The 132,446-nt window shown below is 41.6% G+C and overlaps 15 protein-coding genes and 4 pseudogenes across 18 annotated transcripts; 3 read left to right on the forward strand and 16 right to left on the reverse strand.

The window, feature by feature from the left end:
• Positions 1 to 2,316: 2,316 nt before the first annotated feature.
• LOC133951273 (odorant receptor 131-2-like) lies at positions 2,317 to 3,249 on the reverse strand. The gene has a single exon (XM_062385116.1). It carries the CDS (start codon positions 3,247 to 3,249, stop codon positions 2,317 to 2,319), a length of 933 nt encoding a protein of 310 aa, XP_062241100.1.
• A 2,897-nt stretch (positions 3,250 to 6,146) lies between these two features.
• On the reverse strand, positions 6,147 to 7,079 carry LOC133952289 (odorant receptor 131-2-like). Its single transcript, XM_062386667.1, has one exon. It carries the CDS (start codon positions 7,077 to 7,079, stop codon positions 6,147 to 6,149), a length of 933 nt encoding a protein of 310 aa, XP_062242651.1.
• Positions 7,080 to 8,930: 1,851 nt separating this feature from the next.
• On the reverse strand, positions 8,931 to 9,863 carry LOC133952041 (odorant receptor 131-2-like). Its single transcript, XM_062386316.1, has one exon. It carries the CDS (start codon positions 9,861 to 9,863, stop codon positions 8,931 to 8,933), a length of 933 nt encoding a protein of 310 aa, XP_062242300.1.
• Positions 9,864 to 13,989: 4,126 nt separating this feature from the next.
• On the forward strand, positions 13,990 to 16,187 carry LOC133951855 (diablo IAP-binding mitochondrial protein-like). Of its 4 annotated transcripts, none has more exons than XM_062386066.1 (6): positions 13,991 to 14,326; positions 14,470 to 14,590; positions 14,720 to 14,845; positions 15,083 to 15,193; positions 15,302 to 15,398; positions 15,591 to 16,187. In XM_062386066.1, exons 1-6 carry the CDS (start codon positions 14,205 to 14,207, stop codon positions 15,791 to 15,793), a joined length of 780 nt encoding a protein of 259 aa, XP_062242050.1. In that variant the 5' UTR covers positions 13,991 to 14,204; the 3' UTR covers positions 15,794 to 16,187. The 4 variants fall into 4 exon arrangements, with proteins under 4 accessions (XP_062242052.1, XP_062242053.1, XP_062242050.1 ...); XM_062386067.1 differs by having other exon boundaries at positions 14,473 to 14,590; XM_062386068.1 differs by lacking the exon at positions 14,720 to 14,845 and having other exon boundaries at positions 13,990 to 14,326.
• A 1,108-nt stretch (positions 16,188 to 17,295) lies between these two features.
• LOC133952046 (odorant receptor 131-2-like) lies at positions 17,296 to 18,271 on the reverse strand (annotated as a pseudogene).
• Positions 18,272 to 32,458: 14,187 nt separating this feature from the next.
• On the reverse strand, positions 32,459 to 33,331 carry LOC133952042 (odorant receptor 131-2-like). Its single transcript, XM_062386317.1, has one exon. It carries the CDS (start codon positions 33,329 to 33,331, stop codon positions 32,459 to 32,461), a length of 873 nt encoding a protein of 290 aa, XP_062242301.1.
• A 2,898-nt stretch (positions 33,332 to 36,229) lies between these two features.
• On the reverse strand, positions 36,230 to 46,521 carry LOC133952116 (odorant receptor 131-2-like). Its single transcript, XM_062386408.1, has 3 exons — positions 46,392 to 46,521; positions 46,028 to 46,076; positions 36,230 to 36,866 (listed from the first exon to the last, which is right to left on the reverse strand). The coding sequence occupies exons 1-3, from the start codon at positions 46,519 to 46,521 to the stop codon at positions 36,230 to 36,232; spliced, it is 816 nt and encodes a 271-aa protein (XP_062242392.1).
• A 6,369-nt stretch (positions 46,522 to 52,890) lies between these two features.
• LOC133952043 (odorant receptor 131-2-like) lies at positions 52,891 to 53,763 on the reverse strand. The gene has a single exon (XM_062386318.1). It carries the CDS (start codon positions 53,761 to 53,763, stop codon positions 52,891 to 52,893), a length of 873 nt encoding a protein of 290 aa, XP_062242302.1.
• Positions 53,764 to 54,965: 1,202 nt separating this feature from the next.
• LOC133952044 (odorant receptor 131-2-like) lies at positions 54,966 to 55,868 on the reverse strand. Its single transcript, XM_062386319.1, has one exon. It carries the CDS (start codon positions 55,866 to 55,868, stop codon positions 54,966 to 54,968), a length of 903 nt encoding a protein of 300 aa, XP_062242303.1.
• Positions 55,869 to 62,808: 6,940 nt separating this feature from the next.
• On the reverse strand, positions 62,809 to 63,681 carry LOC133952045 (odorant receptor 131-2-like). Its single transcript, XM_062386320.1, has one exon. The coding sequence runs from the start codon at positions 63,679 to 63,681 to the stop codon at positions 62,809 to 62,811; it is 873 nt and encodes a 290-aa protein (XP_062242304.1).
• A 4,675-nt stretch (positions 63,682 to 68,356) lies between these two features.
• LOC133952048 (diablo IAP-binding mitochondrial protein-like) lies at positions 68,357 to 82,478 on the forward strand. Its single transcript, XM_062386321.1, is given in 7 exon segments — positions 68,357 to 68,394; positions 69,331 to 69,463; positions 69,934 to 69,962; positions 81,844 to 81,937; positions 82,185 to 82,227; positions 82,230 to 82,294; positions 82,386 to 82,478. Coding segments are annotated over 7 exon segments (495 nt in total).
• On the reverse strand, positions 70,650 to 71,513 carry LOC133951951 (odorant receptor 131-2-like; annotated as a pseudogene).
• A 159-nt stretch (positions 82,479 to 82,637) lies between the features above and the next one.
• LOC133952049 (odorant receptor 131-2-like) lies at positions 82,638 to 83,510 on the reverse strand. The gene has a single exon (XM_062386322.1). It carries the CDS (start codon positions 83,508 to 83,510, stop codon positions 82,638 to 82,640), a length of 873 nt encoding a protein of 290 aa, XP_062242306.1.
• A 2,852-nt stretch (positions 83,511 to 86,362) lies between these two features.
• On the reverse strand, positions 86,363 to 87,235 carry LOC133952050 (odorant receptor 131-2-like). The gene has a single exon (XM_062386323.1). The coding sequence runs from the start codon at positions 87,233 to 87,235 to the stop codon at positions 86,363 to 86,365; it is 873 nt and encodes a 290-aa protein (XP_062242307.1).
• A 7,473-nt stretch (positions 87,236 to 94,708) lies between these two features.
• LOC133952051 (odorant receptor 131-2-like) lies at positions 94,709 to 95,282 on the reverse strand (annotated as a pseudogene).
• A 6,605-nt stretch (positions 95,283 to 101,887) lies between these two features.
• Positions 101,888 to 102,760, reverse strand: LOC133952052 (odorant receptor 131-2-like). The gene has a single exon (XM_062386325.1). It carries the CDS (start codon positions 102,758 to 102,760, stop codon positions 101,888 to 101,890), a length of 873 nt encoding a protein of 290 aa, XP_062242309.1.
• A 1,213-nt stretch (positions 102,761 to 103,973) lies between these two features.
• On the reverse strand, positions 103,974 to 104,846 carry LOC133952053 (odorant receptor 131-2-like). The gene has a single exon (XM_062386326.1). It carries the CDS (start codon positions 104,844 to 104,846, stop codon positions 103,974 to 103,976), a length of 873 nt encoding a protein of 290 aa, XP_062242310.1.
• A 17,651-nt stretch (positions 104,847 to 122,497) lies between these two features.
• LOC133952054 (odorant receptor 131-2-like) lies at positions 122,498 to 123,371 on the forward strand (annotated as a pseudogene).
• Positions 123,372 to 125,218: 1,847 nt separating this feature from the next.
• LOC133952055 (odorant receptor 131-2-like) lies at positions 125,219 to 126,091 on the reverse strand. Its single transcript, XM_062386327.1, has one exon. The coding sequence runs from the start codon at positions 126,089 to 126,091 to the stop codon at positions 125,219 to 125,221; it is 873 nt and encodes a 290-aa protein (XP_062242311.1).
• Positions 126,092 to 132,446: the final 6,355 nt, after the last annotated feature.

Below are 132,446 nucleotides of genomic sequence, written 5' to 3' on the forward strand. Positions count from 1 at the left end.
TTGGATTTATTTGTTTTAAGGTGACGATAATTCACAGGATAGGTCCATACCGGTATTACGTTTGGAGTCACAGTGACATCTGTTGGCGACAGCGCTGTACAACAACACATCTGTTGTAATAAAGTTCCATAAACTAAAAGAGAGATAAATCTATTATTGGTGTAAACAGGCTATTGTTATTATTATTATTATTACGTATTAATAATGTTGATATGGACTAAATTACATGTGTCAATACATGTCACTGCATATGGTGCTTTACACCCTTAACTTAAGCAAGCAGTTCACAAGAAATATACTGTTAATCACTTTTTAACCCCCCCCCCCCCATTTAACAAATTTAGGGATTCACAAAATGTGCAATAAAAGCAAGAAAATGTGAGTAATATAAGTAGGGGAGAGCGGGTTAATGTGGGACATCGGGTAATGTGAGACGCCCACTGTATCTAGGCAATGGAACACATTTGTGGTCATTTAACCATTATGTTTTCAAGCCCCTCCCATTCCCCCCTTGCCATGAAGGAGAAGTTGGTGCTGGTGCTGTGGAAAGTATGTTTTTTCACAAAAAAGATTCTAGCTGAAGATTAGCCTGAATTGCTAAGAGATGGGACAAAGTGGGACAAATGCTGTCCCACCATGAAGCACGAGTTAAGTTTAGTCTTAAACATATTTTAGTGTTATATTACATTATATATGTTTTATGTTTAATGTCATAAACATTGTAGAAAGGCCATCATGCTAAAAAACTATACATCAGGAAGACAACCTGGGCCCAAACACCCCTTGCAGAGATGGAGAGTGCAGCCGCTGAGGTCAAGCAAGGAAAGAAGTCCTTAAGAAAAGCTGGACGGGATAGAAATATTAAGATTAAGATGCATTTATTAGTCCCAAACACATGCACAGACATGCAAAGGCACACTCATGCAGGTAGGGAAATTTAATCTCTGCTTTTGACCCCATGATTCTGTTACTAGTCCGATATTAGTGGTTGTCAATCTAGCTGTCAGGATTTTAACTGATCATTTCCATTGCTAGGAAACATCCTGAATTAATAGGAAATGTGTAAATTTTACTGATATATCATTTTAACTCGCCTAGAGGGGAGTAAATGTGAAAAATGTCCCACATTACCCCGCTCTTTCCCCAAATATCTAGCGTATGGGCATCTGTTCAATATACTTTCCCTTCGAATGGACTTTGCAAAAGACAAAAATATTCAAAGTTGTATTTTGTGTCTTTCAGAGATTGACTTGGAGGGTTACATTTTGTATTATTGTTTATTATTGACATTAGGCTTATCTATAACACAATTCTGACACATCTTTACCAACACAAACACTATTTTTTTATAATATTTATTATAAAGTCTGAAGCTCAGTCACAGACTTGCTCATAAATCCTACAGGATCAGCAGTTTATGCTCAATTGGAGAGAGAGAGGCTGAAGCAGCTGCCAGATTGTGTCATTCCAACGAAAATTCAATCCCACAACTGTCAACAACCTGGATTGACTCCGGTGGCAGATCCATAATTGTGTTGATATTGAGGACGTAATCTCTGAATTACGTCAGTACAACTTGAAATGTTCACTCCCTTTATATATATGCAAGAACGGGGTTGCTGCAGCTTTCAAAAACTAGGTTTAAGACATTTAACAGACACACAGAAAACAATTTAATACTTTTAAATATGTTTGAAAGTATGATGGAAAACCAGTTGGGACATTAGGACTTATTATCTTTTAATTCATATCACATGGACTCATATCACATTTCCACTGATAATAATCATTCAGTGGATCCAGATATGTTTTATGAAATGGGCAATGAATCAAGCAATGAAATTTATTTTTAGCTTCTTCTCACAATTTCCATCATGAGACAATGAGCGTCATAAAGGAGCAGCAGTGACAGTGTTTGCTGCAGATCTGCTGACTGACAAAAACAAAAAAAAGCGATTGAAAAGTCTTCTGCTGCAAATTCAACTGTTTCATTAAGATACAATGATGTTTCATAACAAAATTACTGTCTGAGACATTCTTAATACCCTCTAAGGCCTTTTTGAAGGAAAGAAATTTCAATTTTGATTTGTGAGGACTTGTCATAACTAAGCTCACTTATATTTAATGAATATCATACTAAAATGGCAGATACACATGGCACATACATTTACCCAACGACTTTGTGTCTTGTCACCATTACTTTCAAGGGAAGTTCATTAGGAAGAGTATCTTATTGGCCAGAGTGAAAAGTAAGAATATAAACCTGTTCCAATGTTCACATAGGCTCCTGACTTCTGTCTTTAATCTCATTTTATTCTACGACCAGGGTTTGACTTTCTTTGAGCAGCAGAGGAACTTTTTCCCGATAGAGCCCCTGAGACTCTGGTCTCTGAAGCCGTAGATGAGCGGACTCAGAAAACGTGGGATTAGGACAAAACAGAAGTAATTAAAAAAGGCGATATCTTCTGGAGGCCAGTTGGCATGCAGCACTATGACAGACTCAGTTATGGGATGGGTGAAGGCCAGCATGCACAGCAGCAACTGGAAGCCGTGCAGCAGCACCGTGTGCATGGCTTTACTCACGGACACTCTGTCCTGTCTCAGCTTCTTGGTCTCCAGCAGGATTCTCACATATGTAAAGAGGATGATGACGGCGACCACTGCAAAGAAGAGCAAACTGACAGCAGCTTTGACTTGAGTCTGGATCGGAGACTGGATGACAACAGTCGTTTTGCAAATCACAGGGGTGGAGAGGACATTCACAGAAGGATCACGTTTCCCGATAGAGAAGTCAATAACAGGTAAGATGCAGCTGATGAACCAGAGAGACAGAATAATGATCCAGATACGGTCTGAGCGCCAGGAGGCCGGGCGTCGCAGGGGGTAGACGATGGCAATGTAACGCTCCAGTGACATGGTGGCCAGGATTAAGGGGGTGTTCTGGAAGGTGGCGGAGGATATGAAGAACAGGGGAACACAGTATACTAGGGCAAAGTTCACCTGACTCATGACGAAGAGGAAGAGCAGCACAGAGGTCATGAGCTGGACAGTGTCGTTGACCAGCATGGTGGCGAACAAGATGTAGCGGGACGTGTCCAGGAACTGCCTGTGGGACGCAAAGATGTGCAGCATGACAGCGATGCAGACCAGGAAGACGCAGAAGAACGGGATGACCACACACACCTTGAGGATCACAGACAGGCTCCTGTGGGAGGTTGCGTTGGTTGGAAGTTCAGTCAGATTCTGCATTTTGCAGCTGTGGAGGCCGGGGAGCACAAATGTTAAAGCACTTAAAGATCTATGTACATACTGAGAAATAAAATGAATACACACATAAAACCAACAACATAATCTACTTGATAACTGACAGAAAACTTCCAGCATTGTAAATAGTCCTTTGACTTTAAAGCAGTTTGAACTTTGTCTTAATAAACATCCAATTTTCATAATAACAAAGCACTTTATCACCTACAAATGTCTTCGTCTGTTGGAAGAGTTGAGATTCTTTATTCTTCTCATCATCGATGAACGTTCCTGAGACGTTCTCCCTCTAACCTCTGGCCTCGTCCCTGTATGTTGTGTCTGATATAGTCTTCATTCCTCCAGAGATAAAGTCATTTCATGCTTTCATCATTAAGCATTATGTTTTTCATGATCAACAGATTTCATTAGGGAGTTTGACTCACGGGCTGAGATGAGATATGTGAAAGGAAGTTCTGAACATGGACAGAGTTGTGACATGAAACTTTTTTTAAATCATATCGTCTTAAACCAGAACAAACACGTTACAAGTGATATTGCACTGAACTTGGTCAGGACCCTCAGAACCCCTTCAAAGCAAAGTCATAAACTGGGATTGTTTTGAAGAGTATTATTTATTATTTACAAATCGTCATATCTCCAAACCAAAGTTTTGGAGTGTAGTTACTTTTACAGTGAATCAATTTCCAACATTATTATTTTATAATAATAATGTTGATAATATAATTATTTTACTTTATATTCAAATGGAAGTTTCAGCCAACAGATTTTAGCGTTGTTTGAAAATTTATATTATTTAAATTGTTATAATATTCATTATAAAGTCTGAACTCAGTCACAGACTTGCTCATGAATCCTGCAGGATCAGCAATGCATGCTCAATTGGATAGAGAGAGAGGCTGAAGCATCTGCCAGATTGTGTCATAACAACAAACATTTAATCCCACAACTATCATAAGCCTGGATTGAGTCTGGTGGCGGATCCATAAATGTGTTGATATTGAGGACAAACAAGGTTTAATCAGTGTCTGGTTATTTCTTGTTCAGAGATTGTACATTCTGTTCTCTCCGCATCACATTATATCTTTGAATTACATCAGTACAACTTGAAATGTTAAATCCCTTTATCTGTATGTAAGAACGGGTTAAAACTAGTTTTAAAACATTAAAGAGTCGTATTGAAAACAGTTTAATACATTTAAATATGTTTCATGATTCATCGGCGCATGTTTGAAAGTATGATGGAAAACCAGTAGGGACATTAGGACTTTTAATCTTTTAATTTATATCACATGGACTCATATAACACACATTTCCAGTGATAATAATCAGTCAGTGGATCCAGATATGTTTTATGAAATGGGCAATGAATCAAGCAATGGAATTTATTTTCATCTTCTTCTTACATTTTCCATTATGAGACAATGATGGAAAGGATTCTGATGAGCGTCATAAAGCAGCAGTGGTGACAGTGTTTGCTGCAGATCTGATGCTGCTGACTGACAAAAAAAAACAAAAAGCAATTGATAAGTCTTCTGCAGCAAATTCAACTGTTTCATTAAGATACAATGATGTTTCATAAAAAAAAATTCTGTCTGAGACATTCTCAATACCCTCTAAGGCAGGGGTTTTCAACCAGGGATTCGTGGCCCCCTGGTGGTCTGCGACGGCATTTTAAGGGGGCCGCGAAATTAACTTGGATATTTCAACACATTTCCAGATTACTCTTGAATATCGTGAAAAATATCTAAAATAAGAAAAGTATTTCTAAAATAATATAAAGGTGACGAGGGGAAGCTTGAAACCGGCTTGGGGCTAGAAACTGCCAGTAGTTTTCTCCTGTGCATGCGTGTTAATGGGAGCTGTAGAAGAGCGGTTGCCCTAGGTAAAAAAACTCTCAGGAGGTGTTGGAGATGTAGTTTATGTGATGGGAATTTTTTATTTTCCCAAAAAGAAGGCCCAAAAGGGCAGAATTAATAATGAAAATATTAAATAAAATAAAAGAGCGAAAAACAAATACTTTGTAATGAGAAAAATAAATTGGCATAATAGCCAAAACAATTAATTGCAATAACAGTCAACTTAACCACGTTCGCTGGTTGAGATAGAATTTCTTAGGAGAGTTATAACACTTATGTCTATCCAGTAGCACAAGACAAGCTTAAATCAGGCCTAAGCACGCCCCTACAATTGGCGCAAACCATGATTGTTATTAATCACCGTTACTTTAATGTTCTCTCAACATGTCAGCTACATGTCTGTACATTTAAGTCATGAACATTAAATATTGATGTACATATTGTTCTGAGATGCAGTACAACTACAAACTGCATTTTAATTTTGTTTTCAATTCTTAAGCACTGAAAATCAATTATTTTTTTAATTTTTTTTACACAGATTTTTCTAGATTTGTTAAGTAGATATATCTAGATTTGTTTGAGGGTTTTAAATAAAACCAACATGGGAAACCAAATGTTAAAACTTCCTTCTATCCATATGCACGCAAACACACACACGTAGGCACGTGCACGTAGGCACATCAGTGGGCAGCGGATTACATTCTAGTCAGAATGGTGGTCCCCCGGACAAAACCAGTTGAAAACCCCTGCTCTAAGGCCTTTTTGGACGAAAGAAATTAAAATTTTGTTTTTGAATGGACTTGGCATAACTTATCCCTTATTTTTAATGAATATCATACTAAAATGGCAGATACACATGGCACATACATTTACCCAGAAGAACAAGGACTTTGTGTCTTGTCACCATTACTTACAAGGGAAGTGCATTAGGAAGAGTATCTTATAGGCCAGAGTGAAAAGTAAGAATATAAACCTGTTCCAATGTTTACACAGGCTCCTGACTCCTGTCTTTAATCTCATTTTATTCTACGACCAGGGTTTGACTTTCTTTGAGCAGCAGATGAACGTTTTCCCGATGTAGCCCCTGAGACTCTGGTCTCTGAAGCCGTAGATGAGCGGACTCAGAAAACGTGGGATCAAGATGAAACAGAAGTAATTAAAAAAGGCGATGTCTTCTGGAGGCCAGTTGGCGTGCAGCACTATGAGAGACTCAGTGATGGGATTGCTGAAGGCCAGCATGCACAGCAGCAACTGGAAGCCGTGCAGCAGCACCGTGTGCATGGCTTTACTCACAGACAATCTGTCCTGTCTCAGCTTCTTGGTCTCCAGCAGGATTCTCACATATGTAAAGAGGATGATGACGGCGACCACTGCAAAGAAGAGCAAACTGACAGCAGCTTTGACCAGAGTCTGGATCGGAGACGGGTTGATAACAGTAGTTTTGCAAATCACAGGGGTGGAGAGGACATTCACAGAAGGATCACGTTTCCCGATAGAGAAGTCAATGACAGGTAAGATGCAGCTGATGAACCAGAGAGACAGAATAATGATCCAGATACGGTCTGAGCGCCAGGAGGCCGGGCGTCGCAGGGGGTAGACGATGGCAATGTAACGCTCCAGTGACATGGTGGCCAGGATTAAGGGGGTGTTCTGGAAGGTGGCAGTGGATATGAAGAGCAGGGGAACACAGTATACTAGGGCAAAGTTCACCCGACCCATGATAAAGAGGAAGAGCAGCACAGAGGTCATGAGCTGGAGGGTGTCGTTGACCAGCATGGTGGCGAACAGGATGTAGCGGGACGTGTCCAGGAACTGCCTGTGGGACGCAAAGATGTGCAGCATGACAGCGATGCAGACCAGGAAGACGCAGAAGAACGGGATGACCACACACACCTTGATGATCACAGACAGGCTCCTGTGGGAGGTTGCGTTGGTTGGAAGTTCAGTCAGATTCTGCATTTTGCAGCTGTGGAGGCCGGGGAGCACATATGTTAAAGCAATTAAAGCTCCATGTACATACTGAGAAATAAAACAAATACACACATAAAACCAACAACATAATATACTTGATAACTGACAGAACATTGTAAATACTGTATTGACTTTAAAGCAGTTTGAACATCCATCTTTCATAATAACAAAGCACTTCATTCACCTACAAATGTCTTCCTCTATGAACAAATTTCAGATTTCTATTCTTCTCATCACAAGATGTGTCTTCGATGAACGTTCCTAAGACGTTCTCCCTCTAACCTCTGGCCTCGTTCCTATATGTTGTGTCTGATATAGGCCTCATTCCTCAAGAGATTAGGTCATTTCATGCTTTCATCATTAAGCATTATGTTTTTCATCATCAATAGATTTCAGGGGGGAGTTGGAGTCACAGGCTGAGATGAGATATATGGAAAGAAGCTCTGCACATGGACAGTGTTGTGTCATGAAACTTTTCTTAAATCATATCATCTTAAAAACTGAGCAAACAGGTTACAAGTGATGTTCCATTAAACTTGGTCAGGACACTCAGAACCCCGTCAAAGCAAAGTCCTAAAACTGGGATTGTTTAAAAAGTGTTATTCATTATTTACACTCGTTATATCATCACTTATATCTCCAAACCAATGTTTTAACAGAGTGTAATAACTTTTACAGTTAATAAATTTCCAACATTATTATTTTATAAAAATAATGTTGATATTATAATTATTTTATTTTATATTCAAATGGAAGTTTCAGCCCACGGATTTCAATGCTGTTTAAACGTTTATGTTATTTCATTTTTATAATGCTCATTATAAATTCTGAAGCTCAGTCACAGACTTGCTCATAAATCCTGCAGGATCAGCAATGCATGCTCAATTGTAGAGAGAGAGAGGCTGAAGCATCTGCCAGATTGTGTTATAACAACAAACATTTAATCACACAACTGTCAACAACCTGGATTGACTCTGGTGGCAGATCCATAAATGTGTTGATATTGAGGACAAACAGGGTTTATCAGTGTCTGGTTATTTCTTGTTCAAAGATTGTAAATTCTGTTCTCTCTGCATCACATTTAATCTTTGAATTACATCAGTAGAACTTAAAATGTTCACTCCCTCTATGTATATCCAAGAATGGGCTTGCTGCAGATTTCATAAAACTAGGTTAAGACATTGAACAGTCCTATAGAAAACAGTTGAATACTTTTAAATATGTTTCATGATTCATCGGCGCATGTTTGAATGTATGATTGAAAACCAGTTGGGACATTAGGACTTTTAATCTTTTAATTCATATCACATGGACTCATATAACACACATTTCCACTGATAATAATCAGTCAGTGGATCCAGATATGTTTTATGAAATGGGCAATGAATCAAGCAATGCAATTTATTTTCATCTTCTACTTACATTTTCCATCATGAGACAATGAGCGTCATGTAGGAGCAGCAGTGACAGTGTTTGCTGCAGATCTGATGCTGCTGACTGACAAAAAACAAAAAGGGATTGATAAGTCTTCTGCAGCAAATTCAACTGTTTCATTAAGATGCAATGATGTTTCATAAAAACAATTTTCAATCCCCTTTAAGGCCTTTTTGGAGGAAAGCAATTGAAATTTAGTTTTTGAATTTCATAATAAAACACCAGATACACATGGCATTTACATTTACCCAGAAGAGCAAGGACTTTGTGTCTTGTCACCATTACTTTCAATGGAAGTGCATTAGGAAGCGTCTCTTAAAGGCCAATGGTTGTGAAAAGTAAGAATATAAACCTGTTCCAATGTACACACAGGCTCCTGACTTCTGTCTTTAATCTCATGTTATTCTACGACCAGGGTTTGACTTTCTTTGAGCAGCAGAGGAACGTTTTCCCGATGTAGCCCCTGAGACTCTGGTCTCTGAAGCCGTAGATGAGCGGACTCAGAAAACGTGGGATTAGGACGAAACAGAAGTAATTAAAAAAGGAGATATCTTCTGGAGGCCAGTTGGCATGCAGCACTATGACAGACTCAGTGATGGGATGGGTGAAGGCCAGCATGCACAGCAGCAACTGGAAGCCGTGCAGCAGCACCGTGTGCATGGCTTTACTCACGGACACTCTGTCCTGTCTCAGCTTCTTGGTCTCCAGCAGGATTCTCACATATGTAAAGAGGATGATGACGGCGACCACTGCAAAGAAGAGCAAACTGACTGCAGCTTTGAACAGAGTCTGGATCGGAGACGGGTTGACAAAAATAGTTTTGCAAATCACAGGGGTGGAGAGGACATTCACAGAAGGATCACGTCTTCCGATGAAATAGTCAATGACAGGTAAGATGCAGCTGATGAACCAGAGAGACAGAATAATGATCCAGATACGGTCTGAGCGCCAGGAGGCCGGGCGTCGCAGGGGGTAGACGATGGCAATGTAACGCTCCAGTGACATGGTGGCCAGGATTAAGGGGGTGTTCTGGAAGGTGGCAGTGGATATGAAGAGCAGGGGAACACAGTATACTAGGGCAAAGTTCACCTGACCCATGACAAAAACGAAGAGCAGCACAGAGGTTGTGAGCTGGACAGTGTCGTTGACCAGCATGGTAGCGAACAGGATGTAGCGGGACGTGTCCAGGAACTGCCTGTATGACGCAAAGATGTGCAGCATGACAGCGATGCATACCAGGAAGACGCAGAAGAATGGGATGACCACACACACCTTGATGATCACTGACAGGCTCCTGTGGGAGGTTGCGTTGGTTGGAAGTTCAGTCAGATTCTGCATTTTGCAGCTGTGGAGGCCGGGGAGCATACATGTCAAAGCAATTAAAGTTCCATGTACATACTGAGAAATAAAATGAATACACACATAAAACCAACAATATAATCTTCTTGATAACTGACCGGAAATTCCAGCATTGCAAATACTCCTTTGACTTTAAAGCAGTTTGAACTTTGTCTCAATAAACATCCAATTTTCATAATAAGAAAGCACTTCTTTCACCTACAATTGTCCTCGTCTTTTGGAAGAGTTCAGATTTCTATTCTTCTCATCATCGATGAACGTTCCTGAGACGTTCTCCCTCTAACCTCTTGCCTCGTTCCTGTATGTTGTGTCTTATATAGGCCTCATTCCTCCAGAGATAAAGTAATTTTATGCGTTCATCATTAAGCATTATGTTTTTCATCATCAACAGATTTCATTGGGGAGTTGGACTCACAGGTTGAGACGAGATCAGTGGAAGGAAGGTCTGAGCATGGACAGTGTTGTGACATGAAACTTTTCTTAAATCATAGTGACTCCAATCATAACAAACCTGCCAAAAGTAATGTTGCACTGATCTTGGTCAGGACCCTCAGAACCCCTTCAAAGCAAAGTCATAAAACCGGGATTCTTTTTGACGTATCATTTATTATTTACAATTCGTTATACAATCAGTTATATCTCCAAACCAAAGTCTTGGCAGAGTGTAATAACTTTTACATTAATGCAATTTCCAACATCATTTACATTGTTTGCCACTCAAATAATTGATGATCCCAACTGTCTACAATAAGACGATGATTTACATTATTCTGTGTGATGTTTACATGAGTTGCTACTAGAAAATTCCATTCATACCCTTGTTTGCATGTTACAGAGCAAAGTTTTATTAAGACGTCAAGCAGTTGGTAATTGTCGTGTACTTGATGTTTCAAGATGCTGTGAAAACTCGAATAAGACGTTATAATGTGATTAAGAAGTATACATGTCCATCATGTGACTACTCCTCATGTCTTGATTTGATTATTGATTATTCTGGTTATGACCTTGTTCAAGTGAGAATCAGTAGAGCATGCTGTTTACATGGCAGTGTCTTATTCAGAATTATTTCTTAATTGGGTTGATTTTTGAATATTTCTGTCAATGTTAACTTAAAGTTTCAGAGTGAAGAATCAAGTGACCTCCAGTGGTGAAGTTGTAATTTGCAGCTGAACCACTCACCTCACCCTCCACTTCCAAAGGTAAACCTGTGTTTTTGCTTCAGTTGTCATAAAAACTCAAAAGGTGTGAAGTTTGTCGATTCTGGGCTACTGTAAAAAACATGGTGGCCTCCGTAGAGAAGACTCGCTCCTGATGTAAATATAAAGTATTAAAAAATAAACGGCTCATTCTAAAGTAAAGAAAACAACAATTTGTACAATTAAGATGAAACAGACTATTGAAAAAGTTACTAGGATTATTTTATATTTAATTCTGTCAATAGATCCCTTTCACATAAATCGTACAAACTGGATCTTTAATATGACCGAGTCCTATCTGTCACTGCAGCAGTGCAGTTCTGTTGACCAGCTGTAGCACATTTTAATGTAAACCAGTTTGTAGAGGATCAGAATTAAACCAGGATATTAAGAGGACCTGTTTGACCAGCTGTATTATTCCTCCATGCTGTTTTCCCTGTGGGGTGAAAGTCCTGAACACGACAGGTGCATGAAGACATTGTGCAACAGGCCATATTTCAATATGAAAATAAATAGATGGCTTCAGCACAGAGTTGAAACATTTTTAAATGTTGTTTATGTTAAAGTATTTTTAATTAATTGATCTAACTATTTATTTCCAGCTGATGTAATGCTGTCACTCAATTGAGCCATTTCCAGCTGTCATGGGGGCGGCTCTCGTATTGATCGCTGGCACTGAGAGGATTCTGCTGAACGGACACTTCTATGTGAGCTGGGCCAAACTGGTTCAGTGCAGTTTGTGAACTGTTGAGCAAAGTGTTTTTGGCAGCAGTGCTTCTTACTTCAGCTCAGAGTGCTGACGTCAATGCAGGCGACACTCTGTGAGCTGTAGATGTCACGAAAGTCAGTGAAGCTGAGTCCCTCTCGCACGATGAGTCCAGTACTGCAGGATCAAGAGCTGCTGGGCCTCATGATAGAACTTTGAGAGATGTCAAGATTCCTACGTTTTTAATTGTAACGTGTATCACTGATGCCTGTAAAAGCTTTAAGTGCAGTGTTTTTACTATCACTGCACTTAATGCATTCACAAAATATTGACCCCATATTCTACTATTATAAATATTCCCACTCCAAAATTACTTACATAATTACTGTCAAGATTTCCATGACTGTTAACTTACTCCTCCAATGTTCCTGTTTGCATGCAGCCGTTACCTGATTCATTTAAAAATGTGTTTTTAATTTCGTGTTCAGTGCAAAGAGGCCAGGCCGTGTGGTGCAAACTGCCCTAAAACCTGAGACCTGCTTGAGACACATGTTCCGAATGCTCTGTAAACATGAAGGTTGCTCCTGAAACACTGACAGCATCATCATCATCTCACGTGTTTTAATAAAACAACATTTGAGAAGATGTTGTTTGCATGACCCATATTACATTGTCATAATTTATTAGGAATAAAACATCAGAATTAAGTACTGAATGGTAAACATGTGTGGCTGTGTGGCACAAAGCCGAAAGATGGCTTAACTCAGGGTTTGAGGACTTTTGACTCTGGTTGAGAATATTTGAGAGAAGGTAAATATTATTGACAGTCGTGGTAAAGATCAGTACTTTGCATTTCAGCACTGTGTATTTGTACTTTTTTAAATGGGTTTTCTTACTATCCTGGAATTATACTTATTGTAATTATAACTACAAGTAAACACTAGTAAAAAATTAATGAGGTTTATTTAACTTTTTGGACTAATAAATATGATACTGATCTGAGACAAACCTGGTGCCACTTTTTCAACAGTGTTCCAGTGTCAGGCTCTTGAACCACATAACTCATTTCAGTCATCACAACACAATTGTAGCCCACAGGTATATTAACAGTATTGTTATTCAGAAAGATGATGAAGCACATGAAGAGTGTTTTCTGACACGTTCTCCACTGGAGTGAGCTGCTGCAGCCTCTCCAGAGAACAATTAGAGGACAAGTCTCATATCCCCTGTTTAGTAATTAACAGAATGGCTGATTATTAACGTAAAGCTCCTGAGTCTAATTGCGTAACCTGAAGTTTTCAGTTGTTTGGCAAACAAGTTGACTCTATAGAGAACAGCTCAGAGGGGGCTTGTCTGCTCTTTACTGCGTCAGTGGACACGTCTGCAGGGGATTGGACCAAACTGTGCAAAACAAACTTTCTGCCTCTGATCCCCAGAGGATGTCAACTCAGCAGAAAAGTTATTTGCAGGCAATTAGACAGAATCAATATTCTTAATAATCTATTGGCATCAAGAGCTTTAGTGAAATATTAAATGGCCTATTTAAGTGTGTAATACAATTGAACTTTTTTCAGTGAAATAAACTAAAAAGTTATAGAGGATGGGTTTAATAAAGGGTGCAACTGAAACATACAAAGAAAACCCCCCAAAAATGTGGTCTCATTATGTTAGTTCGTCAGTCCGGAAGATATAAAAATAAGACCCTCATGAAACATTTGTGATTATATAGAATTCTTTAGTGATATCCAGCAGTTGTTGTTGACTTTTTTGTGTGTTTGTGTGTTCGTCATGTTAAGGACATGATTGAGAATTGTGTACCCCTTCTGAACTTTGAGAGTTAAAGTTCATGTAATGTGGAGGTTTCAGCTTTTCACAGATGGTTTCACATTCCAAGCACTGATCCCTATCCTTCTGGATTTTTATAGTGTTCCAATAGGCTAACTTGCTTTATCAGTTGTATGCAATTTGTCAAATGTGCTATACACTCACAATTTTATGCATGAGAGTCAAACCAAAGAGAGTTTCTGATTGTGACCCTGACGGCGAGTGTTGGCCAAACAACCAACCCATCGGGTTCTGCAGCCTGCACGTAGTTCCTATCCCTGTGGGCTTTTGCAGATAACGCCAAATGCGCACATTCGCAGGCAGCGTCAACAGATCAATGCCTTTTACGCAATCAAATTTTTCTTGGCTCTTACAAATACCCAGCGGCAGTGACAGTCAGCAGTCCACCAGCAGACAGAAAGCTTCTCAGCAACAAGAAAAAATCTATTTGTCTGATTTTACTAAAGACAGAGCAACTCTGAGTTAGCACCAGATTGGTTTGAAATAGAAGACCTGTGGCAAGCAACTCATTTTATAGGGCACCTAGCAAATACATTCCTCAAGTGTAGCAGTTAAACAGGAATTATCAGCAAAATGCAAGTTGTTCGTCAGTGCTCAGCGAGTGCAAGTCGTGCTGCTGGAGGATTTCTGAGAAATCCGACAGACATGTCGCTGCTGCCGAGCAGGAGAGGAGCCGTCTGCAGCCGTGACCTCAGGTGAGTTATTTTGATAAACAATGTTATTTTTCAGGCTTAACTTCTCAAATATCACCTGAAAATCCGCCAGCCTCAAAATTATAACTCAAAGCACATAAAAACATTATCATATAAAATAATATGATTTCCTGATGTCTGAACAGCAGCTTGGAGAGCAGCCCTTTGAGCAGCAGGAAGTTTGGAGTCCAGAAGTCAGGGGAATGGACCAGCGCTGCACACATGAGCATTGCATCATTAAGTGTTGCCCGTGGGCTTTTTACACAGGTGAGTGACTCTCCTATTAGAGATAATACAACACGGTACATGCACCAGCCGAAGACTCCAAGTTTGCAAAACTTGGAAATGTTTTGTTGAAATAGTGAATTTCTCCCCTGTTTCACCTCCTGTTTGTAGCAAGTGGAAACACTCACTCACGACTCCCTGATCAGAAGAGCAGTCTCAGTCGTCACAGACAGTTCCAGTACTTTCCTCTCTCAGACCACTTTGGCTCTCATAGACGCCCTGACACACTATTCTAAGGTGGGTTTTAAGCTTATGGGAAAGACTTTATCCATAATTTCAATAAAGAAAATATTCTCACAGTACATGAGACATAATCCAAAATCTCTTCATCCGCACATAACTGTATTATTGAGGGGATAACATGTGTGAAGAATGAGTTCAGGACCATAACAGTTATAACTTTCTTTCTTTCTTAAAAAACGCAGTGAGGTTGTTGTTTTAAAAGTGGCTCTTTGTGCTTCTGTTTGCTTTCAGGCTGTTCACACACGCATTGCTGTTCAAAGACGGTACCTGGCCTCAGTGGGAAAACTGACCTCATTCGAGGAGGATTCGCACAAGCAGGCGATCAATGCCATGCGTGCTGAGGTTAGTTTGTGTTTTTGTACTTTAATTACATACTTATAGCATTCAAGTAACATAAACATATGAATACATTTATAATACTGAGGTTCTCTTATCTTTGTGACCTGACAGGTTACCTACAGACTAGATGACTGCAAACGTTTTGAATCATCCTGGATCAATGCTGTCAACTTGTGCAAAATGGCAGCCGAGGCAGCCAACACCTCAGGTGAGTTCATCTATAATCATGATAAGAATATTATATTATCACTGATTAAAATCAGTTCTGCTGGAAACTCAGCTGAGCTTTATTTAAAAACAAATTGAAACACAATCTTTGAGCTCTAGCTTGTATAACAACGACCTTTGAACTTTCACAGCAGTTTCACAAAAACCCATGTTTGCGTCTGTGTGTTTCCAGGAGCCGAGCAGGCGTCCATCAGCGTGAAGACAAACATTCAGGTGGCCCAGTCGCAGGTGGAGGAGGCGCGCAGAGTGTCGGCGGATGCAGAGAAGAAGTTGGCCGAGACTAAAGTGGAGGAGATCCAAAGGATGGCTGAATACGCTGCCTCCTTTGATGACGAGGAGCATGAGGTGCACGAAGCTTATCTAAGAGAGGACTGATGGAGACATCGTAGAACAGGAAAAACAATGAGAGCCTGTCAAACAGATTCAGCTTCCAAAGCTTTAAACTAAGTGTTATTTCCAGTGTAAGGGTTCCATAACGATGATTACATGTTAAACAAAGAACATCTGATTTTGCAGAATGAATATCACAATAATTCTTTATCATTACATTAATCATTATTTAAGACTATTTATTTTGATAGTGAATATGAGATTTTGTCTGCTTGATTATCAAATCTTCAGAATGTCATTGAAGCTTGTCCCACATTGTTTATTCTATTGTTTTAGTTTAGTCTTTTTTATATAAATATATATGTAAGATATTGTTTGTATCATTGTCTCCTCACTGTTCACATGATATTAAACAATAAAATAAATCTATTTAATTTGATATATATGTTGTTGGGTCCTTGTTTAAACCAGATTATGACATGTGTGAAAGCAGATTGATTTAATCTACGGACACAGAAACATGTTGCACGAAACACAACCTATGACACGCTGTGCAGTTATTGGAAAAGAACAGACGTCACTTGAGGTAATCATTATGAACAATTCACACACAAATACAAAAGTGTCAATACAATGCATGTTTTTTTCTATTTCTACAGATTCATTATTCGTGATATATCTCATAAAACTTTACAACTATTATATTTAAGGCATAGATAAACAAATATGAGACACAGGAATGACATTTATTATAATATAATCCTCCATTTATCTCATATCATAATATGTAATATTTTCTTGTATGTTTTAAATGTCAAAGGGTATTTAACCAATGTAATATTATTTAAAATAAGAGCAGAAACCTACAAAATGAGAGGACTCAAGCATTTCGGTGCAAGATCAAACATTATGTCATCAAAAAAGCTGAAACAGTCCTGTGGAGAGATGTGGGTGAGGTGGATTGCATGCATGTTCTGTGCAGATGTTGTTTTTGTGGAAGTCAGCACTGTTGCGACACAAGGACGATCTACAGCCGAGTGCAAATATTGGGCTGAGGGTCATTTCAGGTCGGTGGTGGAGAGTGGCGCAGCCTGACAGCAGCTTCGTGACGGTGTTTTCTACATTTCAACAAGTTTCACAATGATAACGCTGACATGCTTAAATATCTATCTCTACTCCCACACCTAATAGTCCGGCTTTGTATGATATGCAAAGTGGATTATATTCACTATCCAAAGGTTAAAGTTTCCTTGTGTGCTCTTGTATGCCCCCATGTTGTGTCAACGTAGTGGTACCTGACAGACTTTGCACTGTTAATGACGCAGACACAAACAAAATATAGATTTAACAGCGTTTTATTTTCAAACCATATTTCACTGTAACAAATAAAGAATATTTGCTATGTAAAAACACCATTCGTTCACTTATTTAGATAAGCATGCTGAAGTTTAGCAATTGAAATGTGGGGTGAGTTTTTTGTGGTTGAGTTTAATACAATATTATATGATTAAATAATATAATAAATCCAACTGAATATTTAATTTGCATATTTTTGTATTAAAATAACAATATAAATCAAGCCAGAGAAGAAAAAAAAAAAACATGTCATAATATAACATCATGACAGTTTGTTTAATCAATACAAATCTGATCAGTGTTTCTTACGCAAACCACAGAGAGCAATTTTTTTCAGGGCATGAAAAAACATTTCATCCCTGAGGCCATAAATGAGGAGACAGACATCTTGGAGCAGGAAAAAAAGTAATGTAATTAAAGTATGTGACATTGATAAATAACATCAGATTGATTTTAAGCAATGCAACTTCTATGAAAGGACACCACAGCTGGATGAGACACAGGAGCAGCTGCAAAGCATGAAGCCCCACAGTTCTGATTCCTCTCCATGTGGACTGTTTGTCCTCTCCTGATGCAGCTTTGGCCACTCTAGCAATCTTCACATAGGAAAACACGATTGTGATGCACATGATCATGAAGTAAAACTGACTAATCGCTGATCTGAGGTGACCCTGCCACCTGTGGATGAGGAAGATTTCAGCAGAGCACCTTGGGCCCTGGGTGTAGGAGGCAGAGGAGGCAGATGCAAAGAAGATGGAGAGAACAATGACGCAGGGCAGAGAGCTGAGGCTGTGGATGATGAGGATGCCGTGCAGAGTGCTGCGTGGGGAGCACAGCTCTGCGTGACGCAGCGGCAGGCAAATGGCCACGTAGCGTTCCAGGGTCATCGCCGTCAGAGTGACCGGTGTCACAAAAGAGTACAGAGACACAACGATATAAATAATAAGGCACAACCACCTTTGTATCGTAAATCGATATAGATTGAAAATGAGAAGCAAGTCAGACATGAATAAAAACAGACAGTCGGACATTAGTGTGAAAGCAAATAAGACGTAGCGCATGGTGGTGTAGAAGACCTCCTTGGTGAAAAAGGTTGTAATTAGCAGAAGGTTAATGCAGAGAAAAAGAATGACAAAAGACCTGAATCAACATGATCTCATCATTCATCTTGAAATGGCGACTTGAGTTAAGTTGAAAATTAAGGGTCAAACTAAATGACTGATTTAAAATGTATTTGTAACGTCACAACAAACAACCCCTTTGTCACATTGTAACTTTTTTCATGTTCTCATTTTATACACTTGTGTTAAAGTGCAGTGGACTTCTGGGGTTTCATATTACTGGACTACTTGGATTCAGGAAAAGTTAATTCTTTAATAATCTTCTCTGCTAGATTACTATTGTATTACTATTAACTGTCTTAGGTTAACTAGATTGATAATTTTATTCTTACCTTGTGTTACGACCCTGTCTAGGGGAAAATATAATCGCAACATGGTACAATAGTTCCCCCGCCTCCTTGCCACGCTCCCAAGAACCAGCCACAACAATTAACAGCCCGTTCGTATTTATTGACAAATTTGCTTCAGGGTGGGCTTACAGCAAAATAACAAACAGAAAACAACCCTAAGGCGAAACAACCTAATCTTCCCTAGTCAAAATTAAAGAAAACAAAAGACATCATGCTGACCTAACTCCTCACCAACAAAACAGGAGAAAACATGGTTCGAACGGAAATGCTACCCACCCCTACCAAGAACGGGCTGTTACCAAAAGAACAATTCACAGAAGGCTGCATAAGTTGAGTCCGGCTGGAGGTCCTGCTGGCAGTGGCAAGAGGAGAGAGAACCGCAGGAGCTTTGGGAACCGTCCTCTTATCCTGGAAATACGATACACCTCCATCCTTGGGCTGGAACCAATCCGCTCCCTGTAAACACATCCACCCACTCATCCACTCAAAGAGACACACCTGAAACGCATCCACTCGAACAGACACACCTGAAACACATCACACAATCATCACAGCAGAGAGAGAGAGAGAGAGAGAGAGAGATCCACACAACCTCAAGGTTGTAACACTTGAATATGAGCTAGGATTTTGTTTATCGTTTCACTAAAGTTGTCATGTTCTGTCAATTTAGTTTGTTTATTTCAGCCTCTGTGTTTTCTTTTTCCTGTTTTATTTAGTAGTCTCTGTTCCTTCTGGGTTGTGTCTGTCTTCACTTCCTGTCTTGGTGATTGTCTTTCTAACTCCTCACGTGTTGCATCTGTGGCCAATTACCCCTGCCTTCCCTGTATGTATTTAAGCCTCTGTCCTTCCCCTTGTCCCTTGTCGGATTATCTGTTTTGCTTCCTATTTTTCTCCAGTGTTTTTTTGTGCTTGTTCTTGTTCCTCTAGTCGTTCTGGTGGAATATGCTCCATGTGGCTGTTCTGCGTTCCTGACCTGCCCTGTCCTGATCTCCTGAGCCTTGTGTAAGCTTCCTTGTGCTTTCATTTATATTAAATACCCTTTTGTTAAATTTCTCTGCTCCTGGGTCCATCTACTTCACACAATCCTCACACAAGTGATTGAGAGTTAAAAGGGAACAAGTGTCATGTCTTTCCAGTAGTAGAGTCAACTGGAAAGACACGACAAAGTCTGTGTTGAAGAAATTCTCAGCGGACCCAGTACTTACAAGTATAATGTTTATTACACAAGAGTATTACAGGTCAGGGTGAGTTTCTAGAAAACTCAGAGATAACACACAAGCGAGTAAGTGAAAATTTGGCTTGCCTCTGCAAGTAAAGTTCTTTTATAGGAGAGTAGTTTCCCACAAACCTAGAGATAAAATGACGTCACACAACAGGGCCTTCTGCCTAAATTTGGGAATGTTCCTTAAGATTTAGGGACCAGCTGAAAACCATCTCTCCTCTTATTAGTCCATAGGCAGTTCAAGGATAGTTCAGACCAGGAGAAACAAACAGAACACATCTGGAAATAATACTTAGAGGTCTGAACATAAGATTCAAGGCGCCTTAAGATATTAATGTCATTGTGATTCAACCTATGCTAGAGAAATCCATTAGCTGAATAAAAGTCTGAGCATAAGGCATCATAGATGTAATTGTCTTTATGCTTCATAGCCATGTTCAAAAGATTTTCTTAGCTGAATATACTATAACAGCTAAGGTTAAAGTGTTTGATTTTTATTCCAATTCCGTTAAGGACCTAGTTCTATTTTACTTTCTACCTTTTGTGGTAAAAAGACTTTGTCCATAATCAGTTTTTGGCAAATAAGGAGATTTTGTGAAACTAACCTTATTACAGATTGAAGTGACACGTTTCTCTTGTGTTGAACTCTGCTAAGTTTCTATTGCTGGGCCACTACCACCTGGTGCCTGATTGACTCATGAGCAGGGGGTGTGGTCAAAACAGCTGTAGCCAAGCATCATCAACTCTGGTTAAAAAATAGGAATTGTTTGAAGCTTCAGCATCTGTGAAGACTCAGAGGATAAAGACAAAGGAGTCTTTTGTTGGAGGGTTCGGGCGACGCTGACTTTAAAGCTGCTATTTCATTTTTTTTATATGTTTATACTTTCCATGGGCATTTCTACTCATAGATACTATAGGCCTTGCACTCGTTCACACCAATGATGTAACCTTTCCTCTCTTATCTATCCCACCCGTTCCACACTCACCCAACATCTTGTCACAAGGGCCCTATGGAACTGCCAGCCAGCTACCCGCAAGACAGACCTCTTCTCTGGCTTTGCTACCCAGCAATTACTTGACTTCCTTGCTCTCACTGAGACCTGGATCACATCGGACAACACATCCACCCCAGCTGCTATCTCCTCTGCCTTCTCTTTCAACCCACACACCCAGACCAACTGGTAGGGGTGGTGGTACAGGTTTACTCATCTCCCGCAAATGGAGTTGTCTCTCTACTCGCTTCCGCTTTTTACCCCAACGTCTTTTGAATATCATTCTTTGACAGTTACTCCTCCGGTACAATTAACTATTGTTGTTCTCTACCGTCCACCACGTTCTTTGAGAGTTTTCTTGGAGGAATTAGACTCTTGTCAAGTTTCCCAGAAAATGGCCCTCCACTTAATCTTCTGGTTGACTTTAACATCCAGACAGAGAAGTCATCTTTCTTTATCTCTTACTCTCTCCCATTATCTCAAACTGACAACCCTACCACATTAACAGACTCTGTACCTGTCCGTCGCAACATTCGTTCCCTCTTGTCTAGTGCCCCTGAGCAAGGCACCTTACTCCCTCAACATCTGCTCCCCAGGCGCTGTACATGGCTGCTCACTGCTCTGTGTGTCCTGCACAAGATGGGTTAAAAGCAGAAGCTTAATTTCCTAAAACGGCATGAGTGTGTCTGTGCATGTGTTTGGGATAAATAAATGGATCATAATCTCTCTCCCGCCTCTCTAGCCTCCTGTTTTATCAGCACCTCCTTCCACTGACTCTTTCTCACTCATGCATCCTAACTCTGCCAAAGACGTTCTCCATTCTACTTTGTCCTCCTCTCTTGACTGTCTCTGTCCTCAAACGTCGCGACAGGTCCGCAAGTCCTCCCCAGCTCATAGGTTGTCTGACTCGGTGCATGCCGACACAGCCACTATGCAAGCCTCAGAAAGGAAATGGTAAAAATCTAAACACCCAGACGACCTGCTCACTTATGAGTCTCTTGTCTCCTCTTTCTCTGCCTCTATTTCCACAGCCAAAAGCTTTTTTACCAAACTACAATTCAATCCACTTTCATACCACAAAAAACTATTCTCCATCTTTCCCAACCTCCTTAACCCCCCCAGTCCCCCTCCTCCGTCCTCCCTTCTACCAAGCCACTTTGTTTACTACTAAAGATAGATGACATAGGCTCCTCATTTTCGAATACTCCTTCTATAACTACATCTCCATCAACTTCATCCTCATCCCCTTCGCTCTCCTCTTTCACCCCCTGTCTCCCAATCAAGTTCTGACCTTGATAACCTCCGCCCGCCCGACCACCTGCCCCATTGACCCCATCCCTTCTCACATTCTCCAGTCTATTGCTCATGACCTTCTCCCTTTTCATACCCATCTAATCAACACTTCCCTGTTAACTGGCTGTTTCCCTAATTCTCTGAAGGAGGCAAGAGTAAATCCTCTCCTGAAAAAGACTCTGCCCTTGAGCAGCCAGGGGGCCGCCCTCCTGAGCCTCTGGACTCTGCCCATGAGCGGCCATGGGGCCGCCCTCCCGAGCCACTGGACTCTGCCCTTGAGCGGCCACGGTGCCGCCCTCCCGTGCCTGTGAACTCTGTCCCTGAGCGGCCACGGTGCCGCCCTCCCGAGCCCCTGAACTCTGCTGGGTAGCAAAGCCAGAGAAGAGGTCTGTCTTGCGGGTAGCTGGCTGGCAGTTCCATAGGGCCCTTATGACAAGATGTTGGGTGAGTGTGGAATGGGTGGGATAGATAAGAGAGGAAAGGTTACATCATTGGTGTGAACGAGTGCAAGGCCTATAGTATCTATGAGTAGAAATGCCCATGGAAAGTATAAACATATAAAAAAATGAAATAGCAGCTTTAAAGTCAGCGTCGCCCGAACCCTCCAACGAAAGACTCCTTTGTCTTTATCCTCTGAGTCTTCACAGATGCTGAAGCTTCAAACAATTCCGTTTTTTTAACCAGAGTTGATGATGCTTGGCTACAGCTGTTTTGACCACACCCCCTGCTCATGAGTCAATCAGGCACCAGGTGGTAGTGGTCCAGCAATAGAAACTTAGCAGAGTTCAACACAAGAGAAACGTGTCACTTCAATCAGTGATCAGGTTAGTTTCACAAAAACCCTCTTATTTGCCAAAAACTGATTATGGACAAAGTCTTTTTACCACAAAAGGTAGAAAGTAAAATAGAACTAGGTCCTTAACGGAAATTGGAATACAAATCAAACACTATAACACCTTAGCTGTTATAGTATATTCAGCTAAGAAAATATTTTGAACATGGCTATGAAGCATAATGACAATTACATCTATGATGCCTTATGCTCAGACTTTTATTCAGCTAATGGATTTCTCTAGCATAGGTTGAATCACAATGACATTAATATCTTAAGGCGCCTTGAATCTTATGTTCAGACCTCTAAGTATTATTTCCAGATGTGTTCTGTTTGTTTCTCCTGGTCTGAACTATCCTTGAACTGCCTATGGAATAATAAGAGGAGAGATGGTTTTCAGCTGGTCCCTAAATCTTAAGGAACATTCCCAAATTTAGGCAGAAGGCCCTGTTGTGTGACGTCATTTTATCTCTAGGTTTGTGGGAAACAACTCTCCTATAAAAGAACTTGACTTGCAGAGGCAAGCCAAATTTTCACTTACTCGCTTGTGTGTTATCTCTGAGTTTTCTAGAAACTCACCCTGACCTGTAATACTCTTGTGTAATAAACATTATACTTGTAAGTACTGGGTCCGCTGAGAATTTCTTCAACACAGACTTTGACGTGTCTTTCCAGTTGACTCTACTACTGGAAAGACATGACACTTGTTCCCTTTTAACTCTCAATCACTTGTGTGAGAATTGTGTGAAGTAGATGGACCCAGGAGCAGAGAAATTCAACAAAAGGGTATTTAATATAAATGAAAGCACAAGGAAGCTTACACAAGGCTCAGGAGATCAGGACAGGGCAGGACAGGAACGCAGAGCAGAACAGCCACATGGAGCATATTCCACCAGAACTTTAGGTTACTTTCGTAACCCCGGTTCTCTGAGTAGCATGAGTGAGATGTCTCACTATGGGATACGCCCCTCGCGCATATTCACAGAAGCACTTATTCCAATTCGCCAGCCCTGATAGGCTGGCAGTCGTGACGTCCGCGTCAAGGTGCCGCACCTTAAATAAGGTGGACACTGCGTCACACGTCATTCAAAACAAGCACACCTCTTCTCGCTTCACCCCAATAGCAAGAAGGGCGGTCTGGTGAGACATCTCACTCATGCTACTCAGAGAACCGGGGTTACGAAAGTAACCTAAAGTTCTCTTTCTTATCATTCGTTTCTTGGGATATGGAGACTCCCGTATTGCCAGACAAGCTTATCTCAGTGACTGACCACCAGCCCCCCTCCCCTCACTTAAAAGTGAGATCCACATTGGAGCCCACGCTCAAGACAGCGTGGGTCAGGCCAGGGGATGTGACATCCAACCTGTAGTACCTCGCAAATGTGAGGGGAGAAGACCAGCTAGCTGCAGCGCAGATGTCTTGGATAGAGACTCCCTTGGACAGGGCCCAAGAGGTCGCGAGACCTCTAGTAGAATGTGCCCGTAAACCAGTCGGAACCTGAAGGCCTGAGCTGGAGTAGGCCAATGCAATGGCATCCACTATCCAGTGAGAAAGTCTTTGTTTGGTGACAGGTTTGCCCCAGTGGGCCTAGCCCAGGACACAAACAACTGATCCCCTTTTCTAAAGCTCCTCGTCCTTTCCACATATGTGTGTAAGGCACGGACAGGGCACAGCATGTGTAACCGCTGCTGTTCTGCAGAACCATAGGGAGGTGGCTGAAAAGCTGACAGTTCCACTGGGGAGCATGGTTTAACAACCTTTGGAACAAATGCAGGATTCGGTCTCAGCGTCACCCCAAGGTTCCCCGGGGTGAACTGCATACATGCTGGATGTACAGACAAAGCGTGAATATCACTTACACGTTTAGCTGTAGCCAAAGCCAATAACAGAGCCACCTTCAAGGATAACGTTTTCATGTCCACGTTATCCAATGGTTCAAAAGGATGACAAGAGAGGGCTCCAAGCACCACTGCTAGATCCCATGATGGTGACATAGTCTTAGAGATGGGCAGAAACCTCCGTGCACCCTTCATAAAACGACAAACCAGAGGGTGTTGACCCACTGGTTTTACATCAAATCCAACATGGCAAGCAGAAATAGCTGCCAAGTAAACTTTGACAGTAGAAAATGCCCTCTTTTGATCAATCAAGTCCTGCAGGAAGGACAGGACTGTACCAACTGGACATTGAAAAGGGATTTCCTGTGCCTTAGCACACCAATCCTCAAACAACCTCAATTTACAGTCATAAAGAGACCTAGTGGATGATGCTCTGGCATTCTGAATTGTGTTAACAACATTATTTGATAATCCAGTCAGGCTCAGATTAAACCACTCACGGGCCAAGCCCACAGGGCGAGGCGCTCCGGGTGAGGGTGAAATATCTGTCCGCGCGCCTGGGAGAGCAGGTCCCTGCGCAGCGGGAGAGGCCATGGGTGACCGTGGAGGAGCTGTCTCACTCCCGCCAGCCAGTGCATGGACGGCCAGTGAGGAGCGATCAAAATTACTGACAGACGATTCTCCCGCACCCTGAGCAGTGTCGGGGGAATCAGAGCCAGAGGTGGAAAAGCGTAAAGCGGGACGCGCGGCCACTCGTGAGCGAACGCATCCAGCCCCTGGGTGCGCTCTGGTCGTGCAGGGAGAAGAACAGTGGGCACTGTGTGTTCCCCCTCGACGCAAACAGATCCACTGTTGCGCGGCCGAAATGTGACCAAATCTGAGCTACTACAGCCGGGTGAAGTTTTCACTCCGCGTAGAGAGGATTTCCCCTGGACAAAAGGTCCGCACCCACATTCTGAATTCCGGGAACGTGAGTCGCTCTCACTGAGAGGAGATGCTCCTCGCTCCTCAATATCAGTCTGCGTGCAAGAGTGTGTAACTGTAGAGAACGTAGACCCCCCCTGACGATTGATATACGCCACCGTGGTCGTATTGTCCGTCCTCACTAACACATGATGTCCCTGGAGGAACGGCAGAAAATGTTTCAGCGTCAGAAACACTGCCATCAACTCCAGATAATTTATATGGGCATGTTTGAGATCTGTGCTCCACATCCCATTCGCGGATCTGCCCTCGAACACACCGCCCCAGCCTGACAGACTGGCGTCCGTTGTGATCACTTTTCTGGCAGATATTGTGCCCATGCTCACCCCCGCTGTCAACATAGACGGGCGTTGCCATGGTAGCAGCGCGAGGACGCAGGACGCGCAAGCCGTTACACTGCAGCGTCTGTGGCGCACAGGATCCAGTCTGAGAGAAGCCACCCAGCGCTGAAAATCTCTCATGTACAGCCTGCCCAGCCTCACCACCAATATTGTTGAGGCCATCAGTCCCAATAACCTGAGGCACAGTCCGTATGTGACCCAACGTGTTATGGCAAAATGAGAGAGAGTGGACCTGAAAGTGCGCACTCTCTCGGCTGACAGGCGAGCCGTCTAGGTCAGTGAATTCAACGTGAGACCCAGAAAGGCAATTTCCTGTCTCTGCGTTAACACACTCTTTTCCCTGTTCACCACAAAACCGAGATCGGCCATGTGAGTCAGTACAATGCTCGTGTGCGCCGCAGCCTCTTGCTCTGAGCGCGCCAGCAGCAGCCAGTCGTCCAGATAAGTGGCCACGCGTATACCCCGCTCCCTGAGGGGAGCTATAGCGGTGTCGACACATTTCTCAAACACCCTCGGGCTCAGTGACAGGCCAAATGGCAGTACCAGATACTCGTACACTGAGCCCTGAAAAGCGAACCTCAGATATTTCCTGTGCGGAGGATAAATGGGAATGTGAAAATACGTGTCTTTCAGATCGATTGATGTGAACCAGTCCCCCGGTCGGATCAAACGTATCAGCGTTGAGTGTGTCAGCATGCGAAACTTGTATCTCCTGAGATACGAGTTCAAAATGCGAAGGTCCAGGATGGGACGTAATGAGGTCCCCCCTTTCTTTGGGACCAGGAAATACCTCGAATAGAAACCCTCCAGTCCCTGCCTGTGTGGCACTATTGGTATGGCTCTTTTGTTTAATAGAGCTGATATTTCATCCCGTAACACCCGGGCCGACTCTCCCTGCGCACGGGAAGCGATGAGGCCGGGAAAACGGGGGGGCATTGTGGTGAATTGAAGCCTGTAGCCTTTGGCCAGTGATCTCAATACCCATTCTGACGCTGTGCATGCTTTCCAACTCTCTAGCCTCAAAGTTAGGGGGGAGTGAAGCTCTGTCTGACACAGACGATCTTTGGGGCCCGTACCAGCTGCGCACTTCCGAGTATCACTGCGCATGCGCGGTCTGATAGGCTCGTAGCAAGCGGAACGGGATGTTTCACCACAGGTGGGACGCTGCTTCCCCCTTGTGGTGTTATGGGGAACAACAGTGTGGTCTGCACCTCTGTGTTTCGTTGGTTTTGTTTTTGTGTTTTTATGATTTTGCAACCCTGCGCCCTCGGCTGTGAGCCTGGATACGTCAGTGGAAAACTTTTTATTAACACAAACCCTGTGTGCGTGCTTGTGAGACATTGATGTGGCGTTGAACAATCCCGCATCTGAAACATGTCTCTTCACCTCTTTACTGGGACGCACGAACTGTGCTCTGGGCCCACGCGTCGCCGAGAGGGATGGGTGGCACTGGGTAATTTCTCCCCTAACACACGTAATAGCTGGGCTGCCAGTGAACAGGAAACGGGTGGCAGCTCCGCTCACGGTGGGGTTGACGGCTAAGTCGCCTTTTTCTTCCGCCTGGCCTGCTGACTGGTCGACGGACCCGGTTGAGCAGCCTGGGTTGACGGGGAATAGAAGGGCTTTCTCGGCCAAGCGGGCTTCGTTTCCGGGGGGCCGTTGGTGTTCGCACCCGGTTGAGCCCTGGGGCGCTTCGGGATGCGGAAAGCATGAGCGGCGCTCCTAGAGGCAACCTGAGCGAAAGTCTGCGGGGGGGCGGAGGCACCGCGGCAGGTGCTTTCCTCGGAAGGCAGAGCTGTAGCGCGTCATCCTCCTTTTTCTTCGCCTCACAGCGCTTTTGCTTTGAGGCGAGAGCGGAGCCGAAGACACCCTCGGGGACAATAGGCATGTCCAGGATGTCCTCCTTTTCTCTATCAGACAGATTGGTCAGATTCAGCCATCTCGTCCTCTCTTGTAACACCAAAATCGACATGCACTTCCCTGCCCCCTGTACAGCGCATCGCTGTACGCGTAGGCAGATAGCCGCAGTTGTGGTGATCTCGTCCCACGCGGAACTTTCGGGCATGTCGGCTATGTCGTCAAAAAGCTCCACTTGGTAAGCTGACAACATGGAGGTGACGTTGAGAGCCCTCACCGTCAAAGCCGCTGCTTTATAAGCTCGCTCAGTCATGGCAGATTGGAAGCGATCGGCTTTCGTGGGAAGTGTGGGGCCCCTGGATGAGGCAGCTGACAGCCGTGGATGAAGGTGTGCTGCCACCAGGGGCTCCATGGGAGGCATGCGGGCCATGGCATGCTTATCCATTCCCTCAATATCCAAGGAAGACGCACCTTGAATGGTGGTTTTGCTGGAGTAAGGGTTATGTTTCCATGAGGCGGTAACTTCCTCCAGGAGTTCCGGGAACACCGGGAGAAGTTGTCTCGCAGCCCTCTTTGCTTGGGGTAATTTCTTCCCCTCGTAGCGGGACCTTGGGGCCTCCGCCACGACCGCGGGCCATGGAATCTTCAGTCTCTCTGCGGCGCGTTTACACACATCGTGCATATCGCCACTGGGCTGGGGCGTAATCGTCCCAACCGAGCCCTTTGCAGGGCTTGGAGAGCTGAGTGCCTGTGAAGGTGGGACAAAGCAGGATTCATAATCCTCGTCGTCACCGTCCGACACCAGACAATCCCCGCCGTCGGACTCATCCTCCTCCTCATAATCCAACATGAGGGGTGGCTCCGTTAGCGGGTCAAGCAAATCCAGCGTGGAGCCCCAGTGCCGAATCGCTGATTCGGGAGCGTCCTCCTCGTCCACACCGGGTTGGGGTTCCTCGGTAGTGGCACTGGAAAGGATAGGGTCCCCCTCAGAGACGCTAGCTTGGCGTGCTAGTCGTCGGCGGAGACTCTTCGCTGTGAAGCGGGCGCATTCGGCGCACGAGCTTGCGTTGCTGACAGCAGCGCGGGCATGTTCTAGCCCGAGACACGCGGAGCAGACCTGGTGAGTGTCCATGCTCGATATTTTATTTCCACAGTTGCACAGGCGATGGGCATCGCCTGGTTGCGAGGTGGAAGGAAGCTTTGCAGCTTGATCCATTTAGCTTGGTGTGCTAAAGGGGAGCGAATTATCTGGAGTGATAGTCACTTTTAGCTAGCTCCGGTGGCAGGCAGTGTGGTGACCGCAGGCTCCCGGTGCCGTTTAGCTAATCAAATAGAAGCAACTACCTATGGTGAAGGCAGTCGCATCGACGTTAATTCCACTAGCGTCCGGCGATGGAGGTGTTAGCTCCGGTCTGTGGACAGCAGCTAGTTAGTATCAACGCCGATTAGAAAATTGCTTGTTCGTGAAGCGAGAAGAGGTGTTTGAATGACGTGTGACGCCGCGTCCACCTTATTTAAGGTGCGGCACCTTGACGCGGACGTCACGACTGCCAGCCTATCAGGGCTGGCGAATTGGAATAAGTGCTTCTGTGAATACGCGCGAGGGGCGTATCCCATAGTGAGACATCGAAACGAATGCTAAGAAAGAGAACGACTAGAGGAACAAGAACAAGCACAAGCACAAGAAACACTGGAGAAGAACGGGAAGCAAAACAGACAATCCGACAAGGGACAAGGGGAAGGACAGAGGCTTAAATACATACAGGGAAGGCAGGGGTAATTGGCCACAGATGCAACACATGAGGAGTTAGAAAGACAATCACCAAGACAGGAAGTGAAGACAGAAACAACCCAGAAGGAACAGAGACTACTAAATAAAACAGGAAACAGAAAACACAGAGGCTGAAATAAACAAACTAAATTGACAGAATATGACAACTTTAGTGAAACGATAAACAAAATCCTAGCTCATATTTAGAATTCAACTTACAGGACACATTTAACCTCTGTATTTTGTGCAATAATTAATCAGATCCATAAGTTAAGATGCAAATGGAGCTTTTTTTTTACCTCATATGCTGAGAAGACAGTTACTTTGTAATTTAACCTAAATTTGGACTTTAAACTTTATCTATTTGAGTGTTTATTTTCCTCTGTATTGAACTGATACTTGTATTGAAGTTAAGGAACGGAGGGAACCACTAGTTTGTCTGGAAATTTTTTTATGTTTCCCTCCGTGTCTGTGCTGCAGGTTGAACAGCTCTCTCATGACTCTTTGATCAGACGAGCAGCGACAGTTCAACCCCTTTTCTCTCACAGGCCACCTTAGCTCTCATAGAAGCCATCACCTAGTATTCAAAAGTAAGTGTTCAGCCTTTGGTTAACAGTTTTTTCCTTTTAAATTCCTATGTATGTTCACATGTTTTGTTTTATGTGTATATATAAACTAATATCTGTCAGTTTCTAAACTTAAATTAGTTAAGGGGGTTGAAAGCAGAGCAGGTGAGGGTCGAGTCTATACATCACCCCAAAACACAAATATTTATAACTATATATAATTCCACACTTATTCAATTGATATATACGCAGTTTTGAGAGTTGTAGTTTGATTTCAGAATGAAGATCTCTGTGACTTTGGCTTTACTCCTATACATGAAAGGGGAAATTAAAAGTCAAATCTTAATTTATCAACTACAGTTAAAGAAATGTCCATTTTCCTGAAAACGTTTGATGTGCTCCTCTGTCCCCATAGTTGGTGTTTGATTTACATGTAAACTGTGCACGTTCTCTCTATGTTTGTGAACAGGCTGTGCACATACTCAATGCTCTGCAAAGAAAATACCTGACTTCACTGGGAAAACATTTCTTTATTATAAAATAACAATATCAATCAAGCCAGAGACACAATTGAAAAACAAAAACATTTTATAACATAACATCATGACAATTTATTAATCCATACAAATCGGATCAGTGTTTCTTCCGCAAACCACAGAGAGCTAATCTCTTCAGGGCATGAAAAAACATTTCAAACTAGAAAAATCAAGTAACGCTGACCAATGTCAGACCTGAGGTGACCCTGCTGCATGTAGATGAACAGCCCCTCAGAGGAAACCCTGTGTTGTTTGTAGAAGCTCAGAGATACTGATGTTGACGGTGAGAGAATAAAGCAGAGCACATAGCAGAGGCCTTGAATGAGGAGGAGGAAGTGCATTGTGATGGAGAGTAATATGTGTGAACAGAGTTTACACAGATGACCACATGTAAAAAATTATATACAACCAGATTTGTTAATAGCAAAATGTTGATGGAGGAAAAGTGCGATGAAAACCTGAAATAAAATGAGTCTGTAATTAAACCAGACGAGCAGCATCTCTGGTTACAGACAGTTCAATCACTTTTCTTTCACAGGCCACCTTAGCTCTCATAGATGCCATCACTAAGTATTCAAAAGTAAGTCTTCATCCTATGCTCAACAGTTTTTTCCTGCTTGAAGTCCTATATATGTTTACATGTTTTGTTTTATGTGTATATATATAAACTAATATCTGTCAGTTTCTAAACTTACAATATTTCAGGGGTTGAAAGCAGAGCAGGTGAGGGTCGAGTCTATACGTCACCCCAAAAACACCAATATTTATAACTATATATAATTCCACACTTATTTAATTGATAGATAAGCAGTTTTGAGAGTTGTTGTTTGATTTCAGAATGAAGATCTCTGTGACTTTGGCTTTCACTTCCAATACATGACAGTGGAAATTCAAAGAAAAGTCTGAATTTATCAACGACAGTTAAAAAATAATTGGTGCTTGATTCAAATGTAAACTGTGCACATTCTCTCTATTTGTGAACAGACTGTGCACAAACGCAATGCTCTGCAAAGAAAATACGTGACATCACTGGTAAACTGACTAAAGACGAGGAGGATTCAATCTGGCAGGTGGCCATTGGCCAGCGGGCAGAGGCTAGTTACATTACATTACATTACATGTCATTTAGCTGACGCTTTTATCCAAAGCGACTTACATTTTTAGAACACTCATCATTTTTTATGAGGGGCCATCTAGGGGTTCAGTATCTTGCCAAGGACACTTAGGCATGCAGATGGGATAGAGTGGAATTCGAACCGGCAACCTTCTTGTTGCAGAGCACCCGCTCTATCCCCTAGGCCACGCTCTCCCTGTTCATTTATGAGGTTTATAGACAGTCACTCTGTAAATATCACACCAGGCCTGTTTGATGTTTTTATAATTCTCTCTATAATGTCAGGTTAATGACAGACAGGATTGATTGCGGTCTGAGTTTAATACAATGTTTGCAAATATTGTCTGCAAAAATACAAGTAGTGGGATTGGATGTTAATCAATCAACATTTTCATTGTCTTATCCGACTGAATTTTTCATTTACTCTTTTTTTTAATTAAAAAATAACCATATAAATCAAGCCAGAGGCTCAACTAAAAAACAAAAACATTTCACACTATAACATCATGGCAATTTGTTCATCGATACAAATCTGATCAGTGTTTCTTACGCAAACCACAGAGAGCTAATTTTTTCAGGGCATGAAAAAACATTTCATCCCTGAGGCCATATATGAGAGGAGACAGACACCTTGGAGCAAGAATAAAAGTAATGTAATTAAAGAACCTGACCTTGATAGATAACTCGAGATTGATTGTAAACACAGCAGTTTCTACGAAAGGACACCACAGCTGGATGAGACACAGGAGCAGCTGAAAAGCGTGAAGCCCCACAGTTCTGAGTCCTCTCCATGTGGACTTTTTGTCCTCTCCTGATGCAGCTTTGGCCACTCTCATTATCTTCACATAGGAAAACACGATTGTGCTGCACATGATCAGGAAGTAAAACTGATTAATGGCAAACATGAAGTGACCCAGCCACGTGTGGATGATGAAGATATCCAAAGTGCATATTCTGACCTGGGTGTAGGAGGCAGAGGAGGCTAATGCTAAGAAGATGGAGAGAAAAACCATGAAGGGCAGAGAGCTGAGGCTGTGGATGATGAGGATGCCGTGCAGAGTGCTGCGTGGGGAGCACAGCTCTGCGTGACGCAGCGGCAGGCAAATAGCCACGTAGCGTTCTAGGGTCATTGCCGTCAGAGTGACCGGTGTCACAACCATGCACAGAGACGAAATGATATACAAAATAAGGCAACACCACATTTGTATTGTATACCGAGAGTAATTTAAAATGAGTAAGATGTCAGTCACGAATAAAAACATACAGTCAGACATTAGTGTGACAGCAAATAAGACGTAGCGCATGGTGGTGTAGAAGACCTCCTTGGAGAAAAAGGTTGTAATTAGCAGAAGGTTAATGCAGAGAAAGAGGACGACGATTACCTGAATCAACATTCTCTCATCATTCATCCTGTACTCTGTGGTGATGTTAGCAGCCATTTTTCTGTCTTTCACAACCAAATGTAAAAAGCCTTCAGACACTGCCACACTTCATTCAGCTCTAAAACCAGATGCACAACTCAACAGGGGATGATCTCTATTTGAATCAACAGGTATCAAACACAATACACATTATTTTAGTACATTGTACATGGAGAAATAATTAGAAGTAGACATAAGAGCATAAGACCCAGTTTACCAAACCATCCCTGGAGTGAAGGTGTTAAGCTGAGCACTGTGCTTCTGAGCAGAAGCTGTGTGTGAGGGCTTTATATCGGCAACTATAACACAACGTCATATGAACAGTAACTAACCACAGAGTCACGAGCGATGACATTAACCAACAACACACCTGATAGGCAACAGTAGCTATAGTTACTCACTTTGTCCGTTGGAGGGATTCACACTCAAAACATAATTCAGTAATGGCGACTTCATGTGTTTCAACTATTTAGATGTGTCTTTATTAACTAAGTTAAAGGTAAAGGTTCACATTTAAGATAATACTTGTTTGATTTTACACAAGGAGCGCTGCAACATGAGCATGTCTTCCACCACACATTGAATTGTTGTTGGTACTGGTCTTTGGTTGGAACCTGGGATTGAACCAGGAACCTTCAGTTCTTGAGTCGGCAACTATTTCAGGACAACTTTCATTAAAAGTCTAGGTGATTGATGTAATAATGCTTTTTAGCATCACAACAAACGACTCCTTTGTCACATTGTTACTTTTGTCATGTTCTCATTTGATACATTATTATACATATTGGTTATATCCTGTAATATAGGGGTCTTCAAGGTTTTTCAGGCCAAGGACCCTCAAACTGGTGGAGAGATGGAGCAGGGACCCCATACTATATATATTCTATAAAATTGTGTTTTATATTAAACTGGGCCTAGTGCCATGTATAAACATAGCTACCCTGTTATTGTGCAGTCAATACTAAACTATTCAAATATTACACAGGTTCATATGTTCATGTTTTTAATTTAAACATGTGCAATGTACAGGATGACCATGCCACTGCCATTCATAAACATACATATTGCATACAACACTGAGCTATTAAAATAATTCACAGATTCATGTTTTTTTATGAAACATACATGTAGAAGAGACAGTGAATCCTCAAGTCATCTGTGGATGTCACACATACTCCCACATTAGTGAGATGTCAAACCCGAATGGGTAGCACACAACTTATCTAACCTTGGACGGATGGAGGTTGTCAGGCAGATGGTCAGCCTCACAATATGTTGGATGCCTGTTAATGTCTATTTAACTACATTTCAATTTGTGGGGAAAAATTGGTTGGAAAATAAAGAAAAAATTATAAAAAATATAAAAAATTGTCTCAACCAAAAATGTTGCGAACCCCCTTCAGTACTTCCACGGACCCCCAGGGGTCCGGACCCCCTATTGAAGACCTCTGCAGTAATTTTATAGCCACGCTGAGCGTTGGCAAATGCACAGATCTGATGTCCTCTTGTTTTCACAGATTTAACACTGCACGGACACTTTCATTATCTTAGCGTAGGAAAACACAATGGGGATTCCCATGATCAGGAAGTAACGCTGACCAATGGCAGACCTGAGGTGACCCTGCTGCATGTAGATGAACAGCCCCTCAGAAGAAACCCTGTGTTGTTTGTAGAAGCTCAGATATACTGATGTTGACTGTGAGAGAATAAACCAGAGCACATAGCTGAGGCCTTGAATGAGGAGGAGGAAGTGCATGGTGATGAAGAGTAATACGTGTGAACAGAGTGTACACAGATGACCACATGTAAGAAATTATACACAACCAGATTTGTTAATAGCAAAATGTTGATGGAGGAAAAGTGGGATGAAAACCTGAACTGAAATTAATCTGTAATTATACCAGACGAGCGGCATCTCTGGTTACAGACAGTTCAACCACTTTTCTTTCACAGGCCACCTTAGCTCTCATAGATGCCATCACTGAGTATTCAAAAGTAAGTCTTCATCCTATGCTCAACAGTTTTTTCCTTCTTGAATTCTTATGTATGTTTCCATGTTTTGTTTAATGTGTATATATAAACTAATATCTGTCAGTTTTTAAACTTAAAGTATTTCAGGGGTTGAAAGCAAAACAGGTTAGGGTCGAGTCTATACGTCACCCCAAAAACACCAATATTTATAACTATATATAATTCCACACTTATTTAACTGATAGATAAGCAGTTTTGAGAGTTGTGGTTTGATTTCAGAATGAAGATCTCTCCGACTTTGGCTTTCACTTCCAATACATGACAGTAGAAATTCAAAGAAAAGTCTGAATTTATCAACGATAGTTAAAAAATAATTGGTGCTTGATTTAAATGTAAACTGTGCACATTCTCTCTATTTGTGAACAGACTGTGCACAAACGCAATGCTCTGAAAAGAAAATACGTGACATCACTGGTAAACTGACTAAAGACGAGGAGGATTCAATCTGGCAGGTGGCCATTGGCCAGCGGGCAGAGTCTTGTTCATTTATGATGTTTATAGACAGTCACTCTGTAAATATCACACCAGGCCTGTTTGATGTTTTTATAATTCTCTCTATAATGTCAGGTTAATGCCAGACAGGATGAATGCAGTCTGAGTTTAATACAATGTTTGCAAATATTGTCTGCAAAAATACAAGTAGTGGGATTGGATGTTAATTAATCAACATTTTCATTGTCATATCCAACTGAATTTTTCATTTACCTTTTTTTTTAATTAAAAAATAACAATATAAATCAAGCCAGAGGCTCAACTAAAAAACAAAAACATTTCACACTATAACATCATGGCAATTTGTTCATCGATACAAATCTGATCAGTGTTTCTTACGCAAACCACAGAGAGCAATTTTTTTCAGGGCATGAAAAACATTTCATCCCTGAGGCCATAAATGAGAGGAGACAGACACCTTGGAGCAAGAATGAAAGTAATGTAATTAAAGAACCTGACCTTGATAGATAACAAGACATTGATTTTAAACACAGCAGCTTCTATGAAAGGACCCCACAGCTGGATGAGACACAGGAGCTGCTGGAAAGCGTGTAGCCCCACAGTTCTGAGTCCTCTCCATGTGGACTTTTTGTCCTCTCCTGATGCAGCTTTGGCCAGTCTCATTATCTTCACATAGGAAAACACGACTGTGATGCACATGATCAGGAAGTAAAACTGATTAATGGCTGACATTAGGGGACCCTGCCACGTGTAGATGATGAAGGTTTCCCCAGCGCACGTTCCGCTCTGGGTGTAGGAGGCAGAGGAGGATGATGCTAAGAATATGGAGAGAAAAGAGATGCAGGGCAGAGAACTGAGGCTGTAGATGATGAGAATGCCGTGCAGAGTGCTGCGTGGGGAGCACAGCTCTGCGTGACGCAGCGGCAGGCAAATGGCCACGTAGCGCTCCAGGGTCATCGCCGTCAGAGTGACCGGTGTCACAACCATGCACAGAGACGAAATGATATACAAAATAAGGCAGAACCACATTTGTATCGTACAACACACAAACACACACACACACACACACACACCCACGCCCGCTCCTGGTATTTCATGAGGGCCTGATACGATGATGATTTAAAAAATGAACGTGACGTTCAATCACGTTCATCGTTACGTTCACGTTAATAATATGAAAACTGATTTGTTTAGTTCAGCGATCTCGAAACATATGCACAACTATCTGTCTGACATAAACCTCTCACTTGAGGAAGTAGGCGGCTCCCCTCCTGACCGCGGCCATGTTGGTCCGTCACAATAAAGTGCTCGCTGAGTGAGCAAAGGTTCCGCCTGATGGTGAACATTGAAAACTGGTGCCCCCTCCTGGTCAAATATATTATAATATAATATACACGTGGACAAAATTGTTGGTACCCTTCCGTTAAAGAAAGACAAACCCAAAATGGTCACTGAAATAACTTGAAACTGACAAAATTAATAATAAATAAAAATTTCCTGAAAATTAACTAATCAAAATCAGACATTTCTTTTGAATTTTGGCTCAATAGAATAATTTAAAAAAACAAATTAATGAAAATAGCCTGGACAAAAATGATGGTACCCCTAGAAATGATTGAAAATAATTTGACAGTAGGGACATGTTAAACTAAAGCGTGTCCTCGAATTAGCATCGCAGGTCTCTTCAAAATTGTAATCAGTCTGTCTGCCTATTTAAAGGGTGAAAAGTAGTCACTGTGCTGTTTGGTATCATGGCGTGTACCACAAGGAACATGGACCACAGAAAGCTAAGGGCAGAGTTGTGTCAGGAGATTAGAAAGGACATTTTCGACCAGCATGTTAAAGGTTAATGCAATAAGACCATCTCTAAGGAGCGTGATGTTCATCTGACTACAGTGGCACATATTATTCAAAAGTTTAAGGTCCACGGGACTGTAGCCAACCTCCCTGGACTGGGCCGCCTGAGGAAAATTGATGACAAAATGAAGAGACGGATAATACGAATGGTAACCAAAGAGCCCAGAACAACTTCCAAAGAGATTAGAGGTGAACTCCAAGGTCAAGGTCCATCATTATCAGATCGCAACATCCGTCGCTGTTTGAGCCAAAGTGGACTTCATGGAAGATGGCCGAGGAGGACACCGCTGTTGAAAGCAAATTATAAAAAACGAGACTGGAATTTGCCAAAATGCATATTGACAAGCCACAAGCTTCTGGGAAAATGTCCTTTGGACAGATGAGACAAAACTGGAGCTTTCTAGCAATTCACATCAGCTCTATGTTCACAGACGCAAAAATGAAGCATACAAAGAAAAGAACACTGTACCTACTGTAATACATGGAGGAGGCTCGGTCATGTTCTGGGGTTGCTTTGCTGCATCTGGTACCGGGTGTCTTGAATCTGTGCAGGGTACAATGAAATCACAAGACTATCAAGGCATTCTGGAGCTAAATGTGCTGCCCAGTGTCAGAAAGCTTGGTCTCAGTCGCAGGACATGGGTCCTCCAACAGGATAATGACCCAAACACACAGCTAAAAACACCCAAGAATGATTAGGAGCAAATCATTGGACTATTCTGAAGTGGCCTTCTATGAGCCCTGATCTAAATCTGATTGAACATCTGTTGAAGGAGCTGAAACATGCAGTCTGGAGAAGACAACCTTCCAACCTGAGACAGCTGGAACAGTTTGCTCATGAGGTGTTGGCGAAAATACCTGTTGACAGGTGGAGAAGTCTCATTAAGAGTTGCACAAGTTGCTTGATTGCAGTGATTGCCTCAAGAGGTTGTGCACCAATAATTTTGATTCTGTTGAACCACAATTCAAAAGCAATTTCTGATTTTTATTAGATAATTTCAAGTAAATTCTTATTTATTATTCCTTTGTCAGTTTCAAGTTATCTCAGTGACCATTGTGGGTTTCTCTTTCTTTAATGGAAGGGAACCAAAAATTTTGTCCGCGTGTGTAATATGTGTTATAATATAATATAATGATATATAACATAATATACCACAATAACACAATATATTTGATTTGATACAATACAATACATTTTAATATATTTGTATACAAAAACCCATGAAGGGTCAATGGATTTTGATGCTTTATTAAAGTTTAAACTTCCAGCAAGTAGAAATAAAATTTTTAGCTGCACATGTATTGATAAACGCTTAGTTCATTTTTGTGGAAAAATTAAAAAGCTCCATCTTCTTAATACGAAAATTTGCTCCTTTTCACCCGCGATCATTACAGTAAGTCTCATTAATTTTAAATAGTTTTAAGGTTTGCACCGTATAGTATATAAAATAAGCAATGAGGACGTGTTATCTTGTTAATACTGATTACATTTATCTTTATTTCCTACCAGACAAACAATCAATTGATCAAGCAAGAAAATAAGCACTGAGCTGCAACTGAAAAGCTAGGATTGATTTGTTGCACATTAACCAACTGTTTTACTTTTAAAATGCTGCTCATACATTCATGATGATGACATAAATATGATGTACACTGTATATAATAAATTCTTTATATAATATGTCAAAGAGGATTATATGCTCTCATTTGTGGTTTGTGGGAATTAAAAATAACTTTTAGACATTCCAAATGAAAATATGATATCATATATATATATATATATATATATAGCACAAGTATGGATCCATCCACCAAGGCCATTTATCTGCATCCAATAATTTCATCATATTCTCACAGACAATGAGACAAATTTGTAGTTTTGCAATTAAAAAAATAAACTTATCTCAAACTTGTGTCCTTCATCCTCGCCCAGAGCCCAAATCAACACCAACACCTTAAATAATTAATGAACCAATTAAGTTGATGAGTTTCACAGGGGTTGGTGGCTCATAAGAGAATAACAAGGATCAGCTCATTAGCATCACTGTTGAGTCTAAATCCACATGGGAAAAAAAATGACTTCAGAGTTTCACCATCAAAACAATATTCCCTCTTGAAACATCTGTGTCTTCTGGGTGAACAGACGAGAGCCACTTTAAAGTATATTCTCTGGACTGCTAGTGGGAAATTTGGATAGAAAGTATATGGAATTTAACTTAGTAGTGATGTTAGCAGCCATTTTTCTCTCTGTCCCAACCAAATGTAAAAAGCCTTCAGACACTGCCACACTTCATTCAGCTCTAAAACCAGATGCAGAACTGAAGAACAAATGCTCAAATTATCTCTCTATGAATCAACAGGTATCAAACACAACACACATTATTTTAGTACATCGTGCATGGACAAATAAGAGCACAAGACATGAGAGCACAAGACCCAGTTTACCAAACCATTCCTGGAGTGAAGGTGTTCAGCTGAGCTCTGTGCAGCCTTCTGAGCAGGAACTGTGTGTGAGGGCTTTATATCGGCAACTATAACACAACGTCATGTGAACATTAAATCACAACAGAGTCACAAGCGACAACATTCGCCAACAACGCACCTCATAGGCGACAGTAGCTTTAGTTACTCCCTTTGTCTGGTGGAGGGATTCACACTCAAAACATAATTTAGTAATGGCGACTTTATTTGTTTCAACGTTTTACATGTAACTTTATTTAATAAGTTGAATGCAAAGGTTCACATTTAAGATAATACTTATTTGATCTACAACAGGAGTGCTGCAACATGAGCATCTCTTCCATCCAACATTGAATTCTTGTTGGTGCTGGTCTTTGGTTGGAACCCGGTTACATCTTAAAACATTGTATTTCTTTAACCAGAAAAAATGAAAAAATATTAGACTTCAAAAAAGAGCAAAGATTACTATGTCCTGAAACTTCAACTTCTAAGACTAGCAAATCCTCGCTACAATATAAATGTTCAAAGTTAAACACTGTTAACAACATCAAAATATCCACAAGATTCAAGATTCAAGATTGTTATTGTCAAATGCACAACAATAACATTAAGCAGTCGCTGGCAGTGAAATGCTTGAGTCTATATAACCTATATTTTATTGTATAGGTTGTAATTACTTGAGTATTGTACAATCAAATAAGATAGAAATAGTACAAAATAGAATAAAGTAGAATATCAAAATAGGAAATAAAGTATTTATATCTAAATATATATAAACAGCTGAGGAGAAAATAAAACAACAAAAGTGCAAATATGCAGATATGTCATGGAGAGGAGTTTAAAAGTCTTATGGCCTGGGGGATGAAACTATCTCTTAGCCTGGTGGTGTGGGCCCAGATGCTGCGGTCCCGTCGGCCAGATGGCAGCAGGCAAAAATGTTTATGGCTGGGGTGAAAGGGGTCTTTAATAATCCGGCTGCTCTTCTTCCTGTACCGCTGGGTGTAGAGGTCCTCTATGGATGGTAGCGCCGTCCTGGTGTTGTGCTGGGCAGACTTCACCACCCTCTGTAGAGCCTTACGGTTCAGGGCGGTGCAGCTGCCATACCAGGTGGTGATACAGCCAGTCAGGATGCTACGGTGGCCCTGAGAGCTCAAAGAACAACAACTTAAGAAAACACATGCAAGTTGACAAAACACAAGCAAAGTAAGAAAACAGCTTCATCAATTTCACAACACAACACAACACATGACAGAAACGCGCTGCAAATAGAGGCGACAACACAACGGAAGTGTTTCCAGAGGACAGCAAAAAGGGAGGGACACCGCTGTCACTAAAACGTCCAATACATCATAAAATTCGCTTCCGCACAGGGGTCGGCAACCCGCGGCTCCTCAGCCCCTCTGCAGTGGCTGTACTGTACAGTGTTGTGCATATGTTTCGCGAACGCTGAACTTAACGAATCAGTTTGAATATTATTAACGTGTACATAACGATGAACGTGAGTGAACGTCACGTTCATTTTTTAAATCATCATCGTATCAGGCCCTCATGAAGTACCAGGAGCTGGCGTGGGTGTGTGTGTTGGGGGGGGAGTGTGTGGTTGTGTTTGTGTGGCCAGCGCACCGGGGCTCCGACCCCGCCCACTCGCTCAGACAGAGCCACAGTGAGCTCTGAGCTCTGAAGATGGTCCGATCTGGAGACATGCCGTCTTCTCCTGAATACGCGCAGCGTGTTGTGCGCGTATTCTACCCACAGTAGGTGCTTGGACCAGGAAGAAGGATTATGAGAGACCACGCACCTCAACACCGTCTTCATCTCCTAATTCATTCTCTTCGACTGGCCATTGGATTGTGGATGGAACCTAGAGGATGGGCTGACCTTAGCCCCCAACATGCTGCAGAATTCTCTCCAGAACCGGGAGGTGAACTGTGGACCCCTGTCAGATACAATGTCACAAGGAAGACCATGCAGACGGAACACATGTTGCAGCATAAGTTCAGCCGTCTCCTTGGCAGATGGCAACTTGGGTAACAGGATTAAATGGGCTGATTTGGAGAACCTATCAACGACAGTAAGGATAGTGGTGTTACCGTCCAATAGCGTAAGTCCGGTGACGAAGTCTAGGGAGACGTGGGACCATGGGCGATGGCCAATCAGCAGCGGCTGGAGCAGGCCAAAAATAGCGTGACGAGCACTCTTGTGCTGAGAGCAAACCTGGCAGGCCGCGACAAACTCCTTGGTGTCCTCCTCCATGGTACCCCACCAGAAGCGTTGCCCTAACAGGGCCAGGGTGCATCTGACCCCTGGGTGGCAGGCAAGATGAGAAGTGTAACCCCACTGGAGAACCTGAGAGCGGAGGTTAGCAGGGACAAACAGGCGATCTACAGGACAGGCACTGGGTGCTGGGTGATTAGCTTGACCCTGCCTCACCTTGTCTTCAATGTCCCAGGTTAAGGCCCCGTTAACCACCTGAGCGGAAATTAAGCTTTTGGGTACATAGGAACCACCCTCGGACTCGAACTGCCTGAACAGGGCATCAGGCTTGACATTTTTAGATAAAGAAAAATCAAAACGATTAAAGAATAGAGCCCAGTTGGCTTGACAGGAACCCAATGGCTTGGCCGACCAGTTTACATGTGTAATTATTAGCTAATGTTAACTCTGTGTTGCATGTCTGTTGTCCGGGGCCGTTTACCGTGTTTGTGTTTGTTAACCCGTCCATTTTTCATCCAAACCTCTGTGCATAGTGCAAAAGCTTACTTCAAGCACGTCCTTCTCATTCTAAGGAGGTTACTGATCTTTGAGGAGTTCCATCGGAGTACCTGGCTCTACAGGGCATGTTCAACAAGGCATGGGCCACTTCGCATCTCCTTCCTGGATAAACCCACCAACACCTCCCTCCAAAACAGTGATGCCTCCTTCCCTGACAAGCTCAACAGCTTTTATGCTCACTTTGACAGGGATAACCAGGAGGCGGCTATCAAGGCTGTGCTCACTTCAGACCACCAGCCCCTCACACTCTCCTCCATCGACGAGTGTGCTGCACTGAGCAGGATCAACGCACGTAAAGCTGCTGGCCCTGATGGCATCCCCGGACGTGTGCTCAGGGCCTGTGCTGGGCAGCTAGCTGAGGTCTTGACTGACATATTCAATCTTTCAGTGACCCAAGCAGCTGTCCCCACATGCTTTAAAACCACCTCCATCGTGCCGGTGCCCAAACACTTGACTTCTGCCCTGTTGCACTCACCCCCACCATTATGAAGTGCTTCGAGAGGATGGTCCTGGCTCACCTCATAACCTGTTTACCAATGTGACGGTGCGCAAGGCGACCCTCAAGGCAGTAATATACTGCCCCGTTTACATGTGTAATTATTAGCTAATGTTAACTCTGTGTTGCATGTCTGTTGTCCGGGGCCGTTTACCGTGTTTGTGTTTGTTAACCCGTCCATTTTTCATCCAAACCTCTGTGCATAGTGCAAAAGCTTACTTCAACCATTACACTGCTACAGTTTAAATACCTTTGTACCCGTCCGTTTTCTGTTAAAATCACCACGTCATACAATGTCTTGTGTAATAAATGTTCCGTTTATTTAGTTCAAAATCTCACATTATTCAATATTGCACAGCATTGGTTTTACCGTGGTTCCGCGTCGCGTCTCTGTTTGTGGGGAAAGCGAGCAGGTCCCTAATCCGGAAGTAAATAGGCGTTCGACTTCCGGATTAGCCGGAAGTGAACCCGTGGAGTATTTAATTTTGTTTAGGGTGTTATTTTATTAGTTGACTATGCCTTCTTCGAGCAATTGTACAGTAAATATGTTGCCAAGTATTTTTCTAGCCATAAGAAATTTGTTGGGATAAGCTGTTAAAGCTTCGGGGATTGCCTTACCTGTGCCACCCCTGTGTATGATAGTATGTTGGTTTGTTCCAATTGTGGGGGCGGGGTTAGGTCCCATTTAAGCATGTGTGTTCATTCCCACGTGCCAGTTTATTTTCTTATTTTCAAGTGTTGTTTTTACCTTGTTAAATTCTGCCTTGTCGGCCTTATATGGGACAATAAAAATCCCATCTTACACCTTCATCTCCAAGTCCTCCTGAGAGTTTTTTCCACCGTGCTCAGCCGCTCATACACATCCTACCTTTAACAACCAGCCACACTGGACCCCTTCCAATTCGCCTACCACCAGAACAGGAGTACAGAGGATGCCATCTCCACGGCACTTCACTCTGCACTTTCTCACCTGGACAATAACAACTCCTATGTAAGAATGCTGTGTAAGAATAGACTTCAGTTCAGCTGTCAACACAATCATCCCTTCCAAACTGATCACGAAACTCTGCGATTTAGGACTCAACCCTTCCCTTCTGCAACTGGATACTGGACTTCCTATCCAACAGACCCCAGTCTGTTAGGTTAGAGAACAATACCTCCTCAACCCTGATCCTGAACACCGGCGTTCCTCAAGGCTGTGTGCTAAGTCCTCTCCTCTACTCACTATTCACGTATGACTGCATTCCTGTACATGTAACTAATACTTTTGTCAAGTTTGCAGACGATACTCCGGTGATTGGACTAGCAGGTTCAGGAACACCTTCATCCCTGCAGCTGTCACCCTGCTGAACTCTGCACCGCAGTGATAGCAGCAGCCCCCCCCCCCCCCCCCCGGCCACACACCCTCCTCCAACCACTGAACATTTGAAGACTTGCAATACACTGTTACTTTTTTTTACTACTGTATTATCCTGCCTATAGTATATTCATATTTATATATTTATCTTGCTTAAAGTTATTATATCATACAATACCTTGCGTTAATACTGTACTACTCCAGATATATCACTTACTGTTCATAGTTCTTATATCATACAAAAGCTGTTAACACTGTACTATTTCCTTTATTACTGCTCATAGTTCTTATATCATACAATACTCTGCACTTTAACTCCTTTTTTTGCACTTCTGGTTAGACGCTAAACTGCATTTCGTTGTATAAGTACTTGTACTGTGCAATGACAATAAAGTTGAATCTAATCTAATCTAAAAAACCAGGCAGTCAGTCCGATGCAAACAAATCCAATAAGGAGCAGGCCAGAGCTTTTACTTTCGCGGGGTCCATCTGGATCTGACCAGGCCTGATAATAAACCCCAGAAAAGTGACCTCAGAGGCATGACACTCACACTTCTCTGCTTTCACAAACAGCTGATTTTCTGGGAGCCTCTGGACGTGCTGAACATGTTCAGATTTTGATCTGGAAAATCCAGAATATCGTTCAGGTAAACGAACACGAAGATATTCAAAAAGTCGCGGAGAACATCATTGACCATGGCCTGGAAAACAGCCGGAGCATTAGTCAAACCAAATGGCATAACAAGGTACTCATAGTGTCCATTGTGTTTAGTGCCCTTGTTAAAAGGGAAAGCCAGAGCTGCTTTCGTAGCAATGAACATTGAGGACAGTCATGACTTGGTCAAGGTGAAGCAAGCCTTTCTCAGGAAATTTGAGATCAATGCAGAGACCTATCGCCAGGGTTTCAGCTCAAAGACTATCCTGGAGGGAGAGACGTGAAGGAGCTCCATGATCGCCTCAAAGACCTCCTGGGGAAGTGGCTGGATCCCGAGAAGAATGGAATGGATGCTTAACCAGGAGCTACAGGTGTGGGTGATTCATTTACATTTTTTTAATAATAAAATAATATCATCAAGCCAGAGACGCAATTAAATACCAAAAATATTTTATAATATAACCATGACAATTTCTAAATCGATACAAATGTGATCAGTGTTTCTTACGGAAACCACAGAGAGCTAAAAAATATATTTCATCCCTGAGGCCATAAATGAGAGGAGACAGACACCTTGGAGCAAGAATAAAAGTAATGTAATTAAAGTACCTGACATTGAGAAATAACATGAGATTGATTTGAAGCACAGCAGCTTCTATGAAAGGACACCACATCTGGATGAGACACAGGAGCAGCTGGAAAGCATGAAGCCCCACAGTTCTGAGTCCTCTCCATGTGGACTGTTTGTCCTCTGCTGATGCAGCTTTGGCCGCTCTAATTATCTTCACACAGGAAAACACGATTGTGATGCATATGATCAGGAAGTAAAACTGACTTATCGCTGATCTCAGGTGACCCTGCCACCTGTGGATTATGACGTTCTTTTCCAATAAGGCACAACCACATTTGTATCGTAAAGCGATAGTAAATCAAAATGAGTAGGATGTCAGTCACGAATAAAACAGACAGTCGGACATTAGCGTGACAGCAAATAAGATGTAGCGCATTGTGGTGTAGAAAACATCTTTGGAGAAAAAGGTTGTAATTAGCAGAAGGTTAATGCAGAGAAAAAGGACGACAAAGACCTGAATCAACATGGTCTTATCATTCAGCTTGTACTCTGTGGTGATGTAAGCAGCCATTTTTCTGTCTGTCACAACCAAATGTAAAAAGCCTTCAGACACCGCCACACTTCATTCAGCTCTAAAACCAGATGCAGGACTTCCGGTCGGAACACTGTCAAGATGGTCGCATAGCGAGAGAGCCAGAGCTATTAGAGAAATACCCCCATACAAAACAAATAAATAATTTTGCAAAAAGTGTAGAGAAAGGGGAAAAAAAGTAATATCACCACTTTGAGCAGTAAACGTCGTCTGAAGACGGGGTTGAGAAAGACGGGCACAGCAACAATTAGCAGCTAACAGGGGTGAGTTACAAGCAACGTGGTGCAGTGTGGAGAAATGGCCGACTCTGAACTGATTCTGCGAAGTAAGAGAGTTTCGCCAAGAAAACAAAGAACAATTAGGGACAAGAAGAAATAGTTAAGGCGAATGCCAAATTGGACGAGGCGGAAGGGCGAATTGGGATAGCCGAAGACAGGATCCAAAACACCGAAGAAGTCATCACGGCCATGCTCCAGCTACACACCAAGCTGGAGGACAAGTTGCTGGGTCTGGAAAGCCGCTCCAGGCGTAAGAACATAAGGATCTATGGGGTGCCGGAGGGATCTGAGAAGGAATCAACCACAATGATCTAATTTGTGGAAAATCTTCTCGCGAAGGTCTCGAGCTGACTAACGACATGCCCGACCTGCAGATTGATGGAGCTCATCGGTCTCTGGGACCGCAGCCGCCGGCGGACGCGCCGCCACTCTCCATTGTAATCAAGTGTCTAAGCTTTTAAACAAAAGACACATTACTCCGCAAAACATGGCAGAAGAAGGGGTTTGCCTGGCAAGCAAACCACATAAACCTGGACCACGACTACCCACCTCAAATACTCAAGATACGCTCACAATGTTTACTCACGCATCGATTACTTTTTTTATGCTGAAAGGTTAAGAAAACAACAAGCAGACAAAACTATATATAAGATAAGACACTCAGTTACGAATGTGATAGAAACTATGGGGGCGGTGTGGCCTAGTGGTTAGAGTGGTGGTTCTCCAACAAGAAGGTTGCCGGTTCAAACCCCACTCTCTCCCATCTGCATGCCGAAGTGTCCTTGGCAAGACACTGAACCCCTAAATGGCCCCTCATGAATGTTGAGTGTAGTAATTGTATGTCGCTTTGGACAAAAGCGTCAGCTAAATGACATGTAATGTAATGTAGTCAAGAGAAAATGCAACAATGCTTCCGAGAATAAAATTATAATCTCAACCATAGACAAATAACGACAACCAAATCGATGCCTTCCTGTCCCAGGTAAGCCTTCCAATGATCACTGATGAACAAAATGAAAAATTAAAAATCTAAAATAATAAATAATAATAATAAAATAATAAATTCAATTGGCAATCAGGAAGATGAAAAGGGGGAAGTCTCCAGGGACAGATGATTTTCCCACATAATGGTACAAAACAATGCAAGATCAACTAATTCCAAAACTATTAAAAAGATTCAAGTGGGTTTTGGAAAACAAAAGCACCCCCCCCTCATGGAGGGAGGCGGTGATTTCGACCATACCTAAAGATGGGAAAGACAAATTGGAATGTGGGAATTACCGTCCTGTAAGTCTTTTAAACAACGACTATAAACTATTCACCTCCATATTATCTAAACGAATAGAATTGATACTACCAGTATTAATACATGAGGAACAGACTGGCTTTGTCAGAAAAAGACAGACCCAAGATAACATCAGGAAAACACTGCACGTTATGAGACAAGTCACACAACAAAGACTGGAGACGTTGATACTAAGTTTGGATGCAGAGAAAGCATTTGATTCAGTGAGGTGGTCTTTTTTATATAAAGTACTTTCAAAATGTGGCTTTCATACAACTATAATTGACACGTTTGCAGCACTATATAGCAGACCAACTGCTAGAGTCAAAATCAATGGGGATTTGTCCGACTCGTTCATTCTGGAAAGGGGAACGAGACAGGGGTGTTGTGCATCGCCGCTCCTCTTCGCCTTGTTTGTAGAACCCATAAGTCAGCTAATTAGGCAGAGGACTGATATAAAGGGGGTAACGATGGCATCCGGGGAGCAAAAACTGGCCCCTTATTGCTAGAGGAATTTGGAATTCTGTGGCAAGGGAAAAAGGCCAGAATTAAATTCAAAACGCTGCAATTAAGAAATGAAAAGGGTGGGATGGGCCTTCCCTGCTTACAGGAATACTACTATGCAGCCCAATTAAGGCCGCTAGTCTGCCTGTGTTCACCATCAAACACTGCAGCATGGAAGGAAATTGAAGGAACAATGGTAAAGGGTATTCCAATAACAGCTCTACTAAATGATAACTAACTACAAAGAGAACAGGAGATCCCAGAAGACTCTATAACGGGCAGCTTCTTGAAGTCCCGGCAGGAAATAGCCAAAATTTGCAGATTCAAAAACACATCCATTAATAAAATACCCAACCAGGGGGGATAACACCCTGGATCACTGTTACAGCACCATCAGCAAGGCTTATCATGCAGTTTCCCGCGCTGCCCTGGGTCTATCCGACCACGCTCTCATTCACCTGATCCTGGTTTACAGACAGAAACTTAAACTTTCTAAACCTGCTGTGCTGAGATCCAAGAACTGGAGCAACAGAGAAGCTGTGGAGGAGCTGCATGACTGCCTTGATAACACTGACTGGGACATTTTTAGAACTGCTTCTAACAGCCTGGACGAATATACAGATGCTGTGACGTCCTACATCAGCTTCTGTGAAGACAGATATATTCCGACACGCACCAGGGTGTGTTATAACAACGACAAGCCCTGGTTCACAGCAAAGCTCAAACAGCTTCGTTTGGAGAAGGAGGTGGCCTTCAAGAGTGGGGACATGGATAGGTTCCGACTGATTAAATACTCGTTTGGCAAGGAGATTAAGGAGGCCAAACGACAGTATTCAAAGAAACTGGAAGAACAGTTTGCAGCCAACGACTCCTCGTCTGTCTGGAAAGGCCTTCGTGTGATCACCGGTTGCAAAATCAAATCCCCCCACTCTGTGGAAGACCTGAGACTTGCAAACGAACTGAACAGACACTCTCACCCCCCCCCCCCCCCCCCCCCCCGCATTTATCAAACCTCTTCTCCGCAGCCTGGACAAAGACAATAGCCCCTCCCACAAAATGGCCCCAGACTGCCCCATCCCCTCCATCCCCCCCATCACACATCCATCCCCCCCATCACACCCCATCACACCTCTCAATTCAGGAGAGAGATGTAAATAAGCTCCTGAAGAGACTGAACCCCCGTAAGGCAGCTGGACCAGACGCTGTCTCCCCCTCAACACTAAGGCACTCTGCGGATAAGCTGTCTCCAGTATTCACAGACATCTTGAACACCTCCCTGGCTGAATGTGTTGTACCCGCCTGACTTAAAACATCCACCATCATCCCCGTTCCCAAGAAGCAGAGGATCACAGGCCTTAATGACTACAGACCAGTCGCCCTGACCTCCGTAGTGATGAAGACCTTTGAGCGCCTGTAGCTCACCTGTTGGCTCTGTAGTTTGCCTACAGAGCAAACAGGTCCGTAGACTACGCAGTCAACATGGGACTCCACTTCATCCTCCAGCACCTCGACTCACCTGGCACCTACGCCAGGATCCTGTTTGTGGACTTCAGCTCCGCATTCAACACCATCTCCCCAGCTCTTCTCCAGGACAAGCTGACACAGCTGAGCGTGCCTGAGCCCACCTGCAGGTGGATCACTAACTTCCTGACCGACAGGAAGCAGCTGGGGAAGCTTGTCTCTGACACCTGGACCATCAGCACTGGAGCCCCACAGGGTTGTGTGCTCTCTCCTCTTCTCTTCTCCCTCTACACCAACAACTGCACCTCCAGCCATCCCTCTGTAAAATTTCTGAAGTTTGCTGACGACACCACCCTTATTGGATTCATTTCCAATGGGGAAGAGGCCGCCTACAGAGAGGAAGTAAACAGCCTGGCTTCCTGGTGCAGCCAGAACCACCTGGAGCTGAATGCTTTAAAAACTGTAGAGATGGTAGCAGATTTCAGGAGGAGCCCAGCTCAAACCGTCCCTCTCACCATGTGCAACTCCCCTGTTAAAACAGTTGTGTCTTTCAGATTCCTGGGGACGATCATTGCACAGGACCTGAGATGGGCGGAGAACATCACCTCCATCATCAAGAAGGCCCAGCAGAGGATGTTCTTCCTGCGGCAACTGAGGAAATTCAGCATGCCGCAGAAAGTGATGGTTGACTTCTACACAGAGCATCATTGAGTCCATCCTCACCTCATCCATCACCCTCTGGTTCGATTATCTCCAAATTATATAACGCCATACAATTATCCAAACAAGAGAATACAGAATACATAAAGAGGAAATGGGAAACGGAAATAGGGGTAAAGATCTCACAGGAGAGCTGGGAGAAAATATGTCAACTACAATGGTTCTCAACCGGGTCAAATACATGGCGGGAGTTCTGCTGGAAAAATATAACGAGATTTTTTATCACACCCATATAAAAACGTCACCAGGGCAGCGGAGACGCCTGTTGGAGGCTTTGTGGATCTATTGGAGCCAACCACTTCCATATTTTCTGGGACTGCCAAACAATGAGGTCTTACTGGGAAGAGATCCATAAACATATTAACAATGTATTTAATGTAAACATCCCATTAAAATGTGAAACTTTGTTTTTGGGCAATATATTGTTTGAAACGTGGAACATAAAAGACAAAAAACTGCTCGCTATACTGTTGGCAGCTAGTAAGAAATGTGTCACGAGGAAATGGTTAAAAGTGGACCCTCCCACCATTGATGAATGGATTGAAAATCTGTATGAGATTTATGTTATGGAAAAGATCTCTTTTTCCCTCAAGGTCTAGAAAGACATTTTTTATAAGACCTGGACCAAATGGACTGAGTATGTAAAACCTGTTAGATCTTTTTATTTGAATATACTTGTGTTTTGTGTGATCCTCCTACTTTTGATGTGATGTACACTCCCCGGTTATGTTCTTTTTACCTCTGTTATTGTTCCTAGATGTAGTAATTTAGGTCCATAAAACAAAACCCCAGAAAGGCTCTATGAACAAAATCACCAAAACTTACTACATACATTATTTCTTATGACCTTGACAGACTAAAGCTGTATGTAATGTATGTGATGGAAATGTGCCTTTCTAAATAAAAAGAGAATTAAAAAAAAAAAAAACAGATGCAGAACTCACCAAGGGATGATCTCTATTTGAATCAACAGGTATCAAACACAATACACATTGTTTTAGTACATCGTAAAAAGAGAAATAATTAGAAGGAGCAATAAGAGCACAAGACCCTGTTTACCCAGCCATCCCTGGAGTGAAGGTGTTTAGCCGAACTCTGTGCAGCCTTCTGAGCAGGAGCTGTGTGTGAGGGCTATATACCGGCAACTATAACACAACGTCATATGGACGTTAAATCTTCACGTGAAGAGGCCTCATTCAAGGCTGAGGCCTTGAATGAGGAAGAGTTGGAAGTGATGAAGAGTTATAGGTGTGACCAGAGTATACACAGATGACAAAATTATACACAACCAGATTTGTGAATTGCAAAATGTTGTTGGAGGAAAAGTGCGATAAAAACCTGAACTAAAATGAGTCTGTATTAAACCAGACGAGCAGCATCTCTGGTTACAGATAGTTCAACCACTTGTCTCTCACAGGCCACCTTAGTTCTCATAGATTTATTCAAAACTAAGTCTACAACCTTTTGGTCAACAGTTTTTTCCTTATTGAATTCCTCTGTATGTTAACATGTTTTGTTATACGTATATATACATAAACTAATATCTGTCAGTTTCTAAACTTAAAATAGTTCAGTGGTTGAAAGCAGAGCAGGTGAGGGTCGAGTCTACCCCAAAAACACCAATATTTATTAACTAATTAAATTCCACACTTATTTAATTGATAGATAAGCAGTTTTGAGAGTTGTGGTTTGATTTCAGAAAGAAGATCTCTGTGACTTTGGCTTTCACTCCCAATAAATGACAGTGGAAATTAAAAGTCAAATCTGAATTTATTAACTAAAGTTAAAGAAATGTTAATTTTCCTGAAAACTTGTTACGTTCTCGTCTGTCACCATAGTTGGTGTTTGATTTACATGTAAACTGTGCATGTTCTCTCTATGTTTGTGAACAAGCTGTGCACATACTCAATGCTCTGCAAAGAAAATACTTGACATCACTGGGAAAACATTTCTTTATTATAAAATAACAACATAAATCAAATCAGAGATGCAATTAAAAAAAAAAACGTTTCATAATATAACATCATGACAATTTGTTAATCGATACGAATCTGATCAGTGTTTCTTACGCAAACCACAGAGAGCTAATCTCTTCAGGGCATGATAAAACATTTCATCCCTGAGGCCATAAATGAGAGGAGACAGACATCTTGGAGCAAGAATAAAAGTTATGTAATTAAAGAACCTGACCTTGATGAATAAAATGAGATTGATTTGAAACACAGCAGCTTCTATGAAAGGACACCACAGCTGGATGAGACACAGGAGCAGCTGCAAAGCGTGAAGCCCCACAGTTCTGAGTCCTCTCCATGTGGAATTTTTGTCCTCTCCTGATGCAGCTTTGGCCGCTCTCATTATCTTCACATAGGAAAACACGATTGTGATGCACATGATCAGGAAGTAAAACTGATTAATGGCTGATGTGAGGTGACCCTGCCATGTGTGGATGATAAAGATTTCCAGAGTGCATATTCTGACTTGGGTGTAGGAGGCAGAGGAGGCCGATGCAAAGAAGATGGAAAGAAAAACGATGCAGGGCAGAGAGCTTAGGCTGTAGATGATGAGGATGCCGTGCAGAGTGCTGCGTGGGGAGCACAGGTCTGCGTGACGCAGAGGCAGGCAAATGGCCACGTAGCGCTCCAGGGTCATCGCCGTCAGAGTGACCGGTGTCACAAACATGTACAGCAACAAAATTATATACATAATAAGGCACAACCACATTTGTATCGTATACCGAGAGTAATTTAAAATGAGTAGGACGTCAGCAAGGAATAAAAACAGACAGTCGGACATTAGTGTGACAGCAAATAAGACGTAACGCATGGTGGTGTAGAAGACCTCCTTGGAGAAAAAGGTTGTAATTAGCAGAAGGTTAATGCAGAGAAACAGGACGATGAAGACCTGAATCAACATTCTCTCATCATTCATCCTGTACTCTGTGGTGATGTTAGCAGCCATTTTTATCTCTGTCACAACCAAATGTAAAAAGCCTTCAGACACTGCCACACTTCATTCAGCTCTAAAACCAGATGCAGAACTCAAGAAGGGATGATCTCTCTTTGAATCAATAGGTATCAAACCCTATACATGTTATTTTAGTACGTGGACAAATAATTAGAAGGAGACATAAGAGCACAAGACCCAGTTTACCAAACCATCCCTGGAGTGAAGGTGTTCAGCTGAGCTTTGTACAGCCTTCTGAGCAGGAGCTGTGTGTGAGGGCTTTTTATCGGCAACTATAACACAACGTCATATGAACGTTAAATTACCACAGAGTCGAGAGCGACAACATCCGCCAACAACAAACCTCATAGGCGACAGTAGGTATCTCACTTTGTCCGTTGGAGGGATTCACTCAAAAATAAGTATGCCTAAAATGGCGACTTCATGCATTTCAACTATTTCCATGTAACTTTATTACATAAGTTGAATATAAAGGTTCATATTAAAGATACAAATGTATTGATCCCACACCAAAGGGCAAATTTACAAAAAAATTAAGGTGATTGAGTATTCAAAAGTAAGTCTTCATCTATAAGTCAACAGTTGTTTCCATACTGAATTCCTATGTATGTTAACATGTTTTGTTTTATGTGTATTTATAAACTAATATCTGTCAGTTTCTAAACTTAAAATAGTTCAGGGTATGAAAGCAGAGCAGGTGAGGGTCGAGTCTATACGTCACCCCAAAACACCAATATTTATGACTATAAATAATTTCACACTTATTTAATTGATAGATAAGCAGTTTTGACAGTTGTGGTTTGATATCAGAATGAAAATCTCTGTGACTTTGGCTTTCAGTCCAAATTCATGACAGGGGAAGTTAAAAGTCAAATCTGAATTTGTCAACTACAGTTAAAGGAATGTCAATTTTCCTGAAAACGTTGATGTGCTCCTCTGTCACCATAGTTGGTGTTTGATTTAAATGTAAACTGTGCACGTTCTCTCTATGTTTGTGAACAGGCTGTGCACAAACTCAATGCTCTGCAAAAAAAATACCTGACATCACTGGGAAAACATTTCTTTATTTTAAAATAACAATATAAATCAAGACAGAGACGCAATTAAAATTCTAAAACATGTCATAATATAACATCATGACAATTTGTTAATCAATACAAATCTGATCAGTGTTTCTTACGCAAACCACAGAGAGCTAATCTTTTCAGCGTATGAAAAAACATTTCATCCCTGAGGCCATAAATGAGAGGAGACAGACATCTTGGAGCAAGAATAAAAGTGATGTAATTAAAGTACCTGACATTGATAAATAACATGAGATTAATTTTAAGCAAAGCAGCTTCTATGAAAGGACACCACAGCTGGATGAGACACAGGAGCAGCTGAAAAGCGTGAAGACCCACAGTTCTGAGCCCTCTCCATGTGGACTTTTTGTCCTCTCCAGATGCAGCTTTGGCCGCTTTCATTATCTTCACATATGAAAACACGATTGTGATGCACATGATCAGGAAGTAAAACTGACTTATCGCTGATCTCAGGTGAGCTTGCCATGTGTGGATGATGATGATTTCCACAGAACACACTCTGCCCTGGGTGTAGGAGGCAGTGGAGGCAGATGCAAAGAAGATGGAGAGAAAAACTATGCAGGGCAGAGAACTGAGGCTGTGGATGATGAGGATGCCGTGCAGAGTGCTGCGTAAGGAGCACAGCTCTGCATGACGCAGCGGCAGGCAAATGGCCACGTAGCGCTCCAGGGTCATCGCTGTCAGAGTGACCGGTGTCACAAATATGTACAGAGACGAAATTATATATATAATAAGGCACAACCACATTTGTATCGTAAAGCGATAGAAACTCAAAATGAGTAGGATGTCAGACAGGAATAAAAAAAGACAGTCAGACAATAGCGTGACAGCAAATAAGACGTAGCGCATAGTGGTGTAGAAGACCTCCTTGGAGAAAAAGGTCATAATTAACAGAAGGTTAATGCAGAGAAAAAGAACGACAAAGATCTGAATCAACATGATCTTTTCATTCAGCTTGTACTCTGTGGTGATGTTAGCAGCCATTTTTCTCTCTGTCAAAACCAAATGTAAAAAGCCTTCAGACACTGCCACACATCATTCTGCTCTTAAACTTAAGAACAGATGCTCAAATTATCTCTATTTGAATCAACAGATATCAAACCCAATACACATTATTTGAGTACAATGTGCATGGACAAATAATTAGAAGGAGACATAAGAGCACAAGACCCAGTTTACCAAACCATTCCTAGAGTGAAGGTGTTCAGCTGAGCTCTGTGCAGCCTTCTGAGCAGGAGCTGTGTGTGAGGGCTTTATATCAGCAACTATAACACAACGTCATATGAACGTTAACTCACCACAGAGTCACGAGCGATGACATTCGCCAACAACACACCTGATAGGCGATAGTAGCTATAGTTACTCATTTTGTCCGTTGGAGGGATTCACACTCAAAACATAATTCAGTAATGGCGAATTCATGTGTTTCAACTATTTACATGTGTCTTTATTAACTAAGTTAAAGGTAAAGGTTCACATTTAAGATAATACTTGTTTGATTTTACACCAGGAGCGCTGCAACATGAGCATCTCTTCCATCAAACATTGAATTGTTGTTGGTCAACCCAGTCTCATCAGAAAACGTTCAGTGGCAACGTTGGTCCACTTGGAACGACGTTACCATCTCACAATCTGGCCTCTCAGAGTGTGAGATGGTAACATTTTGTCAGCCCATTGTTTTGCATTGGCGTGTTCTCACGTCACGTGACTCACAAGCTCCCGTCTGCGGAGAGGAAAACATGGCGGATATTCCTTGTTTTTTCAGATTAGTTTGGTCATAAAAATATACTCTGACACCATTTCTAGCGAGAAATGTGCTCTTTGCTTCCACAGTCTTCAGCCAGTTTGTGCTTATCATAAATATTTTAATAGTTATCACAAATGTTTTTATCGTTGCTATGAGGGTTGCTATGACGCTGCCATCCGGAAGACCAGGCCACAGCGTGCTGTTAAAATCACCGTCCCTGCGTGGTGTCCTTCAGTGATCGTGAATGTTATTCATGTTATATAATATTAATATTTGAGGATAGATTACACCTCTAATGCGAGGGATTCGACGAGTCTGTTCGTAGTGAGGCGGACCCGAGTGATCCACGGAGCGAGCGAGCGAGCGGAACTGACGTGTGGCTTTTAGTAAACATCCGGTCCTTTAACTCTGGGTTGCGTACTCATCTATGTGCGTAATAACCACTGAGCGCTTGAAAAACAAACGATGTCATCTTCCTTCTGTCAGGTGAGTAGTATTGTTTTTAAAGATCGTTACGATTTAGGTTTACAGTCCGAGTGCTGAGACAGCGGATGCGGAGTCCGTTGATACACACAATGGATGCTAATCTTCAGCTAATACGCCATTGTTAGCCACATGGTTCAGCCCACATTAGCCTGTGCTACCTGGGAGGTGAATACATGGTTGTTGAAACCAGTTCAAGACGCTCAGCTCATCATTGAGGGACAATATAAATATAAACATGAATTTGATTTATGAATGCTTTAGATTAATAAGGAGTGTATTTCTCTACCATTACTCCACAATGTCAGGTCAATTTGGTTTAATATATAGTATGCAATATGACAATAATGTTTCCATGTTATGGAGTTGCGATTCATTTTATAAAACAATTGCTATGTTCTGTTTTTTAATCAAGGAGGATCCAAGTGAAGCTACAGGAGTTTCATTAACGTCAATAACTTGGACCGAACACTTTGTTTTGCTTGATGAAGAGCAGGAAGGGCAGCCTGGAGAGAAAGAGAAGCCGGGTTGAGCCCACTACCATCATCCACGTACCACGAGGAAGATGAGGAAGAGAAATGATCCTACCATTAAAGAGGTACTTTTAAGTTACATACCAGAAACACCATTTTATATAATGTGCCAAATATACATTTTTATAAAATCCCCAAAGTATGCTTGCTGACATACAAGTTAATATCACAGTGAAAGAATTTTGATCAATCATCCTTCCCTGCTGTGATTGTTTAACTTGGAAAACAACTTTTCCACAGGAAGGCAAGTAAATTTAAGGAATACATTTGCAAAGTTTTCCTCTGTTATGTATAATGATGACCCCCATCAAACATAATGTTAGCAATCTTTACACCTTTTAATTTATACTGATTATTTCTGTCTACATGTGTGAATTTGCCTCCATTAGTTTCAGAAAAGAGCGATGATGTATCGGTCAGTGGGCGGCAGCACGAGACTCCGCAAACTAGTCTGTAAGCAAAGTAGACGAAGGCATCGAGGTTGCGGCCTGCCATCATTGTTATTTTGCTTAAGGGACTGAATATGTTTCATGTAGAAATATTAGCATTTCCCTTATATCTACCAAAACTGCTTGTTTCACAGACTGCAGTTTTGTTTTGGTCCGATATGGTGTGCAAATACAACCGTATCGGCAATGGGTTGTGGGGCATTAACATTTGTAACTCTAATTTTGTTTTGACAGACTGTGAAAAGAAGGTTGAGAACATCACCACTATACAGGAAGACACAGTCCAGTAATGGGTGTCAGAAGTTCAGTAGTGAACGACAGGTACTGTGGAAAAATGTGTGTCATTGTTGTACAATGTCCTTTGGCTCAGAGACACGGGCAGTGACTGAGACTTGAGCTCTTCACCGTGAAACAGGTGCTCAGTGATTTTGTAGAACAGTGGAAACAGTGAAAACACAGAGTTTCTCTGGTCACATCTGCTCAGAGATCAGCTGCTTCATGATCAAAGCAGAGGCTGCAAGTGGTTTGTACCGAGCTGGAGTTTCTGTTTCCTCCTCCTCCTCTCGGCTCGCTCATTGTGCTCAGTAGAACACGAGACGTGACGCTCACAGTCAGGACTACTGACACCTAAATCATCCCAATAAAAAATAACCTTAACTAACCCTCTGAACTTGAATTAGTTCATTTTAAGTGTGAACTGGCTCAACGCTGCAAACAGCTACTGGACACCAGTCAGCATTGAGAGGCAGACGTAGGGCTGGATCATTACACTCCTGTGACCATCCTGCATGAGACTGCGGTTAGGCCCGCCTTTCTCATTAGCATAAAGACACTGCAAATGAAAAGGAAATGTATCAGGGAATAAATAAATGTGCAAATATATTTAAGACATTTATTTTGACATTTCTCTTGGTATTAACATATTTATTTATTTATTTATTTCCTTTTTTATTTATTCATTTATTTATTTATTTCCGTATTTATTTATACATTTATTTATTTTTACTTAAGTCATGTATGGTCCTCCATACGAACTGGCTGAACATCCGCCATGTTTTCCTCTCCGCAGACAGGAGCTTGTGAGTCACGTGACGTGAGAACACGCCAATGCAAAACAGTGGGCGGACAAAATGTTACCATCTCACACTCTGAGAGGCCAGACTGTGAGATGGCAACGTCGTTCAACAAACAGCTCCTTTGTCACATTGTTACTTTTTTCATGTTCTCATTTGATACATTTATATACATATTGGTTATCGCCTGATATATATTGCCACGCTGAGCTTTGGCAAAAGCACAGATCTGATGTCCTCTTGTTTTCACAGATTTAACACTGCACAGACACTTCATTATCTTAGCGTAGGACAATGGAGATCCCGGTGATCTAAAACACTGTTTTTAGTAAATCCAGAGCCTCTTCGTTACCCCCCCATCGCCCCTATGATTGTTGCATTGACATCTTACCTGGCACTTAACCCCCAGAGGTCGCCTCTTTTCGCTGTCACGACCTGAGACAGAGGCTATGAATGTGTATATCAGAGACTCCCTCGCAGTGGGAATAATACGCCCATCCTTCTCCCCCGCAGGACCTGGGTTCTTCTTTGTTGGCAAGAATGACGGCTCTTTGCACCCGTGCATCGACTATCGGGGGCCTCAATGACATTACAGTCAAAAAATGTTACCCTCTACTTCTAATTTTTTAGCTACTTCAGAATGTATAGTGTTCACTAAGCTTGTTCTTCGGAACGCCTACCATCTGGTTTGTGTCCGTGAGGAGATGAGTGTAAGACAGCCTTCAATACCACGTCCTTCCATTTGGTCTTACGAACGCCCAAGCGGTGTTTCAAAGTTTAGGGAACAACGTCCTTAGGGAAATTCCAATATTACATCGTCCACAGGCCGGTCCCCCTTCGAGTGCTCCCTGGGTTATTAACCACCTCTGTTCCCAGACCAGGAGAGGGAGGTGGGCGTTCCTTCTGCTGAGTCATTCATCCGTCGCTGCCGCCAGACTTAGAAACGCACACGCTTGGCAGTCCTTCTCTCCGCTGCCAGGATGAAGGTCCAGGCAGACAAACACCGCTCCCAACCCCCCCTTATCGCCAGGGGCAACAGGTGTGGCTCTCCACCAAAGACCTCCCCCTCAAGACTGAGTCCCGTAAGCTCTCTCCCCGCTTCATCTGAACCGTTTCCATCACCGGAGTCATCAGTCCCTACGCAGTTCGTCTCAACCTTCCTTGTCCCCTTCGTCGCATCCAACCCACCTTCCACGTTTCCAGAATCAAGCCATTTATTTGTAGCCCCTTGCACCCTGTGCTCCTATGTCACCATAGTTGGTGTTTTATTTAAATGTAAACTGTGCACATTCTCTCTGTTTGTGAACAGGCTATGCACAAACTCAATGCTCTGCGAAGAAAATACCTGACATCACTGGGAAAACTGACGAAAGACAAGGATAATTCAATCTGGCAGGTGATCATTGGCCAGCGGGCAGGGCTAGTTCATTAGGGCCCGAGCACCGAATGGTGAGAGGCCCTATTATGAACAACGCAACAGGAAGCCCGCCATTTTGGATTTAGTGGCCACTTTGGTAATATTCCATATTTTTACTTTGATGTACTTGTTGTAGAGCTTTGATCAGATCAACTTAAAATTTAGACGAGTGTCATCACAACAAAATGGAGATCCAAAGTTATTGAAAGATCGTTTTTTTGTCATACCGTGTGACCGTGGCGTGGCGTCAAAGTTTGATGAAATGCCATCAAAACACGACCTTCTGTATCTTGGACATATTTGGTCCAATCGAGTCCAGACTAGACATGTAAGACAAGAGTCGCGACTTGAAGACATCTACACAGGAATCGTGACTTAAAATCACAGCGCCCCCTGGTGGCAGCAGGAATGTCTTGTTTTTGGTACGTCTTACACTTGGATGTATTTCTCCTCATCCACTTTGCGAAACCATGTCAAACTGTTCAAATGGGTCTCAAGACATTGATAATGAAGGCATAAGATTACTGTGACTTTTCATCATACGGATATTAATCTTGGCATCGAAGTTCATCAACTCGCCGTGAAACACGAAACTTCAGTGTTCATGGTTCTATCTCACTCAAACTACATGTGTGTAACAACATCCCCCTCCTAAAGATATTCATATTGTTTTAAGGAATAGGCGTGGCAAATAACTGACCAGTGCCCCCTAACAGGCAGCCCCGGCACTACGACTGGCCGACATGTACAAAAATCAATTTGGGCATGTGTCTTTTCATAACAAACAAATAAGTCTCTTGGATAGATATGCTAGACTTAACAGGAAGCCCGCCATTTTGAATTTAGTGGCCATTTTGGCCATATTCCACATTTTTACTTTGACGTGCTTGTCCTAGGGCTTTCATCTGATCAACTTCAAATGCAGATGAGTGTCATCACAACAAGATTGAGAACAAAAATCATTAAGGGAATTTTTTTTCATCACACCGTGTGACCGTGGCGTGGTCTCAAAGTTTGGTTACACGCCATCAAAACACGAGCATCTGTATCTCGGACATACATGGTCCAATCGAGTCAAACTAGACATGTAAGACAAGAGTCCCAGCCTGATGACATCCACACAGAAATTATTACTTGATATCACAGCGCCCCCTGTTGGCTACAGGAAGTGACATGTTTTATACTTTGATGAACTGCTCCTGGCTGCTTAACGATATACAGCTCAAAAGAGCTCAGTCAAGTCATTGGATCATAGTCAGAATTGTGACTTTTCCACAAACCGTGTAAACATTGATGTGAGGCGAAGGATATTCCTTCGCCAAACGACACGATGTTGTCATAACTCCACTGTTCATTGTCCTATCACTACCAAACTTCTGTCACACGATTAAAGTACACGCCTGAACAGCTTTATGTGTCAATATTTCCTCAGTATCATAGCACCACCTACTGATTGTCCATGAAACAGGAAGTACTTTGTTAATCCACTCTCCCTTATCCAACCGGCTCCAAACTTCTGACCAATGATCACAATCCTGATCTGAACAGCTCCATATATAAACATTAGTTCAGGGGTCATAGCGCCACCTACTGATCAGTGTGAAAATTATGTTGTGGTAAAATTGTCCAATTGACACAAAATTGCTCACGCTACATCAGAGCGGCTACTTGAACAGATCTATATGTCTGTGTGTAATAAGAGTGATGGCGCCACCTACTGGCAAACCTACTGCTGCAGAGCGCAAAATGGATGCAACATGCGCTTGGTCATCGATCGCTCTCTCCACCGACCGCAACAGGCTTCAACGTGCGGATGCTCGGGCCCGCCAGTGCTACAACGTAGCCCTAGTTTATGATGTTCTCTCTGTTTAAAAGTATTTCTAAACATGTCAATTTTTCAGGTAATTTATAAATAGCCAATTTGTAAATATCACAGCAGGCCTGTTTGAAGTTTTTATAATTCTATCTATAATGTCAGGTTAATGACAGAGGTTGAATTGCAAGCTGAGTTTAATAAAATCTGCAAATGATGTCAGCAAAAATACAAGTAGTGGGATTGGATATTAATCAATCAACATTTTCATTGTTATATCGAAACTGATTGTTTTAAAATTTACATTTTTTTAATAGTAAAATAATATCAATCAAGCCAGAGACGCAATTAAATAACAAAAACATTTTATAATATAACCAAGACAATTTGTTAATCGATACAAATCTGATCAGTGTTTCTTACGCAAACCACAGAGAGCTAATCTCTTCAGGGTATGAAAAAACATTTCATCCCTGAGGCCATAAATGAGAGGAGAGAGACATCTTGGAGCAATAAGAAAAGTAATGTAATTAAAGTACCTGACATTGAGAAATAACATGAGATTGATTTGAAGCACAGCAGCTTCTATGAAAGGACACCACAGCTGGATGAGACACAGGAGCAGCTGGAAAGCATGAAGCCCCACAGTTCTGAGTCCTCTCCATGTGGACTGTTTGTCCTCTGCTGATGCAGCTTTGGCCGCTCTCATTATCTTCACATAGGAAAACACGATTGTGATGCACATGATCAGGAAGTAAAACTGACTTATCGCTGATCTGAGGTGACCCTGCCACCTGTGGATGATGACGTCTTCCACAGCGCACGTTCCGCTCTGGGTGTAGGAGCTGTAGGAGGCCGATGCAAAGAAGGTGGAGAGAAAAACGATGCAGGGCAGAGAGCTGAGGCTGTGGATGATGAGGATGCCGTGCAGAGTGCTGCGTGGGGAGCACAGCTCTGCGTGACGCAGCGGCAGGCAAATGGCCACGTAGCGCTCCAGGGTCATCGCCGTCAGAGTGACCGGTGTCACAAAAGTGTACAGCGACAAAACCATATATATAATAAGGCACAACCACATTTGTATCGTGAAGCGATAGTAACTCAAAATGAGTAGGATGTCAGACAGGAATAAAAAAAGACAGTCAGACACTAGCGTGACAGCAAATAAGACGTAGCGCATGGTGGTGTAGAAGACCTCCTTGGAGAAAAAGGTTGTAATTTGCAGAAGGTTAATGCAGAGAAAAAGAACGACAAAGACCTGAATCAACATGATCTTATCATTCATCTGGTACTCTGTGGTGATGTTAGCAGCCATTTTTCTCTCTGTCAAAACCAAATGTAAAAAGCCTTCAGACACTGCCACACATTATTCTGCTCTTAAACTCAAGAACAGATGCTCAAATTATCTCTATTTGAATCAACAGGTATCAAACCTAATACACATTATTTTAGTACAACGTGCATGGCCAAATAATTAGAAGGAGACATAAGAGCACAAGACCCAGTTTACCAAACCATTCCTGGAGGCAAGGTGTTCAGCTGAGCTCTGTGCAGCCTTCTGAGCAGGAGCTGTGTGTGAGGGCTTTTTATCGGCAACTATAACACAACGTCATATGAACGTTAACTCACCACAGAGTCACGAGCGACAACAATCGCCAACAACACACCTGATGGCGACAGTAGCTATAGTTACTCACTTTGTCCGTTGGAGGGATTCACACTCAAAACATAATTCAGTAATGGCGACTTCATGTGTTTCAACTATTTACATGTGTCTTAATTAAATAAGTTAAATGTAAAGGTTCACATTTAAGATAATACTTGTTTGGTCCTACACCAGGAGCGCTGCAACATGAGCATCTCTTCCATCAAACATTGAATTCTTGTTGGTGCTGGTCTTCAGTTGGAACCCGGTGTAACAGGCAATAGTATACCCCCAGCCCGGACTATACCTGGGGTTGAAGGGGCCTAGGCTAGATCATACCCTGGGTATATTATGGCCTAGACCAGTTCATACTCCGGGGTATAAATTGGCCTTGGCCAATTCAACCCTCAGGTCAGATTATACCCCCATAATATCAGTAGTGTTCAGTGATATACACAAGAATGACTTAATTTTTCAAAACTTTATTGGGGACTCAGCATTGTCAGGGAAGTTAAGTGGGAAAGCTAACTGACTTAAATCTTAAAACTCTAAAACATAGACTTGTATTACTTCAGCCAGAAAAACAGAAAAAAATATTAGACCTCTTCTAGTAGTTACTTGCTAATTTACCGCTTGGAAAAAAACTAAACAAAAAAATTAATAAAAGTGAATCCGTCCATTCAACCCACACTCGACCCAAAACACATCATTGCGCTAGCATGTTCTGACCTCTTTCGATTTTGGGCAAATTTTCCCTTTATGGTAAATATATTTTTTGATGTCAAAATATTAGTTCGAGAAATAGAAGGGGGGCAAAAAAGTCGCAATTTTTTTTTTCTTTTTTTCCTAGGGGCAGTTTTTTGCGCCCCCTCTCTAGGTGGCGCTGAAGGCAACCACCTTTGTCGCCTATAGGAAAGACCGGCCCTGCCTGGAGGGGTATAGTCTGACCTAGGCTATTTTACACCCCCGGGTATAGTTTGGCCTGTGACAGTTTATCCCCGGGGTATACTGTGACCTGGGACAAAGTATAATCTGGGCGGGGGTTAATTTGGCCTGTTACACCGGGTGTGAAAGTTGAGGTGATGATGTAATAATTCTACGTAGCATCAAAACAAACAACCCCTTTGTCACATTGTTACTTATTTCATGTTCTCATTTGATATATTTATATACATATTGGTTATCGCCTGTAATTTATTTCCACGCTGAGCTTTGGCAAATGCACAGATCTGATGTCCTCTTCTTTTCACAGATTCAACACTGCACGAACGCTTTCATTATCTTACCGTAGGACAACACAATGGTGATGCTCTTGATCAGGAAGTAAAGCTGACCAATGGCCGACCTGAGATGACCCCACCGCATGTGAAAGATGAACAGCTCCTCAGAGGAAACCCTGTTTTGTTTGTAGAAGCTCAGAGATGCTGATGTTGACAGTGAGAGAATAAAGCAGTGCACAGAGTCGAGGCCTTGAATGAGGAGGAGGATGTGATGGTGATGAAGAGTAACAGGTTTGACCAGAGTGTACACAGATGAGAACATGTAGAAAATTATACACAACCAGATTTGTGAATAGCAAAATGTTGATGGAGGAAAAGTGCAATGAAACCTGAACTAAAATGAATCTGTAATTAATGCCTCGTTTTTAGGCATTAATGTCTTATTCGTAACCACATAAAAAAAAGTTTTGGGACACCTGCCTTATAAATTCAATAAAAAGGATCCCAAAGCTGCTAGTAGAACTAACAAGGATCAATACAAAAAACTATATACACATCAGAAGTATATGACAAATAATGTAAGATAAATAAATGTGACAAAAATATATCGATATAAGAGGTTTCATTTTACCAAACCATCCCTGGAGTAACGTGGCATTCAAAGTTGCCACGACCACAAGGGGAAGATAAAATAAAAGTTTAACCACCAAAGAGTTGTCATCACCAGTTACTGCCACCATTGATTTTCCATAGTTACAATGTGATGTGCTTGAATGAGACTTTGTGTCCAAAGTAGTTTGGCTTCAATATTACAAAGCTCTTGGAAGATTAGAAGCCTTATTGATAATATATTCTTTGTATCTTGAGTCGTCTCTGCTTTGCATTTAAAATGGATTTTGTATGTGTCATGTACAATAAAAAGTTAAATTCCATATACTTTTTATCCAAATTTCCCACTAGCAGTCCAGAGAATATACTTTAAAGTGGCTCTCGTCTGTTCACCCAGAAGACACAGATGTTTCAAGAGGGAATATTGTTTTGATGGTGAAACTCTGAAGTAATTTTTTTTTCCATGTGGATTTAGACTCTAAACACAACAGTGATGCTAATGAGCTGATCCTTGTTATTCTCTTATGAGCCACCAACCCCTGTGAAACTCATCAACTTAATTGGTTCATTAATTATTTAGGTGTTGATTTGGGCTCTGGGCGAGGATGAAGGACACAAGTTTGAGAATAAGTTTATTTTTTAATTGCAAAACTACAAATTTGTCTCATTGTCTGTGACAATATGATGAAATTATTGGATGCAGATAAATGGCCTTGGTGGATGGATCCATATGAATGTCTAAAAGTAATTTTTAATTCCCACAAACCACAAATGAGAGCATATAATCCTCTTTGACATAATTGTTGGTTCCCTTCCATTAAAGAAAGAGAAACCCACAATAGTCACTGAAATAACTTGAAACTGACAAAGGAATAATAAATAAGAATTTACTGGAAATTATCTAATGAAAATCAGACATTGCTTTTGAATTGGGGTTCAACAGAATCAAAATTATTGTACCCTTAACTTAATATTTTGTTGCACAAACTTTTGAGGCAATCACTGCAATCAAGCCACTTGTGCAACTCTTAATGAGACTTCTCCACTTGTCAACAGATATTTTGGCCCACACCTCATGAGCAAACTGTTCCAGCTGTCTCAGGTTGGAAGGTTGTCTTCTCCAGACTGCATGTTTCAGCTCCTTCCACAGATGTTCAATCAGATTTAGATCAGGGCTCATAGAAGGCCACTTCAGAATAGTCCAATGATTTGCTCCTAATCATTCTTGGGTGTTTTTAGCTGTGTGTTCGGGTCATTATCCTGTTGGAGGACCCATGTCCTGCGACTGAGACCAAGCTTTCTGACACTGGGCAGCACATTTAGCTCCAGAATGCCTTGATAGTCTTGTGATTTCATTGTACCCTGCACAGATTCAAGACACCCGGTACCAGATGCAGCAAAGCAACCCCAGAACATAAACAAGCCTCCTCCATGTATTACAGTAGGTACAGTGTTCTTTTCTTTGTATGCTTCATTTTTGCGTCTGTGAACATAGAGCTGATGTAAATTGCCAGAAAGCTCCAGTTTTGTCTCATCTGTCCAAAGGACATTCTCCCAAAAGCTTTGTGGCTTGTCAATATGCATTTTGGCAAATTCCAGTCTCGTTTTTTATAATTTGCTTTCAAAAGCGGTGTCCTCCTCGGTCGTCTTCCATGAAGTCCACTTTGGCTCAAACAGCGACGGATTGTGCGATCTGACACTGATGGACCTTGACCTTGGAGTTCACCTCTAATCTCTTTGGAAGTTGTTCTGGGCTCTTTGGTTACCATTCGTATTATCCGTCTCTTCATTTTGTCATAAATTTTCCTCAGGCGGCCCAGTCCAGGGAGGTTGGCTACAGTCCCGTGGACCTTAAACTTTTTAATAATATGTGCCACTGTAGTCAGATGAACATCACACTCCTTGGAGATGGTCTTATTGCATTTACCTTTAACATGCTGGTCGAAAATTTCCTTTCTAATCTCCTGACACAACTCTGCCCTTAGCTTTCTGTGGTCCATGTTCCTTGTGGTACACACCATGATACCAAACAGCACAGTGACTACTTTTCACCCTTTAAATAGGCAGACAGACTGATAACAAGTTTGAAGAGACCTGCGATGCTAATTAGAGGACACACTTTAGTTTAACATGTCCCTACTGTCAAATTATTTTCAATCTTTTCTAGGGGTACCATCATTTTTGTCCAGGCTATTTTCATTAAGTTGTTTTTTTAATGATTCTATTGAGCCAAAATTCAAAAGAAATGTCTGATTTTGATTAGTTAATTTTCAGGAAATTTTTATTTATTATTAATTTTGTCAGTTTCAAGTTATTTCAGTGACCATTGTGGATTTGTCTTTCTTTAACGGAAGGGTACCAAAAATGTTGTCCATGTGTATATTATATTATAATATATTTGACCAGGAGGGGGCACCAGTTTTCAATGTTCACCATCAGGCGGAACCTTTGCTCACTCAGCGAGGACTTTATTGTGACGGACCAACATGGCCGCGGTCAGGAGGGGAGCCGCCTACTTCCTCAGGTGAGATGTTTATGTCAGACAGATCCAGTTAAACAAACTGAATCAACAATGAACTGTTAATATCACAGTGAAATATCTGCATCTCAAATGTCACGAGCTATTGTTGACTCTAATGCGGGAGAACGAGAAGGTTTAGTTTGATAACAGCGCGCGGACGACGGAGCTGACTCCTCACATCTGTCTTCATTCGCTTTACATCGTCATTACTGTGTTTATTGTTGTTAGAGAATCGTACACAAGAGGATCAATAATAAATATATTACACGTCTTTGTCCCTATATGACGATTTAGTGTTACCTTCGTGTTCTATTCTAACTCACTCCGAGTCACATGGCAACTTCCTGATTGAAGTCAGACACAAATACAATCCTGTAAATGAAGAGACAGCTGATGTAAACAAACACAAATAGGGAAGTGAGTCACCACTGGATATTCTTTGAGGGAAGGAGGAATTATTTTACCATTTTTGTAAATACTGGGTATGTAGAGGGAACAGAACTGGAATGTTTGGGGGAGATACATAGAAGTCCGTTAAATTCACCATTTTTTAGACACTATAGCAGGCATCTTTCAATATTTTCTGACAGGTTACAGACTAATTCATGAATTGATCTATAGCAAATATTATTCAGCAGACAAATTCAAATGGATGTAACAGCTTTATAACTTGTTTAACTATCAACAAATGGAAATCAGCCACAAATTACATTACAGCCCTAATACCATGTTCTTACTGTATAATTAAAATGATGACTGTGTTCCTCATTAAACATTTAAGATAAGCTGTGTTTGATGCGTCTAAATGTTCATATTATATCAATACTTTATTTGGTCATAGTTCATTCTCCTTTGATGACAAATGGAAACCTTTCAATTTCTCTCATCATACAATGAAATATGATGATGAATCCCTAATCCAATAAAATGTCTCTTCAGGAGTTCTGCTCGGGTCCTGTTCAACTATAAAAATACCACAGTGCATAAACCGAGGAAATAGACAAATGTTCTTTACACAAGTTTGGCGTCTTTGGCCGTGGGCGGTGGGCTGTGTGCTGTACCTTTCAAACAGGTGAGTCTGTCACCGGCCAGAAACAGATGCATGTAAGAAAGACTACAGTCATATACAGAATTCAACTGACAGGACACATTTATCTTCTGTATTTTTTGCAGTGGTAGAGGTAAATACAAGCAAAACTTTAGTACATCGTGAGGTATCATAGCCTATATTTTAGACTTCATTTATTTGACGGTTACTTGTAACTTTGCCGTGTAATATTTTCACATGAATGCGTCAGCAATAAAAATCCCTTAATGTAATATACATATACATATAATACATAAAATACAACACTGACAAATGTGCACTTTTTAAAATGTTAAGTACATTTTCCTAAAAGTGTCTTTGTAATTTTACCTAAATTAGGTGAAAGTGTATCTATTTTCCTCTGTATTGAACTGATACTTTAAGGACCAGAGTGATTCTTAAACCACTAGTTTGTCCTGACTTTTTTTGTGTTTCCCTCCGTGTCTGTGCTGCAGGTTGAACAGCTCTCTCATGACTCTCTGATCAGACGAGCAGCAACAGTTCAACCACTTTTCTCTCACAGGCCACCTTAGCTCTCATAGACGCCATCGATGAGTATTCAAAAGTAAGTCTTTTGGTCAACAGTTTTTTCCTTATTAAATTCCTATGTATGTTAACATCTTTTGTTATATGTGTATATATAAACCAATATCTGTCAGTTTCTAAACTTAAAATAGTTCAGGGGTTGAAAGCAGAGCAGGTGAGGGTCGAGTCTAAACGTCACCCCAAAAAAACAATATTTATAACTATATATATAATTCAACACTTATTTAATTGATAGATAAGCAGTTTTGAGAGTTGTGTTTTTATTTCAGAAAGAAGATCTGTTTGACTTTGGCTTTCACTCGTAATACATGACAGGGGAAATTAAAAGTCAAATCGGAATTTATCAACTACAGTTAAAGATTTTCCATTTTCCTGAAAACTTTTGATGTGCTCTTCTGTCACACTAGTTGGCGTTTGATTAACCTGTAAACTGTGCAAGTTCTCTCTATGTTTGTGAACAGGCTGTGAACGAACTCAATGCTCTGAGAAAAAGAAAATACCTGACATCACTGGGAAAACATTTCTTTATTTTAAAATAACAATAATCAAGCCACAGACGCAATAAAAAAACTAAAAAAATTCACAATGTGACATCATGACAATTTGTTAATCCATACAAATCTGATCAGTTTTTCTTACGCAAACAACAGAGAGCTAATCTTTTCAGGGCATGACAAAACATTTCATCCCTGAGGCCATAAATGAGAGGAGACAGACATCTTGGAGCCAAAATAAAAGTTATGTAATTAAAGAACCTGACCTTGATAAATAAAATGAGATTGATTTTAAACACAGCAGCTTCCATGAAACGACACCACAGCTGGAAGAGACACAGGAGGGGAGAGCGTGGCCTAGGGGATAGAGCGGGTGCTCTGCAACAATAAGGTTGCCGGTTCGAATCCCACTCTATCCCATCTGCATGCCTAAGTGTCCTTGGCAAGATACTGAACCCCTAGATGGCCCCTCATAAAATGATGAGTGTTCTAAAAATGTAAGTCGCTTTGGATAAAAGCGTCAGGTAAATGTAATGTAAAGGAGAAGCTGGAAAGCGTGAAGCACAACAGTTCTGAGTCCTCTCCATGTGGACTTTTTGTCCTCTCCCGATGCAGCTTTTGCCGCTCTCATTATCTTCACATAGGAAAACACGATTGTGATGCACATGATCAGGAAGTAAAACTGACTTATCGCTGATCTCAGGTGACCCTGTCACCTGTGGATAATGACGTTCTTTTCCAATAAGGCACAACCACATTTGTTTCGTAAAGCGATAGTAAATCAAAATGAGTAGGATGTCAGTCACGAATAAAAACAGACAGTCGGACATTAGCGTGACAGCAAATAAGATGTAGTGCATTGTGGTGTAGAAAACATCCTTGGAGAAAAAGGTTGTAATTAGCAGAAGGTTAATGCAGAGAAAAAGGACGACAAAGACCTGAATCAACATGATCTTATCATTCAGCTTGTACTCTGTGGTGATGTTAGCAGCCATTTTTCTGTCTGTCACAACCAAATGTAAAAAGCCTTCAGACACCGCCACACTTCATTCAGCTCTAAAACCAGATGCAGGACTTCCGGTCGGAACACTGTCAAGATGGTCGCATAGCGAGAGAGCTCCCGATTGAGCCAGAGCTATTAGAGAAATACCCCCATACAAAACAAATAAATAATTTTGCAAAAAGTGTAGAGAAAGGGGAGAAAAAGTAATACCACCACTTTGAGCAGTAAACGTCGTCTGAAGACGGGGTTGAGAAAGACGGGCACAGCAACAATTAGCAGCTAACAGGGGTGAGTTACAAGCAACGTGGTGCAGTGTGGAGAAATGGCCGACTCTGAACTGATTCTGCGAAGTAAGAGAGTTTCGCCAAGAAAACAAAGAACAATTAGGGACAAGAAGAAATAGTTAAGGCGAATGCCAAATTGGACGAGGCGGAAGGGCGAATTGGGATAGCCGAAGACAGGATCCAAAACACCGAAGAAGTCATCACGGCCATGCTCCAGCTACACACCAAGCTGGAGGACAAGTTGCTGGGTCTGGAAAGCCGCTCCAGGCGTAAGAACATAAGGATCTATGGGGTGCCGGAGGGATCTGAGAAGGAATCAATCACAATGATCTAATTTGTTGAAAATCTACTCGCGAAGGTCTCGAGCTGACTAACGACATGCCCGACCTGCAGATTGATAGAGCTCATCGGTCTCTGGGACCGCAGCCGCCGGCGGACGCGCCGCCACTCTCCATTGTAATCAAGTGTCTAAGCTTTTAAACAAAAGACACATTACTCCGCAAAACATGGCAGAAGAAGGGGTTTGCCTGGCAAGCAAACCACATAAACCTGGACTACGACTACCCACCTCTAATACTCAAGAAACGTAAACATTTTCTTGAATATTTGGATAAGTGAAGTGGGGATTGTTGACGTGTGGAGAGAGATAAACCCCGACGAGCCAAGACTACTCACATTACTCGCACGCTTACAATGTTTACTCGCTCATCGATTACTTTTTTATGCTTAAAGGAGATTTTTTTAGGGTGGATAACTGTGAAATAGGACCCAGTACTATTTCAGATCACGGTCCCATCAATATGTCAATCTATCTGATTAATAATAAGAAATGTACTCTCTGGAGACTGAACTCAAGTATTCTGAGCAACCCAATTATTAAAGATAAACTGAAAAGAGAAAATTGAATTATTAATTGAATAATTGAATTCAATTAATTTAATTATATTTGGAAAATAATGATAATGAGGAAGTGACCCCACCCATTCTCTGGGATGCATTAAAAGCAGTGTTGAGGGTCAAAATAATAGCCATCTCCTCATATGAGAAGAAAATTAGGCAGCAAAAACTAAAACTAACTAAAAGTATACAGAAAGAACATGCAAAGTCTGTCAAAGATGACAACAAATGTAAGATTATAAAATTAAAAAAATAAATAGATAAAATAAATACTCAGGAAATAAAAGAAAAGCTCCTTTTTACAAAGCAACAATACTATGAGACAGGTGGGAAATCACTGAAACTTTTATCATATAGGTTAAGAAAACAACAAGCAGACAAAACTATATATAAAATAAGAAACTCAGTAACGAATGTAATAGAAACTCCCCACTCTCTCCCATCTGCATGCCGAAGTGTCCTTGGCAAGACACTGAACCCCTAAATGGCCCCTCATGAATGTTGAGTGTAGTAATTGTATGTCGCTTTGGACAAAAGCGTCAGCTAAATGACATCTAATGTAATGTAATGTAGTCAAGAGAAAATACAACAATGCTTCCGAGAATACTATCAAAAATTATAATCTCAACCATAGACAAATAACGACAAACAAATCGATGCCTTCTTGTCCCAGGTAAGCCTTCCAAAGATCACTGATGAACAAAATGAAAAATTAACATCTAAAATAACAAAAGAAGAAATTCAATTGGCAATCAGGAAGATGAAAAGGGGGAAGTCTCCAGGGACAGATGGTTTTCCCACATAATGGTACAAAACAATGCAAGATCAACTAATTCCAAAACTATTAAAAAGATCCAAATGGGTTTTGGAAAACAAAAGCACCCCCCCCTCATGGAGGGAGGCGGTGATTTCGACCATACCTAAAGAGGGGAAAGACAAATTGGAATGTGGGAATTACCGTCCTGTAAGTCTTTTAAACAACGACTATAAACTATTCACCTCCATATTATCTAAACGAATAGAATTGATACTACCAGTATTAATACATGAGGAACAGACTGGCTTTGTCAGAAAAAGACAGACCCAAGATAACATCAGGAAAACACTGCACGTTATGAGACAAGTCACACAACAAAGACTGGAGACGTTGATAGTAAGTTTGGATGAAATTGATGAAATTGCTAGAGGAATTTGGAATTCTGTGGCAAGGGAAAAAGGCCAGAATTAAATTCAAAACGCTGCAATTAAGAAAATAAAAGGGTGGGATGGGCCTTCCCTGCTTACAGGAATACTACTATGCAGCCCAATTAAGGCCGCTAGTTTGCCTGTGTTCACCATCATACATTGCAGCATGGAGGGAAATTGAAGGAACGATGGTAAAAGGTATTTCAATAACAGCTCTACTAAATGATAACAAACTACAAAGAGAACAGGAGATCCCAGAAGACTCTATAACGGGCAGTTTCTTGAAGTCCCAGCAGGAAATAGCCAAAATTTGCAACAGAGAAGCTGTGGAGGAGCTGCGTGACTGCCTTGATAACACTGACTGGGACATTTTTAGAACTGCTTCTAACAGCCTGGACGAATATACAGATGCTGTGACGTCCTACATCAGCTTCTGTGAAGACAGATATATTCCGACACGCACCAGTGTGTGTTATAACAACGACAAGCCCTGGTTCACAGCAAAGCTCAAAAAGCTTCGTTTGGAGAAGGAGGTGGCCTTCAAGAGTGGGGACATGGATAGGTTCCGACTGATTAAATACTCGTTTGGCAAGGAGATTAAGTTAAAAAGTTAAAGTTAAAGTAGCTTTATTGTCAATTTCTTAACATGTTCAGAACATACAAGGAATCGATACAACGTTTCCCACTCTCCCACAGTGAGACATATAAAGTGCACAGGCACAACAGATAACACAAGACATTTCCTAATACTAAGTAAACATACAGAATTTTTTAAGTACAGCAGCATAAGGTTCTCTAAACGTAGTGATTAAAGTGTTAAAGTGCAAACAGTACAAGAGACAGTTTGTTGCAGAAGTAAACATACAGAATTTTTTAAGTACAGCAGCATAAGGTTCTCTAAAAGTGTAAACGTATTGATTTAAGTGATAAAGTGCAAACAGTACAAGAAGTACAAGAGACAGTCTTAGGAATTTAAATTCTAGATGGTATTTGGGTCTGACTGAAACTATTTGCAACTAAAGGGGGGGGGGAGCATGATCAGTTGATCAGTTTGAACCATATATAAGGCCTTTATTCAAATGATTTATAAATAACCCTTGCTGCATATTGTTAATAATGAATCTTATAATTGTTAAACCATTATTCCCTTAGAGTCATTCACAAATATATTTCAAGCAGCTGTCTGATAAGTTCTGGAGGTCGGACAGAGTGACTTTATTGACATCGTTTTGTCTCGTTGTTTTGGTTTCGAAGATCCTAATGTTTACATCAACAGGACATTGTTTGAATATAGCAGGAACATCATATTCCTTTCTCCAATGGCCCACATGGCTTCAGCTGTGTCAAGGCCTTTCATGAGGCTTAGGAATAAGAAAGGAATAAGAAAGATCTATATGAGTGAGATGTTTCAATTCAGTAATATCTTGCTCTGAGATGAATAATAGAATGTAAAACTTGGGGGGTAAAGAAAGTAGGGGAAGAGATGTGGGAATAGAAAGATTTTGTACGTGCACAACAGGAGGAATGGAAGGGAGATAAGAATGTTTGGGAGTCTGAAAGCCATCTTGGGAAGGCCAAACACTTTATAGCTTGCAACTGGCATTGACCACATAAGGAGGCTTGGTTGTTTGTTTCTATGTCGGGTTGTTTGTTTTTTACTATTGCTTCATTCAGAAGTAATAAATTCTAATTAAATTGTTAAAATTATACTTTTTAGGCACAAATTTGTGGTTTCAGATTTTTCAAATATATCCAATCCATTAGAGGAAAGGAGAAAAGGTTTAGGCCTCCAAATTTCTACATAAAATCAGATCATTTAATATCTTATTTTTTACCCGACAGCAGGGATAATAGTAGACACCAGTTTAATACTTCACAATTTATTAATTTGATTCGTAATATAACTTCAAGGATGAGTGATTAACCAACCTTGCAAAATCACATTAGTGTGTCCTTTAAAAGTCCATCTCTGAGTACAGTCAAAATTTTATGTTTTTTGATTTTTCTTTCTTTGTTTTTTTATATTTATTAGCCATTTACACCCTTGAAATGTGTCATCCTCAACTGTGGTTTTGTGACAATGAAACGACAATTGTTTTTGTTTTTTAGTATGGATAACTTGATTCTCTGATACAATGAGCCCTGTAAAGCTAGACAGAGCTGGTCTGCTTTGTTCTGCTCGAGTTTGATGAGAAGGGAAAATCTATCTGTCCTTTTCGGAATATAAATCAAAACTCCACCCTTTTTTATTTTGTATCTTTATTCTGCAACAATTTATGTTGAAACAATCATCGATTATGTCTGTAAGCATAATCGAACAACTGTTTCATATCAACTGAAAGCAAAGGATAATTGTTTCAAAAGAGGGATTCATGTTTGAGTCTTGTTGAAATGCTCTAATACTGACTTTTAGTTTTTAGAGCTGAAGTCATTCATGTGCTTGCGATGAACCAAATCAGTCATATGAGGATGAGAAATTCAACCTAAACTTTAATATTAATTCTGTGCTGCCTGAAATTATCAAAATACTACAATTTAGACCTTTTGAATGAATACTTTTGCCATTTTGGCCTCCATACAACAACTGGTTGCTGATAAAGGGTATTACACCTGGGGAAAACTAAAGATATTAAAGCTCAGGTTACAACTGGTTTGACATCATTGGATTTGCTTGTTTAATTGTATAATAAATTAGGTTTTATTTAATATTTTATTAAGTTTGTTTTGTTTTATTTTTGTCTTTGTTTTTAATTTTAATTTTAATTTTAATTTTAATTTTAATTTTAATTTTAATTTTAATTTTAATTTTAATTTTAATTTTAATTTTAATTTTAGTTTTAATTTGGATTTATGTTTATATTTTGAATTAGAAGTTTGAGTCTGATTCTGATTTTAACTTTTTACAGACGGAAATACACACCCCTAACCATTACACCACGACCAACACCGACCAACCAAAATACACACACATTCATCGACATGTCACAGCGCTACAAAAACATGAAGTGGCTGAAGTAGAGGATCTGGGTTATTCTGAGTCTGTCCCTTCTTCTTGGAATACTGATAAGTGTGCTGTTCTGGAGGTAGCATCATTGACAGGCTGAAGAAAAATAAATAATAACCTGTCAAAAAACAGTGTGTTTTATCCCGAAAGATGGCCGCTGTCCAGACCCCCACCACCCTGCTGCAGCTTCTCTCAGCTGGAAGACGCAGCCTGCGAGGACGAACGTCAAATCCAGAGTCTACGAGAGATAAGTATCGATCTTCAGTCACGTGCTGATATTGCTCTCGAACAGTTGCACCAGTGCAGAGCTTCTATCGCAGAGAACGAGGAGAGTAGAGACCAACTGAGACGGGATGTGATGAACGGCAAACGCCAGCCCAACCAAACTCAGGACGCAGCAGAAAACCACAGGAAAGAGAGTATAGAGCTGCAACGCAACCTCAGTGAGGTCAGCAAAGAGCGGGACACTCTCAGACAATCAAACATCCAACTGAGAGAAAGTCTGCGAAGTGCAGACACCGAAAGAATCAGTATGAAGCGACAGTGTGAGGAGGAGGTGGCTGAGCTAAGCAACAACCTCAGAGAAGTGGAAAAAATCACTACTGGAAGTTCGGACAGAACTCCAAGAGCTGCAGGCTCGTCGGTCAGGGGAGGAGCCCCTTAATCAGATGGCTGCCATATTAGGATTACATTTGGAAATAGCAGGCGCAGTAGTACAGGCTAGGAACATCGAAAGAGACAATCAAACCATGCCTCCATTCACTCAACCCCCTCCATTCAGACCAAGAGGGGGGTACGGCCGTGGTCAGTATAGAGGTCAAATAAGAGGAAACCCCAATACTGGATGCTACATATGCGGCCAATCTGAACATTGTGTCCGAGACTGCCATTATGAGGGACCACCACCTAACCCTAACACTAACCCCTACAGAGGGCCAGGCCCCCATCGCTGAGGACCCCCAGGACGGGGCCGAGGAAGAAGCATGCCCCCCGCACCCAGACCAGATGCCAACTGCCGCCTTGGCAACGGCTATGACCAATGAAGTTGCCCAGTGTCCACAGAAGGTCACGTTATAACCCCAATTAGACCCCATAGTGACCTTTTAAAACGAATAGATAGTCCATCCCCTTATCATGTATAAATACAGCCCAATACCCACTTTTAAACAAAACCCTCCCCGCCATTGAATTAGGAAAAAACAGTCACCTGGATCATAGGTGACATTATAGCCATATTTTTATATGTCACCCCCTACAAAGTCAACTCGGACCACGGCATCACTGCAGTTATGAACTTTAAAGCAATTACCTTTACACCGGCCCCGACAAACCAAAATCGCTCAGGTGCTCAAACACCCTGACATCACCTGAAGGATCAAAACCCATCAACATGGCCAATGGAATGATATCGGACACACACGCCCCACATAACTCTTAGGCCCTCTCCCAAGAAGAGATCAAACTCAGAGAAGATCTCCAATCCAAACTAGCCCAGATATTTATCAACCAGGCCCCTGGACCCACACACACCAGTAGGAAACAGACTCAGAAGAACATAGAAATACTTTGATGGCATCAACATATGACAGCTCTGGTAGAGAACCTAGTACACGGATATGATACATGTAATTCACACAACACTAAAAGACCATACAAATGCCCATGGGCCGTTTCCCTGTTTCTGATGCGCCAATCAAAGCGCTGACCACCAAGTACAGGGCAATGTAGAATAGGAGTTTGATTCACCCTCCATGTATCTATTGTAAGACTCTTGTAAGCCTAAAAATAAATATGTTTCACCACTTAAAGAGGAATAAATCTGAATCCAATTCAAGGACCATAGGTCTAAAACACTTTAACTCATAGCGTGTTTCATCTTAAATGCAAAGCACAAACCTTAATACAAGCCCTTTGTTTACACTTTATTGAATGCCATATCTATAAAGAAGGTTTTTATTTTTTGGTTTCACCAATTATCTTAACATCCAATGCTCTTAATTTGAAAGGTGTTGTTAAGCTCTACTTATGTTTTTATTATTTTATCATGAAAGAAAAGTGTGTCAGAATAACTTTTATTTAATCTGTTTCAGCTGTCGACTCTAAAACGGTTTGTTGAATCTCATTTCTAACACGTTTTTCCTGTGTATGTGATTCTTGTGGTACTACAGGGCAATTTGAAGTCAAAGCTTCTGAATTATCATGTATAGAAGCAGTCAGATGATTTTTGGAGAATGGTTTGAACACAAATACTCAAACGCTGTCATATCTGCTGCTTATTGAAATTTAGCTTGTTGATCATTTAATATTTCATGAAATGCCAAGAGAACATTTTGCTTAGCAACTATCAGAGTAGTAGTAGCGTCACGGAGAGCGGCTTCTTGTCACTTCCTGGATTTCTGTGCCAAGAGGCGTGGACATGCCTGTGCACCAAGAAGGGAGAACCAAATTGATTTGCGGTGACTCCCCTTCAATCTTTCATAACCAATCATATTAAATCTACTGTTATAACTATATCAAACCCTTTTGTTCGGGGCCATTATTAACTACCTATTGCTAACTTAATTAGCCTAGACTGTGATAATTGTCCATAGCTATGTTGTTCAACTTTCATTGCATCTCAATAAATATTTAAATTGGACCAGTCCGGCTCTTCTCATATTTAGAATAAACCAACACGCCTGACAGCAGCTAGTAAGAAATGTATCACGAGGCAATGGTTAAAAGTGGACCCTCCCACCATTGATGAATGGATTGAAATTCTGTATGAGATTTATGTTATGGAAAAGATCTCTTTTTCCCTCAAGGTCTAGAAAGACATTTTTTATAAGACCTGGACCAAATGAACTGGGTATGTAAAACCTGTTGGATCTGATTTTATTTGAATATACTTGTGTTTTGTGTGATCCTCCTTCTTTTGATGTGATGTGCGCTCCCTGGTTGAGTTCTTATTACCTCTGTTATTGTTCCTAGATGAAGTAATTTAGGTCCATAAAACAAAACCCCAGAAAGGCTGTATGAACAAAATCACCCAAACTTACTACATACATTATTTCTTATGACCTTGACAGACTAAAGCTGTATGTAATGTATGTGATGGAAATGTGCCTTTCTAAATAAAAAGAGAATTAAAAAAAAAAAAAAACAGATGCAGAACTCAACAAGGGATGATCTCTATTTGAATCAACAGGTATCAAACACAATTATACATTATTTTAGTACGTCGTAAAAAGAGAAAATGATTAGAAGGAGCAATAAGAGCACAAGACCCTGTTTACCCAGCCATCCCTGGAGTGAAGGTGTTCAGCCGAACTCTGTGCAGCCTTCTGAGCAGGAACTGTGTGTGAGGGCTTTATACCGGCAACTATAACACAACGTCATATGAACGTTAAATCACCTCAAAGTCACGAGCAACAACATTAACCAACAACACACCTCATAGGCACATAGCTATAGTTACTCACTTTGTCCGTTGGAGGGATTCACACTCAAAACATAATTCAGTAATGGCGACTTCATGTGTTTCAACTATTTACATGTGTCTTTATTAAATAAGTTAAATGTAAAGGTTCACATTTAAGATAATACTTGTTTGATTTTACACCAGGAGCGCTGCAACATGAGCATCTCTTCCACCACACATTGAATTGTTGTTGGTGCTGGTCTTTGATTGGAACCTGGGATTGAACCAGGAACCTTCAGTTCTTCAGTCGGCAACTATTTCGGGCAACTTTCATTAAAAGTTGAGGTGATTGATGTAATAATGCTTTTTAGCATCACAACAAACAACCCCTTTGTCACATTGTTACTTTTGTCATGTTCTCAGTTGATACATTATTATACATATTGGTTATATCCTGTAATATAGGGGTCTTCAAGGTTTTTCAGGCGAATGACCCTCAAACTGGTGGAGAGATGGAGCAGGGACCCCATACTATATATATTCTATAAAGTTGTGTTTTATATTAAACTGGGCCTAATGCCATGTATAAACATAGCTACCCTGTTATTGTGCATTCAATACTAAACTATTCAAATATTACACAGGTTCATATATTCATGTTTTTAATTTAAACATTTGCAATGTACAGGATGACCATGCCACTGCCATTCATAAACATACATCTTGCATACAACAATGAGCTATTAAAATAATTCACAGATTCATGTTTTTATTTTAAACATACATGTAGAAGAGACAGTAAATCCTCAAGCCATCTGTGGATGGTCAAACCCGAATGGGTAGCACACAACTTATCTAACCTTGGATGGATGAAGGTTGTCAGGCAGATGGTCATATCAGCCTCACAATATGTTGGATGCATGTTAATGTCTATTTAAAGGCTTTTCAATTCGTGGGGAAAAAAATTGGTTGGAAAATAAAGAAAAAAATATAAAAAAAAAAAAATTGTCTCAACCAAAAATGTTGCGACCCCCCTGCAGTACTTCCATGGACCCCCAGGGGTCCGGACCCCCTGTTGAAGACCTCTGCTGTAATTTATAGCCACGCTGAGCGTTGGCAAATGCACAGATCTGATTTCCTCTTGTTTTCACAGATTTAACACTGCACGGACACTTTCATTATCTTAGCGTAGGAAAACACAATGGGGATTCTCATGATCAGAAAGTAACGCTGACCAATGGCATACCTGATTTGAGCCTGCTGCATGTAGATGAACAGCCCCTCAGAGGAAACCCTGTGTTGTTTGTAGAAGCTCAGATGTACTGATATTGACTGTGAGAGAATAAACCAGAGCACATAGCTGAGGCCTTGAATGAGGAGCAAGTTCATGGTGAGGAGGAAGTGCATGGTGACGAAGAGTAATACGTGTGAACAGAGTGTACACAGATGACCACATGTAAAAAATTATACACAACCAGATTTGTTAATAGCAAAATGTTGATGGAGGAAAAGTGCGATGAAAACCTGAACTAAAATGAGTCTGTTATTAAACCAGACGAGCAGCATCTCTGGTTACAGACAGTTCAAACACTTTTCTTTCACAGGCCACCTTAGCTCTTATTGATGCCATCACTGAGTATTCAAAAGTAAGTCTTCATCCTATGCTCAACAGTTTTTTCCTTGTTGAAGTCCTATGTATGTTTACATGTTTTGTTTTATGTGTATATATAAACTAATATCTGTCAGTTTCTAAACTTAAAATGTTTCAGGGGTTAAAAGCAGAGCAGGTGAGGGTCGAGTCTATACGTCACCCCAATTTATCAATTACAGTTAAAAAATAATTGGTGCTTGATTTAAATGTAAACTGTGCACATTCTCTCTATTTGTCAACAGGCTGTGCACAAACGCAATGCTCTGCAAAGAAAATACGTGACATCACTGGTAAACTGACTAAAGACGAGGAGGATTCAATCTGGCAGGTGGCCATTGGCCAGCGGGCAGAGGCTAGTTCATTTATGATGTTTATAGATAGTCACTCTGTAAATATCACACCAGGCCTGTTTGATGTTTTTATAATTCTCTCTATAATGTCAGGTTAATGACAGACAGGATGAATTGCAGTCTGCGTTTAAAACAATGTTTGCAAATATTGTCTGCAAAAATACAAGTAGTGGGATTGGATGTTAAATAATCAACATTTTCATTGTCATATCCATCTGAATTTTTCTTTAACGTTTTTTTTTTTATTAAAAAATATCAATATAAATCAAGCCAGAGGCTCAACTAAAAAACAAAAACATTTCACACTATAACATCATGGCAATTAGTTCATCGAAACAAATCTGATCAGTGTTTCTTACGCAAACCACAGAGAACAATTTTTTTCAGGGCATGAAAAAACATTTCATCCCTGAGGCCATAAATGAGAGGAGACAGACACCTTGGAGCAAGAATAAAAGTAATGTAATTAAAGAACCTGATCTTGACAGATAATATGGGATTGATTTTAAACACAGCAGCTTCTATGAAAGGACCCCAGAGCTGGAGGAGACACAGGAGCTGCTGGAAAGCGTGAAGCCCCACAGTTCTGAGTCCTCTCCATGTGGACTTTTTGTCCTCTCCTGATGCAGCTTTGGCCACTCTCATTATCTTCACATAGGAAAACACGACTGTGATGCCCATGATCAGGAAGTAAAACTGATAAATGGCAAACATGAGGTCACCCAGCCAGGTGTGGATGATGAAGGTTTCCCCAGCGCACGTTCCGCTCTGGGTGTAGGAGGCAGAGGAGGCTAATGCTAAGAAGACGGAGAAAAAAGCGATGCAGGGCAGAGAGCTGAGGCTGTGGATGATGAGGATGCCGTGCAGAGTGCTGCGTGGGGAGCACAGCTCTGCGTGACGCAGCGGCAGGCAAATGGCCACGTAGCGCTCCAGGGTCATCGCCGTCAGAGTGACCGGTGTCACAACCATGCACAGAGACGAAATGATATACAAAATAAGGCAGAACCACATTTGTATCGTATACCGAGAGTAATTTAAAATGAGTAAGATGTCAGTCACGACTAAAAACATACTGTCGGACATTAGTATGACAGCAAATAAGTCGTAGCGCATGGTGGTGTAGAAGACCTCCTTGGAGAAAAAGGTTGTAATTAGCAGAAAGTTAATGCAGAGAAAGAGGACGACGAAGACCTGAATCAACATTCTCTCATCATTCATCCTGTACTCTGTGGTGATGTTAGCAGCCATTTTTCTGTCTTTCACAACCAAATGTAAAAAGCCTTCAGACACTGCCACACTTCATTCAGCTCTAAAACCAGATGCACAACTCAACAAGGGATGATCTCACTTTGAATCAACAGGTATCACAAACAGTACACATTATTTTAGTACATTGTACATGGAGAAATAATTAGGAGACATAAGAGCATAAGACCCAGTTTACCAAACCATCCCTGAATTGAAGGTGTTAAGCTGGGCTCTGTGCAGCCTTCTGAGCAGGAATTGTGTGAGGGCTTTATATCAGCAACTATAACACAACGTCATATGAACAGTAACTAACCACAAAGTCACGAGCGATGACATTAACCAACAACACACCTGATAGGCAACAGTAGCTATAGTTACTCACTTTGTCCGTTGGAGGGATTCACACCCAAAACATAATTCAGTAATGGCGACTTCATGTGTTTCAACTATTTACATGTGTCTTTATTAACTAAGTTAAAGGTAAAGGTTCACATTTAAGATAATACTTGTTTGATTTTACACCAGGAGCGCTGCAACATGAGCATGTCTTCCACCACACATTGAATTGTTGTTGGTACTGGTCTTTGGTTGGAACCTGGGATTGAACCAGGAACCTTCAGTTCTTGAGTCGGCAACTATTTCAGGACAACTTTCATTAAAAGTTGAGGTGATTGATGTAATAATGCTTTTTAGCATCACAACAAACAACCCCTTTGTCACATTGTTACTTTTGTCATGTTCTCAGTTGATACATTATTATACATATTGGTTATATCCTGTAATATAGGGGTCTTCAAGGTTTTTCAGGCCAAGGACCCTCAAACTGGTGGAGAGATAGAGCAGGGAACCCATACTATATATATTCTATAAAATTGTGTTTTATATTAAACTGGGCCTAATGCCATGTATAAACATAGCTACCCTGTTATTGTGCATTCAATACTAAACTATTCAAATATTACACGGGTTCATATGTTCATGTTTTTAATTTAAACATGTGCAATGTACAGGATGACCATGCCACTGCCATTCATAAACATACATCTTACATGCAACACTGAGCTATTAAAATAATTCACAGATTCATGTTTTTTTATGAAACATACATGTAGAAGAGACAGTGAATCCTCAAGTCATCTGTGGATGTCACACATACTCCCACATTAGTGAGATGTCAAACCCGAATGGGTAGCACACAACTTATCTAACCTTGGACAGATGGAGGTTGTCAGGCAGATGGTCATATCAGCCTCACAATATGTTGGATGCCTGTTAATGTCTATTTAACAACATTTCAATTTGTGGGGAAAAATTGGTTGGAAAATAAAGAAAAAATTATAAAAAATATAAAAAATTGTCTCAACCAAAAATGTTGCGACCCCCCTGCAGTACTTCCACGGACCCCCTATTGAAGACCTCTGCATGTAATTTATAGCCACGCTGAGCGTTGGCAAATGCACAGATCTGATGTCCTCTTGCTTTCACAAATTTAACACTGCACGGACACTTTCATTATCTTAGCGTAGGAAAACACAATGGGGATTCTCATGATCAGGAAGTAACGCTGACCAATGGCAGACCTGAGGTGACCCTGCTGCATGTAGATGAACAGCCCCTCAGAAGAAACCCTGTGTTGTTTGTAGAAGCTCAGAGATACTGATGTTGACTGTGAGAGAATAAAGCAGAGCACATAGCAGAGGCCTTGAATGAGGAGGAGGAAGTGCATGGTGATGAAGAGTAATACGTGTGAACAGAGTGTACACAGATGACCACATGTAAGAAATTATACACAACCAGATTTGTTAATAGCAAAATGTTGATGGAAGAAAAGCGCGATGAAAACCTGAAATAAAATGAGTCTGTAATTAAACCAGACGAGCAGCATCTCTGGTTACAGACAGTTCAACCACTTTTCTTTCACAGGCCACCTCAGCTCTCATAGATGCCATCACTGAGTATTCAAAAGTAAGTCTTCATCCTATGCTCAACAGTTTTTTCCTTCTTGAAGTCCTATGTATGTTTACATGTTTTGTTTAATGTGTATATATAAACTAATATCTGTCAGTTTTTAAACTTAAAGTATTTCAGGGGTTGAAAGCAAAACAGGTTAGGGTCGAGTCTATACGTCACCCCAAAAACACCAATATTTATATTGGTATAATATAATTCCACACTTATTTAATTGATAGATAAGCAGTTTTGAGAGTTGTGGTTTGATTTCAGAATGAAGATTTCTGTGACTTTGGCTTTCACTTCCAATACATGACAGTGGAAATTCAAAGAAAAGTCTGAATTTATCAACTACAGTTAAAAAATAATTGGTGCATGATTTAAATGTAAACTGTGCACATTCTCTCTATTTGTCAACAGGCTATGCACAAACGCAATGCTCTGCAAAGAAAATACGTGACATCACTGGTAAACTGACTAAAGACGAGGAGGATTCAATCTGGCAGGTGGCCATTGGCCAGCGGGCAGAGTCTTGTTCATTTATGATGTTTATAGATAGTCACTCTGTAAATATCACACCAGGCCTGTTTGATGTTTTTATAATTCTCTCTATAATGTCAGGTTAATGACAGACAGGATTGATTGCAGTCTGAGTTTAATACAATGTTTGCAAATATTGTCTGCAAAAATACAAGTAGTGGGATTGGATGTTAATTAATCAACATTTTCATTGTCATATCCAACTGAATTTTTCATTTACCTTTTTTTTTTATTAAAAAATAACAATATAAATCAAGCCAGAGGCTCAACTAAAAAACAAAAACATTTCACACTATAACATCATGGCAATTTGTTCATCGATACAAATCTGATCAGTGTTTCTTACGCAAACCACAGAGAGCAATTTTTTTCATGGCATGAAAAAACATTTCATCCCTGAGGCCATAAATGAGAGGAGACAGACACCTTGGAGAAAGAATGAAAGTAATGTAATTAAAGAACCTGACCTTGATAGATAACAAGACATTGATTTTAAACACAGCAGCTTCTATGAAAGGACCCCACAGCTGGATGAGACACAGGAGCTGCTGGAAAGCGTGAAGCCCCACAGTTCTGAGTCCTCTCCATGTGGACTTTTTGTCCTCTCCTGATGCAGCTTTGGCCACTCTCATTATCTTCACATAGGAAAACACGACTGTGATGCCCATGATCAGGAAGTAAAACTGATTAATGGCTGACATGAGGTCACCCAGCCACGTGTAGATGAAGAAGGTTTCCCCAGCGCACGTTCCGCTCTGGGTGTAGGAGGCAGAGGAGGATGATGCTAAGATGATGGAGAGAAAAGAGATGCAGGGCAGAGAGCTGAGGCTGTAGATGATGAGAATGCCGTGCAGAGTGCTGCGTGGGGAGCACAGCTCTGCATGACGCAGCGGCAGGCAAATGGCCACGTAGCGCTCCAGGGTCATTGCCGTCAGAGTGACTGGTGTCACAACCATGCACAGAGACGAAATGATATACAAAATAAGGCAGAACCACATTTGTATCGTATACCGAGAGTAATTTAAAATGAGTAAGATGTCAGTCACGACTAAAAACATACTGTCGGACATTAGTGTGACAGCAAATAACATGTAGCGCATGGTGGTGTAGAAGACCTCCTTGGAGAAAAAGGTTGTAATTAGCAGAAGGTTAATGCAGAGAAAGAGGACGACGATTACCTGAATCAACATTCTCTCATCATTCATCCTGTACTCTGTGGTGATGTTAGCAGCCATTTTTCTGTCTTTCACAACCAAATGTAAAAAGCCTTCAGACACTGCCACACTTCATTCAGCTCTAAAACCAGATGCACAACTCAACAAGGGATGATCTCACTTTGAATAAACAGGTATCAAACACAGTACACATTATTTTAGTACATTGTACATGGAGAAATAATTAGGAGACATAAAAGCATAAGACCCAGTTTACCAAACCATCCCTGAATTGAAGGTGTTAAGCTGGGCTCTGTGCAGCCTTCTGAGCAGGAAATGTGTGAGGGCTTTATATCAGCAACTATAACACAACGTCATATGAACGGTAACTAACCACAGAGTCACGAGCGATGACATTAACCAACAACACACCTGATAGGCAACAGTAGCTATAGTTACTCACTTTGTCCGTTGGAGGGATTCACACTCAAAACATGATTCAGTAATGGCGACTTCATGTGTTTCAACTATTTACATGTGTCTTTATTAACTAAGTTAAAGGTAAAGGTTCACATTTAAGATAATACTTGTTTGATTTTACACCAGGAGCGCTGCAACATGAGCATGTCTTCCACCACACATTGAATTGTTGTTGGTACTGGTCTTTGGTTGGAACCTGGGATTGAACCAGGAACCTTCAGTTCTTCAGTCGGCAACTATTTCGGGCAACTTTCATTAAAAGTTGAGGTGATTGATGTAATAATGCTTTTTAGCATCACAACAAACAACCCCTTTGTCACATTGTTACTTTTGTCATGTTCTCATTTGATACATTATTATACATATTGGTTATATCCTGTAATATAGGGGTCTTCAAGGTTTTTCAGGCCAAGGACCCTCAAACTGGTGGAGAGATGGAGCAGGGACCCCATACTATATATATTCTATAAAGTTGTGTTTTATATTAAACTGGGCCTAATGCCATGTATAAACATAGCTACCCTGTTATTGTGCATTCAATACTAAACTATTCAAATATTACACAGGTTCATATATTCATGTTTTTAATTTAAACATTTGCAATGTACAGGATGACCATGCGACTGCCATTCATAAACATACATCTTGCATACAACACTGAACTATTAAAATAATTCACAGATTCATGTTTTTATTTTAAACATACATGTAGAAGAGACAGTAAATCCTCAAGCCACATGTGGATGGCACACATACTCCCACATTAGTGAGATGTCAAACCCGAATGGGTAGCACACAACTTATCTAACCTTGGACGGATGGAGGTTGTCAGGCAGATGGTCATATCAGCCTCACAATATGTTGGATGCATGTTAATTTCTATTTAAAGGCTTTTCAATTCGTGGGGAAAAAATTGGTTGGAAAATAAAGAAAAAAATATAAAAAAAAAAAAATTGTCTCAACCAAAAATGTTGCGACCCCCCTGCAGTACTTCCATGGACCCCCAGGGGTCCAGACCCCCTGTTGAAGACCTCTGCTGTAATTTATAGCCACGCTGAGCATTGGCAAATGCACAGATCTGATGTCCTCTTGTTTTCACAGATTTAACACTGCACGGACACTTTCATTATCTTAGTGTAGGACAACACAATGGTGATGCTCATGATCAGGAAGTAAAGCTGACCGATGGCAGACCTGAGGTGACCCTGCCGCATGTGATGAACAGCTCCTCAGAGGAAACCCTGTGTTGTTTGTAGAAGCTCAGAGATGCTGATGTTGAAATTGAGAGAATAAAGCATTGCACAGAGTTGAGGCCTTGAATGAGGAGGAGGATGTGATGGTGATGAAGAGTAACAAGTTTGACCAGAGTGTACACAGATGAGAACATGTAGAAAATTATACACAACCAGTTTTGTGAATAGCAAAATGTTGATGGAGGAAAAGTGCGATGAAAACCTGAACTGAAATGAATCTGTAATTAATGCCTCCTTTTTAGGCATAAATGTCTTATTTGTAACCACATGAAAAAAAGGTTTTGGGACACCTGCCTTATAAATTCAATAAAAAGGATCCCAAAGCTGCTTGTAGAACTTACAAGGATCAAAACAAAAAAGTATATACACATCAGAAGTGTATGACAAATAATGTAAGTTAAACAAATGTGACAAAAATGTATCGATATAAGAGGTTTCATTTTACCAAACCATCCCTGGAGTAACAGTAGCATTCAAAGTTGCCATGACCACAAGGGGAAGATAAAATACAAGTTTAACCACCAAAGAGTTGTCATCACCAGTTACTGCCAACATTGATTTTCCATAGTTACAATGTGATGTGCTTGAAAGACATTTTTGTCCAAAGTAGTTGGGCTTTAATATTACAAAGCTCTTGGAAGATTAGAAGCCTTATTGATAATATATTCTTTGTATCTTGAGTCGTCTCTGCTTTGCATTTAAAATAGATTTTTACATTTGGACAATGCTCATTGGACATACATTTGTATGTGTCATGTACAATAAAAAGTTAAATTCCATATACTTTCTATCCAAATTTCCCACTAGCAGTCCAGAGAATATACTTTAAAGTGGCTCTCATCTGTTCACCCAGAAGACACAGATGTTTCAAGAGGGAATATTGTTTTGATGGTGAAACTCTGAAGTCATTTTTTTTTCCATGTGGATTTAGACTCTAAACACAACAGTGATGCTAATGAGCTGATCCTTGTTATTCTCTTATGAGCCACCAACCCCTGTGAAACTCATCAACTTAATTGGTTCATTAATTATTTAAGGTGTTGGTGTTGATTTGGGCTCTGGGCGAGGATGAAGGACACAAGTTTGAGATAAGTTTATTTTTTTAATTGCAAAACTACAAATTTGTCTCATTGTCTGTGAGAACATGGTGAAATTATTGGATGCAGATAAATGGCCTTGGTGGATGGATCCATACTTGTGCTATATATATATATATATATAAATGATATCATATTTTTATTTGGAATGTCTAAAAGTTATTTTTAATCCCACAAACCACAAATGAGAGCATATAATCCTCTTTGACATATTATATAAAGAATTTATTATATACAGTGTACATCATCTTTATGTCATCATCATGAATGTATGAGCAGCATTTTAAAAGTAAAACAGTTGGTTAATGTGCAACAAATCAATCCTAGCTTTTCAGTTGCAGCTCAGTGCTTATTTTCTTGCTTGATCAATTGATTGTTTGTCTGGTAGGAAATAAAGATAAATGTAATCAGTATTAACAAGATAACACGTCCTCATTGCTTATTTTATATACTATACGGTGCAAACCTTAAAACTATTTAAAATTAATGAGACTTACTGTAATGATCGCGGGTGAAAAGGAGCAAATTTTCGTATTAAGAAGATGGAGCTTTTTAATTTTTCCACAAAAATGAACTAAGCGTTTATCAATACATGTGCAGCTAAAAATTGTATTTCTACTTGCTGGAAGTTTAAACTTTAATAAAGCATCAAAATCCATTGACCCTTCATGGGTTTTTGTATACAAATATATTATAATGTATTGTATTGTATCAAAATATATTGTGTTGTGGTATATTATGTTATATATCATTATATTATATTATAACACATATTACACACGCGGAAACATTTTTTGGTTCCCTTCCATTAAAGAAAGAGAAACCCACAATGGTCACTGAGATAACTTGAAACTGACAATGGAATAATAAATAAGAATTTACTTGAAATTACCTAATGAAAATCAGAAATTGCTTTTGAATTGTGGTTCAACAGAATCAAAATTATTGTACCCTTAACTTAATATTTTGTTGCACAACCTCTTGAGGCAATCACTGCAATCAAGCAACTTGTGCAACTCATAATGAGACTTCTCCACCTGTCAACAGGTATTTTCGCCAACACCTCATGAGCAAACTGTTCCAGCTGTCTCAGGTTGGAAGGTTGTCTACTCCAGACTGCATGTTTCAGCTCCTTCCACAGATGTTCAATCAGATTTAGATCAGGGCTCATAGAAGGCCACTTCAGAACAGTCCAATGATTTGCTCCTAATCATTCTTGGGTGTATTTAGCTGTGTGTTTGGGTCATTATCCTGTTGGAGGACCCATGTCCTGCGACTGAGACCAAGCTTTCTGACACTGGGCAGCACATTTAGCTCCAGAATGCCTTGATAGTCTTGTGATTTCATTGTACCCTGCACAGATTCAAGACACCCGGTACCAGATGCAGCAAAGCAACCCCAGAACATGACCGAGCCTCCTCCATGTATTACAGTAGGTACAGTGTTCTTTTCTTTGTATGCTTCATTTTTGCGTCTGTGAACATAGAGCTGATGTGAATTGCCAGAAAGCTCCAGTTTTGTCTCATCTGTCCAAAGGACATTCTCCCAGAAGCTTTGTGGCTTGTCAATATGCATTTTGGCAAATTCCAGTCTTGTTTTTTATAATTTGCTTTCAAAAGCGGTGTCCTCCTCGGTCGTCTTCCATGAAGTCCACTTTGGCTCAAACAGCGACGGATGTTGCGATCTGACAATGATGGACCTTGACCTTGGAGTTCACCTCTAATCTCTTTGGAAGTTGTTCTGGGCTCTTTGGTTACCATTCGTATTATCCGTCTCTTCATTTTGTCATCAATTTTCCTCAGGCGGCCGAGTCCAGGGAGGTTGGCTACAATCCCGTGGACCTTAAACTTTTGAATAATATGTGCCACTGTAGTCAGATGAACATCACGCTCCTTGGAGATGGTCTTATTGCATTAACCTTTAACATGCTGGTCGAAAATTTCCTTTCTAATCTCCTGACACAACTCTGCCCTTAGCTTTCTGTGGTCCATGTTCCTTGTGGTACATGCCATGATACCAAACAGCACAGTGACTACTTTTCACCCTTTAAATAGGCAGACAGACTGATAACAAGTTTGAAGAGACCTGCGATGCTAATTCGAGGACACACTTTAGTTTAGCATGTCCCTACTGTCAAAGTATTTTCAATCTTTTCTAGGGGTACCATCATTTTTGTCCAGGCTATTTTCATTAATTTGTTTTTTTAAATGATTCTATTGAGCCAAAATTCAAAAGAAATGTCTGATTTTGAGTTAATTATCAGGAAATTTTTATTTATTATTAATTTTGTCAGTTTCAAGTTATTTCAGTGACCATTTTGGGTTTGTCTTTCTTTAACGGAAGGGTACCAACAATTTTGTCCACGTGTATATTATATTATAATATATTTGACCAGGAGGGGGCACCAGTTTTCAATGTTCACCATCAGGCGGAACCTTTGCTCACTCAGCGAGGACTTTATTGTGACGGACCAACATGGCCGCGGTCAGGAGGGGAGCCGCCTACTTCCTCAGGTGAGATGTTTATGTCAGACAGATCCAGTTAAACAAACTGAATCAACAATGAACTGTTAATATCACAGTGAAATATCTGCATCTCAAATGTCACAAGCTGTTGTTGACTCTAATGCGGGAGAACGAGAAGGTTTAGTTTGATAACAGCGCGCGGACGACGGAGCTGAATCCTCACATCTGTCTTCATTCGCTTTACATCGTCATTACTGTGTTTATTGTTGTTAGAGAATCGTACACAAGAGGATCAATAATAAATATAATACACGTCTTTGTCCCTATATGACGATTTGTGTTATATTCTAACTCACTCCGAGTCACAGGGCAACTTCCTGATTGAAGTCAGACACAAATACAATCCTGTAAATGAAGAAGCAGCTGATGTAAACAAACACAAATAGGGAAGTGAGTCACCACTGGATATTCTTTGAGGGAAGGAGGAATTATTTTACCATTTTTGTAAATACTGGGTATGTAGAGGGAACAGAACTGGAATGTTTGGGGGAGATACATAGAAGTCCGTTAAATTCACCATTTTTTAGACACTATAGCAGGCATCTTTCAATATTTTCTGACAGGTTACAGACTAATTCATGAATTGATCTATAGCAAATATTATTCAGCAGATAAATTCAAATGGATGTAACAGCTTTATAACTTGTTTAACCATCAACAAATGGAAATCAGCCACAAATTACATTACAGCCCTAATACCATTTCTTACTGTATAATTAAAATGATGACTGTGTTCCTCATTAAACATTTAAGATAAGCTGTGTTTGATGCGTCTAAATGTTTATATTATATCAATAATTTGTTTGGTCATAGTTCATTCTCCTTTGATGACAAATGGAAACCTTTCAATTTCTCTCATCATACAATGAAATATGATGATGAATCCCTAATCCAATAAAATGTCTCTTCAGGAGTTCTGCTCGGGTCCTGTTCAACTATAAAAATACCACAGTGCATAAACCGAGGAAATAGATAAATGTTCTTTACACAAGTTTGGCGTCTTTGGCCGTGGGCGGTGGGCTGTGTGCTGTACCTTTCAAACAGGTGAGTCTGTCACCGGCCAGAAACAGATGCATGTAAGAAAGACTACAGTCATATACAGAATTCAACTGACAGGACACATTTATCTTCTGTATTTTTTGCAGTGGTAGAGGTAAGTACAAGCAAAACTTTAGTACATTTTGAGGTATCATAGCCTATATTTTAGACTTCATTTATTTGACGGTTACTTGTTACTTTGCCGTGTAATATTTTCACATGAATGCGTCAGCAATAAAAATCCCTTAATGTAATATACATATACATATAATACATAAAATACAACACTGACAAATGTGCACTTTTTAAAATGTTAAGTACATTTTCCTAAAAGTGTCTTTGTAATTTTACCTAAATTAGGTGAAAGTGTATCTATTTTCCTCTGTATTGAACTGATACTTTAAGGACCAGAGTGATTCTTAAACCACTAGTTTGTCCTGACTTTTTTTGTGTTTCCCTCCGTGTCTGTGCTGCAGGTTGAACAGCTCTCTCATGACTCTCTGATCAGACGTGCAGCGACAGTTCAACCACTTTTCCCTCACAGGCCACCTTAGCTCTCATAGACGCCATCGATGAGTATTCAAAAGTAAGTCTTTTGGTCAACAGTTTTTTCCTTATTAAATTCCTATGTATGTTAACATCTTTTGTTATATGTATATATAAACCAATATCTGTCAGTTTCTAAACTTAAAATAGTTCAGGGGTTGAAAGCAGAGCAGGTGAGGGTCGAGTCTATACGTCACCCCAAAAAAACAATATTTATAACTATATATATAATAACACTTATTTAATTGATAGATAAGCAGTTTTGAGAGTTGTGTTTTTATTTCAGAAAGAAGATCTGTGTGACTTTGGCTTTCACTCCTAATACATGACAGGGGAAATTAAAAGTCAAATCGGAATTTATCAACTACAGTTAAAGAAGTGTCCATTTTCCTGAAAACTTTTGATGTGCTCTTCTGTCACAATAGTTGGTGTTTGATTAACATGTAAACTGTGCAAGTTCTCTCTATGTTTGTGAACAGGCTGTGCACAAACTCAATGCTCTGCAAAGAAAATACCTGACATCACTGGGAAAACATTTCTTTATTTTAAAATAATAATAATCAAGCCACAGACGCAATAAAAAAACTAAAAAAATTCACAATGTAACATCATGACAATTTTTTTCATGGCATGAAAAAACATTTCATCCCTGAGGCCATAAATGAGAGGAGACAGACACCTTGGAGCAAGAATGAAAGTAATGTAATTAAAGAACCTGACCTTGAAGATAACAAGACATTGATTTTAAACACAGCAGCTTCTATGAAAGGACCCCACAGCTGGATGAGACACAGGAGCTGCTGGAAAGCGTGAAGCCCCACAGTTCTGAGTCCTCTCCATGTGGACTTTTTGTCCTCTCCTGATGCAGCTTTGGCCACTCTCATTATCTTCACATAGGAAAACACGATTGTGATGCACATGATCAGGAACTAAAACTGATTAATGGCTGACGTGAGGTGACCCTGCCACGTGTGGATGATGAAGATTTCCGAAGTGCATATTCTGACCTGGGTGTAGGAGGCAGAGGAGGCTAATGCACCGAAGGTGGAGAGAAAAACTATGCAGGGCAGAGAGCTGAGGCTGTGGATGATGAGGATGCCTGCAGAGTGCTGTGTGGGGAGCACAGCTCTGCGTGACGCAACAGCAGGCAAATGGCCATGAGCGCTCCAGGGTCATCGCCGTCAGAGTGACCGGTGTCACAAACATATACAGCGACGAAATTATATTTATAATAAGGCACAACCACATTTGTATCGTATACCGAGAGTAATTTAAAATGAGTAGGACGTCAGCCAGGAATAAAGACAGACAGTCAGACATTAGTGTGACAGCAAATAAGACGTAACGCATGGTGGAGTAGAAGACCTCCTTGGTGAAAAAGGTTGTAATTAGCAGAAGGTTAATGCAGAGAAAGAGGACGACGAAGACCTGAATCAACATTCTCTCATCATTCATCCTGTACTCTGTGGTGATGTTAGCAGCCATTTTTCTGTCACAACCTAATGTAAAAGCTTTCAGACACTGCCACACTTCATTCAGCTCTAAAACCTGATGCAGAACTCAACAAGGGATGATCTCTATTTGAATCAACAGGTATCAAAAACAATACACATTATTTTAGTACATTGTACATGGACAAATAATTAGAAGGAGAAATAAGAGAACAAGACCCAGTTTACCAAACCATCCCTGGAGTGAAATGGTTAAGCTGAGCTCTGTGCAGCCTTCTGAGCAGGAGTTGTGTGTGAGGGCTTTATATCGGCAACTATAACACAACGTCATATGAACGTTAACTCACCACAGAGTCACGAGCGATGACATTAACCAACAACACACCTGATAGGCGACAGTAGCTATAGTTACTCACTTTGTCCGTTGGAGGGTCAATATATGGTATGATATATAAACAAATATATGATATATTGTAGTCTATATTACCTATATCACAATAAACCCTAACACGATTCTACGATTAATGTGACAAGTGTGTTAAGCCAGTGGAGTTGTCCGGCTTACGGTGGCTGGTTAGAGCACTAACGGCACGTGTGTACGGTCACATACGGTTATAATGCCCAGTCATAATGGCGCTTGCGTGCTAGCCACCATGCTAACTGTGGTAGTAACAGCGCAAAAACCCGCTGTCATGTCTTTAATTCCACGGCTATCATGACACTGTTTCTCAAATACCGTCAGGTAAGAAGCAAACACTTGGTAGTAATGAATATCAAGAGTCCCTGCTGACTGTGTGTGGAAGCTGGAGAGGAAGCTATCTGCCTCCGTGTAGCTTCAATCCACACATAAGCATTTTGAGCCGCTGGGTGTCACTTTATTTCAGCTAAAACTGTCCTTTCTACGCATGTTCAGAGTCAACTACGATTCTCTAAGCTTGTGTCAAGCAAGTCCTCTTCCTTGTCAAGCAGCTCCATCTCCATCAACAGCCTTTTCTGATAGTTGCCATCGTTCACTGTGTGTGAGGAAAGCCGGGAGAAGGTAAATAAACAATCGTGGACTTCTTCTACATACAAAGACGTCACTAGGTAGGCTTCTCTAAGCTTGTCTCTGACTCCCAAAGAAACGTTGTGCCACCTACTGTTCTGGCAGTGAATTATTTCAGCACCCACAGCCTTCGGAGAACCATGAATGAAAAAGGGTCCATCTGATCCATCCGTCCCCCCGCGCCTAACGGAGTCGGGGTAGCATATTTCAGCCTTTAGGTTAAATAGATTGATAGATTGTACTGTTTGGTCTTACCGTGAATTGTATGAGCTAGGATTTTGTTTATTGTTTATAGTTTCACTATTGAGAGTTGAAAGGGAACCAGCTAAGGTTAAAGTGCTTCATTTTTATTCCAATTCTGTAAGGGAATAAGTTGTATTAACTTTCTACCTTTTGTGGTCAATAGACTTTGTCCATAATCAGCTGTTGGCAAATTAGGAGATTTTGTGACACTCACCTGATCACTGATTAAAGTGACAAGTTTCTCTTGTGTTGAACTCTGCTGAGTTTCTATTGCTGGGCCATCACCACTTGGTGCCTGATTGACTCATGAGCAGGGGTGTGGTCAGCACAGCGTCTGTGAAGACCCGGAGGATAAAGACAAAGGGGTCTTTCGTTGGAGTCTTCGGGGAGTATTAAGCCAATATTTCATTTTATTTTAATATGTTTATACTTTCCATGCACATTTCTACTCGTAGATACTATAGGCCTTGCACTCGTTCACACCAATACTGTAACCTTCCTCTACGATCTTTCCCACCCAATCCACACATACACAACATCTTGCCACAGGGGACCTATGGAAATGACTGTCAGCTACCCGCAAGACAGACCTCATCTCTGGATTGAAATGGCCAAATGTTCTGTACACAAGTTTGGTGTCTTTAGTTGTCGGCTGTGGGCTTTGTGCTGTGCCTTTCAAACAGGTGAGTCTGTTACTGGCAAGAAACAGAAGCATGTACTGTCAGATTCTGTCATTTTACTTTGTTGAGTTCAGTCTTTGTGTTTTCTGTTTCCTGTTTTATTTTGTAGTCTCTGTTCCTTGTGGGTTGGTTCTGTCTTCACTTCCTGTCTTGGTGATTGTCTTTCTAACTCCTCATGTGTTGCACCTGTGGCCAATTACCCCTGCCTTACCTGTGTATTTAAGCCTCTGTCCTTCCCCTTGTCCTCTGTCGGATTGTCTGTTTTGCTACCTGGTTTTTGTGGTTCTTGTTCTTGTTCCTCGTGCCGTCTGGATAAGGATATCACATGATGCTCTCCTTATCTGAGTTCCTGCCCTGTCCTGATATCCTGTGGTGTAAGCTTCCTTGCGTTTTGTTAAGTTAAACTCTCTTTTTGTTTTAAATACACTTTTTGTTATATATCTCTGCTTCTGGGGCCATCTCCTTTCCCTCAAACCGTGAAAGTACAATCCGACCAAACTATGGACCCAGCAGAGGTTAGTTTATTTTTTGAAAGACCTTATTTTGATTTGATGTCGGAGCTGGAGTGGGGACGCTCAAACCCTTTTGAGGGAACCCGCCTGGCTCTGGGAGGACCCCGCAGCCTCCAGAAAGGTTCTGGTGTGGAGGGGGGGCCTCCACAGCACGAGCCTCCCCCTTCAGCAGTCTAATCAGAGGCCCAAGCCACCTCCAGCCCTGACTGGGCCCAAGCCACCTCCAGCCCTGACTGGGCCCAAGCCACCTCCAGCCCTGACTGGGCCCAAGCCACCTCAAGCCCAGACTGGGTCACAGTCAGCTCCTGTCTCACACCGGAGGGCCCCGGAAGACGCCACTCTGGTTCCGGCATTTGAGGTCCTCGCTGTGCCAGCTCCAGTCCCTGCTTCAGTGCCCGCTCCAGTGCCTGCTCCGAGCCGGAGGCTCTTGTCTGACGTCCCCTGTGTTCCGGCGTCGGAGGTCCTTGCTGTGCCAGCTCCAGTTCATGCTCCAGTCCCTGTCCAATGCCAGAGGGTCCCGGCAGACGACATTCCTGTTGGGGTGTCAGGCACTGGAGCAAACTCCTCTGTCCCGTGTCGGAGGGTCCTGGCTGGCGTCGCTCAGGTTCCAGCGTTGGCAGTCCTCACAGCGCCTATTCTGGTCCCCGTTCCGGCTGCGACTCCGGTTCCTGCCCCACGTGCAGGGCTGAGGCCAGAGCCCTTGTCCTCTGTCCCTGATCGGTCTCTGGGCCGCCCGTCTAAGGAGCTCCCGGGCTTCGCCCCTGACCGGCCTCCGGGCCGCCCCCCCGAGCCTCTGAACTCTGCCCTTGAGCGGCCACGGTGCCGCCCCCCGAGCTTCAGAACTCTGCCATTTAGCGGCCACGGAGCAGTCCGCCCGAGCCCCTGGGCATGTCCCCAAGTCCCGCCTCCGGTTCCCCCCTCCTCCCCCCCGTCGCAGTTCATGTTTTGGGCCGTCTGGCATCCGGCCCTTGAAGGGGGGGTACTGTCAGGTTCTGTCTTTAGTTTGTCGAGTTCAGTCTGTTTTCTGTTTCCTGTTTTATTTTGTAGTCTCTGTTCCTTGTGGGTTGTTTCTGTTTTCACTTCCTGTCTTGGTGATTGTCTTTCTAACTCATGTGTTGCACCTGTGGCCAATTACCCCTGCCTTCCCTGTGTATTCAAGCCTTTGTCCTTGTCCTCTCTCGGATTGTCTGTTTTGCTTCCTGATTTTTGTGGTTCTTGTCCCTCGTGCCGTCTGGATAAGGATATTACATGATGCTCTCCTTATCTGCGTTCCTGCCCTGTCCTGATATCCTGTGGTGTAAGCTTCCTTGCGTTTTGTTAAGTTAAACTCTCTTTGTATAAAATACACTTTTTGTTATATACCTCTGCTCCTGGGTCCATCTCCTTTCCCTCAAACCGTGACATGTACAAATTACTACAGTCATAGAAGTCAATTGACAGGACACATTTATCTTGTGTATTTTTTGCAGTGGTGAAAAGTAAGTTCATGCTAAACTTTAGTTCTACATTTTAAAAATGAATATTGCTTTTACTTATCAAGTTAGGTATTCAATAAAATGTTCATATAACTGAAAATATTTCCTTTCTCATAAATCAGATCCATAACTTGGAGCTTTTTTATATCATTTGTTGAGAAGACAACTTTGGATTTTAAACTTCATCTATTTAACTATTTATTTTCCTTTTGTATTGAACTGATACTTGTATTGACGTTAAGGACCGGAGGGAACCACTAGTTTGTTCAGTTTTTCCCTCCGTGTCTGTGCTGCAGGTTGAACAGCTCTGTCATGACGCTCTGATCAGACGAGCAACGACAGTTTAACCACTTTTTTCTCACAGGCCACCTTAGTGCTCAGACGCCATCACTGAGTATTCAAAAGAAAGTCTTCATCTATTGGTAAACAGTTTTTTTCCTTATTGAATTCCCATGTATGTTCACATGTTTTGTTATGTGTATATATAAACTAATATCTGTCAGTTTCTAACCTTAAAATAGTTCAGGGTTTGAAAGCAGAGCAGTTGAGGGTTGAGTCTATACGTCACCCCCAAAACACCAATATTTATAACTATATGTTGTGCAATAGTGCTTAAAAAGTGTTACCATAGAATGGTGTGCCTTTAAGCAATCAATAAATTTGGTTATCAAAAAAAAAAACATTAATATTTAAAATATTAATATAAAATCATAACTTTAATTGGTTAAAGTTCTCGCGGGGCACCACCCTTCATAGAAGGGAAAAGAGAGCCAATTTAATGATTAGGATCAGTCTCATTTAGATCTAGTTCAATTAGAAATCTCAATATTTTACCATTAAAGATTATATAATGAACAATGAAGGTTATGGAGTGTAACAGTTGGCAAAATTCACTTATGCAATATTAATGACAGCATTTGTGAAAGAAGAACATTTATCATGAACATAATAAAGTATAAAAACACATTACTAAACAATCAAACTAACTAAAAAGGAGGTTTGTGAGTTTGTGTGTGAATGTAAATTAGCATGCTTTAAAAAATGGTCCCTAAGAACCCCCCCCCCCCCCCCCCCCCCCCCCCCCCTGCTTGTGAGGTTGCTTTACGGCTGAGGGAAGGATGTTAATTAGATAATGATAGAGTCAGGGACAAAGCCTGTGGCGATCCTAACTAGCATTAACCTTCATTTAACTTATACCTACAACGTCACAGTATATATCAAACTTGTAAACACACAGAATTGAGTAAACAGTCTTGCTTAGCATGTATAATTATTAAGCCCAGATTATGTGACCAGTCCGAGGGAAAGAGGAAAAGAAAGTTGCTGTTCAGTTTGCAGTTCTGTGACGTCTCCTGGCTTTGTGGTCGTAGAGTTTTGCATTTGCATTTCTGTCGAGCCGTGTGCTCAGATGCTGGTTGAAGTTCTCCTGCAGGACATCGTGTCGCTACGAGGAGTTTTGTAGAGCTTGAAGGGCAAGGAGATTTCCTTGAGAGGGGTGAGCTGGGAGCTGCACCTCTGACCTCCGGTTGTGGGTTGGATAGAGAAGGAAGCTGGATAGAGAGTTTGAGCAGCCTTCCGCCCTCGGAGGGATAGAAGAAGAGAGCTGTAGCAGCCTTCCGCCCTCGGGAGGATTGGAGAAAGAGAGAGATTCTGGGGAGACCTCTCCTTATATTGGCCCCGGTGACCTCACAGGTCTTGGACCAGAATGACCAATAGGAGTTGACCCTGGTGGTTCTTGACACCTTTGTGTGACATTGTCCAGACCCCAGGACATGCAGCATCCTGTTACATCCTCTGGGAGACTGAGTTCCTTGACTTTCTAAGATCAATGGAACCTGTGGCATCTTGGGGGATTGAGTCCACTCCAGCACATGCAGCATGTTTGTTTCAAGTTTGACTGAAAGCAGGCCTGTGGTTTGCACAAAAACCATGTCCCAACATATATATAATTCCACACTTATTTAATTGATAGATACGCAGTTTGGAGAGTTGTGGTTTGATTTCAGAATGAAGATCTGTGTGACTTTGGCTTTCACTCCTAATACATGACAGGGGAAATAAAGTAAAATATGAATTCATCAACTACAGTTAAACAAATGTCCATATTCCTGAAACGTTTGATGTGCTCCTCTGTCACAATAGTTTGTGTTTGATTTAAATGTAAACTGTGCAAGTTCTCTTTATGTTTGTGAACAGGCTGTGCACATACTCAATGCTCTGCAAAGAAAGTACTTGACATCACTGGGAATACATTGCTTTATTTTAATATAGCAATATAAATCAAGCCAGAGACTCACCTATAAAACAAAAACATTTCACACTAACATCATGGCAATTTGTTCATCGATACAAATCTGATCAGTGTTTCTTACGCAAACCACAGAGAGCTAATCTTTTCAGGGCATGAAAAAACATTTCATCCCTGAGGCCATAAATGAGAGGAGACAGACATCTTGGAGCAAGAATAAAAGTAATGTAATTAAAGTACCTGACATTGATAAATAACATGAGATTGATTTGAAGCACAGCAGCTTCTATGAAAGGACAACACAGCTGGATGAGACACAGGAGCAGCTGCAAAGCGTGAAGCCCCACAGTTCTGAGTCCTCTCCATGTGGACTTTTTGTCCTCTCCCGATGCAGCTTTTGCCACTCTCATTATCTTCACATAGGAAAACACGATTGTGATGCACATGATCAGGAAGTAAAACTGACTTATCGCTGATCTGAGGTGACCCTGCCACGTGTGGATGATGAAGATTTCCACAGTGCATGTTCTGCCCTGTGTGTCGGAGCCATAGGAGGCCGATGCAAAGAAGATGGAGAGAAAAACGATGGAGGGCAGAGAGCTGAGGCTGTGGATGATGAGGATGCCGTGCAGAGTGCTGCGTTGAGAGCACAGCTCTGCGTGACGCAGCGGCAGGCAAATTGCCACGTAGCGCTCCAGGGTCATTGCCGTCAGAGTGACCGGTGTTACAAAAAGGTACAGAGATGAAATGATATAAATAGTAAGGCACAACCACATTTGTATCGTATAGCGATAGAAATTCATAATGAACAGGATGTCAGACAGGAATAAAAACAGACAGTCAGACATTAGTGTGACAGCAAATAAGACGTAGCGCATGGTGGTATAGAAGACCTCCTTGGTGAAAAAGGTCGTAATTAGCAGAAGGTTAATGCAGAGAAAGAGGACGACGAAGACCTGAATCAACATGATCTCATCATTCATCTTGAACTCCGTGGTGATGTTAGCAGCCATTTTTCTGTCTGTCACAACCAAATGTAAAAAGCCTTCCGACACGGCCACACTTCATTCAGCTCTAAAACCAGATGCACAACTCAACAAGGGATGATCTCTCTTTGAATCAACAGGTATCAAACACAATTTACATTATTTTAGTACAGCGTGAATGGACAAATAATGAGAAGGAGACATAAGAGCACAAGACCCAGTTTACCACACCATCCCTGGAGTGAAGGTGTTCAGCGGAGCTTTGTGCAGCCCTCTGAATAGGAGCTGTGTGTGAGGGCTTTATATTGGCAACTTTAACGCAATGTCATATGAACGTTAAATCACCACAGAGTCACGAGCGATGACATTAACCAACAACACACCTCATCGGCGACAGTAGCTATAGTTACTCACTTTGTCCGTTGGAGGGACGCACTCAAAAATAAGTATGCCTAAAATGGCGACTTCATAGATTTCAACTATTTCCATCTAACTTTATTACATGAGTTGAATATAAAGGTTCAAATTAAAGATACAAATTTATTGATCCCACACCAAAAGGACAAATTTACAAAAAATAAGGTGATTGAGCATTCAAAATTAAGTCTTCATCTATTGGTCAACAGTTTTTTCCTTATTGAATTCCTATGTATGTTAACATGTTTTGTTATATTTGTATATTTAAAATAATATCTGTCAGTTTCTAAACTTAAAAGAGATCAGGGGTTGAAAGCAGAGCAGGTGAGGGTCGAGTCTATATGTCACCCCAAAAACACCAATATTTATAACTATATATAATTCCAAACTTATTTAATTGATAGATAAGAAGTTTTGAGAGTTGTGGTTTGATATCAGAATGAAGTTATCTCTGACTGTGGCTTTCACTCCCAATACATGACAGGGGAAATTAAAGGTCAAATCTGAATTCATCAACTAAAATTTAAGAAATGTCAATTTTCCTGAAAACTTTTGATGTGCTCCTCTGTCACCATAGTTGGTGTTTGATTTACATGTTAACTGTGCACGTTTTCTCTATGTTTCTGAACAGGCTGTGCACAAACTAAATGCTCTGCAAAGTAAATACCTAACATCACCGGAAAACATTCCTTTATTTTAACATAGCAATATAAATCAAGCCAGAGACACAATTGAAAACATGAACATGTCATAATATAAGATCATGACAATTTATTAATCCATACAAATCTGATCAGTGTTTCTTACGCAAACCACAGAGAGCTAACCTTTTCAGGGCATGAAAAAACATTTCATCCCTGAGGCCATAAATGAGAGGAGACAGACATCTTGGAGCAAGAATAAAAGTTATGTAATTAAAGTACCTGACATTGATAAATAACATGAGATTAATTTTAAGCAATGCAGCTTCTATGAAAGGACACCACAGCTGGATGAGACACAGGAGCAGCTGCAAAGCGTGAAGACCCACAGTTCTGAGTCCTCTCCATGTGGACTTTTTGTCCTCTCCTGATGCAGCTTTGGCCGCTCTCGTTATCTTCACATAGGAAAACACGATTGTGATGCACATGATCAGGAAGTAAAACTGATTAATGGCTGATGTGAGGTGACCCTGCCACGTGTGGATGATGAAGATTTCCACAGAGCACGTTCTGCCCTGTGTGTCGGAGCCATTGGAGGCCGATGCAAAGAAGATTGAGAGAAAAACTATGCAGGGCAGAGAGCTTAGGCTGTGGATGATGAGAATGCCGTGCAGAGTGCTGCGTGGAGAGCACAGCTCTGCATGACGCAGCGGCAAGCAAATGGCCACGTAGCGCTCCAGGGTCATCGCCGTCAGAGTGACCGGTGTCACTAAAAGGTATAGAGACGTAATGATATAAATAATCAGACACAACCACATTTGTATTGTATAGCGATAGTAAGTCAAAAGGAGCAGGATGTTAGTCAGGAATAAAAACAAACAGTCGGACATTAGTGTGAGAGCAAATAAGACGTAGCGCATGGTGGTGTAGAAGACCTCCTTGGAGAAAAAGGTTGTAATTAGCAGAAGGTTAATGCAGAGAAAAAGAACGACAAAGACCTGAATCAACATGAACTTATCATTCATCTTGTACTCTGTGGTGAGGTTAGCAGCCATCTTTCTGTCTGTCACAACCAAATGTAAAAAGCTTTCGGACACTGCCAAACTTCATTCAGCTCTAAAACCTGATGCAGAACTCAACAAGGGATGATCTCTCTATGAATCAACAGGTATCAAACACAATACACATTATTTTAGTACATCATGCATGGACAAATAATTAGAAGGAGACATAAGAGCACAAGACCCAGTTTACCAAACCATTCCTGGAGTGAAGGTGTTCAGCTGAGCTCTGTTCAGCCTTCTGAGCAGGAGCTGTGTGTGAGGGCTTTATATCGGCAACTACAACACAACGTCATGTGAACGTTAAATCACAACAGAGTCACAAGCGACAACATTCGCCAACAACGCACCTCATAGGCGACAGTAGCTATAGTTACTCGCGTTGTCCGGTGGAGGGATTCACCCTCAAAACATAATTCAGTAATGGCGACTTTATTTGCTTCAACTATTTACATGTAACTTTATTTACTAAGTTGAATGCAAAGGTTCACATTTAATATAATACTTATTTGATCCTACAACAGGAGTGCTGCAACATGAGCATCTCTTCCATCAAACATTGAATTCTTTTTGGTGCTGGTCTTTGGTTGGAACCCGGTTACATCATCATAGATTTGTATTTCTTCAACCAGAAAAACCGAAAAAATATTAGACTTCCAAAAAGATCAAAGATTACCATGTCCTGAAACTTGAACTTCTAAGACTAGCAAATCCTCGCTACAATATAAATGTTCAAAGTTAAACACTGTTAACAACATCAAAATATCCACAAAGATCAAAGATTGCTACAAGATTCCAGATTTTTATTGTCAAATGCACAACAATAACATTAAGCAGTTGCTGGCAGTGAAATGCTTCAGTCTCAGGCTCTCTTCTAACAATGCTCAAGTAATTACAACCTATAAAATAAGATAGAAATAGTAAAAAATAGAATAAAGTAGAATATCAAAATAGGAAATAATGTATATATATCTAAATATATATAAACAGCTGAGGAGAAAATAAAACAACAAAAGTGCAAATATGCAGATATGTCACGGAGAGGAGTTTAAAAGTCTTATGGCCTGGGGGATGAAACTGTCTCTGAGCCTGGTGGTGCGGGCCCGGATGCTGCGGTACCGTCGGCCAGATGGCAGCAGGCAATAATAATCCGGCTGCTCTTCTTCCTGCACCGCTGGGTGTAGAGGTCCTCTATGGATGGTAGCGCCATCCTGGTGATGTGCTGGGCAGACTTCACCACCCTCTGCCGGGTCCTGCTTAGTTGCATCTGCTCCGTGGGGGCGTGTCGAATGCTCGGGATCGATGTAGAGGAGATGTCAGGAGATGGTGAGCGCGGACGGCTACATTGACTACATGTTCCCACCCCCTCTCGTGTCTCCGTTCCTTGAGGTGTCCGTCGATGCGGATGGCCGTAGCGATGAGCGTGTCCAAATCCGCCGGAGGATCGCCAGTTCATCTTTGATGACGTCAGAGAGACCGTTGTGGAAAGCGTCTTTCAATTTGTTGTTTGTAAAGTGCACCAACCACACCAAGGCAATTTCCTGTATGTGCAAATATACATGGCAATAAAAATAATTCTGATTCCGATTCTGATTCTCAGCGCAGAGGGATTCTAATAGCTCTCCGCGGCGATAGTCCGGAAGTCAATGGAATAATCCACCACTTGCCGACTTCCCTGGGTCAGGTTGAGAAGCCCCCAAGCAGCCTCTCGGCCGGGGGTAGCATGGTCAAATACCTTCCGGAGGCCATTGGAGAAGGCTGCGACGGAAAAGCAGATCGCCGACTGTTTCCCCACTCCCGTGCTCGTCCCGAAAGCTGGGTGATCATCCAAGCCACTCTCAAGCTTTTCCAAACTCCTAGCAGCGACTCGATGTCCTGCAGGTAAGATTCAATGAGCAACCGAGCCCCACAGTTCGACAGAAGGCGAATGCAGAACCTTAAGACCAACCAGAACGATTCACAGAATTGCGAATGGAAATGCAACTCCCTTTTGTTAAGATCACGGTGATCTAAGACATTTTTCCTTGTGCCTACTGCCATGTGTTTCCCCCTGATTATGTATGTTGTCATGTGCTTGTTTTGTTTATGTTGTCATGCCATGTGTGTTCTGTTATTGTCTGGAGACTCCGCCCTCTGCTGCTTCCCGTTCTTTTTCTCCCTCACCTGTTCCCTATCGTCAGTGTTTGCCTGATTTGTTCACCTGTGTCTTGTCTTTGTTATCCCTTCTATATAAGCCCAGTCTTTCTGTTGTCCCCTGTCGGATTTTTATCGTTTGTATGTGAGAAGCTACGCTAGGATTCTAATTTTTTAGCTCTGTTTACCTGGTATGGTATTTGACTTTCAGATTTTTGATCCTCTGTGTTATTGAAGAGGATTTTTTCAGCTTTTGCGCTTGTGTTTTTTGCCGTTTGGGATCCTTGGTTTTTCCTTTTCTTAAATAAATAAGTGTTTTTTGCAACTTGGTCTGCGATTGGGTCCTTAATCTGAGAAAACCTAATAGAAAGCCTAACACCTTTTCCCTTTCCTTCGGATCGGTAACATAATCTGGGCTTAATGATTATACTAAGCTAAGCAAGACTTTATGATTCTGTGTGGTGTTTATAAGTTTGATATGTGTGATATGTGTTGGGATAGTGTTGGGAGAGTGTGTTTATAAGTTATTTGAAAGTTACATGTTAGTTACGTTCATCACAGGATCTCTCTGACCCTTTCAGTCTCTGATTAACATTTACACAGAAACACGCATGTCTCTACACCTTGTTGGGCCAGAGCCCAGAGGCTGACCACCAGACACTGGAGCCGAGGTTAAGACAAAGGGTTGTTAAACCTTTGGAGGAAAAACATTCTCCAGAAGGCCTAAGAGTCTCCCCCTGGTGGTGGAACATGTCCTGGGGAGCCTTTAGGACCCTGCTGAGTTCTAAGCCCCGCCCACTGAGATCGAATCCTGACAATTCAATTGGCTGATAGCCGTGACCAACTCCTCAAGGAGGAGGACCTCTCAGGTAGTTTAAAACTGCTGAGACCCCAAAAATCTCTGCCATTTACCCTGCTCTGAAGACTTCAACAGACCCCTCCGGGTCCTCCAGATGATTTAGTTGCTAAAAGGGGGCAGTTACAAACATTTGTTTGTTTAATTTTCTTATTTTGAAAGACTACTTTTATTTTTAACTTAAAGAGGCCGCGCACAGGAAGCCCACTCGCAGGCCGAGCTCACAGCCTTTCTTTTCACGATCCCCAGAGCTGCGCCACAGCTGTTCATCCCTGAAGGAAGACGAGGCAAAATAAAGAAGGACAAAGAAACATACCGTTGAAGAAGACGAACAAGGTTTAATTCTGTTCCAAGAGCATGAGATATTCGCTCTGTTCGGCCCAGCGCTGATCTCTGTTGCAAACACTAGACCCACCGTAGCACCGCTGAACGGGACAGAACTTCACTCATTTGTTTTCCAGGAATTCGCCATTCCTGCACGCATCCTGAGGTTCAACAACAAGAGATTCACTGGACTTCCTGAAAATCCACGCGCCACGCGCAAGCAGCACCACGGAGGTCACAGTAAGAGGCTTTATTGTCTGGGCAGAGACTAGTATTTATACTTAGCGTGTCATTTTATTTGAGTGTATGTTTGTTTGAAGCTCGCAGAATCTGTTTCAGCCGTGTAACACACGGCAAACTGAGGCGTCACCTCCAGTTCCTTTGTCTATTGTGTTTTGAAAAGCGTGTGGTAACAAGCCTCAAATCTTGACTAAAAGAGCCTAAATTCATCTCGACCCCGTTTGGCGCCAGAACCAGGAGATAAGAAATCTCTTTGTCTGAAAATTCCTTAGTGTAACATATGTGACTGACCGCCATTTTGTCTTCGACCTCATGGTGCTGCAAAGGTCATAAACCTCCAGCTTGAAATTACTTGAACGTAATATCATCTTGAATTCGACCAGGCGACGTGACCACTTCATTACGCCATAGCCACTCCCCTTTCTCTTTCTTACACACACACCCACACATAGAGACACAGACATGCAGACACACACACGACCACACACACACCCATAGATACTCAGTATTACATACACTCCTGATCAAAATCTTAAGACCAGTTAAAAAATTGCATGAATTTGCATTTTGCACGGTTGAATCTTAGGAAGGTTCTAAGTAGAGTTTCAAAATGCAAAAAGAAGAAATGGGAACAAGAGCCCAAAAGTTGTGAGCAGGCAATTTATTGAAAACAACAATTTAACTGAAGTAGGCTGTTCATCAGCTGATCAAAAGTTTAAGACCACAGCTAAAAAAAAAAAAAAAAAACTCCTAAAACAGAAAGTGTCAAAAACTGACTCAGTAATGAGTAGCTCCACCATTATTGTTGATCACTTAAAAAAATTGTTTTGGCATGCTTGATGCAAGTGTTTCCAAAAGGCTAGTGCGAATGTTGCGCCAAGTGGTGAACATGGCTTCACGAAGGGCATCAACTGTCTGGAACTGAAGTCCATTTTTGTAAACTTCCCTTGCCATCCATCCCCAAATGTTCTCAATTGGATTAAGACGCAGGATGGTCCAAAAGAGTGATGTTATTCTCCTGGAAAAAAGTCTTGGTCAGACGGGCATTGTGAATTGGAGCGTTGTCCTGCTGAAAAACCCAGTCGTTACCACACAGACGAGGGACCTCAGTCATGAGGGATGCCCGCTGCAACATCTCCACATAGCCAGCTGCTGTTTGACGCCCCTGCACAACCTGGAGCTCCATTGTTCCATTGAAGGAAAAAGCACCCCAGATCATGATGGCGCCCCCTCAACTGTGCCGCGTAGAAAACATCTCAGGTGGCATTTCCTTGTCATGCCAGTAAAGTTGGAAGCCATCAGGACCATCAAGGTAATACAAATTCTCGTCAGAGAATAAAACTTTCTTCCACCTTTGAATGTCCCATGTTTGGTGCTCCCTTGCAAAGTCTAGACGGGCAATTTTGTGGCGTTGAAGGAGACTTGGCCTTTCAAGACGTTTCTTGTTTTTGAAGCCCTTCCTTCGGACCAGTAATGGCCTTTGTTGAGTTGTGTTGCACTATTGCTGCAGCTACCGTTGCATTCGGAGGAAAGAATAAATGATGGCGTTATCTTTAGCCGTTGTTGGCGTATTTATTAACAGGCTGCTGACACATCAGTCTCACGGTCAGAGCTACTTTAACTGACGCACTAACATATAGCAGGTTGGCTCTTATAGCCTGTACATTGGCGCCATCCTGTGGCGTAACCATATATACATATTACAATACAGCATTACATATACATCTGAGTACATAATGAATATATCTCAACAGTCTTCCACAGCGCACGTTCCGCTCTGGGTGTAGGAGCTGTAGGAGGCCGATGCAAAGAAGGTGGAGAGAAAAACGATGCAGGGCAGAGAGCTGAGGCTGTGGATGATGAGGATGCCGTGCAGAGTGCTGCGTGGGGAGCACAGCTCTGCGTGACGCAGCGGCAGGCAAATGGCCACCTAGCGCTCCAGGGTCATCGCCGTCAGAGTGACCGGTGTCACAAAAGTGTACAGCGACAAAACCATATATATAATAAGGCACAACCACATTTGAACACCAAGCTTTCTGACACTGGGCAGCACATTTAGCTCCAGAATGCCTTGATAGTCTTGTGATTTCATTGTACCCTGCACAGATTCAAGACACCCGGTACCAGATGCAGCAAAGCAACCCCAGAACATAAACAAGCCTCCTCCATGTATTACAGTAGGTACAGTGTTCTTTTCTTTGTATGCTTCATTTTTGCGTCTGTGAACATAGAGCTGATGTAAATTGCCAGAAAGCTCCAGTTTTGTCTCATCTGTCCAAAGGACATTCTCCCAGAAGCTTTGTGGCTTGTCAATATGCATTTTGGCAAATTCCAGTCTCGTTTTTTATAATTTGCTTTCAAAAGCGGTGTCCTCCTCGGTCGTCTTCCATGAAGTCCACTTTGGCTCAAACAGCGACGGATTGTGTGATCTGACACTGATGGACCTTGACCTTGGAGTTCACCTCTAATCTCTTTGGAAGTTGTTCTGGGCTCTTTGGTTACCATTCGTATTATCCGTCTCTTCATTTTGTCATCAATTTTCCTCAGGCGGCCCAGTCCAGGGAGGTTGGCTACAGTCCCGTGGACCTTAAACTTTTTAATAATATGTGCCACTGTAGTCAGATGAACATCACACTCCTTGGAGATGGTCTTATTGCATTTACCTTTAACATGCTGGTCGAAAATGTCCTTTCTAATCTCCTGACACAACTCTGCCCTTAGCTTTCTGTGGTCCATGTTCCTTGTGGTACACACCATGATACCAAACAGCACAGTCAGGGCCGGCCCTAGCACATTTGGCGCTCTAGGCAAGCTTCACTCCTGGCGCCCCCCCCCCACACGAAAACTTATTATAAAATTATTTCTTTCTTCGTCGAAATTGCTTGGACACACACACTCTAACCGTAAGCCTCAATGGTGCTAGCATGTTCTGACAACACCAAGGAGGTTCGTACCTCAATTTTTGCCTCATTTTACCCTAATGTTAGATAAAAAATGTTAATGTCAAAGTATTGGTTGGAGATATATGTTATGGGTCCCAAAATTGATACCACAGCAACAAAGTATATCTGTAGAATACAGCATGAATGCAGCAGCAGTAACGACACGGAGCCTTCAGTTCCACATCCAGACTGCATCTTATTCAAATTAAACACAATTTCAAGTACAAGCATTTCTTTGAGTGTAACTTCATTTTTACGTGCATAAAACATGCATTCAATTATTATGGTGTCTCTTTCCTCCAAACATCTTAATATACATCATCACTCATAAAGAAATATAAACATTTACAATATAGACCTATTGAACATTAGCTTATAACTGGTCTTTATAAGGCACAATGACAACACATGAATTACAGAGTCTGTGTGTGTCGGAGCTGAACTACACACTGTAAAGTAAACAATATACTATCGCGACCCGCCTGCAAGACGACGTGCAGGTAAAATAAACACCTGTACAGGCGAATGTAGCCCCGCCCACCTAGTGCGCGAGCGTCTCCCCTCACTGCCCAGCGGAGTTTCTAAGTTTTACCAGTCAACACGTCTCAATGACACCCGTGGTGATCAAGCGAGGCTTTAGGAGCTAACGTAGGAGACTCTAACCCACTACTAACCTGTAGAATACAGGCTGGAAGCAGCAGCAGGAACGACACGGAGCATTCACTTCCTTATCCAGACTGCATCTGACAGTACGGGGTGCAACTGCTCCAGCGCCAAACGTTCCACATGAGTGCTGCTGTCATTTACTGATTTCTCTAATGAAACTACTTAAATTACTGTCAGAGTAATTAAATACAATCTTTTTGGCCATACCACATAGAGAAGGGGGCGCCTAAAACTCTGCCTAGCAAAAAAAAAGAAATATTTTATTTTATTTTATTTTTTGCTCTGCGCAGTTTTTGGCGCCCCCCTCTGAATGGCGCCCTAGGCAACCGCCTATGTCGCCTGTAGCAAAGACCGGCCCTGAGCACAGTGACTACTTTTCACCCTTTAAATAGGCAGACAGACTTATAACAAGTTTGAATAGACCTGCGATGCTAATTAGAGGACACAATTTAGTTTAACATGTCCCTACTGTCAAATTATTTTCAATCTTTTCTAGGTGTACCATCATTTTTGTCCAGGCTATTTTCATTAATTGTTTTTTTTAATGATTCTATTGAGCCAAAATTCTAATTCTGATTCTGATTTTGATTAGTTAATTTTCAGGAAATGTTTATTTATTATTAATTTTGTCAGTTTCAAGTTATTTCAGTGACCATTGTGGGTTTGTCTTTCTTTAACGGAAGGGTACCAACAATTTTGTCCACGTGTATATTATATTATAATATATTTGACCAGGAGGGGGCACCAGTTTTCAATGTTCACCATCAGGCGGAACCTTTGCTCACTCAGCGAGGACTTTATTGTGACGGACCAACATGGCCGCGGTCAGGAGGGGAGCCGCCTACTTCCTCAGGTGAGATGTTTATGTCAGACAGATCAAGTTAAACAAACTGAATCAACAATGAACTGTTAATATCACAGTGAAATATCTGCATCTCAAATGTCACGAGCTGTTGTTGACTCTAATGCGGGAGAACGAGAAGGTTTAGTTTGATAACAGCGCGTGGACGACGGAGCTGTCTCCTCACATCTGTCTTCATTCGCTTTACATCGTCATTACTGTGTTTATTGTTGTTAGAGAATCGTACACAAGAGGATCAATAATAAATATAATACACGTCTTTGTCCCTATATGACGATTTAGTGTTACCTTCGTGTTCTATTCAAACTCACTCCGAGTCACATGGCAACTTCCTGATTGAAGTCAGACACAAATACAATCCTGTAAATGAAGAGACTGATGTAAACAAACACAAATAGGGAAGTGAGTCACCACTGGATATTCTTTGAGGGAAGGAGGAATTATTTTACCAATTTTGTAAATACTGGGTATGTAGAGGGAATAGAACTGGAATGTTTGGGGGAGATATATAGAAGTCCGTTAAATTCACCATCTTGGGTTTTTAGACACTATAGCAGGCATCTTTCAATATTTTCTGACAGGTTACAGACTAATTCATGAATTGATCTATAGCAAATATTATTCAGCAGATAAATTCAAATGGATGTAACAGCTTTATAACTTGTTTAACTATCAACAAATGGAAATCAGCCACAAATTACATTACAGCCCTAATACCATTTTCTTACTGTATAATTAAAATGATGACTGTGTTCCTCATTAAACATTTAAGATAAGCTGTGTTTGATGCGTCTAAATGTTTATATTATATCAATACTTAGTTTGGTCATAGTTCATTCTCCTTTGATGACAAATGGAAACCTTTCAATTTCTCTCATCATACAATGAAATATGATGATGAATTCCTAATCCAATAAAATGTCTCTTCAGGAGTTCTGCTCGGGTCCTGTTCAACTATAAAAATACCACAGTGCATAAACCGAGGAAATAGACAAATGTTCTTTACACAAGTTTGGCGTCTTTGGCCGTGGGCGGTGGGCTGTGTGCTGTACCTTTCAAACAGGTGAGTCTGTCGGCCAGAAACAGATGCATGTAAGAAAGACTACAGTCATATACAGAATTCAACTGACAGGACACATTTATCTTCTGTATTTTTTGCAGTGGTAGAGGTAAGTACAAGCAAAACTTTAGTACATCTTGAGGTATCATAGCCTATATTTTAGACTTCATTTATTTGACGGTTACTTGTTACTTTGCCGTGTAATATTTTCACATGAATGCGTCAGCAATAAAAATCCCTTAATGTAATATACATATACATATAATACATAAAATACAACACTGACAAATGTGCACTTTTTAAAATTTTAAGTACATTTTCCTCAAAGTGTCTTTGTAATTTTACCTAAATTAGGTGAAAGTGTATCTATTTTCCTCTGTATTGAACTGATACTTTAAGGACCAGAGTGATTCTTAAACCACTAGTTTGTCCTGACTTTTTTTGTGTTTCCCTCTGTGTCTGTGCTGCAGGTTGAACAGCTCTCTCATGACTCTCTGAAATGTGGAAATAAATAAATGTGGAAATAAATAAAAGTTGCAATAAAAGTGGAAATAAATAAATAAATGTGGAAATAAGTTTAAGACATTGATTTATTTAATTCTGCATTTATTTCCATATTTATTTATTTATTTCCACATTTATTCCAACTTTTATTTTTCGATTTCAGTGTCCTTATGCTAATGAGAAAGGCGGGCCTAACCTCAGTCTCCAGCAGGATTGGTCAACTGAGCTACACACACACAGCCCCTGCGCTCCGTCACACACTCGCTCAGAGACACGGGCAGTGACTGAGATTGAGCTCTTCACCGTGAAGCAGGCAGTTAGTGACTCTGTGGAACAGTGGAAACAGTGAAAACACAGAGTTTCTCTGGTCACATCTGCTCAGAGATCAGCGGCTTCATGTTCAGAGCAGAGGCGGCAGGTGGTTTGTACCGAGCTGGAGTTTCTGTTTCCTCCTCCTCTCGGCTCGCTCCTTGTGCTCAGTACAACACGAGACGTAACGCTCACAGTCAGGACTACTGACAGCTAAATCATCCCAATAAAAAATAACCTTAACTAACCCTCTGAACTTGAACTAGTTCATTTTAAGTGTGAACTGGCTCAACGTCCCAAACAGCTACTGGACACCAGCATTGAAAGGCAGAAGTAGTAGGGCTGGATCATTACACTCCTGTGACCAATCCTGCATGAGACTGCGGCTAGGCCCGCCTTTCTCATTAGCATAAGGACACTGCAAATGCAAAGGAAATGTATCAGGGAAAAAATAAATGTTAAAATATATTTAAGACATTTCTTTTGACATTTCTTTTGGTATTAACATATTTATTTATTTATTTCTGTATTTATTTATTTATTTCCATTTTTATTTATTCATTTATTTATTTATTTCTGTATTTATTTATACATTTATTTATTTATTTATTTTTACTTATGTCATGTATGGTCCTCCATACTCTAGAGGAAGTCAAACTCGTAACAGTGTTTCTGATGGTGAACCTGCGGAGGGGGGTCTTGCGCCCCCCCTCACGCCGCCGGACCTGCACATCTCCCGAGGCAGTGGGCACACGAGTGAGCGAGAGAGAGAGAGAGGTGCGCCGCGCGTACAGGCGCACGTTGCGCCAACCTCTGCTGCTCAAGTAACAAGACAGTTTTGAGAATGTAAGAAGTAGAAAGTACAGATATCTGTGTTCAAATGTAGCGAGTAAAAGTAAAAAATCGTCAGGAAAATAAATACTCAGGTAAAGTACAGATATGTGAAAAATCTACTTAAGTACAGGAAAGAAGTATTTGTACTTCGTTACCTCCCACCACTGGTAGTAGTGAATATCAAGAGTCCCTGCTGACTGTGTGTGGAAGCTGGAGAGGAAGCTATCTGCCTCCGTGTAGCTTCAAGCCACACATAAGCATTTTGAGCCGCTGGGTGTCACTTTATTTCAGCTAAAACTGTCCTTTCTACGCATGTTCAGAGTCAACTACGATTCTCTAAGCTTGTGTCAAGCAAGTCCTCTTCCATGTCAAGCAGCTCCATCTCCATCAACAGCCTTTTCTGATAGTTGCCATCGTTCACTGTGTGTGAGGAAAGCCGGGAGAAGGTAAATAAACAATCGTGGACTACCCCTGCCTTCCCTGTGTATTTAAGCCTCTGTCCTTCCCCTTGTCCTCTGTCGGATTGTCTGTTTTGCTCCTTATCTGCGTTCCTGCCCTGTCCTGATATCCTGTGGTGTAAGCTTCCTTGCGTTTTGTTAAGTTAAACTCTCTTTTTGTATTAAATACACTTTTTGTTATATACCTCTGCTTCTGGGTCCATCTCCTTTCCCTCAAACCGTGACAATACAATCCGACCAAACTATGGACCCAGCAGAGGTTAGTTTATTTTTTGAAAGACTTTATTATTTTGATTTGATGTCGGAGCTGGAGTGGGGACGCTCAAACCCTTTTGAGGGAACCCGCCTGGCTCTGGGAGGACCCCGCAGCCTCCAAAAAGGTTCTGGTGTGGGGGGGTAGACGGTGGAGGGGGGGCATCAACAGCACGAGCCTCCCCCTTCAGCAGTCTAATCAGAGGCACCAGCCACCTCCAGCCCTTACTGGGCCCAAGCCACCTCCAGCCCTGACTGGGCCCAAGCCACCTCCAGCCCTGACTGGGCCCAAGCCACCTCAAGCCCAGACTGGGTCACAGTCAGCTCCTGTCTCACACCGGAGGGCCCCGGAAGACGCCACTCTGGTTCCGGCATCTGAGGTCCTCGCGGTGCCAGCTCCAGTCCCTGCTTCAGTCCCTGCTCCAGTGCCTGCTCAGCACCGGAGGCTCGCAGCTAACGTCCCCTGTGTTCCGGCGTCGGAGGTCCTCGCGGTGCCAGCTCCAGTCCCTGCTTCAGTGCCTGCTCCAGTGCCTGCTCTGCGCCGGAGGCTCTTGGCTGAAGTCCCCTGTGTTCCGGCATCGGAGGTCCTCGCGGTGCCAGCTACAGTCCCTGCTCCAGTGCCTGCTCAGCACCGGAGCCTCGCAGCTAACGTCCCCTGTGTTCCGGCGTCGGAGGTCCTCGCGGTGCCAGCTCCAGTCCCTGCTTCAGTGCCTGCTCCAGTGCCTGCTCTGCGCCAGAGGCTCTTGGCTGACGTCCACTGTGTTCCGGCATCGGAGGTCCTTGCAGTGCCAGCTCCAGTCCATGCTCCAGTGCCTGCTCCGCGCCAGATGCTCTCGGCTGACGTCCCCTGTGTTCCGGCATCGGAGGTCCACACGGTACCAGCTCCAGTCCCTGCTTCAGTGCCCGCTCCAGTGCCTGCTCCGAGCCGGAGGCTCTTGTCTGACGTCCCCTGTGTTCCGGCGTTGGAGGTCCTTGCTGTGCCAGCTCCAGTCCCTGCTCCAGTTCACGCTCCAGTCCCTGTCCAATGCCAGAGGGTCCCGGCAGACGACACTCAGGTTCCAGCGTTGGCAGTCCTCACAGCGCCTATACTGGTCCCCGTTCCGGCTGCGACTCCGGTTCCTGCCCCACGTGCAGGGCTGAGGCCAGAGCCCTTGTCCTCTGTCCCTGATCGATCTCTGGGCCGACTGTCTGAGGAGCTCCCGGGCTTCGCCCCTGACCGGCCTCCGGGCCGCCCTCCCGAGCCTCTGAACTCTGCCCATGTGCGGCCACAGGGCCGTCCTCCCGAGCCTTTGAACTCTGCCCTTGAGCGGCAACGGTACCGCCCCCGAGCTTCAGAACTCTGCCATTGAGCGGCCACGGAGCAGTCCGCCCGAGCCCCTGGGCATGTCCCCAAGTCCCGCCTCCGGTTCCCCCCTCCTCCCTCCCGTCGCAGTTGATGTTTTGGGCCGTCTGGCATCCGGCCCTTGAAGGGGGGGTACTGTCAGGTTCTGTCTTTTTAGTTTGTCGAGTTCAGTCTGTTTTCTGTTTCATGTTTTATTTTGTAGTCTCTGTTCCTTGTGGGTTGTTTCTGTCTTGACTTCCTGTCTTGGTGATTGTGTTTCTAACTCATGTGTTGCACCTGTGGCCAATTACCCCTGCCTTCCCTGTGTATTCAAGCCTTTGTCCTTGTCCTCTCTCGGATTGTCTGTTTTGCTTCCAGATTTTTGTGGTTCTTGTCCCTCGTGCCGTCTGGATAAGGATTTTACATGATGCTCTCCTTATCTGCGTTCCTGCCCTGTCCTGATATCCTGTGGTGTAAGCTTCCTTGCGTTTTGTTAAGTTAAAGTCTCTTTTTGTATAAAATACACTTTTTGTTATATACCTCTGCTCCTGGGTCCATCTCCTTTCCCTCAAACCGTGACATGTACAAATTACTACAATCATAGAAGTCAATTGACAGGACACATTTATCTTGTGTATTTTTTGCAGTGGTGAAAAGTAAGTTCATGCTAAACTTTATTTCAACTTTAGTTCTACATTTTAAAAATGATAATTGGGTATTCAATAAAATGTATATATAACTGAAAATATTTCCTTTCTCATAAATCAGATCCATAACTTGGAGCTTTTTTATATCATTTGTGATTTTAAACTTCATCTATTTAAGTATTTATTTTCCTCTGTATTGAACTGATACTTGTATTGACGTTAAGGACCGGAGGGAACCACTAGTTTGTTCAGTTTTTCCCTCCGTGTCTGTGCTGCAGGTTGAACAGCTCTCTCATGACGCTCTGATCAGACGAGCAACGACAGTTTAACCACTTTTTTCTCACAGGCCACCTTAGTGCTCATAGACGCCATCACTGAGTATTCAAAAGAAAGTCTTCATCTATTGGTAAACAGTTTTTTTCCTTATTGAATTCCCATGTATGTTCACATGTTTTGTTATGTGTATATATAAACTAATATCTGTCAGTTTCTAATCTTAAAATAGTTCAGGGTTTGAAAGCAGAGCAGTTGAGGGTTGAGTCTATACGTCACCCCCAAAACACCAATATTTATAACTATATGTTGTGCAATAGTGCTTAAAAAGTGTTACCATAGAATGGTGTGCCTTTAGGCAATCAATAAATTTGGTTATCAAAAAAAAAAAAAAAATTTTTAAAATATTAATATAAAATGTGTGCTCAGATGCTGGTTGAAGTTCTCCTGCAGGACATCGTGTCGCTACGAGGAGTTTTGAAGGGCAAGGAGATTTCCTTGAGAGGGGTGAGCTGGGAGCTGCACCTCTGACCTCCGGTTGTGGGTTAGATAGAGAAGGAAGCTGTATAGAGAGTTTGAGCAGCCTTCCGCCCTCGGAGGGATAGAAGAAGATAGCTGTAGCAGCTTTCCGCCCTCGGAAGGATTGGAGAAAGAGAGAGAGATTCTGGGGAGACCTCTCCTTATATTGGCCCCGGTGACCTCACAGGTCTTGGACCAGAGTGACCAATAGGAGTTGACCCTGGTGGTTCTTGACACCTTTGTGTGACATTGTCCAGACCCCAGGACATGCAGCATCCTGTTACATCCTCTGGGAGACTGAGTTCCTTGACTTTCTAAGATCAATGGAACCTGTGGCATCTTGGGGGATTGAGTCCACTCCAGCACATGCAGCATGTTTGTTTCAAGTTTGACTGATAGCAGGCCTGTGGTTTGCACAAAAACCATGTCCCAACATAAATATAATTTCACACTTATTTAATTGATAGATACGCAGTTTGGAGAGTTGTGGTTTGATTTCAGAATGAAGATCTGTGTGACTTTGGCTTTCACTCCTAATACATGACAAGGGAAATAAAGTAAAATCTAAATTCATCAACTACAGTTAAAGAAATGTCCATATTCCTGAAACGTTTGATGTGCTCCTCTGTCACAATAGTTTGTGTTTGATTTAAATGTAAACTGTGCAAGTTCTCTTTATGTTTGTGAACAGGCTGTGCAATACTCAATGCTCTGCAAAGAAAGTACTTGACATCACTGGGAATACATTGCTTTATTTTAATATAGCAATATAAATCAAGCCAGAGACTCAACTATAAAACAAAAACATTTCACACTATAACATCATGGCAATTTGTTCATCGATACAAATCTGATCAGTGTTTCTTACGCAAACCACAGAGAGCTAATCTTTAATTAGAAGGAGAAATTAGAGCACAAGACATAGTTTACCAAACCATTCCTGGAGTGAAGGTGTTAAGCTGAGCTCTGTGCAGCCTTCTGAGCATGAACTGTGTGTGAGGGCTTTATATCGGCAACTATAACACAACGTCATATGAACGTTAACTCACCACAGAGTCACGAGTGACAACATTCGCCAACAACACACCTCATAGGCGACAGTAGCTATAGTTACTCACTTTGTCCGTTGGAGGGACACACTCAAAAACTAAGTTTGCTTAAAACGGCGACTTCATGCTTTTCAACTATTTCTATGTTATTGTATTACATAAGTTGAATATTAAGGGTCAAACTAGATTGATGTAAAATGTCTTTGTAGCGTCACAACAAACAACCCCTTTGTCACATTTTTTACTTTTTTAATGTTCTCATTTTATACATTTGTGTTAAATGTGCACTGGACTTCTGGAGTTTCATACTACTGGTCTATTTGGATTCAGGAGATGTAAATTCTTTAATAAGCTTCTCTGCTAGGTTACTATTGTATCTGGTGTCTCAGGTTAACTAGATTGATATTTTTTTATATTTTTTTTATATTCATATTAATATAATTTATATATAATTTTTTTCCGAGAGGGATCGGATCTGGCAGCAAGATAAAGCATGTTCAGAAGAGGGTATCGGGACAGGAAACACACTGAAAAATGATTTTAAACAATATTGACGACATATTTTATATGATATAAATGATCAAATATGCATCCCATACTTTGTATTCACCTTCTGTTGTCCAGGAGTTTTAATTTTACCATTTTTACCGACCACATTATTAAATGTCCCCCTCTGCCCATCCACTACGCCACACGAGCACTCATGTAGATAAAAAGAGAGAGGGGGGGCTAGGTATTCTCCACATGGGTTTGAGTTGAGAATACGTAACTTACCCTCGACACCCGACATTTAACGGAGCAAACAGCGGAGAAGTTCTTGAAGATGGATGACATTAAATTAATAATTGAAGTGGAGAAGTACAGAGATGTATGATCCTCGGAACATGTTTTATAAAGACAACACTAAAAAGGACAAATGTTTGGACGCTGTTATAGTTAATTTTGGAGCAACAAATAAGTATATGCTTGAAAAAAAATATTAAAAGCTGTTTTTACTGCAGGCTGATAACAGCGGCGCTTCGGTGTGAACTGCCAGGCGCCGGCGCGCTAGGGATTAGCGCTTACACCTCGCTTCCGCGTCGCTTCCGCGTCCGGTGTGAACCCGGCGTTAAGCGTCGTTTTATGTGCGTTCCGGGACCTGTGCTCGTCGTACCTGAGCTGTCATATGTGCTTCGCGTTCCGGCACCTTGTGATTTACAAATGAAACACTGGATACATCATGACCTGCGCGAAAGAGGGCGGAAAACTATGAATTTCACCCTCCTGCTCTCCGCACATACAAAGCCACTCTTTTCTCTTCCGGCTCTCTTGCGCACTCACTCTCACACACACACACACGACCCCGCCCCCCATGTCACTCACATGCATGCTGCATTCACTGGACAGGCACACAGTAGGAAACCAGAACATCATAACATTGTTCCACACAGAAGCTAACAGCGGGGTTGCTACAATATAAAAGTCGCGGGCCGCATTAACATTAAACTTTCATATTAAGATGAGGGCCACAAAATAACGTCCCGAGGGCCGCAATTGGTCCGCGGGCCGCGAGTTTGAGACCCCTGTCCTAGCTCATACAATTCAAGGTAAGACCAAACAGGAACAAATATCAATCTAGTTAACCTGAGACACCAGATACAATAGTAATCTAGCAGAGAAGCTTATTAAAGAATTTACTTCTCCTGAATCCAAATAGACCAGTAGTATGAAACTCCAGAATTTCACTGCACTTTTAACGTAAATGTATAAAATGAGAACATGAAAAAAGTTACAATGTGACAAAGGGGTTGTTTGTTGTGACGCTACAAAGACATTTTACATCAATCTAGTTTGACCCTTAATATTCAACTTATGTAATACAATAACATAGAAATAGTTGAAAAGCATGAAGTCGCCGTTTTAGGCAAACTTAGTTTTTGAGTGTGTCCCTCCAACGGACAAAGTGAGTAACTATAACTACTGTCGCCTATGAGGTGTGTTGTTGGCGAATGTTGTCGCTCGTGACTCTGTGGTGAGTTAACGTTCATATGACGTTGTGTTATAGTTGCCGATATAAAGCCCTCATACACAGTTCCTGCTCAGAAGGCTGCACAGAGCTCAGCTTAACACCTTCACTCCAGGGATGGTTTGGTAAACTATGTCTTGTGCTCTAATTTCTCCTTCTAATTATTTGTCCATGTACGATGTACTAAAATAATGTGTATTGTGTTTGATACCTGTTGATTCAAAGAGAGATAATTTGAGCATCTGTTCTTGAGTTCTGCATCTAGTTTTAGAGCTGAATGAAGTGTGGCAGTGTCTGAAGCTTTTAACATTTGGTTGTGACAGAGAGAAAAATGTCTGCTAACATCACCACAGAGTACAGGATGAATAATAAGGTCATGTTGATTCAGGTCTTTGTCGTCCTCTTTCTCTGCATTAACCTTCTGCAAATTACGAACTTTTTCTCCAAGGAGGTCTTCTACACCACCATGCGCTACGTCTTATTTGCTGTCACGCTAATGTCCGACTGTGTGTTTTTATTCGTGACTGACATCCTGCTCATTTTGAATTACTATCACTATATGATGAAAATGTGGTTGTGCCTTATTATTTATATCATTTCGTCTCTGTACATGTTTGTGACACCGGTCACTCTGACGGCGATGACCCTGGAACGCTACGTGGCCATTTTCCCGACCGCTGCGTCACTCAGAGCTGTGCTCCCCACGCAGCACTCTGCACGGCATCTTCATCATCCACAGCATCAGCTCTCTGCCCTGCATCGCTTATCTCTCCATCTTCTTTGTATCGGCCTCCTCTGCCTCCTACACTCAGGGCAGAATGTGCACTGTGGAAATATTCATCATCCACACGTGGCAGGGTCACCTCAGATCAGCCATTAATCAGTTTTACTTCCTGATCATGTGCATCACAATTGTGTTTTCCTATGTGAAGATAACGAGAGTGGCCAAAGCTGCATCAGCAGAGGACAAAAAGTCCACATGGAGAGGACTCAGAACTGTGGGGCTTCACGCTTTCCAGCTGCTCCTGTGTCTCATCCAGCTGTGGTGTCCTTTCATAGAAGCTGCTGTGTTTGAAATCAATGTCATGTTATTTATAAATATCAGGTTCTTTAATTACATAACTTTTATTCTTGCTCCAAGATGTCTGTCTCCTCTCATTTATGGCCTCAGGGATGAAATGTTTTTTCATGCCCTGAAAAAATTAGCTCTCTGTGGTTTGCGTAAGAAACACTGATCAGATTTGTATGGATTAATAAATTGTCATGATGTTATATTATGACATGTTTATGTTTTCAATTGTGTCTCTGGCTTGATTTATATTGCTATGTTAAAATAAAGGAATGTTTTCCGGTGATGTTAGGTATTTACTTTGCAGAGCATTGAGTTTGTGCACAGCCTGTTCAGAAACATAGAGAAAATGTGCACAGTTTACATGTAAATCAAACACCAACTATGGTGACAGAGGAGCACATCAAAAGTTTTCAGGAAAATTGACATTTCTTAAATTTTAGTTGATAAATTCAGATTTGACTTTTAATTTCCCCTTTCATGTATTGGGAGTGAAAGCCACAGTCAGAGATAACTTCATTCTGATATCAAACCACAACTCTCAAAACTTCTTATCTATCAATTAAATAAGTTTGGAATTATATATAGTTATAAATATTGGTGTTTTTTGGGTGACATATAGACACGACCCTCACCTGCTCTGCTTTCAACCTCTGATCTCTTTTAAGTTTAGAAACTGACAGATATTATTTTATATATACACATATAACAAAACATGTTAACATACATATGAATTCAATAAGGAAAAAACTGTTGACCAATAGATGAAGACTTAATTTTGAATGCTCAATCACCTTATGTTTTGTAAATTTGTCCTTTTGGTGTGGGATCAATAAATTTGTATTTTTAATTTGAACCTTTATATTCAACTCATGTAATAAAGTTAGATGGAAATAGTTGAAATGCATGAAGTCGCCAAACAGCTCCTCTGAGGAGCTGTTTCAATTGAGAATAAAGCAGAGCACAGAGCTGAGGCCTTGAATGAGGAGGAGGAAGTGCATTGTGATGAATAGTAATATTTGTGACCAGAGTGTACACAGATGACCACATGTAGAAGATTATATACAACCAGATTTGTTAATAGCAAAATGTTGATGGAGGAAAAGTGCGATGAAAACCTGAACTAAATTGAGTCTGTAATTAAACGATACGACCAGTGTCACTGGTTACAGAGAGTTCAACCACTTTTCTCTCACAGGCCATTAGCTCTCATAGACGCCATCACTGAGTATTCAAAAGTAATACTACAGCCTTTTGGTCAACAGTTTTTTCCTTATTGAATTCCTATGTATGTTAACATGTTTTGTTATACGTGTTTATATAAACTAATATATGTTAAAATAGTTCAGGGGTTGAAAGCAGAGCAGGTGAGGGACGAGTCAATACGTCACCCCCGAAAAACACAAATATTTATAACTATATAAAATTCAACACTTATTTAACTGATAGATAAGCAGTTTTGAGAGTTCTGGTTTGATTTCAGAATGCAGATCTCTGTGACTTTGGCTTTCACTCCCAATAAATGACAGGGGAAATTCAGAGAAAAGTCAGAATTTATCAACTACAGTTAAAATAAAGTTAATGCTCTGCAAAGAAAATACCTGACTTGACTGGGAAAAATGACGAAAGAAGAGGAGGATTCCATCTGGCAGGTGGCCATTGGCCAGCGGGTAGAGGCTAGTTCATTTATGATGTTTATAGATAGCCACTCTGTAAATATCACACCAGGCCTGTTTGACGTTTTTATAATTCTCTCTATAATGTCAGGTTAATGACAGACAGGATGAATGCAAGCTGACTTTAAAACAATGTTTGCAAATATTGTCAGCAAAAATACAAGTAGTGGGATTGGATGTTAATCAATCAACATTTACATTTTTTCCATCCAAGTGAATATTTCAATTACATTTTTTCATTATAAATATCAATATCAATCAAGCCAGAGATGCAATTAAATAACAAAACATTTCATAATATAACATCATGACAATTTGTTAATCGGTACAAATCTGATCAGTGTTTCTTACGCAAACCACAGAGAGCTAATCTTTTCAGGGCATGAAAAAACATTTCATCCCTGAGGCCATAAATGAGAGGAGACAGACATCTTGGAGCAAGAATAAAAGTAATGTAATTAAAGAACCTGATATTTATAAATAACATGAGATTGATTTGAAGCACAGCAGCTTCTATGAAAGGACACCACAGCTGGATGAGAGACAGGAGCAGCTGGAAAGCATGAAGCCCCACAGTTCTGAGTCCTCTCCATGTGGACTTTTTGTCCTCTGCTGATGCAGCTTTGGCCGCTCTCATTATCTTCACATAGGAAAACACAATTGTGATGCACATGATCAGGAAGTAAAACTGATTAATGGCTGATCTGAGGTGACCCAGCCACATGTGGATGAGGAAGAGTTCCACAGTGCACAGTCTGCCCTGGGTGTAGGAAGCAGAGGAGGCTGATGCAAAGAAGATGGAGAGAACAACGATGCAGGGCAGAGAGCTGAGGCTGTGGATGATGAGGATGCCGTGCAGAGTGCTGCGTGGGGAGCACAGCTCTGTGTGACGCAGCGGCAGGCAAATGGCCACGTAGCGCTCCAGGGTCATCGCCGTCAGAGTGGCCGGTGTCACAAAAGTGTACAGAGACAAAACAATATATATAATAAGGCACAACCACATTTGTATCGTAAAGCGATAGTAACTCAAAATGAGCAGGATGTCAGCCAGGAATAAAAAAATACAGTCAGACACAAGCGTGACAGCAAATAAGACGTAGCGCATGGTGGAGTAGAAGACCTCCTTGGAGAAAAAGGTCGTAATTTGCAGAAGGTTAATGCAGAGAAAAAGGACAACAAAGACCTGAATCAACATGACCTTATTATTCATCCTGTACTCTGTAGTGATGTTAGCAGCCATTTTTCTCTCTGTCACAACCAAATGTAAAAAGCTTTCAGACTCTGCCACACTTCATTCAGCTCTAAAACCAGATGCAGATCTCAAGAAGGGATGAGCTCTATTTGAATAAACAGCTATCAAACATTATACACATTATTTTAGTACATCGTGCATGGACAAATAATTAGAAGGAGACATAAGAGCATAAGACCCAGTTTACCAAACCATCCCTGGAGTGAAGGTGTTAAGCTGAGCTCTGTGCAGCCTTCTGAGCAGGAACTGTGTGTGAGGGCTTTATATCAGCAACTATAACACAACGTCACATGAACGTTAAATCACAACAGAGTCACGAGCGACAACATCCGCCAACAACACACCTCATAGGCGACAGTAGCTATAGTTACTCACTTTGTCCGTTGGAGGGATTCACATTCAAAACATAATTGAAACTACATGTGTCTTTATTAAATAAGTTGAATCTAAAGGTTCACATTTAAGATAATACTTATTTGATCCTACAACAGGAGCGCTACAACATCTCTTCCATCAAACATTTAATTCTTGTTGGTGCTGGTCATTGGTTGGAACCCGGTGTAACAGGCCATAGTATACCCCCAGTCTGGACTATACCTGGGGTTAAAGGGGCCTAGGCTAGATTATACCCTGGGTATATTATGGCCTTGGCCAATTCGTACCCCTCAGGCCAGATTATACCCCCATGATATACGTAGTGTTGAGTCATATACACAAGAATTACAACATTTTATAAGGGGTTCAGCTTTGTCGGGTTAGTTAAGTGAGAAAGCTAACAAGACTCTAAAACATACTTCAACCAGAAAAAACGAAAACATATTAGTTTTCCACAAAGATCAAAGATGACTATGTCCTCAAACTTCAACTTCTAAGACTAGCAAGTCCTTGCTACAATATTAATGTTCAAAGTTACACACTTCTTAGTAGTTACTAGCTAATTTACCGTTACAGGGTTGTGCGCTCTCAGGTGCCTCTTGAGATTTGTTGAGTTCTTCCAACATAATTTTAAGCCTAACGGTTTCTCTCCTGTTATTGCAGTGCGATGTGTTTTATTTTCTGCAGTACCAGAGTCCATAGTGCTTGAACTTCAGCCATCATCTAATGTTTGTTAGGATATCTCTTGCATGTCTGGGCATCTCAGGGAGTTGAGGAGGGATACAGCAACATTCAACCAATGATATTAAGAATGTACTGCAGTAGGTGCATGCAAATTTGGAAAAAAACTAAACAAAAAAATGAATTAAATTAATCGGTCCTTTCGACCCACACTCGACCCATACCCATCATTGCGCTAGTGTAACAAGTGTGGACTATAAGGTTCGGTGGGAGCCCTTTGTGTGAATACCAAGACAGAGACAACGCAAGTTATGACCCCTGATGTACCTATTGCAGTTGGAACTTCCTCCAACGCATCACCGGCCGACAGTCCGGAATCCCCAGCGTCATCTCTAGTTGCAGAACCAACATTAAGTTCACCAGTAGAATTGGAAATTGAACAAGTCGATTCTCCTAACAGAGACTTGGAAAATTCCACTGACTTTTCCCACACCCCCAATCAAGATGAACCTGCTATTCGACAATCCACCAGAACCAGAAAACTGCCAGATTGACTCCAGTATACCAAACTTGGAAGCCCCGTATTGGACACTATCCAATCACTTTACCATGGTTTGGCAACTGTTTTTGCATACATAACAGATCCTAAAGTTCCCCCATCTGTCACACCAGAATATTCTATTGATAATCTGCCAGTTCCATGTCACGGGACGGACATGAGCTCAGGGGGGGAAAGTGTAACCCAGGTCTCATGACTTTAAAATAATTTAAAAAATATATATATTTTTTCCGAAACCGGAAGTGCAACTACTACTTCCGGTTTTGGCACTATAAATATCCGGGTCAAGTAGGGTGACCACCCGTCACGCGTACCGCGTGCGTGCACAGCGTTTTGAAGCCCAACCATGCGTCCCGCAAATCGAGACCGTGTCACGCGAAATCAATGCTTTCTCAAAAAAAGGTTGGTCGCTCTCTATATCCTGGAGCCCCAGGCAGCCAAACGAACATTATTTGACAGTTCAGCTCGCTACTGTTGCCACACCCCCCTCTCAGTAGAACTGCTGACTAGGTTGTTGTCAACTTTTTCGTTGTTGTCATGACAGCGCACGCACGCGCATACCAGATGCACACTGGGAAGGAACTTTTAGATGCGCGCTTTTCAATTCAAAAAATGGCGGAGTCTGAGGCATCGCGATCTCCAATTAAAAAGAAGGTGAGAAGGTGTGGGTACAAGAAAGACTGGGAAAATGAATATTTGTGGCTGAAAGGTATTCAGGGGGATACCGAGAGGGCTTTTTGTGACCTTTGAAAAAAGTCCTTCTCAATCGGACATGGAGGGGAATATGATATTAAACGACACAGACTCACGGACACTCACAAGAAACGTGTCCAACAGAAAGAGACATCCAAATCTATGGATGCTTTCCTCCGACCTAAAAACGACTGTCTAGCTGACAAAGTGACTGCTGCAGAGGTGACCAGTGTGTATCACACTGTCCAACACGCTACATCATATCGAGCAGGAGATTGTGGCACAAAGCTAGCTCCAACGATGTATCCAGACTCTGACATTGCCAAGAGGACGGCCTGTGGTCGGACGAAGGCAGAAGCCATTGTCACGGATGTACTTGGCCCTGCCTCTGTCGAAGATTTCTTGAAAGTCCTCAGAAGACCTCTGAATGAGCAACGAGAGGCAACCAAAGGTAAAGTTATGTTCATGGATGTTACATTGTTGTGTGTTAGCTATTTGTGTAGCGTTAGCTAGCTAATGTTAGCTAATCATCTTCTGCTGTATGTTAAAAGTCAACTTTTCCTTCAGTTCACTGAAATTGCATTCTTAGCTAACATAATGCTGCTCATCTGTGCCTTCGTGAAACCAGGCTCTGTGTATCCTTACATGATTGTGAGCAACATTTCACTATTCGTTATCTCCCAAACTAAACAAACAAAACAACTATAATTTTTGAAAGGTATAAATATTTCTATAGATAATATATCTTGAATTTTTTATAATAATCTGTTTTTAGAGAATCTCTTTTAAATTCACCCCATCTGTGTGTGTGTCTCCACAGCCCACACGCCATTCTTCTCAGTGGCTTCAGACGCCTCCAATCATGGGACCACCAAGCTCTTCCCACTGTCAGTGCGTTACTGGACGCCAGACTTGGGAGTACAGACGAAGGTCCTAGATTTCTATGATGACAGTGATGAAACATCTGCCGCAATCCACAACCAGATAGTCACCAAGCTGGAGGAAAACGGACTGCGACTAGACATGATATCTGCGTATTCTGCTGACAATGCTAGTGTGAATTACGGGAGATACAACTCTGTCTACCAGAAACTGAAAGAGAACAACAATTGCCTTTTGAAGGCAAACTGTGTGGCCCACATTGTTCACAACAGTGCAAAACACGCAGGAGATCGGCTAAATATTGACATTGAAAATGTCGTCAACAAGACCTTTAGCCACTTCTCCTCATCTGCCAAACGCACTGAGGAACTTAAGTCAATTCACACCTTTGTGGAGATAGAGTACCAGCCCCTGCTTAGAAATGTGCCCACAAGATGGCTGAGCTTGTGGCCTGCAGTGAAGAGGCTTCACGACAGCTGGGCTCCTATCAAGACCTACTTTCTCTCATTGGGAGAGGACGGGTGCCCAAAGTCACTATGGCGGCTGTTCAAGGATGACCAGGATGGTGAGGGCAACCCCCTTGATCTACAGGTAATTCATTTTAATTGCACTCAACTTTTTTTTTTCATCTAAGTATTATTACATGAAACAGGGATTAGAGAAATGATGATAATGCAAACAGTGCCAGCACACAGGATCATTGACTCTCTTTACGTATTTTAGGTTTACCTGTCCTTCCTCAGCAATGCGCTGAAGATTTTCCACGACACTGTGCTGGCGCTGGAGCAAGAGGATGGGACTGTCTGTGAGCTCTACAATACGATGTTCACCCTAAAAAACAATCTACAGCTACGACAGAGTGATGGTTTCTTTGGGGCCCAGACGGATGTACTCCTCCAGCAGTTTCGAGACAGACAGGCCGCTGTGCTCAGAGAGGACATGTGCAACTTCTACCAGTCCTCTCTCACCTACCTGGAGCAGCGCTATGACTTCTCAGACTCCAACTACCAGAAGAAATTGGCTAGCCTGGCACTAAAGAACAGCCCATTCAACTTCTCCCATCTCTGTGAAGCTGTAGAGGTCCTGCAGCTAAGCAAGAAGTTGGACATGGATGCGCTATATGATGAGTATTGTGTCGTTCTGCCACACCAACAGGCCATCGTGCAGTCTGGAGCTCCAGTCGGGGAGAAGTGGGCCACCTTACTCAAGCACACACACACACCAAACATGACAGCATTAGCTTCTTTCCTCTTGAGTGTACCAATCACCAATGCTTCAGTGGAGAGGGTCTTTTCACTGATGACAGGATGCTGGACGGACACAAGGAACAGATGTTCGGTAAACCTCATCAAGTCAGAAATCCAGGTGAAGAGCAACTTCACATTCAGTTGCAAGGACTTCTACACTTATGTAGTAAAAGAGAAGGTTCTCCTCAATGCTGCACGCTCCAACAAGAAATACAAGTTCAAGAAGAAACCTGAAGGTAAGAAACCTAGTTATGTAAGACCCCATTTGTCTAAGATGAAGTTTGATGTGCAAATGTGTCAAAATATGTCATTTTTTTGCATAGGATTGTATCTTGGCACCTTTTTGTGTTGTTGTCAGCTTGTGATGGTGATGGGTTTGCACTCCTCTGTCTATACTGGAAAACCATTTGGAAGCTTATCATAAAAATTAATGTTGCTTTAATTCTGTCTCTTATCTTTCTTCCTTATTTGATTCAGATGCTGGTGAAGAGGTTTGAGTCCTAAAGGTGTCCCCAACGTCCTAAAGATGTCCCCAGAACACTGAACAGTTTTTTTTCCTGCGCCTGCCTTAAATAACATGCAAGTTCACCATCCTTCCTCCCCCTTCTCGTTCCATGAACCTCTGGAGTCGTGAGTTCAAGACCTTTTTTTTTTTTAAACTGTTCCTGTGGTGTTGAGCAACTACAATTCCTGTTAATCCTATAATTTTACATTATAATTTATTTAAAGTGAATAAATTGTAATGAAAAATAATCGTGAGTGGAAGTGCATCTGTGTGTCAATTCATTGAATGTTCAAAGTATTATGAATCTTTATTTAGAAGAAAATACACATCGGTTGGCCTATTCAAGAGCATTAATCAGTAATTGCACATGTTTAGGGGAATACAGCATTATTAATATACCATGTAAGGTGGTATGTGCTAGAAATGTGAGTCAGTGAGTCTGCCCGTGAGGTGGGGGACCCGCCGCGCCAGTCAGTGTCCCCCATTGTCCCCCCAAAACATACCCCTTGTCCCCCCTTGGGCTTATTAGCAGGTGGTCACCCTAGGGTCAAGAGGCGCACTTCCTCTTTAATGGCTGGGCAGTGCGAAGGTGAGTTGAGTCCTCTGTGCTGTATGAGTAGTATAGCGTGATGCTAGTTAGCCTGTGTGTGTGTTGACTCTGTCTGTGTCCGTTAGCTTAATGCTAACAATGCTAACAAACCCCCTTTGGGGAATGCATGATCAATTAGTAATGTTTGTGTGTATCTACTTGCGTTTGTGTTGTACTTTGAATGTTTTATCAAGTTCTGAAAACGCCCTACCTCTTTCGATATTTGGAACATTTTCCCCTTATGTTAAATATATTTTTTGATATCAAAGTATTGGTTCGAGAAATAGAAGGGGCGCAAAAAGTCTACCCAGGTTTAATCTGGGCAGTGGTTAATTTGGCCTGTTACACATGGAATGATTATACATTATTATACATGTAGGTTATATCCTCTAATTTACAGCCACTCTGAGTGTTGGCAAATGCACCGATCTAATGTCCTCTTGTTTTCACAGATTTAACACTGCACAGACACTTTCATTATCTTGGCGTAGGACAACACAATGGTGATGCTCATGATCAGGAAGTAAAGCTGACCGATGGCAGACCTGACATGACCCTGCCATGTGTGAAAAGATGAACAGCCCCTCAGAGGAAACCCTGTGTTGTTTGTAGAAGCTCAGAGATACTGATGTTGACGGTGAGAGAACAAAGCAGTGCACAGAACTGAGACCTTGAATGAGGAGGAGGATGTGATGGTGATGAAGAGTAATACGTGTGACCCGAGTGTACACAGATGACAACATGTAGAAAATTATACACAACCAGATTTGTGAATAGAAAAA

Source organism: Platichthys flesus, chromosome 4, assembly GCF_949316205.1.
Source record: "Platichthys flesus chromosome 4, fPlaFle2.1, whole genome shotgun sequence".
Classification (NCBI taxonomy): domain Eukaryota; kingdom Metazoa; phylum Chordata; class Actinopteri; order Pleuronectiformes; family Pleuronectidae; genus Platichthys; species Platichthys flesus.

Excerpts from the sequence above, each read along its gene's own strand:
- LOC133951273 (XM_062385116.1), bottom strand. The coding sequence starts at position 3,249 with ATGCAGAATCTGACTGAACTTCCAACCAACGCAACCTCCCACAGGAGC.
- LOC133952289 (XM_062386667.1), bottom strand. The coding sequence starts at position 7,079 with ATGCAGAATCTGACTGAACTTCCAACCAACGCAACCTCCCACAGGAGC.
- LOC133952041 (XM_062386316.1), bottom strand. The coding sequence starts at position 9,863 with ATGCAGAATCTGACTGAACTTCCAACCAACGCAACCTCCCACAGGAGC.
- LOC133951855 (XM_062386066.1), top strand. The coding sequence starts at position 14,205 with ATGCAAGTTGTTCGTCAGTGCTCAGCGAGTGCAAGTCGTGCTGCTGGA. Across the intron at positions 14,327-14,469 it reads GTCTGCAGCCGTGACCTCAG|CAGCTTGGAGAGCAGCCCTT; the intron begins GTGAGTTATTTT and ends ATGTCTGAACAG. Across the intron at positions 14,591-14,719 it reads CCCGTGGGCTTTTTACACAG|CAAGTGGAAACACTCACTCA; the intron begins GTGAGTGACTCT and ends TCCTGTTTGTAG.
- LOC133952042 (XM_062386317.1), bottom strand. The coding sequence starts at position 33,331 with ATGAATGATGAGAGAATGTTGATTCAGGTAATCGTCGTCCTCTTTCTC.
- LOC133952116 (XM_062386408.1), bottom strand. The coding sequence starts at position 46,521 with ATGTTGATTCAGGTCTTTGTCGTCCTTTTTCTCTGCATTAACCTTCTG. Across the intron at positions 46,077-46,391 it reads TGTCACGCTAATGTCCGACT|CTGCTGTGCTTCAAATCAAT; the intron begins GTCTGTTTTATT and ends CTTTCATAGAAG. Across the intron at positions 36,867-46,027 it reads TTTCTCAATGTCAGGTACTT|TACGATACAAATGTGGTTCT; the intron begins TAATTACATTAC and ends GTTTGTGTGTTG.
- LOC133952043 (XM_062386318.1), bottom strand. The coding sequence starts at position 53,763 with ATGAATGATGAGAGAATGTTGATTCAGGTCTTCATCGTCCTGTTTCTC.
- LOC133952044 (XM_062386319.1), bottom strand. The coding sequence starts at position 55,868 with ATGGCTGCTAACATCACCACAGAGTACAAGCTGAATGAAAAGATCATG.
- LOC133952045 (XM_062386320.1), bottom strand. The coding sequence starts at position 63,681 with ATGAATGATAAGATCATGTTGATTCAGGTCTTTGTCGTTCTTTTTCTC.
- LOC133952049 (XM_062386322.1), bottom strand. The coding sequence starts at position 83,510 with ATGAATGATGAGAGAATGTTGATTCAGGTCTTCGTCGTCCTCTTTCTC.
- LOC133952050 (XM_062386323.1), bottom strand. The coding sequence starts at position 87,235 with ATGAATGATGAGAGAATGTTGATTCAGGTAATCGTCGTCCTCTTTCTC.
- LOC133952052 (XM_062386325.1), bottom strand. The coding sequence starts at position 102,760 with ATGAATGATGAGATCATGTTGATTCAGGTCTTCGTCGTCCTCTTTCTC.
- LOC133952053 (XM_062386326.1), bottom strand. The coding sequence starts at position 104,846 with ATGAATGATAAGTTCATGTTGATTCAGGTCTTTGTCGTTCTTTTTCTC.
- LOC133952055 (XM_062386327.1), bottom strand. The coding sequence starts at position 126,091 with ATGAATAATAAGGTCATGTTGATTCAGGTCTTTGTTGTCCTTTTTCTC.